Below are 144,179 nucleotides of genomic sequence, written 5' to 3'. Positions count from 1 at the left end.
CAATTTGCTTTCCTCCACCACCGCCACATTCAAGAGGCCATTGGCACTGCCCAGGAAGCTCTACACTCCATCAAGCACAAGAACCTCAAGGGTATCTCCCTCAAGATCGATCTAGCAAAGGCCTTTGAGAAAGTAAATTGGCTCTACCTGAAGATGATCCTCACTCACTTGGGATTCCCCCTTGTTTTTATCACCTGGATTATGGGATGTATCTCTTCAGTCTCCTTTGCCATTCTCATCAATGGCTCGGCCTCATCTCCTTTCAACATCGACAGAGGAATCAGACAAGGATGTCCGTTATCCCCACTCCTTTTCCTGCTTGTTATGGAAGGTCTGAGCAGACTCATCTCATCCGCCAAAAGGAGTGGGAGTATCAGTGGCCTCAAAATTATGGAGCATTTTTATCTAACTCATCTTCTTTTTGTAGATGATATTCTTATTTTCATAAACGGGAGTGTCCGGGACTCCACTTCACTCAACGAGATTCTACATCTATTCTGTAGTGCTACAGGCATGGAGATAAACAGGGGAAAATCCTCTATATCCCTCTTGGGTTGTACTATTCAGGAAACACAGCTCGCAATTCAGAAATTCCCCTTCCAGGAAACAAATCTGTTGGAAGGCATCAAATACTTGGGATTCAGACTAAAACCAGATGGATACAAGATTGAGAACTGGACCTGGCTCATCACTAAAATCGAAAAGAGAATCAACTGCTGGCACCATAGGCTCCTTTCTAAAGCGGGCAGGCTTATGCTTATAAAATCGGTCCTTGAAGCCACCCCAGTGTACTGGATGTCTCTTACCTGGATTCCCAGAGGAATTCTTCACAGAATACAACAAACTTGCAATAGATTCCTCTGGAATGGCAACAAGAAAGGAAAGATCTTTGCCTGGGCTAAATGGTCCAAGATTGCTACTCCCAAAAAGTGGGGGGGGGGGGTGGGCTTAAAATCTCTCCCGGAATTTGCACAAGCATTGGCAGCCAAACAAGGATGGCTATTATTAAAACAGAATAGTCTTTGGGCGGAAGTCATCCATCACAAGTATATTTGGCCATTGACCATCACAGACTGGATCCGTAGGCCAAATTGGAATAGACAGGGTATCTCTGGGATTTGGAGAGCCATACTGAATGCCATGCCTATTATCAGAGATAGCCTCTTATGGCGTATTGGCAATGGCTCATCAGTCCGCATTGGTATTGACCCATGGCCAGGTTCAGGGAACGCCCACAATTTACCAGAAGGGTTGGTTCTCCACTTAAATAACAGAGGCATAAAATTTCTCTCACAGATTGGAGACCAGCAGCACTCTACAACTTATTCACAGGCCTGGTTAACTGAACGGCAATGGAACTTGCCCAATGAGTGGAACGAAGACTGGAAGAGATACATACAGGCCTTAATCGAGTCCCATATTAGATTAAGGGATGTAGAGGATGAGCTCATATGGGCCTTAGCAAAAACTGGTCAATATTCGCCAAAATTGGGATACAACAAATTGATTGAAGCCAAAAAACCAGATAGCCACAAAAGCTGGTGGACCTCAATTTGGAAACTGCAGGCCCCTCCAAGAACCAGACTGCTAATGTGGAATATATTGGCGAACAAAATCCCCACTGGATCCAATCTAATGAAAAGAGCCTTCTCAGGCCCATCCCGTTGTGTTATGTGCATGCAAGCAGAAGAAACAACCCTCCATTTATTCCTAACCTGTTCGACCTCCAGAGATATCTGGGCACAGGTCATTCACTCTTTAAACATCAATGCAGACTGGTAGGGGGTGGACATACTATCGGCGTGGGATCAGTGGTGGATCTCGGTGGCGGCGGAAAAGCCCCGGAATCTCCCCCTCTTGGTTTCCTGGTACATTTGGATCCAGAGGAATGCGATCATATTTGAGAACAGTATTGTGAACTGGAACCTCCTTCCCCCTATCATTTGCGTGGCCTATGCAGAGATACCAAATGTGATCAAACAAAAATAGCCCAGGAGCATCATTCAGGAGCAAATAAACAGAGACACGCCGTGGGCATACTTTGATGGGGCTGCCCATCATCAAGGATGTGGTGGTGGCATCCTCCTACATCTATCCGACACACATTACTTCCAGATATGTTTGGGACTTGGTCCCGGAACTAACAACCATGCAGAACTGATAACTCTGCGTCATCTTATATATATTGCCATGACCAAAAACTGCCACCAACTTCAAATTTTTGGAGATTCAAAGACTGTGGTTGATTGGTTTAACAACAAGACTATTTGTCATGCATATTCATTGAAACATATCTTGGAAGAAATTGATTTTTTCAAAACATTCTTTGACCAGATATCTGTTTCTCATATCTACAGGGAAAGAAATACAATTGCTGACCGGCTCTCGAAAGAAGCGGCGGATCGTCCTCTAGGCGAATGGATGATCGAGGAATTTTCTCCTACAAGGACGTACAGATATTATCACAGGCCATATATAGATGGACCACTTCAGTGAGGCAATGGCCTCAATACCAGCTTTTTGATGAGCACAATATTTTGTTATATATTTTTGTATATATCTCAGTATGTTTAGTATGAACTCATATGTACAGCAACACTCCGTACTATTATGATGGACATTGTACCTATCTCAGTATCCCTATGGGATCCTTCTATTTTTTGCTTTTTGAACAGTGGCGACCTGCCACAATACAACATATGCCTATGGGCATCAACAGCATGTAATTTCTTATCAATAGAAATTATGAATTTTCTTCTTCGGAAAAAAAAAACTCAACCTGGGCCCCTAAAATTTAGGGATCACTCTACATGACTCTAGATAGACTCCTAAATCGAATTTACTAAGACAATTAAGTCAACTTAACTTAGTTAACTGTCACAAGTTGCTATGAGAATTAGAATTAGAATTTAATTCTTAATTTATTTCAAGGACAAATTAAATTAGGATTTTTTTTTGTTTCATTTTTTCAACATAATGCTACAACTGTTACCTATTACACTCAATTACATGTCAGCTATCTCAACACATGTGTGAGTAAAACCATCTTAAAACAAGATTATTTCTTGATGCAATCTTATATACACATACTCATATCATGTGATTAATCAAACAGACACCAACACTCAAACACCAAATAAATGACATAATCAAACATTCAAGCACAAAGTAGACGACATAAGCAAGATCATACCTTAATGTATCTCAGGAGAGGCTATCTTGTCTACACAATCAATCTAGTTAGCACAATATAACTTCACAACACATCAGCTCAAACACAATTAAGATCATGATATCCATAATAGTCACTAACTAACATGTTCACATCATAAACTCATAAACAATTATAATTCGTACATAATAATCACATATGATCCGTCAGTCTAGATTAGTACGATGTAATATCACAACATATTAACTCATATCTTACATGAAACTTGTGATCTTTCACCTTCCTTTTCTCCTATTTTCCATTATTTTCATAAATAAGTGTGCCAAGAATGTCTTTTCCAATTTCCTTATCCATAATAAACCAAATGAACACCCACACTAGGATGTCTTGCCCAACATTCTTCTTGGAATACATGTCCCTTAACCATGGTCTTATTTTTCCTTTATTAACTTTTATTACATGAACTTTTAACCAGGGGTTGTTACAGTCTTGAGGTAATGGGATCTATTTGACTTAGTCCATATATGTTAGTGACGTTATTAACATACGTAGATGACTACTTGCAAGGATTCCTTCTCTTTTCCTTTTGAGTTAAGCTATAGGATGGGGGTGCTACAATGTTGGTGGACTCTACTATATATTAAAAATTGATTGGGATTATTTTATACCTTACACATTCTAAACCAAGAATATTCTCTGCTGTTGGAGAAGTTTCTAAGTACATGTAGGAGCCACTTGAGCTACACTAGAAAGTAGCTAAGAGGGTTCTCAAATAATATGTCAAGGGACTTACACTATGCAATAGAGCCTTCATTGGATATTGTTAGTTATACATACTTAGATTGGGATGGTGATAACACTTCATACAAATCCACACAAGGATATGTTCTCTACCTTGGTTTCAGTCCTATATGCTAGTTGAGTAAGAAGAAAGCAATAAATATTGTTACTCAGACTATATGGTTGTAGAGACTTTTGGCACAAGTTGGTGTACATATTTAGCTTCCTATACTGATATGGTGTGATAACCAGAGTACACCAATAGGATAATTTTTAGGTCTAAAATGGGCCTCCTAAGGAAAATGACAAAATAATAATAAAAATAATAAAGTAAGAGTTGTGAATTTTTTAAAAATAAAGAAAATGTTGATTCATGACCAGTGCATGAGTCACCTTCGCAAAAATGTGGAAACCGTTGCATAACACCATGATTCTTTCTCTCAAAAGCTTAATAATAACACTATAAAATAAAATGTTTAGTAAATCATGTTAAGTGGGGTCCCACCACTTTTGGGGGGAACATGACATCTGAAATCCTTTCATAGCCTCATATTTATTATGAGCATAACATCAAGCACTTATATGTGTTTATATGTTTGCATTAACATATGGATTGAAGATCTATTTATTCTTTCACTACTCTTTGATATGCATAACCATCATGTGAGAATGAAAGCTAACACCAAAGTTGAAGTGTACAACGGTTTTGATAATTTCATGGGTGAGCCAAGAAACAGTAAACACTTATATGTGTTTGCATTTACATATGGATTGAAGATCTATTTATTCTTTCAGTGCTATTTGATATGCATAATCATCATGTGAGAATGAAAGCTAACACCAAAGTTGAAGTGTACAAAGGTTTTGATAATTTGATGGGGAGCCATACACATTTTATGCAATGTTTGTATTAACATTTGTGATGCAAATGTAGTCACGTAACAAATATTGTAGTAATGTATGGTTTCTATAGAGATTAGTATTTGCTTGTATTTGTTGCAAAGGCTAATATATGACAAACATTTGAAAGTAATGTAATATATGCGGTATATGGTACGTGCTATGTAATATGGTGTATCGTTGTAAACATAAGGTGGTGGGTTGGAAGGATTATGAGACGTGACATCCACCACATCCCAAGGCGCTTCTCAGGGCTTCCAACTACATGAGGGTAGTTGGCAAAGAGGCCACCAACTGACCTTAGTCTTGTTGCCAAATTTGGAGCTCTATTGTGTGTTGTAGCTTAGAAGTTTCATTGAAACCCTAGGTCAACACATTAAGGGGTTGGAGAAAATACTTGTAACTATTACCAGGCCTCCCCATCACCATTTAAGAAATTTGGTTTAGGTATGTGGAAGTTCCAGGTCAGAAGATGATGAATTGGTAGTTGATGAATTGGAGTTGTTTTTGACGAGTTTAGACTTCGTCTGATTTCTATTTAATGTATTTATGAAGAGTTAACCCCATTTTTATCATCTCTTTCCGTGCTATCACTCCCTCATGTTGTTATTTTTTCTCTTCATGCATAAGACAATGTACATGAATGTGAAATAAACTCATTTTTTTGTCTATATAATTGATATCGGGGTAAATGGAAGAACTCATGCATTCACTATCTCATTTTTGTCATGATCTTGATGGGATTTTTCGAGTAATTCATTTCTTGCTTTGGTTCTTTTCGTTCCTCATGTCTAGATGTTGCTAATATTAACTAAGTCTATCTTATTTGTTCCAAGTGACCAAAAATTGTTAAATAAAAGTGTTATATACAATTACATGCCACTTTGTGCCCTTACTGGAAGATAAAAATAATACCTCATGGTCCCAAAGGGAACCCAATTTTTGTTCAACTTGGCATGACCAAAAGGGAAAAAGTTGTTAGGTTTTCGCTCAACATTTTGTTATCTTCATAATACTTGGTCAAGTGGTGTATTCTCTTCTCTGGTTTTCAAATTTGTATGACGTATCCCCTTTGATCTACAATTTGATTTCACCATGTCATACACTTGTGAGTATATATTTTGATGGAACATCCCACTGTGGTAAAAAAAAATACTCTTTAACTTTATGCAATATGCAAGATTTCTCCCTCTGGCTAAAGACAAAAATATAAATATTAACCCTCTCTCAACATTGAAATCAAGTCAGAACTAGAGGAAGACAAGGTTTAAATCTCTCGCCCATTTTATATGGTGCCCACGACGCAATCTGGAAGTGGCCCTGTTATTATCCTTTCACCCTCCCTGTCCACCATGATTATCATTTTTCATCTTACCAAAGCTAGTCTGACGTCCCTCAACTCGTACTAATATTTTTCATCACATATTTTCTGTTTACGAATAAAAACTGTGTATGATCCTTCAAACTCTCAACATTGAAACTTTTGGTATCTATTTCCATTGATACACAGTCCCATTCAAATTATTTCATTTCTCTAATTTATAAAATCTAGAACACCCTCTTCTACGTTAAAGGCGTGAAACAATGGCATACATTTCCCCATTACATATATGAGTACCTGTTGACATACCAGTTGTTACTTATACAGGCCTACAAAGACATCAACCCTTCTTTCTGTATTGTTACATCATAATATAATAATAATAATAAAATTAAATGTTAAGTGATCTGTTTAAGTCAACGATTATAAAGTTTGAGGACACAATTCATTAGTTCACATTACATCGAAATTGGCATAACTTAATCAATATACGATATGACAAGTTATATTATTTGTTTTTACTATATATATATTCACATTAATTTAAGAAATAAGTTAGTTATATATAAATAATTTGAAGGCATTTTAAAGGCATTTTAAAATTTTTTTTGGTTGAAAATATTAAATAAAAATTAATTTTCAGTAAAGTGATTCTGCAATAGGCGCATTCTATAGTCCAGTATGAAGACGATGTGTGATTATGTCTATGATCAACATGTAGTTGACACATGTCACTTTTAAAATAAAATAAGATATTTTCTCTATAGAAAAATAATGTCCACTATAATTAAAAACAAAAATAAATATGCATGATGATTAGGTAGTTTTGAGTAAAATCATTATAAAACATTAATAATCCCAACTTGACTATGGTCACTTGATTTGTTGTTAATAGTAGAACCCAATATGGTAAAAATATTTCATTGACTCTTAGTCACCAACCAGTTAGATCCATCTTAACTCCGGATATACAAGTGTTGAGTGGGATCAAATCTCTTGAGGTGCAAACCTCTTTTAGAGCAAAAGGAGATTTGATCACTATTGGCGCTTGGTAGATACAGAGTTAAGATAGATTTATGTTGGTGTTTCCCTTTAAATAGGCTATATTCCACAAGAATACCATGGTGAATATGTTATTTTTATTTTAACATATGGTTATTTTTATTTTTATTATTCTATTATTTTTGTTTACATAACATGACGGGATACGACATGACATTACACCAACCTAGATCCATCTTAACTCCAGATCTACCAAGCGTCGATAGGGATCAAATATTTGTGCATTTAATGTAACAACCCTCCATTGAAAGTTAATGTAATAAAGTTAATAAAGGAAAAATAATACCAAGGTCATGGGACACATATTCCAAGCTAAATGTTGGGCAAAACATCCTAGTGGGTATCACTTGTTGTGTATTATGGCTAAGGGGAAATTGAAAAAGGCAATGGCAAAGGCTTTGAAAAGGCAAATAGGCATTTTTGGCATTTTATTTATGAAAATAAAGGAAAATAGGAGAAAAGGGAGGTGAAAGGTCATAGGTTGCATGTGAAGAGGAAATTAAAGGAAAATGAAGAAATTAGAGGCATCAATAATAAAAATACATCAAAACATCAGTTTGAGGCCTTTTTTCATTCAAGTTTTGGAATTGGTTTTAGAGAGGAGAAGAGCACCAAGAGGAGAAGGAAATCAAGCAAGCAAAGGAAGGACTAAGAAGGCAAAGGAAGGACAAGGAAAACAAAGGAAAGCAAAGATCAAGCAAGGAAAGGTTGGATCAAGCCACTTCAGTAGGAATACTTGCAGGTAACTGGTTGCATGTATGGTTTCCTAGTTGGTTTTGGCATGCATGATATATGCATGTGTGATTTGGTTTCTTTGTTGTCATTGGCATGGGTTTTGTTGGGTTTCGATAATGGTTTTAGCCTTGCCTTTCCATTTCTAGATAGCTATGGTTTGACGTGATTCTTTCTTGGTTGAGTTTTAGAAGGTTTTGAATCCAGGTGAGGTGGTTTCAGGAAAATACCAAGGGTTGAGAGTGGATATGGTTTTCTCTGGGGAAACACTCAACAGTTGGATGGAGACAGGAAAATTCTTCAAGGGATGGTGAAGGGATTCTGAGGCATCCAATCTCAGTTTGGTTTTATAATCTCGGGACCAGTTTAGGTGAGATCACGATATGGTAAGGGTGGAGGTGGAGGTGGTTTAACCTATGGATTCCCTTGGTTGTTTATGGATTGGTTAATTCCATGAGATTCCACATTCATTCGTGAAATATGGTACGGGGGTGATTGGCTGAAAGAAAGATTTGGTTTAGCCCAATCTATGGTCGGGTGGTATGTGGAAGTTCCTGACTTGGTTGGATTTTTCATATGGTTAATTAGAGCTGATTTTATCTTATCTTTGATGACTAATTACACTTGTATTATGTGGCTTTAATGGTTGTTCTATCATTGTTATCTACTTGGTTATGTGCTAGTTATAAGCATGGTAATATGACATACATAAGTATGGCTCTTATCACATTTTAATTAATGGATGTCTGGTTAAAGAATGCATGACCTAATTTGAGTTATGACAGATATTGTGAGAAGGCCTTGGTCCTTCTAGTCAAACATCATATAAGTTTCAAATATCTATGTTTAGATATGCATTCAAGACCTATAGGTTGCATGTTTACCATGCGTTTAATCGAATGTATGTTCTAGTTGGGAGGGGTCAGGTCAACTCCTTGTTCAATTTTTTGGTTTAGAAGATTTGTTTCTACGTTATTCATCATTTCTAGAAGTTTCATTGAGTTCTATGCAGAGGGATGAGTCATAACCCTAAAAAACGTGGCTCAGAATTTGGGGTGGCTGGCACATAATTGATTAGAAAAGTCCATATTCATTGGGAAGCCGGCATAGGGGAGGGAATGAAGGCTTACAGTTGCTTGGAGACCTTCTAAAGGGAGCTACTAAGAGCTCAGGTCAGTGAAAAAGAGAGTTAGCTCAAGGGTTGGACACCTGGAGGGGTTGGGTAACTCTTGGAGGTCCTGTAACACCTAAGGGAAGTCAATGAGGTTTTAAGTTGTTGACTCCATTTCCTTAAGGTGATATAGGAGGTTGAGTCTTATCATAGTGACCCTCAGCTCATGTTTACCCTGGGAAAACAGGTGAAAGTGTGTAAATGTGGGAGGAGGCGGTTACAGGGTGGTATCAGAGCAGGCTACGCGCTCTTTGGGTAAAATATAATGTTGTCATGGTTATGGTTGTCATGCATGGGGTCATGGAATACAATTGGTATGGTCATGCATGATGTTGTTATATTAATATGATTATGATTATATATGTATCATGCTAATGTGGACTAATTTTGTAGATGAGATAAGACTCCCCTAAATGTCAATGAGGTATGGTTTTGATTTTGGTGTCTATTTGATTTATCTGACATGGCCTACTTGCAGGAAGAATATAATTAGAGATGACGAGAAAAATGGTTGACTACAGTTCCCGTGACTCTCCCTATAGATAAGTTCAGAAGCAAGGAGATGAGTATTCTCCTGGTATAGCATATACATTGAGGAGTTTGATGGCAGAGATCAGAATTTGAAAAACAGATAATGACAAGTTGGTTGAGGCTTAGGAAAGACTTGCAAGGGCTCAGGAAAAGCAGGCAGAAGTCAATGCAGTGATCTTCAGAGCTTGTTAGATTGGCAGAGACAGCGACAATTGAGTATCATTCTAGAGTAGGAAGAGAAAACTAATGGAGCATATGGTAGAGATATCTGTCCGGATACAGGTTGGATAAAGGGGATATAGTCAGAGGCGGAATATCATTGGACACACTTGACAGGAGGAATGGTATGTGTTGTCACTCAATGCATTATGAGTTTTTAGCTGATCAAAGTTGCTAAAGAGAAGTGAATTTTGAAGCCATCTTCTAGGCCACAAAAGCACTCAACGCCGAATCGGACCCTCTCCATGGCATAGTGATTTGAAGGATCTTTCCAATGGTATATAGAAGTCCGAAAATGGACTCCTAGATCATAAGTTATAGTAGATTAAAGATACCCCTTTCAAGGCCACAAAACAAAGGAGAAATGGTTAAGGGTCGAGCTCATCACAAATCGCAAATCGAGGCTTACTGAATCAATGCCAAATAGGAAGACATCAAAATTTGTGATTGGCCCATCATCGATATTGCAAATCGCATATCGGTGGGTCCGGTCCATCAGCTTATCGGGCAAATTGATGGGTCACGATGTAGAGCACCAATATCGCATATCGGCGATTGCAGATGCAAAGGGGTGGCACACAGGCACTTGGCCATGGAAATCACTGATTGTCGATATCACAAATCGCATATCGGCAAGACCAGGCTTATTGGTGATCGACAGGCCTTGGGAGTTCATCGCAATCGGTAGATCAACGAGGGTACCACTCTAAAAACCTTGCAATATCACTATTTTGCGATAATAGTGTAAAGCACCGAAAGGGCCGAGAAAAGGATTAACAAAGAAAAGCAAGAAAAAACCAAGGGAAAGTGGCTCCTCCATGGGGGGCAAGTGGCGGAATATGGTAGGTCCCGTATATCAAATTTCTCGCAGATCGACGATTGGCAATGTTGAACGAGACGGGGGTTAAATAGGCCGCGATGTGGGGAAGTGTCGATAAAATGTTAAATCGTCGGGGAAGGCTGAAAACCATTAAAAAATAAAATCAATGGAAAGAAAGGGGCAAACAAGCCTTTTTCTCTCTCCTTCAGGGGGCCACGTGGTGAAATATCATTGGTCCTTATGAATCCACATGGAAGCTGACATCATCCAGACGTGGCAGTACGAAGATGACGTGGTAGTATAGAGATGATGTGGCAGTACAAAGGACACGTGGTATGTAGATTCTGCATTTTCAGGGGTCATATGGGGGCATTTTTGGGTGACACATGTCACCACTCATAGGGTGACATGTGGTAGTGATGACGTAACCCATCGAAAATCGCATATCAACAATCGCACAATTCAAGGCCCTCCTCCACCACAGTCCCTTAGGCTTGCGATTGCGATATGCGGGGGATCCTCCTAGATGAGATATTTTATTTGTCATATCCTATGAAAACTTGGCATTTGGAAAGTTAGCCTGCAATATGAAAATAGGTGAAGGGGTCTATCTCTCCCGGCTTGCGATTATGATATGTAAAGACCCTCCCGGATGCAATATATTATGTGTTATATCTTATGAGGATTTCGCATCTGGACAATCGACCAACACTATGAAATGAGGTGAAGAGGCTTCCTCTCCCATGTTGTGATTGCGATACCCTGGGTGGGCCCAATCCTGCAGATTGGCGATCACAATGTCAAGGGGAAATGCTAAAGGTAAAATGTTATAAGTTGCCATATGCGAGATTCTAAGTAACAAAGGAAAAAGACCCCCAGAAAAGAGTCTAAAGGCCCTAACACCTAAGGGCTAAGCAACTGGTCATAGCCCCCAGTCATAGCCCCCGATCATATGAAGAATATTACAGAAAGGTACCAAAGCAAAGGGGGCCTATAGAGGATCAGGACTCGCATGTTTCACAACGTTTTAAGTGATAAAGGCCAACACTGGAAACTCCTCTATATTACACCATGAGCACATCACCAAGCATATTAGGGCGCTGATAGTGTAGGACAAGACTTTAAAGGTGGGATGGGTTGACAGCTATGGATTTTAAGAAAATAGGTGGTGCATTCAAACCTAGCATGGGCTGATCTAGAAAGGCTCATTGAGACACGGAATTAGGGTTGACGCTGACATGAGTGAAAAGGGACTTAGTAGCTTGGGAGGATTTAATTATCAAGCATGGTGTCCCATACAGAGGGAAGACGAAGTACTATCCAAGGGTTTCCTATTTTAGTACTGCTACATTAAAATGATGGCGCCCACTCCCAGCTTTGAAAGATGAATAGTTCAAGCAGTAGAGGCTAAAGCAATGGGAGTCAGCTGAGTAACATAGGAGGCCAGACCGTGAGCACAATCCAACTTGAAGCAGCGACGATCATAGGGATGGGTGCGAAGATATCTTCTTATCATGTTCATTTGATTTTTACTAAATTGTTGTCCTATAATGTGCCTCCCTTCAATGAGGAAATTAATTTTGTAATGTTTTTGGGCCACAGAGCCATCCCTGGCTGAGACAGCTAGTCAACCTAACAGTTGAGACTCGGCCTAAGATATTTTTGATGTAATGAATGTTCAATGCTCCTCCTCTCCTGATAAATAGGAGGAAGAAAGACTTAACAAAGGTTCATAAATTCTAAAGAAAACACTACATGTAATTTTCAGATTGTATGGATTTGTAATATAGATCTTTCAGAATATCAAGGAAATGGTGGTGATTCCCCCTTCAAGTATTACAGTATGTTGTCCCTCTGTTAAAACCCATTTATGTTCATGTTTCTTCTCTGAATTCATGCAATCATAGCTGCTAGAAATATTTCAAACTTCCTCACAGATTCATTTGTATTGATATGTTAATGCATGTGCCTGTAACTTCATCACAGATTCATTTGTATCGACATTGTTAATGCATGTGCCTGTATGGGTCATTGAAATTGTATCTTTAATAGTTGTGCTCATTGAATCATAGAACCCCGTGTCTCTACTGTCCATTATATCTAACTGTAACTCAAATAAGTGTAGGAATTCTTAAAGCTACAAGCTCTATGTGTTAAGAATAGAATTCTTGATGCTGTAAGCTCCATATGATGAGTTTCCCCTTCTCCTTATCCTCTATCGTTTCTATACAAAACATTATTAAAATGTAAGTCATTGAACTACTCAACTTCCATTGTTTTATGAATATTTCTGAGATTTTTATATGTGAAGAAGTACCATAAATTTATGTCTTACTCCTTTAAGTGAATGAACCAACCCATTATATATAAATACAAAATATAAGTGAGGTCTCCCTTTATTGAGAATAATTTCAGACACTCCAAATTTAGATGTGCCCAGTCACTAGTCTTGTAAGAAATCTGAGGTTGTCTCTGGGAGCTACAATAGTATGTATGGGCATCATTCTAGTTCCTCATCTAGGGGACATTATCACCATCATCATCATCATCATCCTTATAGGAGGGGTGAGTACTTTCCTGAGGGGTTCAAGAAAATCAAACCTCCTACATTCAATGGAGAGAAGAACGTGCTGATGGCAAGTTTCTTTGTTTTACCCTAGCACTACCAGCGCGGGTTTTGATATGAAAATCCACACTGAACCTCTTCTGGTAGGTTTTCCCAAATTGGATGAGAATCTTTGTGAACTAGAACCTTCGAGAACAACGAGCTAGATATTGATTGTTGTTGATATGGTCGAGCTCTCCCATTTTGACCTCCTGATCTTATCATTATGGTATTTCCCCTTGAGATATGGACCTTCCTCCCTCTTTTATGGATCCCTAACTCCCTCTCCCTTCCTATAAATCAACTCCCTTCCATCCCTAAATAGTTGGTCATTGATTGTTGCATCCCTATGCTAAGATTATGATTACATACTACCCATTCTAGCTTGGAGAAGGAGTGCTTGACTAGTCTTTGCTTGGACTTGGACATACACCAAAAGGAGGTCTCCAACATCAAGGCATAGGTTGTATGCTTCCCCTTTTATCTTATTAATATATACATTTGATGTTCAATTTCTATAATTGTGTAAATGTTTATGCTATTAGCTTAATTTTCGTTGATCTGTTAAGTAGTTTACGTTTGATGTATGCCATATGTGCTCTTGTATCTTACATAGTACTTTGATCTTCCTTGCAGGTATCTGGGCATGAAGAACAACTAAGGAGCGAGGCCTGGAGTGAAATATTAAAAGCCATCTCCAAGGATCAAGTGATTAGCAACAGAGCGAGTTAGGTTTCTCCTTCTCTCTCCATTCGTTAAACATAAACTAGGAAGGCATATGTTAGTTTGTTAAATTTGTTGCTAGACCCACTCATTGGGCTAGAGAGATCGCCTTTGTCCACAGAGGGTATTTTCCTTGACAACAAAATCCAGTTAGGTTGCTTCAACTTATTCAGATTCTAGAATGGAAATGGGAGGTCATTTCCATGAATTTCATTACAAGTCTTTTGAGGAAATCGAGGAAGCATGATTCTATCATGGTTTTGGTTGATAGGTTGAGAAAGGTAGCTCACTTTATTCCAGTGAATACTACTTATTCAACTAGTGAGGTGGCATAGGCATTCATCAGGGAGATCATGAGATTGCATTTTCTTCTGAAGAAGATTGTGTCAGATAGGGATGCTAAGTTAACTTCCAAGTTTTCGAAGGAGTTTCTTTCAGGTTTGGGGACAAAGTTGGCCTTCAGTACAACTTTTAATCCACAGACAAAGAGGGTCAAAATGATTCTGGAGGATATGTTGAGGATGTACATCATGCACCAAATGAGGAGATGGGAAGAGTACCTTCCATTGATTGAGTTTGATTACAACAATCGTTATCAGGAGTCATTGAGGATGAGTCTGTTTGAAGCACTGTATGAGTGGAGTTGTAATACTCTCATCAACTGGAGTGATCTAGTGAATAGGGTACTTATTATATAAGATATTTTCGTAGAAATGGAACAAGAAATGCAGGTTATAAAGAAGAATCTAAAGGAAACACAGGTCTAGAAGAAGAGTTATGCAGACCAGCACATGGAATTTAAGGAGTTTCAGGTTGGGGAGCATTTGTATTTGTGCATCAAGCCCAAGAAGAGCTCCTTGAGATTAGGTTATGTGCCAAGTTGGCACCATGATATTGCAGGCCTTTTGAGATCCTTGAGAGGATTGGACTAGTGGCCTACATAATTGCATTGCCTTCGACAGTGAAATTCCATGATGTTTTCCATGTTTCATTGCTTAAAATATATATGAAAGATGTTTATCATGTTATTGATTGGTTTGTATTGTAGGTGGAACTAGAAGTAGAATTTTATATGGAACCTCAATGCATATTGCAATAGAAACAACTCATGCTCTAGAATAGAGCAATCGAGCATGTTAAAGTGCAGTGGAAGCACTTTGGTCTCGATGAAGCTACATGGGATATGGATGATTAGATGTAGACTATGTATCCTTCATTGTTTGTCGGTGGAGGAAAATGAGTTTTTGGTATTTGTACATATTTATGCATGGTGGCTATTGTAAACACCATAATGAGTTGTGTTATAAAGCTCCAATAAGTGGTAAGGTTGTCATGTTTTCATTATTCTCATGGTGGTTTTTATTTTGAGTAGGTTGTTCATTGTAAATACTACAATGAGTTAGGTTATAAATCTCCATAGGGAGTATGCTCTTGGTTTTCAATAGTTTTGTTGGTTGTAGGTGTCATAGAACACCAAGGATAGTGTTGCCCTAAGGGGGAGGGGTTTGTAACAACCCCGAGTTAAAATTTCATGTAATAAAGTTAATAAAGGAAAAAATAAGACCAAGGTCATGGGACATGTATTCCAAGTTGAATGTTGGGCAAAACATCCTAGTGGGAATCACTTTTTGTGTATTACGGCTAAGGGGAAATTGGAAAAGGTAATGTCAAAGGCTTTGAAAAGGAAAAGAGGCTTTTTTGGCATTTTATTTATGAAAATAAAGGAATACATGAGAAAAGGGAGGTGAAAGGTCACAGGTTGCATGTAAGGAGGAAATTGAAGGAAAATTTAGGAAAATGAAGAATTTAGAGGCATCAATAATAAAAAGACAATAGAGCATCAGTTTGGGGCCTTTTTACAGTCACTTTTTGGAATTGGTTTCAGAGAGGAGAAGAGAACCAAGAGGAGAAGGAAATAAAGCGATCAAAGGAAGGACAAGGAAGGAAAAGGAAGGACAAGGAAAGCAAATGAAGGAAAGGATCAAGAAGGGAAAGGTTGGATCAAGTATCTTCAACGGGAATGCTTGTAAGTAATAGGTTGCAGGTATGATTTCCTAGCTAGTTTTGGCATGCATGGTATATTCATGTGTGTATTTTGTTTCTTTGTTGTAATTGGCATGGGTTTTATCGAGTTTCGACAATGGTTTTAGCTTTGCCTTTCCATTTCTAGATAGCCATGGTATGATGGGATTCTTTCTTGGTTGAGCTTTGGATTCCTAGAAGGTTTTGGATCTGAGTGAGGTGGTCTAAGGAAAATACCAAGGGTTGGGGGTGGAGATGTTTTTCTTCGGGAAGCCCTCAATAGGTGGGTGGAGACAGGAAAGTTCCTTAAGGGATGGTGAAGGAATTTTGAGGCATCCAAGCTCGGTTTGGTTTTGTGATCTCGGGATCAGTTTAGGAAAGATAATGGTATGGTGAGGGTGGAGGTGGTTTAACCTCTGGATCCCCTTGGTTGTTTATGGATTAGTTTATCCCATGATATTCCACATTCATGCTTGGAATATGGCACGGGGTTGATTAGCTAAAAGAAAGATTCAGTTCAGCCCAATCTATGGTGAGGTGGTATGTGGAAGTCCCTGAATTGGTTGGATTTTGCATATAGTTAATAAGAGCTAAGTTTCTCTTCTCTTTGATGAATAATTACACTTGTATTATGTGGCTTTAATGGTTTTTCTATCATTGTTATCTACTTGGTTATATGACAAATCTAAGCTCTTATCACATTTTAATTAATGAATGTCTGGTTAATGAATTCATGACATAATTAGTGTTATGAAATCTATTGTGAGAAGGAATTGGTCCTTCTTGTTAAACCTCAGATAAGTTTCAGATCTCTATGTTCAGATATGTATCCATGACCTATTGGTTGCATGTTTACAATGTGTTTGACGAAATGCCAGTCTTGGTTGGGAGGGGTCATCTTAAATCCTTGTTTAAGTTTTTAATTTAGAAGCTTTGTTTCTATGTTATTCATCATTTTTGGAAGTTTCATTGAGTTATGTGTAGATGCCTGAGTCCTAGCCTTGAAAAATTGGCTTAGAATTCGGGGTCGCTGGCACATAACTAACTGGAAAAGTCCATAGTCAATGGGAACAAGCCTATGGGAGTGACTGGAGGCTTATAATTGCTTGGAGGCTTTGTAAAGGGAGTGGTTGAGAGCCCAGGTTAGTGAAAAAGATATTTCTCTCAGGGGTTGGACACCTGGAGGAGTTGGGTAACTCATGGAGGTCCTATAGCACCTGAGGGAAGTCAGTGAGGCCTTAAGTTGTTGACTTCATTTCCTTAAGGTCATAGAGGAGTTTGAGTCTTATCATAGTGACCCTCAACTCATTTTTACCTCGGGTAAACCTTTGAAAGTGGGTAAATGCGGTTACACTTAAGATATGGGCATCTCAAGAGATTTGATCTCTCTCGGCCCTTGGTAAATTCAGAGTTAAGATGGATCTAGGCTGGTTTAATTTCCCCTTTATACAGACTATATTCCACATGAATACCATGGGCAATTCCATGTATTATCATAAAACTAGATATCAAAAACTATAGGTAACTTGAGGGTGAATGCAAGAAGATGGGCTATACTTTTGGGCCAAATGTGGCAATGAAATTTCAATTTTTTTCCTCTTTTATCGAATTTAAGCCCTCTAAATTCACATAAGCATTTTGAATTTTGATTCAGAGTAAAAAGACAATATGTGTAGAATTATGTTATTGTCCTAATGATATTTTTTGTAAAAAAATTTAGTGCCGTATAATCTCTCAATTTTCCATTAAATTCAATACTTGTCCTTGCAATTTTTTGCACATCTTAAGAGGTATGTGTGTGTTAACATAGCATAACATAGTATAAAATGTGTAATTTTTAAGAAATATATACTTGAACATGATCTTCATGGAGAGAACTAAGTTTTTCATATTAAAAATTTATTTTTTTATGCAAAATTATATTTTTTATTATTTTTTGAAGTTGGTGAAGTAATATTTCAATTAAAATTTGTAGACACATTTTTTCACTTGGAAAAAATCGTAATTTTCATTAATTTTGAAAATTACATTTTGTAGATGCCGAAGCATTGCAAAGACAAGGCTATGAAGCCTGACGAAAAAATTGACACAAAGGTCAAGTACAATAAAAGAAAAAACTGCTGTAATAAAATTCCATGCCTGGAAACAAGATGACTGATAGGGGAAAGATCAAGTTTTCCTCCCCTTTTTCTTCTCTACCTTGCGCCACTCGCCATGGCCTGAATGCATGGATATGAGTTGTAATGGGTTTTCCTCCTCAGGTCGAGGGATTTCCTTGTCGGAGTCTGATGTGTCCGATTTGTGCTGCCTTTTGGTTCCACTGAGTTCCAATGTGTTTGAAGCCTTTTCCGGTTGCGATTCCATGGGCATTTGTTCTTGTGGTTCTGTTGTGCTGTTTTCATTGGGGGTGGGCTTTTCCTCCTCTTCTTCTTCATCTTCCTCCGGATCAGGTGGTGGGAATGTCCATCCTTTTTTCTTTCCAGATTTCCTCCTTCTTTGGCTGTCCTTTTTGAATTCTAGGCAGGTATTTTGTAAGTGCCCTGTCTGCCGGCATATTCTGCATCGGAAAGCTGTATTTTCATAATCTATTATTTGCGTCCAGCTGAGCTCTTTATGCTTCAGTACTATGCGATCCGGTAACCCTTTGCTGAGATCTATTTCCACACATATTCTTGCAAAAGTGTAGATTCCTTCTGCCGTTCGCTCAGTATCCATTTTAATATATCTGCCCAATGATTTACCAATGCATGCAATCGTTTTTTGGTCCCAGAAGTGTGCTGGGAGGTTATGTAATCTGACCCATACTGGTACCCTAGAGATGATGTAGGTGTTTGCATCAAAATCCGAGGTCCAGGGTGTGATGAAAAGTCCTGAAGATCCCCAAAACCACGGTCCCTCCTGAATTACTAGGGCCCTGACCTCCTCAGATGGAAGTTTGACAATAAAAAACCCTTTGGAACAGAGCATGATCTCACTATTAAGAGACCATCTTGAGTAAATCCAGTGAGCTAGCTCTATGGGTTTAGGCCAAAATCCGTTCCAACGACAGATGAGAGCTTGTCTTTCATATATGTTACGTACCTCCTCTGCTTCTGCTGTATCTATTGTAAGTTCAGGAGTGTAGTTCAGCTGATCCACGATATATGCATTAGGTTCTGTGCCTGTTTGTTGTGGGACTGTAGATGTAGGCTTTCCCCTTTGTAGTATATGCTTATATGATGTTCCTTCACTTTTGTGCTGCTGTTGTGGATCTGGGCTGTGTTTAGCTTTTGATCCACTGCCCCCTTCTGTTTGTTTCCATGGTCCATTGGCTGCTGCACCTCCCCGAAGTCTCATGTTAACAATAATGTTAGATCCGGGCTTAATGTTGTGTTGACCAATTGTCCTATGATCTTGTATTGATCTGCCTTCAAAGAGCAGATATTGGTACCCTTCCGGGAGGCCAATGTGGTTGGCAATGTCATTCTTCAGTTTTGTGACTTTGTTTGAAGCTTTTACCCAGATCAGGGTTGATTTCCTAGAGGGGGGCTTTAAAAAGATTTGAAAACTTGGATTTGCTGAGGTTGCTTCAACCGAAATGGGAAGATCCAGCCCAGATCTGGTTTGTTTGAATCTGATCTCAGCAGGAGGGTTCAGATCCGCCCCATGAAGCCCGCCCCTGTTGGCTTTGGCACTGGATCTGGTGGAAATACTATCCTCGTCTTCAGGATTTGTGTTATTCAGTTCCGTAACCTGCATTGTAATGGAAACCTTTGTCCCATTGCAAGTCCAGTTTCGACTTTCAGAGAATGTGTCTGCCATCCCATCAAGCCCTCGACAGCCAAAGCCAAACGCAAGAGTATTCCTCTGCATTTGGGCGAAAGAAACCTGTCTGGTGCCTTGATTAAAACCGTATCCCGTTTGCCATGAACCAGACAACCCAAAACGGCTCAACGACGGTGTAGTGGAGCCGATGTCCAATTTCCTGCGTCCATAAACGACTGTCGCAGAGCTGGTAATGCTTGCCATGGCCGCCGTCAGACTAGGGTTTTCCCTCTTCAAGATCTTACCTTATTTTATGAGAGAACTAAGAACAAAAAGGAAGGAAAAAATTTGTAGACACATGTGTTCACGTAAGGTTTTTTTTCAAATATTTAAATAAATTAAAAAACCAAGAGCTACCTTATGAATATGAATGGTAAATAAATGTAGTGGTATTTTCTGAAATATTTTTGTTGTGTATATTTTATGTTATTGATTTTTTATTCAGCCTCTTTAAAACTGTCCAAAAAAAATTCAAGCATTATGTTTAAAAGAAGTGAGATGAAAAATATGATATGAATTCAAAAATGTCAAACTCATATGCCATTGGATAGAGTATTCCTTAATGAATCCAAAATGATTAACTTTACCACTTAAGGACAAATTTTTCCCTAAGTCTACTAGGGTACTAAATGGTGTTGCAGAAAAATTTGTAGAAGGGGTGCTAAAATTGTGGTTTTTAGGACCTGTTGAAGCCCCAAAAATCGGGTCTACAACAAGGGGGATACCCACCCGGTCTGGACCTTGGTTAGCAGCTCCTTGTCTGTTTGCTATAGTGGGTCCGACTAGGGATATGGGACCAATTTCCCAATTTAGGTGTGTGTGTGTGACAGACTGATATTTCTCTTTCTAACAGTTTCTAAATGGAATACTTTTACTCTAACTATAATCTAATAATAAGGAAATTATATTCTAATAAGTAGAAATATCTAAATCTACACTAGCTCGGGGTGTAACCTTTCTTTTATGTGATATAAAATGATTTCAAATAACAATTGGTAATAAAGATCATTCAACTGTTATGAGAAAACAATTCAATAAAGATGAACCACTTCGTATAAAAAGTTAGACGAAACAGTTGTGAGAAACATATCGCATAATAAGCTATTCATATATTAAGCATAAATAAATAGCTATCACCGTACAAAAGTGCCAAATGATAACTCAGGCATTCATACATTAATATATAAATAACTGAACATGAAAATCACTTTAACATAGAGGCAGAAATAGTTGAGAGATAGAAGTACCATTTATAACTAGTCCTACTCATGAGCTTCAAGCGATAACGATTTATCTCTTCTTGATCAAACATCCACTGAGAGTACAAAAGTGCAACATTAGTAGAAGATATCAAATGCAAATATCAATAAATCCTGTTCCATTCATTCATCAAAACCTCCTCAGAGGGTACAGAAGTGCATGTTCTGGGGATAAGTTTTTGACAAATTTCAGGACCCTTTTCTAAATGCATGAGAAGGGTTTAAATACTACTAACTAAATCTAAAAATAACTTATTAAAAAAATGTAGGATGCGGTTTAAATGACCGTCCTCATTTCAGGAAAATAAAACAAAAATAAAACTAAAATTGAATCTAAAATTAAAACTACTTCTGTATCTGGTCCTTGAAATCGCACGCATGCAGCATCTGTTTTAGAAGAGTTGGCTGTCCGACTTCCAAATTTAGCTGAGCTGAGAAAACATAATCGACAAGAGCTGGCGCCATCTTTTCAGCCGAAATGATGATACACTTGATAGTCATCCATTGACTATGTGGCTTTACCAAGTATGCCCAGTAATAATCCCAGTTCAACTTGGTTAACCCTTGGATTGCTTCTGCCCTTTCTTGAGCCTTTTGCTTCCAATCTGTCTCTACCGTTGCTTTCTTGCAATTTTCGAGGCTCGCAGGTGACTAGGCAATTAGCATAGCAACTTTCCTTTTCGAGAAATTTTTCTCAGCGATTAGCACTAGGCGCTAATCGCGCATCGGAAACTGCCTCCGTTTCTTGGTCCGGGCTTCCTTGATGCGTTTTTCACCTTTTGCGCTCTTTCCTTTTAGCGGATATAAAGTTCCAATTTTGTGAAAATAATGATTCTGTAAGCTCTTGACCCGAAGTTTTAACTGTCTGTTTCTGATATCAACACTATCCAGTATCCACTTAACCATGTCCATGTATGGGAGAATTTTGGGCCTTGCTGCTATCTGGTGCAAGAATGAGCAAGCTAGCTCTGTGATGGATGCCTCAGAAGAACTATGTGAGCCCGTAGTAGCAGTAACTTCCATTACTCTGGGATTCTCCTCTTCAAGCAGATTATACATGCCTTCCCACGTAGCAATTCCTGTGTCTCTGTTACAGGCTGTGTCTGTATACAAGGGCGCCATTTCTTTCTCTTCAGAGCTTGGAGCTTTGCTTTTCTTTCCCATAATATCCTGCGTATTGCTTTGTATCATTCTCTGTTCTTCGTTCTTGCAATTCACAAGTGAAGTGAAAATAATGACAAGGAAGGGTGATGGGAAAGTTTTAAATGCTGAAGATGCATAAAGTATACCACCTTACGTGAGATGATTTTTCGATAAGCACAAAACCATATTCCATTAATAACTAGCAACTAACTCATTTATTAGCATTAAAGTGCATAACCAGGTGTGAGTTTATGGAAAATACTTTTTGAACCATGAGCCTGAAAGATCTGCGATGAAGCGATTTTGTGATTTGCTTCGCAATATCGCAGATCGCTACATCACAGAATCATAACATCGCAGAATTGATCACTCGTGACATCGAATTATCGCATTGTCGCTATATCGCGAAATCGCAATATTGCATTATCGCAATATTGTATTGCCGCTTTATCGCAAAACTGCAATATCGCAATATCGCGTTATCACAGGAACGTAATATATGACAATCTTTGTTAACCTGTTTTCTGCGAAATGCGATTTGCCATCGGCGTCATCGCATATCGGCAATTTAAGATGTTTTCAATGTAAGTTGTGCTTGATGTATGCGATGTGACATTTTATTATCGCGTATCGCGATCTCGCAATGTTGGAATTCGGTTTGTAATGAGGTATCCTTTTATTCTTTTGTGATGCGATTTTTCTTAAGGAAAGATTTTGTCTTACCTTATCATAAAACTTAGATTTTTTAGATTTTTCAAGGGGGTCTTCCTAAGCTTATGATGGTAAGTTTTATTAGGAAAGGAACTTTAAGCACTACTTTGATTTTTTAAATTTTTTAACTAAGGGTCCCCACTTATTTAGTATTAGGAATAACACTAAATAAGAAGGGGGGTTGTTGCTGGCCACAACAATTGGCGATTCACTTGGAAGAACCAGTTATCTCTGTTGTTCTTTTGAATTTTCAAAACTTCCAAAACAGAAAATTTTCCAGAAAATTAAACTTTACTATAGAAAGACTAAGTACATTATGCTTTTGCCTATTAATGATATTTCGTTTCTTCTTTTTCCCAACTTTGATTATTTACTCCCTCAATCTAGTCCTTGTATCTACATCAGTCATTACTTGGTTTAAAAAGATAAAAACAAAGTCTTCTCTGTAAATCAGTTTTAAATATGCTCATTTGTCGTAGGTAGAGCCTCTACTGCCAGCAAGCGTTTATAGCTTCGACATGGTTACCTATTATCCAGCAATGATCCTATATCCTACTTAGAGAAATTTACAACTTTCAAAGAGAAATCCATTTCCACACTTATTGCTTTCATTTTCTTTTTTATCCTTAAAGAACAATGTCTTGGTTTGGTAGCCAATTCATGACACAGTCATTCACCGATTTATAACTTTGCTGAATAAGCTGGCTCGTGATGAGACCCCTTGTCTCTTGATTTTAAAAATCTTGAGTCATTGCCCTGTTGTGGTATGCAGTATTTGGCAAAGTCAGCAAGCTATAACATCTATGATCATGATAAGTCGGCTTGTGATGAGACCTCTTACTCTTTAAGTTAAAGTGTATCTTTGGATCATTCTCTGAATATTGTAGTTTCCTAGGTGGGGAGGAAGTCATTGTTTCCTTAAGACAACTCTTGACGATAATGATAGAGTTTTTGGAAAGAGCCTTTCTACAGAGAATCTTCATTTTGTATTTGATACCTTTCATTGCACTGAAATAAAACAATTTCTAACTAAAGGTAGTTATTCATCAAAATTTATACAGTTGAAACTAGTATCATTTCTAGGCCTATAGTCTTTAACTGTATCTTTCAATAGTAATGATTAATTTTTCAGAAAGAATTCTATTTATACAAGTGAAAAAACAAAATCCAGAAGAGAATTTGTGTCTTTTTCGTGAATCTCAAATGTAACCATTTACAACTGGTTTTATTATGAAAAGAAAAACAACTACTCTACAAAAATAGAAGAATGATCTTCTATGGAAAATATTTTTTAAGGATCTGACCATTAACAGGTAAAGAATCTCTTTTCCCTGTTAAATCTTGTAACATGAAAGTAGACGGACCTATGACTTCTATGATTTGAAAAGGACCAAGCCACATTCTTTGAAATTTTGTATGTTTTCCTTTTTCCTCATGAGCCTTGTCCCATTTTAAAACTAGATCTCCTATCTGAAAATCTTTTCTGGATATCATATTGGAATCAAAAGAGGCTTTCACTAATGCTTGATGATGAGCGTGAGTTATCTTAGCCCGTTCTCGTTGTTCTTCTAACTTAATTAATTCCAGCTGCCTTAGTTGTAAGGAAGAAGTTGGTGCTTCATCAATATACTGAACCAAGGCTAAAGAGGGAATTGCCAAATGTGTTGGAAGAACCAGTTCTTTCCCGTAAACTAGATTAAAGGGGGAAGTGCCAAAGGAGGCTTTCTGCGTTATTCGATCTGCCCATAAAGCATATATTAAAGACTTATGCCAATTTTTATGATTTTGGTCAATGGTTCGCTTAATGATCCTAATTAAGTTCTTATTTGTAGATTCAGCTAATCCATTCCCTTGTGGATAATAATTGGCTGAGTATTTAAGCTTGAAACCCCTTTTGAGTGCAAATTCAGTCATTGCATTACTAGAAAAACATGATGCATTATCAAACATTAAAGCGGAAGGCAATCCAAACCTGGTGATTATGAACTGATCTATGAATTCGATGATATTATCAACGTTAGCCGTCTTGGGTGGAACTGCTTCTACCCATTTGGTAAAGTAATTTGTTGCTGTAAGGATATATCTATGCTGTTTAGAAGAGTGAGGAACGATCTCACCTATTATGTCCAATCCCCACTGATCGAAAGGCTATTCAATGGTAACTGGTTGTAGTGGCAAGGATGGTTTCTTTTGTCTACCAGCAGCAGTTTGATAGACTTGACATTTCCTTACACAGTTATGAGCGTCTTTGAATAATGTGGGCCAATAATAGCCTGCGCGTAAAATTTTGTGAGCAGTTGCGTCTCTAGCATAGTGTCCACCTGCTGGCCCATCGTGGAGTTCCTGCAAGACTTTTTCAGCTTTAGCTTTTTCAAGACATCTAAGGAGAACAAAATCATAATTTATTCTAAAAAGAACGTCATTTATGAGTTGATATTGTTTGGCTTTTAACCTTAGAGCTCTTTTCTTGGTATGATCGAGGTTTGAAGGAGCATATCCATTCTTTAGATAATAAATAATATCAGCATATAATGACTCAACATCGTTTAGGCTTACCTCGTACACTTGTACCTCTGCAGATGTATTTTCAGACATTAGAGATGCTCTTGCCAGCATTTTGCAAAAGCCTTGACCTTTTACAATATTTGCTGGTTTGATTTCTACATCATATTCTTGTAAGGCAGTAACCCAATTGGCCCTTTTTTCACCCACATACTTCTGTATTAGAAGATTTCTTACCGGTGGAAACGGTACTATGATTTTGGTATGTGTTTTGAGTAAAAAAGGTCTGAAATATTTAATTGCTTTGAAAACAGCATAAGCTTGTTTCTCCACATCTGAATAATTCAACTCAGCTCCTTGTAAATTGGAACTGAAAAAAGCAATTGGGGCTTCCGCCTTTTCTTGATTTTCTTGAGTGAGTATCGTAGCATATGACCTATCTAAGGCAAATGTATACAATATAAAAGGATCGGAAAAATTTGGAGTTGCTAAAGATGGAGCATTAATTATTGCTTGTTTGATTAGATTGAATGCCTCATGTTCGTCTTGACCGCATTTAAAGTTTTCGTTCTTTTTAATCATGGATTGTAAAGGAGACACGATTCTTGAAAATCTGGAACAAATCTCTTTACAAATTTAATCTGGCCAAGGAAACATTGCATGGCTTTCTTGTTGTGAGGTAGGGGTACTACGGAAATTTCCTTGATTCTGTCAGGGTTTATGTGAATTCCAGATTTTGACACTATGAATCCTAGAAGATTCCCTTCACTTAATGCGAAAAAGGATTTTTTCGGGTTAAGTGAAATTCCATACCTTAAACAACGTTGGAAGATTTGTTTTAAATCCCTGAGATGGTTGTTTCGTTTCTTGGAATAAATAGTTATATCATCCAAATAAATTACCACTGATTTATTAACTAACCCCTTGAATGTGATGTCCATGTCTCTCTGAAATGTGGCACCCGCATTAATCAATCCAAATGGCATCTTTTGATATGTGTATGTACCTGTTGTGGCCATCAACAACCCCCCTTCTTATTGAGTGTTATTCCTAATACTAAATAAGTGGGGACCCTTAGTTAAAAAATCTAAAAAATTAAAGTAGTGTTTAAATTTCCTTTTTGAATAAAATTACCATCATAAGCTTAGGAAACCCTCTTGGAAAATCCAAAAAAGCTAAGTTTTATGATAAGGTAAGATAAAATCTTTCCTTAGGAAATATCGCATCGCATAAGATCGCAGGACACCACTTTACAAGCACAATTCTAACATTTGCAAGATCACGATATGTGATAATAAACAAATATCGCATCGCAGTCAGCACAATTCACGTTGAAATAATTTAAAAATTGCCGATATGCGATAACGTTGATCGCAAGATTGCATCTCGTAGGAAACAGGTTAACGAAGTCTGTCATACATAACATTTCCGCAATTTGCGATATTGTGATGTTGTGATATTGCGATTTCACGATGCAGCGATAGTACTATAATGCGATGTCACGAGTGATCAATTTTGCGATATTGTGATTCTGTGATATTGCGATGTTATGATCTGCGATTTTGCGAAGCAAATCACAAAATCGCTTCATCGCAGATCTTTCGGACGCGTTATTCAAGAAAAGTTTTCTCCCTAAGCTGACACCTAGTTATGCGCTTTAATGCTAATAAATGAGGTAGTTGCCAATTTTAATGGATTATGGGTGTGTGCTTATCGAAAGAATCATTTCACGTAAGGTGGTATGCTTGATATGTTTGTGGCATTTAAAACTTTTCCCATCACCCTTCCTTGTCATTCTTTTTTGCTTCACTTGTGAATTACAGGAACGGAGGACAGAGGCCGATACAAAGCATTACACAGGTTGAAATGGGAAAGAAAGGCAAAGCCCCGAGCTCAGAAGAAAAGGAAATGGTGCCCTTATATACAGACATGGCCTGTAACAGAGACGCAGGAATAGCTACGTGGGAAGGCATGTATAATCTGCTCGAAGAGGAAAATCCCAGAGTAATGGAAGTAGTTGCTAGCGCGAGCTCAAATGGTTCTTCAGAAGCATCCCTTTTAGAACTCGCCTGCTCATTCCTACACAGGATAGCAGCAAGGCCAAAAATCCTCCCATATACAGACAGGGTCAAGTGGATACTAGACAGCGCAAAAATCAGAAACAAACAGTTTAAGACTCAAGGTCAAGAGTTCACAGAAGTATTAGTTTTACAAATTTTGAACTTTATATCTGTTGGAAGGAAAAAGCGCAAAAGGCGAAAAACGCATCAAGGAAACCCAGATCGAGAAACAAAGGCAGTTTTCGATGCGCGATTAGCGCCTAGCACTAATCGCGCATCGCTGAGAAAAATTTCTAAAAAAGGAAAGCTGCTAGTTGCCCAGTCACCTGCAAGTCCCGAAAATCGCAAGAAAGTAAAATTTCAGGCAGATTGGAAACAGAGAGCTCAAGAAAAGGCAAAAGCAATTCAAGGGTTAACCAAGTTGAACTGGGATTATTACTGGGCTTACTTGGTAAAGCCACATAGCCAGTGGATGAATGTTAAGTGTATCATCAATTCAGCCGAAAAGATGGCGCCAACTCTCATCGATTCTGTTTTCTCAGCTCAGCTAAAAGTGGAAGTCAGCCAACCAACTCTGCTCAAACAAATGCTGCATGCGTACGATTTCAAGGACCAAATGCAGAAGTAGTTTAATATTAGATTTAATTTTAGCTTTAAATTTTGTTTTATTTTCCTGAAAATAGGACGGTCATTTAAACCGCATCCTACTTTTTTGTAATAATTTATTTTTAGAATTAGTTTAGTAGTATTTAAACCCCTCTCATGCATTTAGAGAGGGGTCCTGAAATTTATCAAAAACTTATCCCCAAAACATGCACTTTTGTACCCTCTGAGGAGGTTTTGATGAATGAAGGGAACAAGATTTATTAATGTTTGCATTTGATATCTGCTACTGATGTTGCACTTTTGTACTCTTAGTGGATATTTGATCAAGGAGAGATAAATCATGATCACTTGAAGCTCATGAGTAGGACTAGTTATAAATGGTATTTCTATCTCTTAACTATTTCTCCCTTGTGTTAGAGTGATTTCCAGTTCAGTTACTTATATATTAATGTATGAATGCCTGAGTTACCATTTGGCACTTTTGTACAGTGATAGCTATTTATTTATGCTTAGTGTATGAATAGCTCAATATGCGATATGTTTTGCACAACTGTTTCGTCTAACTTTTTATACGAAGTGGTTCATCTATACTGAATTCTTTTCTCATAACAGCTGAATGATCTTTATTACCAGTTTTTATTTGAAATCATTTTAGATCGCATAGAGGAAAATCACACCCGGGTTAGTGTAGATTTACATATTTATGTCATTAGAATAATAATTTCCTTATTATTAGACTAGAATTAGAGTATAAGTATTCCATTTAGAAACTGTTAGAAATAGAAATATTCATCTTTCTCACACACACACTGAAATTGGGAAACTGGTCCCACATCCCCAGTCAAACCCGCTATACTAAACGGAAAAGGAGCTGCCAACCAAGGTCCGGACCGGGCGGGTATCCCCCTTGTTGTAGACCCGATTTTCGGGGCTTCAACATATTTGGCGCTAGAAGGAGGGCCACGAACTGTGAATGGAAAGCAAATCCAAATCTAAATACCATTCTGAGAGTAAATCGCCCTCACCATCTCCTCCGACTTCTCCATTGCATTCAGAAACCTTAAATCCAAAGTTAGAAGTCGCTGGATCAACAGTCGCTGCTACAAACCCTGACATTTCAGAACAATCTACTATTGAACCTCCTAAAGTTGAATCTTTGATTCACAAACTTCAACAAATTTCTATATCTCCTCAGAAATATGATAAATCTCAAGGCAGCGTGACTTCGCAATACAACCCTGCTCATCCTCTCACTAGGTTAAAGAGTGAAACGTTTGGTGTGCAGCTAACCGAATTACCTCTACCTTCTAGGAAGAGAGCAAGGAAGTCTCCTAAAGGATCCGATAGTGAGACTCTTTCATCATCATCATCCATCTCAACCTCTTCACCGCGAAGTCAACCATCCACTCCTCCACTTCAGGTCATCGTCCATCAGCCTATTGCAACTTCCTCAACCCCTTCTCAAACATCTGGAGTTATAATATCCTCATCTTCTCAACCACAAGGATCATCTTCTACACTTTATTCTGTTAGTAGTTCAGTAATGGCCCAATCTCCATGGAATAATCCAGGGGCAGTCTTAATGCCTGCACCCTTGAGTCAAATACCAGCCCATCCTAAAAAATGGCTGCCTAAGTTTAACCCTGAGGCAGGCATGCTAGCAGAAGAACATATAAATAACTTTATGTTGTCCATAAATCTCAATGGAGTTACCAATGAGGATGCTGTTGTTTGAATTTTCCCTTATACTTTGCAAGGGACAGCCGGATCATGGTATTTCTTGTTACCATCTGGATCTATTACTAGTTGGGACATCTTCCAAGAACAATTTTTGACCAAGTTTGGTGATGACAGGTCTACAGCGACACTGATCAATGACTTGTCTAATCTTAGAGCTGAGTCAAGAGAACCTATCAAAGATTTCAATTTACGTTTCAATAAAATCCTAAACAAAATACCTACTATTTCTCAGCCTAGTGAAGAAGTGCGACGTGAATGGTATATTACTGCTTTACCATCAAACTTAGCACTCTTTGTTGATAGGGCTAACAAAACAACCTTAGTTGAAAAATGAAAGAAGCAATATCAGTAGAGAAACATATTACGGCCTTAGAAAAGAAAAATGCGATGGAAGAACGGAAATATAAGAAGGTCTCTTTCAAAGAAGATCCTAAGAAAAGACAACCGAAAGATCCATTCGATTTAGAAGGATTACAATTTTTTTTGAAGACCATGTCTAACGAAATGGTCGACATCAAGAAACAAGTAGCAGAAACTTCTTCTAAAAAGCCATACAGGCCTTTTAAAAGAAATCCTTCAACTGATTCCAAACCCCCTCAACGATATTTCAAATGATGAATCAGAAGAAGAAGAAGAGGAAAACGCTACTGAAGAGCAAACCGATGAAGAAGAAGTTGTAGAATTACAAGGTATGTGGGATTTCATCCTCCCAAATGAGGAAGATCAAGAAGTATTCCTGGTTAGTACTCGTAGCAGAAATAAACTTGACCCTCCTCAGCCTACACCTAAGCCAAAGAGCGCAAGCTCAATGACTAAGGATAAAGTCGCAGCCAAGAAAACATCACCCAAAGCAACTCAAACCAGCCTAGTCCAAACAGACACATATACTCCATCTAAAACGCTAATCGTTTCGGATGAAATGGAGTATAACATTGTTGAAGATATGAAAAAGACTAGGGCCAACATTACTCTTTTTGAATTGAGCAAGTTAAAACACCAGCAGAAAGTACTTTTGAAAGAATTACATGCTGTGCCAGTTGCACCTTTACCAGCTGCTGTAATCTCTCAAGCTTCCCATGATATGGGAAGACCTCCAACTAATACGATAAATAAAGTTGATCCAAACGATATCGCATTAATTGGAGGAAGATCGAGATCGCATACTCCCCCATTTCTCCTTACTTATGAAATCTTCAATAAAAATGTGCATAATTGCTTAGTGGATTCTGGAGCTTCATCAAATATTTTGCCGAGATCAATTTGTGCAAAATTGAATGTTCAACCATAGAAATCCGCTGTGCGCATAGTTCAGCTAGATCAATCGCAAGTTGAAGTGATTGGCGAATTAAATCAGGTTACCATAAGCTGTCATCCAATCAAAAGGTATGTCAAGTTATTGACATTTTAGTTGCTGATATTCCTGAATTTTATGGCTTAATTCTTAGCAGAGATTGGTCAGAAAAACTTCATGGATACTTTGCAACTGACTGGTCACATATGTGGTTGCCTTATAATGGTAAACCAAACCAAATAAAAGTTGAATGTGAACGACATCATAAATACATAGTAACGGAACTCGAGGGAGAAAATGAACGAGTAGCATATAATTCTAACATTATTGGCAATTATTTAGTAGATTCTTTCTTAGGAAATTTTAATGCTCATACTTCACCTTACTTAGAACATTCTGTTTTGTCTCAAGTAGAAAATTTCTCTCAAATAGATAGTTCTAAATGCATTAATTTTATAGATAGTCCTGTAAATAAATCTTTGTTTTGGAAATTATTTTTTGATGGTTCTAAGTCTAACGAAGGAGCAGGAGTAGGATGTGTGTTAGTAAGCCTAGAGGGAGATAAAACCATGTTAACTTGCAGACTCGAATTTGAGTGCACAAACAATACCGCAGAATACGAAGCTCTAGTCCAAGGCTTGTACAAGGCAATCGGATTAGGCGTCAAATACCTGCAAGTTTTCGGAGATTCTGAAATAATAATCAGATAGGTACGCAACACTATACACTGTTTATCAGGTCATTTAAAGCATTACCAATCTATAGTTCAAGATCTGACTGAACATTTTATAGCATTTAATATCTTGTCAATTCCCAGACTCCAGAATGCTAGCGCAGACCTCTTAGCCAACGTAGCTTCCAAGCTCATTCCTTCAGAAGATTTTAGTCCTGACCGATTTTCAATTGAGTTAATTTTTAGACCATCTATTCCTGATAACATCACCAATTGGAGAATTTTCAATGACGATCCTGATATCGTGAGTTTTCTCACATCTGAAGGATCCTACACCAATCAAATAATTGACGAAGACCAACATGACCAACAATTGCAACAGGATAGTACTAACAATGCTATACCTAAATCGGTAGTCAAATTAGAGGACCTTTACGATTTGAAAGATCGATTCAAAAGATCTACCAATTCAAAAATCCAAAGTTCAACTTTGAATTATGAATTGGTAAATCTAGGAACTGATGCTAAACCACAAAATATCAACCTAGGCCTTGGCCTAGCCCCTGAAGAGAAATTAGTATATATTCGTCTCTTGAAACAATACAAAAGTGTCTTTTCTTGGAATTACAATGAACTCAAAACATACGACACCTCCATCATCCAACATACTATCCCAATGATTGATAATGAAAAACTTGTCCAATAGAAGTTGAGAAAGATACATCCAAATTTAGAAAATCAGATTAAAACTAAACTCAACAAGTTATTGAAAGCCAAGATAATCTTTCCCGTTAGACATTCTAAATGGGTCTCCAATATGGTACCTGTTATAAAGAAAAATGGAGATATCAGAATCTACATTGACTTTCGAAACCTTAACAAGGCCTGCCAAAAGGATAATTTTCCTTTACCTCCCATGGAAAAAATACTGCAGGTAGTTGCGGGCTCAGAATTAATGTCATTCTTGGATGGATTCTTAGGATACAACCAAGTATTAGTACATCCCAACGATCAACTAAAAACTACATTCAGAACTAAATGGGGCACATACGCATATCAAAAGATGCCATTTGGTTTGATTAACACGGGTGCCACATTTCAAAGAGCCATGGACATTGCATTCAAAGTGTTAGTTAATAAGTCAGTAGTAATCTATTTGGATGATATTACTATTTATTCCAAGAAACGAAACAACCATCTCAGGGATTTAAAACAAATCTTCCAACGTTGTTTAAGGTATGGAATTTCGCTTAACCCGAAAAAGTCCTTTTTCGCATTAAGTGAAGGAAAGCTTCTGGGATTCATAGTGTCAAAATCTGGAATTCACATTGATCTTGACAGAATCAAAGAAATTTCCGCAATTCCCCTACCTCACAACAAGAAAGCCATGCAATCTTTCCTTGGCTAGATCAACTTTGTAAAGAGATTCGTTCCAGATTTTTCTCGAATCGTGTCTCCTTTACAAGCCATGATTAAAAAGAATGCAAACTTTAAATGGGGCCAAGATGAACATGAGGCTTTCAATCTGATAAAACAAGCCATTATCAATGCTCCGTCATTAGCAACTCCAAATTTTTTTGATCCTTTTATTTTGTATACCTTTGCCTCAGATAAATCATATGCTGCGATACTCACTCAAGCACACCAAGAGAAGGTGGAAGCCCCAATTGCTTTTTTCAGTTCCAATTTACAAGGTGCTGAACTGAATTATTTAGATGTGGAGAAACAAGCTTACGCTGTTTTTAAAGCAATTAAATATTTCAGACCTTTCTTACTCAAGACACATACCAAAATCATAGTACCATTTCCAGCGGTAAGAAGTCTTCTAGTACAGAAGGATGTGGGTGAGAAAAGGGAAAATTGGGTTACTGCCTTACAAGAATACGATGTAGAAATCAAACCAGCAAACATTGTAAAAGGTCAAGGCTTTTGCAAATTGCTGGCAGGAGCATCGCTAATGCCCGAAAATTCATCTGAAGAGGTACAAGTATACGAGGTAAGCCTAAACGATGCTGAGTCATTATATGCTGATATTATTTATTATTTAAAGAATGGATATGCTCCTCCAAACCTTGATCACACCAAGAAAAGAGCCCTGAGGTTAAAAGCCAAACAATATCAACTTGTAAATGACGTTCTTTTCAGAATAAATTATGATTATGTTCTACTTAGATGTCTTGAGAAAGCTGAAGCTGAAAAAGTTTTGCAGGAACTCCATGATGGGCCAGCAGGCGGACATTACGCTGGAGATGCAATTGCTCATAAGTGTTGTGGGGAAAAATGCCTATGCAGGACGATCCTATCCACCTAAGGTGTGACAGTGCCTTAGCAACAAACAGATACAGCTATTCTGGTTTCTTCCTTTATGAAATGTGAAAGAGGGGAGATCGATAGACTTACCGTTGTCTTCCGTTTGTCCCTCGATCTAGATCCTCTTCTCTTTGGGTGTTCACAGCTACTTGCCTCCTCGCTTGCTCAAGAGAACAGCTACTTGATTCCCACGAGATCACAAGAGAACAACTACCTGTGACAAGAGAACAGCTACTTGCGACAAGAGAAGAACACAACACAAAGGCAAATATTCATATTCATAAATGATTCAGGATTAGAAGTAAATCAAATACACTAATGCAATCATACAAATACACCAGTATATAGGAGAAAACCAAGATAGCTTTATTGATTGATAACAAGGTTCAGGAAGAGATACAACCCAGAGGGCTCCAATCCAGCATCTCCTTCCCAGCAGAATGGAATTCCTTCTTCAGCTCCCTTCAAAGCATTAAGCACCCAATGTTTCCAGTCTCAAACCAACAGCAATTCTTTGCAATAACAAAATTCCAGCCTCTAGATCTCATGGAGGAGAGATCTATATATAGTTATTTTGGAGAGAGGATGAGTCAGCTTGAGATCTGACTAGTGTCCTCTCCCTCTCTCAGTTCTTGAGTCCACTTGGAGGTTCTTGCTTCCACTTAGAGATTTGGAACCTCTTACTCATCACCAGTCGAATTCCCTGAGGCAAGTGTCATTTTGGAAGCTTCCTGAGCATTGACACATTGAGGAATGAGCCTGCCACTTGTCCAAACTCGCTCAGCGCAGGTAGCTAGTGATGGAGTTGACATTCAACGCAGGTATCCAGTGTAGCAGTTGACATTCAGCGTTTATGCTCAGTGGAGCAGTTGACATGATCCTGAATTGACTTGTTTTTGAGTGGTTTTAGGTGGAGAACTTCTGTGAATCGCTGTGGTTAGTTAGCCTTGTTCCTCTAGGGGTAGGAACAACATGTTTAGGGACTTTGGATCCCTTAGATTATGGACATTTCATGCTCAATGCTGCAAGGCACAAAAATGTCTATAACAGTTGCCCCCTAAAGTATGAGGCCGTTTATCGGGTGAAATGCTTTATCCAGGAGGGTCCGAAGTTCATCCATTTGCTGGGAGGAGACCTGTAATAAGATACAATACAATACATTATGATTCATACTGCTTTCATGATCTAGATGAGGCGGGCATTCCCATGCTCAGCTTTATAAATTCATTTTTGTACATAGAACAGACGATCGTCTGATGGTAGACTGATAATTTTGGCGAAATTATCATCCTTTGAGTAGGATGATCATCTGCTGCAATGATGTACATGTCAAATGTATTTATATTTCCTGAATATATATCGCAGCCCGGACGGATGAAACTAGATCCGGGGTCTTCAAACTCGTTCGATCTTCACTCTAAGTACAAGTCGATCCATGTGAGAATTGCGCTGAAGTCGAACATGGAAATACATCGCTTGATTACCGGTCAATGATGTAAACTATTAACAAGCGCGAGAGGAATCACCGATAATGATAATGACCCTCAAGGTACTGCAGTACAATTCACGTGGTGTGAATAAAGGACTTGGCGTCGAACACCACGCAAAATCTTCTGGTCGAAGGTCATTGATGTATACCTGTCGCCGGAAGTGAGAAACTTGCCATTGAGGCATGCAAGCTTCAAAGTACTGAAGGGGTTGTTCCTAGATCAACTTCTTGGATAATGAGCTGATGTCGACAAGAAGCGATCCGTCAAAGGAGGGCCTTGATGAATCCCATGTCAGTGACATGGAACGGAGCTAATGATTTTAATGGAGGTGAAAACGATTTGTGACATATGATTCAGGGTGGCGGTCATGAATGGATGAAGGATAATGTATGGCAGTGGATGGGACCCGGTTGACTCTTTTTGAACGACTTCTCTTGAACATATGGCGACACTGATGCGATGGATCGGTAGCATTACCCCAAATATGGATGGTATGGCGAGACCATGGTGATGTGACCGGTGAATGAAACAACCCAACCCGATTGTGATACGGAGGAAAAGTGTCATGTTCAAGAGCGACTTGCTACCATCAAATTTTTCTTTAGTTTCTCCCAATTTTTCCCCAGTCATTGCTGACCAGTACCTCTTTATTTTTGTCAAGCTTGAGGAGGATAACATATGCTTGTTCTATAACCTGCCCTTCGGGCAAGCCCATCGCTATGTTTTAACGAGCCTAGCGATAGTGAAACTCGTTCTCGTCTAAAGACAAGTTTGTCGCTATTTAATAATTTTAACGAGTCTAACGACAAGGATAACTTGGTCCTTTTCATTTTTAGAGAGTCTGAAAAGGTACATAAAGTCAACTCCAAAATTCCTTTTTCGTCATCTAATCCCTTAAGTCCGAAAAAGTATAAAACAATACAGAAGGGATGAGTTTTCGATAGTTTTAACGAGCCGAACAAAACAAGCGCTCGATCTTTTTGTGCAATAATCCCTCAGGTCCAATTAGATTAAAATCTAGAGGAGGGATGGCTCTTCCCGTCCTTTAACGAGCTGGAAGGCCAAAACTCGGCAATCTTTTCATATTTTACGAGTCAGTTGAAAAGAGCTTAAAGAAGACTCGTCTTTTGAGGAACGAGTGATAAACAGGGTCAGCAGCAGATTCCAGGTACAGGTTGGAATTTTCCAATCACGGCAGTGTCACAAGGATGGCTAGGTGAAATCACTCTTCGCAGCTGTTCCTCAAAATGGGTAAACAATCATATGGAGGTGAACGATCGGCCAAATGAAAAGTGGAGGTGGCAGGTGCAAACACGACCAAGGCTTTAATGGCTGATGATATTACATTCACAGTGGTTACTTACAGGTAATGGGTTCATTTTTTAAAGAGCTTGAATGCGCCAAAACACTGCTCAAGCTTATGTTTATTTTTTAACGAGCATGAATTCCGCGTTAAAACTGCTCAGATCTTGCGTTTATTTTTTAACGAGCATGAACTTTATGATAAAACTGCTCGTTTTACCCAGTCATATGATAAGAGTGTCTCATCAAGATTCTATTTTTATGGAGCTTCATCTCACTAAGCTTTGCTCCGGATCCTTTCTTTATGCAAGTTTGGAAACGACTAATCCTACGAGTTTAAAGGGTTAGAGGTCCTAAAAATTTAAAAAAATAAATAGCCGCCCCTTGCTTGCACTCCGAAAGGTTTGCATGCCCCCAGGTATAAAGTACGATTTCAAGGTTACCCCTCAATTTGCAGATAAAACATTTGTTTTACCGGGAGAGGCCTAACTCTTTCAGGTTACCCAAAGATTGTCTCGTTAATCTTTCAAAAAAAACACTTCCTCGGCAATGTCTACCGAAATAAACAAAGGTGAGTGACGACCCCCGCCCTCTCACATAACTTTGACAAGAGAATCTTATTCCAGAGCAACCCCTCTTCCAACCATGGACGGGGTACGGACTAGTCATATTCTCCCGCGGAAACCTACCCTATACCCAAAGTTTTCCTACCGAAGCAGGCCAGGACGCATGCCCCCTGGGTTCCAGTCATGTCCTCCCGGATTACTCGCGCTCATCAGGAAAACGGACCGTGGGTTGAGACACTTCTTGCATGAATAGACCATTTAGGGATGGTACATGACTATTTGCGATGTGTGATCCGGGAAACGAAAGTTGGGCTACGAGCTTGACCATTCTTCCTTCATGCGGAAAACACATTACTCTAAAGAGTGTGGAGACTATAGCTCTCATGTAATATATATAGTCTCGTCCAAGGAGTAGGTTATAATCCAAGGGTCCTTGAACGACCATCACGTTCATTTGAACGGTCTTCCCTTTCAATGTTATAGGCACATTGGGGAGGATCCCTAAAGGTCGACTGGTTCCTTTATCAAAGCCTGATAGACTTCTCATCTCAGGCAAAAGCGCAGGCGAACCAAGCACTTTCCAAGCAATAGAGGAAAGGATACTCACAGATGCCCCCTCATCAATGATAGTGCCAGCCATTACCATTCTGTATATTTGACAAATAATTCTGAATGGTATACTGGCTGGCAACCGGGGTCTGCCTAGTTGGTTCCAGTCAAAAGACACAACTAGGTTGCTTGGTGGTGGGACCGAGTATACGGCCGGATAGCGCTCTGATGAACTTCCTTCCTGCGATAAAGGAATGGTGGCATTGCCCCCTTGATCATCAGAGTCAGTGCTGATGAAGAGAATCTGGACGGTGTCGTCTTTATTCTCCTCTGTGATGATGTCATTCGAAGATAGAGCCTCTGAAGGCAAAACCGGGTCAACTGCCATTTCAACCTTTAGACTTTCATCAGGTATGGATTCAGACGGTTCATCTTCAATGACAGGTGCTTCGGCTGACCACCTGGGCGGGTCAGCCGAATTCTCAACTAGCGAGGGACTTGGCAAGAGTTTTTGATATCCAGGAGGAAGTTGCGCTCGTAAAATCGGGCGATCTTCCAGAACTCTTTTTGCCTCGTCTAAGAAGGGACAACGGTGGATGGCGTGATCGCCTTCACACAGTTTGCAGGGAAATTTAGCTTTCCCGTTCTATCTTGGGGCTTCACTCCCACTAGTTGATGGTGAGCAGTCGACATGGCTATCAGAGGTCGATGCTACCGAATTGTGCAAACGGGGGGACCAGTCCCTTAGTATCCGGGGGATACAGGGACAATCTCTATGGAAGTGGTCTCCCTTGCATATGACGCATGGTGATTTAGGCCTTACGAGTGCTGTGTGTGGATTTTTGTTAGATGACACTTGTTTGCCCCCAGTCGCCTTAGGCTCCTTCTTCTTCTTTTCTTTCTTTTTCTTCTCCTTCTTCTCCTTAGGAACCCAGTTTTTTGTTCGACCAGTTCCGTCAAGCGAAGAGGAAGGAGGGGAGGAAGATGAAGTGGAAGGCTGGGAGGCAACTCTTTTCTGATCTAACTGTTGACTCGACTGTTCAGGAATGGTGGTATTCTGAACAACATTGGTTGAAAAGAGCCAGACTGGTAGGCCAATTGTCAGTCCTGGAAGCGACAATGTGGCCATGTGGGGCGCACCAACATCTCCCCAAGAGGAGAAGGGACTAGGATTTCCACCAAGAGGAATTCCTTGGTTGGTGTGCTCCATCTTTTCAACCTAAAGATCAACGCAGGATTAAAGGGTGATTGTTCCGTTTAAAATAAATTGTTAACGACGCTTTAGACACAACTTGCTTTTTCACTTTTAAAGAGTCGAGAAAAAGCTAAAGATGACTCTAGTCTCCTTTGATGTTTTAACGAGCCCGAAGTGACAAATGCTCGGATGGACTTTTTCTGTTATAGAGTCTAAAAAAGGCCAAAAGAAACTGCTCTGGAGTTCTAGGCAGAGGGTGTGCCAAACTTTTCGCAAAACCGCAGAATACTTTTTAAGGTACGGGCGGTCGATCTTCGTGAATGCTGTGTTCACTGCATTGCGATCAGTCGGGCGGCCGACACGGTTTCCTAAGGATAAAAGATATATGCCTATAGGGGTCTCCCAATATATACGCGATGGTACGTGGGAGCACAATCCGTACTAGCACTATCGTCCCTCAGGAGGAATCACCCACCTTCCACGAGATCGACAGTCACTAGGCTTAACGACGCCGGAACACGTCTCTAGCCTAGACCTCTATGTTGTGCGTTATGTTACAAAGCGTTGTTAGGTTCATTCAGTTTATTTTAGGTTGATCTTCTTAAAGTTTGCCTTTCAAGGTTCACCACGAGATGTATGATACAAATTCCTAAATGCAGTCTAAAGATAAGCAAGCTTTATTATCTTTGCAACTTTGAAAATCCTAGCTACTAAGGGAAAAGAAAGACACCATCTTTTCTCAAAGAGCAATCAGCACACTCTAATGCACTTTTCCTAAATCCAACATGAAAACTATCAAATGCAAAATGCACAATGCAGGTGTTTGTTTTCCGCTTTCTTAGTATTAATGCCTACAAAGAAAGCTTTTTGCACAACTTTGAATTTGCTTTTAAATGATCAATACAAACAAGTTCACTTTTTTGAAATCAGAGAAGATAGAAGAGATTACAACACTTAACGATTTTCGAAATAAAGACTTGTTTTGACACTTAAAAGAGACAAATTCAAACCAATAAGCAAAAGTAAATCTATAATCAATCTGCAAACAGCCAATGAACTCTCTTCTAAGATCACAATCAATCAGATCTGAATCAAAGGCTACAGGATGACCACTTTACTCATGCAAAGGAAAACTGTAAATGACGCCACAAACACATAAAAACACTCACAGTATTTTTGTACAAAAGGAGGCGGAATCTAAGCAAAGAAAAGGGGTTATCAGACTGGTACCTATGCTGGTTAAAGGCTGCAAAAACAGAGATCAAAACAGGGCAACAGACAGCAGAGAACCCCAGCTGCACAAGGCTAAACTGGTTCAGCGCAAGTCTAACACTGTGGGTTTGACATTCAGCGCAGGTAGCCTTCACGGGACCTGCGTTGAAATGCAAACTGCCTTCACAGTGTCTGTGCTGAAGGAGAAACACTCGTTTCCCCTGGGTTTTGGGTCACAAAATGCTCAAAAATCAACTGTTTCAGGCCAAATCAGAAACACAAGCAAGGTATAAACAGAGGGATGCTTTGAGAGGGTACTAAAGACTATCACAAAGGATCATCAAGTCATTTTTGAGTCCATTGTTCAGATCATAGACAAAATCCAATGAAGGATCAAGGCAGCAACAGTCTACTTTGCAGAAGAAGTTCGATTGTTGCTGTTGAGTCTATGAAGCAAACAATGATGTAAACACAAATAAAATGACTAAAACAATTCTCCCCAGTGGAGTCGCCAATTTGTTGTGGGGAAAAATGCCTATGCAGGACGATCCTATCCACCTAAGGTGTGACAGTGCCTTAGCAGCAAACAGATACAGCTATTCTGGTTTCTTCCTTTATGAAATGTGAAAGAGGGGAGATCGATAGACTTACCGTTGTCTTCCATTTGTCCCTCAATCTAGATCCTCTTCTCTTTGGGTTTTCACAACTACTTGCCTCCTCGCTTGCTCAAGAGAACAGCTACTTGATTCCCACGAGATCACAAGAGAACAGCTACCTGTGACAAGAGAACAACTACTTGCGACAAGAGAAGAACACAACACAAAGGCAAATATTCATATTCATAAATGATTCAGGATTAGAAGTAAATCAAATACACTAATGCAATCATACAAATACACCAGTATATAGGAGAAAACCAAGATAGCTTTATTGATTGATAACAAGGTTCAGGAAGAGATACAACCCAGAGGGCTCCAATCCAGCATCTCCTTCCCAGCAGAATGGAATTCCTTCTTCAGCTCCCTTCAAAGCATTAAGCACCCAATGTTTCCAGTCTCAAACCAACAGCAATTCTTTGCAATAACAAAATTCCAGCCTCTAGATCTCATGGAGGAGAGATCTATATATAGTTATTTTGGAGAGAGGATGAGTCAGCTTGAGATTTGACTAGTGTCCTCTCCCTCTCTCAGTTCTTGAGTCCACTTGGAGGTTCTTGCTTCCACTTGGAGATTTGGAACCTATTACTCATCACCAGTCGAATTCCCTGAGGCAAGTGTCATTTTGGAAGCTTCCTGAGCATTGACACATTGAGGAATGAGCCTGCCACTTGTCCAAACTCGCTCAGCGCAGGTAGCTAGTGTTGGAGTTGACATTCAATGCAGGTAGCCAGTGTAGCAGTTGAAATTCAGCGCAGATGCTCAGTGGAGCAGTTGACATGATCCTGAATTGACTTGTTTTTGAGTGGTTTCAGGTGGAGAACTTCTGTGAATCGCTGTGGTTAGTTAGCCTTGTTCCTCTAGGGGTAGGAACAACATGTTTAGGGACTTTGGATCCCTTAGATTATGGACATTTCATGCTCAATGCTGCAAGGCACAAAAATGTCTATAACAATAAGATCTTATGTGCAGGCTACTACTGGCCCACATTATTCAAAGATGCACGTAACTACGTAAGAAAATGGCAAGTCTGTCAAACTGCTGCCGGAAGACAAAAGAAACCATCCTTGCCATTGCAACCAGTTACCATCGAACAACCTTTCAATCAATGGGGATTGGACATAATAGGTGAGATCGTTCCTCACTCTTCTAAACAACATAAATACATCCTCATAGCGACAGATTACTTTACTAAATGGGTAGAAGCAGTTCCACTCAAGACGGCTAATGCTGAAAATATCATTGAATTCATAGATCAGTTCATAATCACCAGGTTTGGATTGCCTTCCGCTTTAATGTTTGATAATGCATCATACTTTTCTGGTAATGCAATGACTGAGTTTGCACTCAAAAGAGGTTTCAAACTTAAATATTCTGCCAATTACTATCCACAAGGGAATGGTTTAGCTGAGTCCACAAATAAGAACTTAATTAGAATCATCAAGCGAACCATTGACCAAAATCATAAAAATTGGCATAAGTCTTTAACATATGCTTTATGGGCAGACCGAATAACACAGAAAGCCTCTATTGGCACTTCTCCCTTTAATTTAGTTTATGGGAAAGAAGTGGTTCTTCCAACACATCTGGCAATTCCCTCTTTAGCCTTAGTTCAGTACATTGATGAAGTACCAACTTCTTCTTTACAACTTAGGCAGCTGGAATTAATTAAATTAGAAGAACAACGAGAAAGGGCTAAGATTACTCACGCTCATCATCAAGCATTGGTGAAAGCCTCTTTTGATTCCAATATGGTATCCAGAAAAGATTTTCAGATAGGAGATTTAGTTTTAAAATGGGACAAGGCTCATGAAGAAAAGGGAAAACATACAAAATTTCAAAGAATGTGGCTTGGTCCTTTTCAAATTGTAGAAATCATAGGTCCATCGACCTTCATGTTACAAGATTTAGCAAGGAAGAGGGATTCTCTACCTGTTAATGGTCAAATTCTCAAGAAATATTTTCCATAGAAGATCAGTCTTCTATTTTTGTAGAATAGTTGTTTTTCTTTTCATAATAAGACCAGTTGTGAATGGTTATGATAGGCATTTATGAAAAAGACACCAATTCTCTTTCAAATTTTGATCTTTTGCTTGTATAAATAGCAAATCTTTTGGAAAATTGATCTTTATTATTGAAAGATACAGTTAAAAACTCTAGCCTAGATATGATACTAGTTTCAACTTCATAAAATTTGATGAAAACAACCTTTAGTGAGAAATTGTTTTATATCAGTGCAATGAAAAGTACCAATAACAAAATAAAGACTCTCTGTAGAATAGCTATTTCCAAAAACTCTACTATTGTCGTCCAGAGCTATCTTAAGGAAACAACAACTTCCTCCCTACTAAAGAAAACACAACTTCCAGAGGAACAATCCAAGGATACACTTTATCTTAAAGAGTGAGAGGTCTCATCACGAGCCGGCCTATCATAATCACAGATATTATAACTTGTTGACTTTGCCAATACTGTATACCACAACAGGGCAAAGACTCAAGATTGTTGCAATCAAAAGGCAAGGGGTCTCATCACGAGCTAGCTTGTTCAGCAAAGTTATAAATCAATGAATGAATTTGTCATAAATTGGCCATCAAAGCAAGACATTGCTTTTTAAGAATAAAAAGAAAATGAAAATAGAAAGTGTGGATATGGATTCTTCTTTGAGAATTGTGGGTTTCTTTAAGTAGGATACAGGATCATTGTTGGGTAACAGGTAACCCTGTCGAGGCTATAAACGCCTGCTGGCAGCAGAGGCTCTACCTACGACAAATGAGCATATTTAAAACTGGTTTATAGAGAAGACTTTGTTTTATCTTTACAAACCAAGTAATGACTGATGTAAATACAAGGACTAGCTTGAGGCAGCAAATAATCAAAGTTGAAAATAGTTGAAACAAAATGTCATTGACATGTTAGAATATAATGTACTTTATCTTTCTATAATAAAGTTTAACTTTCCGGGAAATTTTTTGTTTTGGAAGTTTTGAAAATTCAAAAAGCAGCAGAGATAACTGGTTCTTCCAAGTGATCGCCAATTGTTGTGGCCATCAACAAACCCCCCTTATTATTGAGTGTTATTCCTAATACTAAATAAGTGGTGACCCTTAGTTAAAAAATCTAAAAAATTAAAGTAGTGTTTAAATTGCCTTTTTGAATAAAATTACCATCATAAGCTTAGGAAACCCTCTTGGAAAATCCAAAAAAGCTAAGTTTTATGATAAGGTAATATAAAATCTTTCCTTAGGAAATATCGCATCGCATAAGATAGCAGGATTCCACTTTACAAGCACAATTCTAACATTTGCAAGATCGCGATATGCGATAATAAACAAATATCACATCGCAGTCAACACAATTCACGTTGAAATACTTTAAAAATTGCCAATATGTGATAACGCCGATCGCAAGATCGCATCTCGCAGGAAACAGGTTAACGAAGTCTATCATACATAACATTTCCGCGATTTGCGATATTGCAATGTTGCGATATTGCGGTTTCGCGATGCGGCGATAATACTATAATGCGATGTCACGAGCGATCAATTTTGCGATATTGCAATTCTGCGATATTACGATTTTGCGATGTTGCGATCTGCGATATTGCGAAGCAAATCGCAAAATTGCTTCATCGCAGATCTTTCGGGCGCGTTATTCAAGAAAAATATTTTCCCTAAGCTGACACCTAGTTATGCGCTTTAATGCTAATAAATGAGGTAGTTGCTAGTTTTAATGGATTATGGGTGTGTGCTTATCGAAAGAATCATTTCACGTAAGGTGATATGCTTGATATGTCTGCGGCATTTAAAACTTTTCCCATCACCCTTCCCTGTCATTCATTTTTGCTTCACTTGTGAATTGCAGGAACGGAGGATAGAGGCCGATACAAAGCATTACACAGGTTGAAATGGGAAAGAAAGGCAAAGCCCCAAGCTTAGAAGAAAAGGAAATGGCGCCCTTATATACAGACACGGCCTGTAACAGAGACGCGGGAATAGCTACGTGGGAAGGCATGTATAATCTACTCGAAGAGGAAAATCCCAGAGTAATGGAAGTAGTTGCTAGCATGGGCTCAAATGGTTCTTCAGAAGCATCCCTTTCAGAACTCGCCTGCTCATTCCTACACAGGATAGCAGCAAGGCCAAAAATCCTCCCATATACAGACATGGTCAAGTGGATACTAGACAGCGCAGAAATCAGAAACAAATAGTTTAAGACTCAAGGTCAAGAGTTCATAGAAGTATTAGTTTTACAAATTTTGAACTTTATATATGTTGGAAGGAAAAAGCGCAAAAGGCGAAAAACGCATCAAGGAAACCCGGATCGAGAAACAGAGGCGGTTTCTGATGCGCGATTAGCGCCTAGTGCTAATCGCGCATTGTTACAGGGAAAAGTGTCTATTTAGAACTGCTCTATCCCACTAAGGTGTGACAGCTGCCTTAGAAACAAACAGAGAAAAACTACTTTTGTATTTCCTTTATGAACTGTAGATAGAGAGGAATAGAAAGAACCAACCTGTGTCTTGCGCTAATCCTTTGATCCAATCCCTCTCTTCTTTGATAGTCTCCAACTACCTGCTCCCTTACTTGCCCAGCTTCACAAAGTACCTGTAAGATCACAGAAGAAGAACACTATACAAAGACATGGATCTATATTCATAAACAACTTAGGATCAGATTTAAGTTGACCATACAAATGTAACAAGCATCAATGATACAAAAGCATGGAGGAAAACTCAAATAGCTTTTATTGATAAACAAGAAAAGATCCAGGAGGAGTTACAACCAGTGGTTCCTGACCCAGCATCAACCTCCCAGCAAAGAAGCCCCTCTTCACCTCAAACAAAGCATAGATCACCCAACAATCTGATGTTTGTCTAAAAAAACCAACAACAATTCCTTACAATATGCAAAATTCCAGCCCCTGGATCTCTGGGATGAGGGATCCATATATAGATATCTGTAAGGAGGATGAGTCAGCTTGTGATTTGATTAGTGTCTTCTCTCTGTCAGTTCTTGCTTCCACTTGGAGACTGAAGGCCTCTTACTCATCCTTGGTCGAATTCAGTGAGGCAAGTGTCACTGGAGAAGATTCTGAAAGCTTCCATTGTCTCTCCACCTCGCGGAATGACACTGCCATTTGTCAGTTCTCGCCCATCGCACCCCACAGAAGGGACTTTTGAAATGCGACGCACCCTCACAGTGTATTTAGGTGCAATGCAACGCACCTAGCCAGTGGAGCAGTTGAAATGATCCTGTTTTGACTTATTCTGAGCAGTTTCTGGTGGAGAACTTCTGGGAGAAGCTGTAATCTGTTGACCTTGTTCCTTTAGGGGTTAGAACAACACTTTTAGGGACTTAGGAGCCCTTGGTTTATGAACATTTCATGCTTGGAGTTGTAGGGCACAAAAATTTCTATAACAGTTGCCCACTAAAGTATGAGGCTGTTAACCTTTTGGTGTTGGGTGAAATGCTTTATTATGAGGATCCGAAGTTCTTTCAATGCTGGGAGGAGACCTGTAATAAGATACAATACAATACATTATCTTCATACTATTTTCATGATCTAGCTGAGGCGGGCATTCCCATGCTCAACTTTATAAATTCATTTTCATGTACATAGGACAGACAATCGTCTGAGTGTAGACTGATGATTCTGGTAGAGCCATCATCCTTCTGAGTGGATGATTATCTGTGCAGCAATGATGTACATTTAATGTCTTTGTTTTCCTGAATATATATCGTAGCCCGAATGGATGAAACTAGATCCGGGGTCTTCAATCTCGTCCGATCTTCATTCAAAGTACAAGTCGATCCATGTGAGAAATGTTCTGAAGTCGAACATGGAAAGACATCGCTTGATTACCAGTCAATGATGTAAACTGTTAACAAGCGCGAGAGGAATCACCGATAATGATAATGATCCTCAAGTTACTGCAGTACAATTCACGTGGTGTGAATAAAGGACTTGGCGTCGAACACCACGCAAAATCTTTCGGTCGAAGGCCATTGATGTAAACCTGTCGCCGGAAGTGAGAAACTTGCCATTGAGGCATGCAAGCTTCAAAGTACTGAATGGGGTGTTCCTAGATCAACTTCTTGGATAATGAGCTGATGTCAACAAGAAGCAATCCGTCACAGGAGGGCCTTAATGAATCCCACATCAATGACACGGAATGGAGCAAATTATTTTAATGGAGGTGAAAACGATCTGGTGATATAAGGTTCAGGGTGGCGGTCATGAAAGAATGGAGTATAATGTATGGTAGTGGATGAGACACAGGTGACTTCTCTAGATGACTTCTCTTGAACATATCGGCGACACTGATGTGATGGATTGGTAGCATTAACCCCAAATGTGGATGGTATGGTGTGACCATGGCGATGTGACCGGTGAATGAAACAACCCAATCCGACTCGGACACGGAGTGGAAGTGTCATGTTCAAGAGTGACTTGCTACCAGCAAAGTTTCTTTGAGTTTTCTTCTCAATTTTTCCCCAGTCATTGCTGACCAGTACCTCTTTATTTTTGTCAAGCTTGAGGAGGATAACATATGCTTTTTCTATAATTTGCCCTTCGGGCAAACCCATCGCTACGTTTTAACGAGCCTAGCGATAGTGAAACTCGTTCTCGTCTAAAGACAAGTTTGTCGCTATTAATCTTTTTAACGAGTTTAACGACAAAGATAACTCGGTCCTTTTCAATTTTAGAGAGTTTGAAAAAGAACGTAAAGGAAACTCCAAAATTCCTTTTTCGTCATCTAATCCCTTAAGTCTGAAATAGTATAAAACAATACAGAAGGGATGAATTTTCGATACTTTTAACGAGCCGAACAAAACAAGCGCTCGATCTTTTTGTGTAATAATCCCTCAGGTCCAAAAAAGATTAAAATCTAGAGGAGGGATAGCACTTCCTGTCCCTTTAACGAGTTGGAAGGCCAAGGAATCGGCAATCTTTTCATATTTTACGAGTCAGTTGAAAAGAGCTTAAAGGAGACTCGTCTTTTGAGGAACGAGTGATAAAACGGGTAGCAGCTGATTCCAGGTAAGGTTTAGAATTTTCCAATCACGGCAGTGTCACAAGGATGGCTAGTGAAATCACTCTTCACAGATGTTCTTCAAAATGGGTAAACAATCAAATGGAGGTGAATGATCGGCCAATGAAAAAGTGGAGGTGATGGTGCAAACACGACCAAGGCTTTAATGGCTGAAGTACTACATTCATAGTGGTTATTTACCGGGGAATAGTTCATTTTTTAACGAGCTTAAACGTGGGTAGAAACATTTGCTCATGTCTTATGTTTATTTTTTAACGAGCTTGAACTATGTGCTAAAACTGCTCGATTAATCCAGTCGTATGATAAGAATGTCTCATATAAAAACGGCAACTTTTAGAGTTTTGCCCACATCCTTTCTTTATGCAAGTTAGGAGACGACCAATCCTACGAGTTTAAAGGGTTAGAGGTCCTATAAATTTAAAAAATAAATAGTCGCTCTTCGCTTGCACTCCGAAAGGTTTGCATGCCCCCAGGTATAAAACAGAGTTTCAAGGTTACCCCTTCTTTAGTCCGTTAAAACATTTGTTTTACCGAGAGAGGCCTACTTCTTACAGGTTACCCAAAGATTGTTCTATTCATGGCGCAAACAAAACACTTCTTTGGCGATGTCTACCGAAATAAACAAAGGTGAGCAGATGGTATGGCATGACCGTCCCTAACGTAACTTTGACAAGAGGATCTTGTTCCAGTCCAACTCCCCTTTCCAATCACGGATGGGAGTACGGAGGTCATATTCTCTCGCGGAAACCTACCTTATACCCGAAGTTTTCCTGCCGAAGTAGACCAGGATGCATGCCCCCTGGGTTTCAGTCATGTCCCCCCGAATCACTCGCACTCATCGAGTGGACGGACTAGAGATTGAGACATTTCTTGCGTGAAAAGACCATTCAGGGATGGTATATGACTATTTGCTATGCGTGATCCGGGAAATGAAAGCTGGTCTACGAGCTTGACCACTCTTCCTTCGTGCGAAAAACACATTACTCTAAAGAGTGAGGAGACAATTGCTCCCATGCAATAAATATAGTCTCGTCCAAGCAGTAGATTGTAATCCAGGGGTCCTTGAACTACCATCACATTCACGTGAACGGTTTTCCCTCTCAATGTTATGGGCACATTGGGAAGGATCCCTAACGGTCGACTGGTTCCTTTGTCAAAGCCTGTCAGATTTCTCATCTCAGGCAGAAGCGATGGCGAACCAAGCGCTTTCCAAGCAGTTGAGGAAAGGATACTCACAGAAGCCCCCTCATCTATGATGGTACCAGCCATAACCATTCTATATATTTGAAAAATAATTCGGAATGGTATACTAGCTGGTAAACGGGGTCTGCCTAGTTGATTCCAGTCGAAGGAGACAACTAGGTTGCTTGGAGGTGGGACCGAATAGACGGTCGGGTACGACTCTGACGAACTTCCTTCCTGCGGTAAAGGAACAGGTAAATTGCCCCCATGTTCGTTGGAGTCTGTGTTTATGAAGAGAATTTGGACGGTGTCATCCTTGTTCTCTTCAGTGACTGTATCATCTGAAGATGAAACCTCTGAAGGCAAGACCGGGTCAACTGCCACCTCGACCTTTTGACTTTCGTCTGGTATGGATTCAGATGGTTTATCTTCAATGATAGGTGCTTCAGCCGACCACCTGAGCGGGCCGGCCGGATTTTCAACTGGTGACGGACTCGGCAAGAGCTTTTTATATCCAGGAGGAAGTCGTGACAGTGAAACCGGACGATCGTCCAAAACTCTTTTAGCCTCGTCTAAGAAGGGACAACGGTGGACGGCATGATCGCCTTCACACAGTTTACAAGGAAATCTATATTTTCCTTTTTGTCCTGGGGCTTCACTTTCACTAGTTGACGGCGTGTTTTCAACATGATCATCAGAGGTTGACGACACCGGGTTGTGCAAATGGGGAGACCAGTCCCTTAAGATCCGAGGGATGCAAGGACAATCTCTGTGATAGTGGTCTCCCTTGCAAATGACACATGGCGATTTAGGCCTGGTCGGTGCAGTGTGTGGATTTTCGTTAGACGACACTCGTTTGCCCCCATTCGCTTTCGGCTCCTTCTTCTTCTTCTTTTCCTTCTTCTCCTTAGGTACTTGACTTTTGGCTTTAGTAGCCCCATCAAGCGAAGAGGAAGGAGGAGAGGAAGAATTAGAGGAAGTAGAAGGTTGGTGGGTAACTCTGGACTCGTCTAATTGCTGATTCGATTGTTCAGGAATAGTGGTGTTCTAAACGACAGAGGTTGAGAAGAGCCATACAGGCAAACCAATTGTCAGTCCTGGAAGCGACAATGTGGCCATATGGGGTGCACCAACATCTCCCCAAGAGGAGAAGGGACTAGGATTTCCTCCAAGGGGAATTCCTTGGTTTGTGGACTCCATTTTCTCAACCCAAGATCAACGTAGGAAAGGGGTAATGAATATTCCGTTTAAAATAAATTTTAGGCGCTTTGACACAACTTGTTTTTTCAGTTTTTAAGAGTCGAGAAAAAACAAAAGATGACTCTAGTCTCCTTCAATTTTTAATGAGCCTGAAGTGACAAGTGCTCAGATGGACCTTTTCCATTAAGGAGTCTGAAAAGGAACGAAAGGGACTGCTCTGGAAGTCTAGGTAGAGGGAGTACCAAACCAATCGCAAAACTGCAGAATACTTTTTACGGTACGGCAGTCAATCTTCCCGAATGCTGTGTTCAGTGCATTGCGATCGATAGGGTGGCAGACACGACTTCCTATGGATAAAGGATTTAATCCTATAGGGGTCTCCCAAAATATACTCGACGGTACGTGGGAGCACAAGTCCGTACTGGCACTTATCGTCTCAAAGTGGAGGAATCACCCAACCAACAGTGAGAACAATAGTTACCAGGCTTTACGACGCCGGAATACGTCTCTAGCCTAGACCTCTAAATGTTGTGCGTTAAGTTCCAAAGCGTTGTTAGATTCATTGAATTTATTTTAAGTTGATCTTGCTTATGAAGTTTGCCTTTTGGGTTCACCATGAGATGTAGATGTAATTCCTAAGATGCAATCTAAAGATGATAAAAAAACTTTTTATCTCTTTTATGCAATGAAAATCCTAGCTACTAGGGAAAAGAAAGACAGAATCTTTTCACAAAGAGCAAAGAGCACACTGTAAATGCACTTTCCTAAATCAAGCCAAACAGACTGTCTATATGAAAATTCACATGCATGTATTTGTTTTCGACTTTCTTAGTATATGGATGCTAAAAAGAAAGTTGATGCACAAATCTAAATTTGTTTTCAAGCGACAAATACAAAGAAGCTTCTTTTCGAAATCAAAAGATAGAGACGATTATGACACCTTACGATTTTGAAATGAATACTCGTTTTTGACACTAGAAAATCACAAATTCAGACCAAAAGCAATAGTAACAGGATAATCAACCATCAACAACAATCAAACTCTTTCCCACGATTGAAATCGACACTTACGACAGATTCAAATCAAAGGACGACAGTACGATTACGCTACTTTCGCTAAGGAGAACTGTAAATGACTCAACAAACACACAAAAACATCTACAGTTCTTTTGTACAAAGGATGCGGAATAACAGCAAGGAAAAGGGGTTTCAAGCAGACATATACTGATCACAGGCAGCAAAATTCAGAGATAGAACTGGAAAGAATGAAGCACAAGAACCACAGCTGCACAGGGCTAACCTGATCAGCGCACCTGTAACACAGAGAATCTGAAATGCAGCGCAGGTTGCCCTTTCGGGAAGTGCGCTGAAATTTAGGATCTCTTAACAGTAGCTGCGCTAGGCCAGAAACGAGACTCTGTCCGGGTTCCGGGTCACAGTTTGCAGTTCAGTCTTTGGTTTTTGGCCGAGTAAAAAGCAATCAGTAATTCAACAATCAGGGGTAGATCTAAAGAGGATCTAAGAGCTATCATAAGGGAAATCAGATAGTTTGTGAATCAGTTGTTTAAATCATAAACAGATCCAGTGAATGGATTGAAGCAATAGATGTCTAATTTGCATTTGTTATGGCAAATGCAGTTCGAATGACACTTATAAGTTTATGAAACAAAAAAACAAAGAATGATAAACAAACAAACTAATTAGCTCCCCAGCGGAGTCGCCATTTTGTTACAGGGAAAAGTGTCTATTTAGAACTGCTCTATCCCACTAAGGTGTGACAACTGCCTTAGAAACAAACCTGTGTCTTACGCTAATCCTTTGATCCAATCCCTCTCTTCTTTGATAGTCTCCAGCTACTTGCTCCCTTACTTGCCCAGCTTCACAAAGTACCTGTAAGATCACAGAAGAAGAACACTATACAAAGACATGGATCTATATTCATAAACAACTTAGGATCAGATTTAAGTTAACCATACAAATGTAACAAGCATCAATGATACAAAAGCATGGAGGAAAACTCAAATAGCTTTTATTGATAAACAAGAAAAGATCCAGGAGGAGTTACAACCAGTGGTTCCTGACCTAGCATCAACCTCCCAGCAAAGAAGCCCCTCTTCACCTCAAACAAAACATAGATCACCCAACAATCTGATGTTTGTCTCAAAAAACCAACAGCAATTCCTTACAATATGCAAAATTCCAGCCCCGGGATCTCTGGGATGAGGGATCCATATATAGATATCTGTAAGGAGGATGAGTCAGCTTGTGATTTGATTAGTGTCTTCTCTCTGTCAGTTCTTTCTTCCACTTGGAGACTGAAGGCCTCTTACTCATCCTTGGTCGAATTCAGTGAGGCAAGTGTCATTGGAGAAGATTCTGGAAGCTTCCATTGTCTCTCCACCTCGCGGAATGACACTGCCATTTGTCATTTCTTGCCCATCGCACCCCACAGAAGGGACTTTTGAAATGCAACACACCCTCACAGTGTATTTAGGTGCAATGCAAGACACCTAGCCAGTGGAGCAGCTGAAATGATCCTGTTTTGACTTATTCTGAGCAGTTTCTGGTGGAGAACTTCTGGGAGAAGCTGTAATCTATTGACCTTGTTCCTTTAGGGGTTAGAACAACACTTTTAGGTACTTAGGAGCCCTTGGTTTATGGACATTTCATGCTTGGAGTTGTAGGGCACAAAAATGTCTATAACACGCATCGCTGAGAAAAATTTCTAAAAAAGGAAAGCTACTAGTTGCCCAGTCACCTACAAGTCTCGAAGATCGCAAGAAAGTAAAATTTCAGGCAGATTGGAAACAGAGAGCTCAAGAAAAGGCAAAAGCAATTCAAGGGTTAACCAAGTTGAACCGGGATTATTACTGGGCTTACTTGGTAAAGCCACATAGCCGGTGGATGACTGTTAAGTGTATCATCAATTCGGCAGAAAAGATGGCGCCAGCTCTCATCGATTCTGTTTTCTCAGCTCAGCTAAAAGTAGAAGTTAGCCAGCCAACTCTGCTCAAACAGATGATGCATGTGTGCGATTTCAAGGACCAAATGCAGAAGTAGTTTAATATTAGATTTAATTTTAGCTTTAAATTTTGTTTTATTTTCCTGAAAAGAGGACGGTCATTTAAACCGCATCCTACATTTTTGTAATAATTTATTTTAAGAATTAGTTTAGTAGTATTTAAACCCCTCTCATGCATTTAGAGAGGGGTCCTGAAATTTATCAAAAACTTATCCCCAGAACATGCACTTTTGTACCCTCTGAGGAGGTTTTGATGAATGAAGGGAACATGATTTATTAATTGCATTTGATATCTACTACTGATGTTGCACTTTTGTACTCTTAGTGGATATTTGATCAAGGAGAGATAAATCGTGATCACTTGAAGCTCATGAGTAGGACTAGTTATAAATGGTATTTCTATCTCTTAACTATTTCTGCCTTGTGTGATCCGGATTTAAACAGGAACGCAACAAATTACAGAGATAACCATATACACAAAGATGCAGCGGAAATAATACTTCATTTCATTAATGGAAAATACTGAAATATGCTTACAACCAGAAATGGAAATAAACCAGCTAGGGCGATGGTAGCTTATCTCTGAGAAGAGATGTGGTGGCTACATGCCTCTGAACTGTGTTACAATGAGGCTCGAAGGCCTATTTATTGTTGAGAAACAATGGAAAACCCTTAACATTCCAAAACCTAACCCTAGGAGATGAAACGCCAAACTGTGGGCCCCGTTTGGGGGTAAATTGGTACATCAACTTCCCGGGGTCGTAACTTTGGCATATGATCTCCGTTTGACGCGTACAATAGCTCATTAGAAAGATCTATCCGAGTACTACCACTTTGGGAGGCAACATGGGTCGAGGCAACATGGGTCCATGGACCCATGTTGCCCCAGATTCCCAAAAAAACGTCGTTTAGGGCCTCAAAACGGCTCCGGAAGTTCAGGACCCGAAAAACTGCTAAAAATAGTAAACTGTGCTACAATTAAGGAAACTGAAAATGCTGAGAAAGACAATGGTGGGGGTCCAGGTGGACTTGGCAGGTGGCCACCAATATCCACCTGGATCATTCCTCCCCCCTTAGGAAGCAATGGTCCCCATTGCGTTGAGCTCCTCCATGAGATGAGGAAACTTCTGCTGAACTTGTTCCCTGGTGAGCCACTTGCCCTGCTGAAGGAGTTGGCCTGCTTTGACAACTCGATACAGTTGGATATTCTGTTGGCGAGTGTTCTTGATCTGTGTGTCCATGATCCGATCAGTTGCAGCTTGTTCCATGCAATCTGGATTTAATTCTGTGGGTTTGAGCTGTTCTGCAATGTCGGATGTGTCTAGCAATGGTGGAAAGTATGGCCGAAGGCGGTCCACATTGAACACTGGGTGCAGGCCAAGGAATGGGGGAATGCTGAGCTCAAATGCATTGTCTCCCATAGCCTTAGTAATGGTGTAAGGACCATATCGGAGTGGTCTCAATTTCCGATAGGCTCCAGTAAGGCGTTCCTTTTGCAAATGCAACCAGACTTTGTCGCCCACCTGAAACTTGTGTGGCACCCGGTGTTGATCATGTCGCTGCTTGTACTTGGCATTTGATTTCTCAAGAATGTCATGGACCTGCTGGCGAATATGTTGGATGCGCTCAATGAAGCTGGTGGCCTTATCTGTTTCGGACTGGACATGAGCTGAATTCATGTGAGTAGCTGCAAGGGCATGGCCACATCAATGGGGCATAGTGGCTGGAATCCCAAACCCACCTGAAAAGGGCTATGGCCAGTGGAGCTGTGAAGAGCTCGGTTGTAGCTGTGCTGAACATAGGGGAGGCTCTCGTCCCATGTGCGTGGATGCTTTGAGTTATACATGCGCAGAATGTGCACAATCATCCTGTTGACAACCTCTGTCTGGCCATCAGTTTGAGGATGGAAGGCTGTGGACTTCGTGAGTTTGGTGTCCAGCATTGACCAGAGACTGGACCAAAATGTGCTGAGAAACCGACTGTCCCGATCTGAGATGATAGACTGTGGGATCCCAAAGTGCACCCACACTCGTTCAAAGAAGAGTTTAGCAGTGGCTTCTGCTGTGATATTCTTCTTGCAGGCCATCATAATGGCCATCTTCGAGAACCTGTCGACGACCACAAAAACACAGTCATTTCCATGCTTAGTGGAAGGAAGGCCTGACATGTAATCCATGGAGATGGATTCCCAAGGTCGACTAGGGGTAGGCAACGGGGTATAGAGGCCGTGCTTCTTAATGGTCGGTTTGGCAATGGCACAGGCAGTACATGATCGGATGTACTTCCCAACATCCTGTCGAAGATTTGGCCAATAGAAATAATTTTGCAGTACTGCCACTGTTTTCTCGACCCCGAAATGCCCAGCAGCCCGACTGTAGTGTGCTTCCCAAATCATCTTGGCACGCTCGCTTGAAGGAACACAAAGGTGACCGAGGTGGCATAATAGGGCATCCTGGAGGTGAAAATCTGCAACATGCCGACCCTCCAAGAGTGTCTGGTATGTGTGGCCGAATTCTGGGTCGCTTTTGTAGAGAAGTGGCCAATCAGAAGTCTCGTGCCCACAAGAGTTGAGCACGGTGGTTAGCGCCATGATCGGTGGTCGACTGAGGCAATCTGCAACATTATTGGTGCTGCCCTTTTTATACTTGATATTCAAGTGAAACTGTTGCAGGTATGTAGACCACTTCTGATGGCGATCATTCTGCAATTTCCCTTGGGTCTGTATGAACTGCAGAGGTCGGTGGTCTGTGTGGATGACCGTTTCCTTCCCCAAAATGTAATGCTTCCATTGTCGGCAGGCCTGTACAATGGAATACATCTCTTTATCATAAGTGGGGTACTTCCGGACTGTGTCTGAAAGTGTTTCACTGTGATATGCCACTGGATGTCCATGTTGAGTAAGGACTGCCCCAATAGCATAGTCAGAGGCATCTGTCTCGACCTCAAATGGTTGTTGTAAATCTGGTAACGCGAGCACTGGTGCCGTGCAGAGGCGATCCTTCACTCCCTGAATGCCTTCTGTTGAGATTCAGACCAAAAGAATTTTGCTTTCGCCCCGCCCTTGGTGACTTGACTCAAGGGCCAAGAAATATGAGAAAACCCCAACACAAACCTGCGGTAGAAGTTGGCAAGACCTAGAAAGCTGCGGAGCTCTGTTAGAGTGGTTGGAGAGGGCCAATCCCGAATGACTTGGATCTTGGCTGGATCGACATGCACCCCCTGTTCATCAATGATGTATCCCAGATACTGAACCTGGGTCATGCCAAAAGTGCATTTCTCCAAATTGGCACATAGCTTGTGTTGCCGCAGTGTTTGGAGAACCTGTCGGATGTGGTGGAGGTGCTCTTCCCAACTCTGGCTGAAGATCAGAATGTCATCCAAGTATACTACTACAAAGGAGTTGGTGAATGGCCGCAAGATGTCATCCATTAGCCTCATAAAGGTTGCAGGAGCATTCGTCAATCCGAAAGGCATGACCAACCATTCGAAGAGGCCCTCCTTGGATTTGAAGGCAGTCTTCCACACATCGGAGGGTTCGATTGGTACCTGGTGATATCCTGACTTCAGATCGATCTTGCTGAAATATTTCGCCCCCTTTAGTTGGTCTAGGAGGTCATCAATCCGCGGGATCGGGTACCTATTACGGACAGTGATCTTGTTCAGCGCCCGATAGTCAATACAGAGTCTCCACGTCCCATCCTTCTTCTGTACCAACACGATCGGGCTCCCACAGGGCGATGAACTCGGACGGATGTGACCTTTCTGCAGGAGCTCCTGAATCTGCCTCTTGATTTCATCGTTCTCCAGAACGGAGCGCCGATAAATTGGTCCATTGGGTAGCGGCGCACCTGGGGTCAGATCAATGGAGTGCTTGACTTGACAGTGCAGAGGAACCCCTGCCGGGGAGGTGAAGATGTCCTCGTACTCCTCCACAACCTTGTCCATCTGTAGTTGTCGTGCAGAGGGACCCCGTTTGGAGGCCGCGGCCACTGTCTTCTTCTTTCCTTGAGGGCGTATCATCAGGAAAACAAATTTCCTGGTTTTGGAAATGATCTTACTGCATTGTTTTGCAGTAATCAAAGAGAGGGCGGCAGGTGGTGCTACCTCTGGTATCCTGAACAACTTATTTCCCAATGTAATAATAACAGCACGGGGCCTTGATTCATACACAGCATGTCGCTTCCACAAGTATGGTTGTCCTAGTAATACATCACAAACTTCAAGGGGAGCAATGTCACACAATACCTCATCCGTGAAGGGCTTGATGTTGTATGGAAGGCGACACTGCTGGCTCACGCGAAGATCTCGTCCTTGGTGAAGCCACCCAATGGTGTATGGTTGTGGATGTGCTGTGTTCGGTAAGCCCAACCGCTTCACGACCTCTGCCGAAATGAGGTTCTTTTGACTCCCGCTATCAACAATGAACTGTATCGGGGAGCCCTTTACCCACATCTGGGAGTGGAAGAGACGCTCCTCCTCCTCTGGATCTTCGGGTTCATTTTTCTGGATCTTTGCGGTAGCAACAGTGGCGCTGGGATCCGCATCAATGATCTGCTTCCCTTTTTCATACCCCTTATCGGGTTCTGACTCAGAGTCGGAACATGCATCTGATTCTGAAACCTTTAGCTCAGCCACCAGTGACTGCTTGGCCCGACACTCACTTGTGTTGTGAGTGGAGCTCTTATGGAACTCGCACCATTTTCCAGTGTCCTTTTTCGGCTTCGCGGCGCTGTTCTTTGCTTGCAGCTTCAATTGGTTGTCTTGGGCTGCCCCGCCTTGGCTTTGTCCTTTGTTCTGTGGTTTAGGGGCACCTTTCCCCTGCTTTGGATTCGCAGATCCAAAGTCTCGCTTCTTTTGTTTAAACTTCTGCTCGACCTTGACGGCATATCGGTATGCTGCGCCGAGCGAGGGGATGTTTAGGAATTGTATTTCTTCCTGGATGTACTTGTGCAGGCAGCCACGGTATTTGAGTATCAAATGTTGCTCCGAATCCTTGATACCCAACTTTGTGCGAAGGGTATGGAAAAGATTGGTGAACTCCGGCACGTCTTGGTCCCTTCCCTGCCGCAGCGTGGTCCACTTTATGTATTCATCCTCATAGCTTCCGACAGGGTAGTACTGCTCCTTGATGGCATCCCGGAACGAATCCCAGGTGGGTGCGGCTGAAAATAGTGAGCCAGTACTTTCATCCTTCTGCTCGCAGTAGGTTTCCCACCAGTCCTTGACGTGGGGGGCTGCTTTGAGAAGAGCAAAAACAATCTTTTCCCGACTCGAAAATTCATGAACAGAAAAATAACCCTCTAGCAGATTTAACCATTTATCTACGGCATCTGCGTCTATCTGACCCTCGAATATGGGGATTTCAAAATTAACTTGTACCTTAAAGGGTGTGGCGTTTCCAGAGTAGCTGCTGGAAGCCGATGCGTTGCTTCTGGGTAGCCGCTGAAGGATCTGGGCAAAGCTGTCCATCATCGCGTTCCGTTGTCGCTCGAGGGCTTCTTCGAGCAAGATTTTGATGGGATCTCCTGCCCCCTCGTCTTTCTTCTCGTCCGCCATGGGAGGCCGTCGGGATTTGCGAGGCTGGTCTTGCAAAGGTTCAACCAGTTCAAGCCCTAACTCCTTATATCCCGACCTTGTTGGGGACATGCAAAGAAAAATAGAGAAAAAGCAGACCGCTCTGATACCACTGATCCGGATTTAAACAGGAACGCAACAAATTACAGAGATAACCATATACACAAAGATGCAGCGGAAATAATACTTCATTTCATTAATGGAAAATACTGAAATATGCTTACAACCAGAAATGGAAATAAACCAACTAGGGCGATGGTAGCTTATCTCTGAGAAGAGATGTGGTGGCTACATGCCTCTGAACTGTGTTACAATGAGGCTCGAAGGCCTATTTATTGTTGAGAAACAATGGAAAACCCTTAACATTCCAAAACCTAACCCTAGGAGATGAAACGCCAAACTGTGGGCCCCGTTTGGGGGTAAATTGGTACATCAACTTCCCGGGGTCATAACTTTGGCATATGATCTCCGTTTGACGCGTACAATAGCTCATTAGAAAGATCTATCCGAGTACTACCACTTTGGGAGGCAACATGGGTCCATGGACCCATGTTGCCCCAGATTCCCAAAAAAACGTCGTTTAGGGCCTCAAAACGGCTCCGGAAGTTCAGGACCAGAAAAACTGCTAAAAATAGTAAACTGTGCTACAATTAAGGAAACTGAAAATGCTGAGAAAGACAATGGTGGGGGTCCAGGCGGACTTGGCAGGTGGCCACCAATATCCACCTGGATCATTGTGTTAGAGTGATTTCCAGTTCAGTTATTTATATATTAATGTATGAATGCCTGAGTTATGATTTGGCACTTTTGTACGGTGATAGCTATTTATTTATGCTTAGTGTATGAATAGCTCATTATGCGATATGTTTTGCACAACTGTTTCGTCTAACTTTTTATACGAAGTGGTTCATCTATACTGAATTCTTTTCTCATAACAGCTGAATGATCTTTATTACCAGTTGTTGTTTGAAATCATTTTAGATCGCATAGAAGAAAATCACACCCCGGGTTAGTGTAGATTTACATATTTTTGTCATTAGAATAATAATTTCCTTATTATTAGACTAGAATTAGAGTAGAAGTATTCCATTTAAAAACTGTTAGAAACAGAAATATTCATCTTTCTCACACACACACACTGAAATTGGGAAACTGGTCCCACATCCCCAGTTGGACCCGCTATACCAAACGGAAAAGGAGCTGCCAACCAAGGTCCGGACTGGGTGGGCATCCCCCTTACTGTAGACCCGATTATTGCTTGTTTGATTAGATTGAATGCCTCATGTTCATATTGACCCCATTTAAAGTTTGCATTCTTTTTAATCATGGCTTGTAAAGGAGACACGATTCTTGAAAAATCTGGAACAAATCTCTTTACAAAGTTAATCTGGCCAAGGAAAGATTGCATGGCTTTCTTGTTGTGAGGTAGGGGTACTACGGAAATTTCCTTGATTCTGTCAGGGTCTATGTGAATTCCATATTTTGACACTATGAATCCTAGAAGATTCCCTTCACTTAATGCGAAAAAGGATTTTTTCGGGTTAAGTGAAATTCCATACCTTAAACAACGTTGGAAGATTTGTTTTAAATCCCTGAGATGGTTGTTTCATTTCTTGGAATAAACAGTTATATCATCCAAATAAATTACCACTGATTTATTAACTAACCCCTTGAATGCGATGTCCATGGCTCTCTGAAATGTGGCACCTGCGTTAATCAATCCAAATGGCATCTTTTGATATGCGTATGTACCCCATTTAGTTTTGAATGTAGTTTTTAATTGATCACCAGGATGTACCAACACTTGATTGTATCTTGAGAATCCATCCAAGAATGACATTAATTCTGAGCCCGGAACTACTTGCAGTATTTGTTCCATGGGAGGCAAAGGAAAATTATCCTTTTGGTAGGCCTTGTTAAGGTTTCGAAAGTCAATGCAGACTCTAATATCTCCATTTTTCATTCTAACAGGTACCATATTGGAGACCCATTTAGAATGTCTAACGAGAAAGATTATTTTGGCTTTCAATAGTTTATTGAGTTCAGTTTTGATCTGGTTTTCTAAATTGGGATGGATCTTTCTCAACTTTTGTTGGACAGGTTTTTCATTATCGATCATTGGGATAGTATGTTGGATGATGGAGGTGTCGTATGTTTTGAGTTCATCGTAATTCCAAGCAAAGACACTTTTTTATTGTTTCAAGAGACGAATATACGCTAATTTTTCTTCAGGGGCTAGGCCAAGGCCTAGGTTGATATTCTGTGGTTTGGCATCAGTTCCTAGATTTACTAATTCATAATTCAAAGTTGAACTTTGGAGTTTTGAATTGGTAGATCTTTTGAATCGATCTTTCAAATCATAAAGGTATTCTAATTTAACTACTGATTTAGGTATAGCATTGTTAGTACTATCCTGTTGCAATTTTTGATCATGTTAGTCTTCGTTAATTATTTGATTGGTGTAGGATCCTTCAGATGTGAGGAAACTCACGATATCAGGATCGCTGTTGAAAATCCTCCAATTGGTAATGTTATTAGGAATAGATGGTCTAAAAATTAACTCAATTGAAAATCGGTCAGGGCTAAAATCTTCTGAAGGAATGAGCTTGGAAGCTACGTTGGCTAAGAGGTCTGCGCTAGCATTCTGGAGTCTGGGAATTGATGAAATATTAAATGCTATAAAGTGTTCAGTCAGATCTTGAACTAAAGATTGGTAATGCTTTAAATGACCTGATAAACAATGTATAGTATTACGTACCTGTCTGATTACAATTTCAGAATCTCCGAAAACTTGTAGGTATTTGATGTCCAATCCAATTGCTTTGTATAACCCTTGGATTAAAGCCTCGTATTCTGTGGTATTGTTGGTGCATTCAAATTTGAGTCTGCAAGTTGGCATAGTTTTATCTCCCTCTGGACTTACTAACACGCATCCTGCTCCTGCTCGTTTGTTAGACTTAGAACCATCAAAAAATAGTTTCCAAAACAAAGATTTATTTACAGGATTATCTATAAAATTAATACATTTAGAACTATCTGTTTGAGAGAAATTTTCTACTTGAGATAAAATAGAATGTTCTAAGTAAGGTGAAGTATGAGCATTAAAATTTCCTAAGAAAGAATCTACTGAATAGTTGCCAATGATGTTAGAACTATATGCTACTGGTTCATTTTCTCCCTCGAGTTCTGTTACTATGTATTTCTGATGTTTTTCCCGCTCAAATTTTATTTGGTTTGGTTTACCATTGTAAGGGAGCCACATGTGCAACCAGTCAGTTGCAAAGTATCCATGAAGTTTTTCTGACCAATCTTTGCTACGAATTAAGCCATAAAATTCTGGAATATCAGCATCTAAAATGTCGAAACTTGACATACCTTTGGGTTGGATGACAACCTTATGGTAACTTGATTTAATTCGCCAATCACTTCGACTTGCGATCGATCTAGCTGGACTATGCGCACAATGGATTTATGTGGTTGAACGTTCAATTTTGCACATATTGATCTTGGTAAAATATTCGATGAGGCTCCAAAATCTACTAAGCAATTATGCACATTTTTATTGAAAATTTCATAAGTAAGGAGAAACAGGGGAGTATGAGATCTCGATCTTCCTCCAATTAAGGCAATATCGTTTGGATCAATCTTATTCATTGTATTAGTTGGAGGTATTCCCATGTCATGGGAAGCTTGAGAGATTACAGTGGCTGGTAAAGGTGCAATTGGTACAGCATGTAATTCTTTCAAAAGTACTTTTTGCTGGTGTTTTAACTTGCTCAATTCAAAAAGAGTAATATTGGCCCTAGTCTTTTTCATGTCTTCTATGATATTATACTCCATTTCATCCAAAACTATTAGCGTTTTAGATGGAGTTGATGTGTCTCTTTGGACTGGGCTGGTTTGAGTCGCTTTAGGTGATGTTTTCTTTGCTGCGACTTTCTCCTTAGTCATCGAGCTTGCGCTCTTTGGTTTAGGTGTAGGTTGAGGAGGATCAAGTTGATTTCTGCTACGAGTACTAACCAGGAATGCCTCTTGATCCTCTTCATCTGGGAGGATGAAATACCACATGCCTTGTAACTCTACAACTTCTTCTTCATCGGTATGTTCTTCAGTAGCGTTTTCCTCTTCTTCTTCTTCTGATTCAACATTTGTAATTGCGTTAGGGGGTTTGAAATCGGTTGAAGGATTTCTTTTAAAAGGCCTGTATGGCTTTTTAGAAGAAGTTTCTACTACTTGTTTCTTAATGTCGAGCATCTCATTAGACATGGTCTTCAAAAAATTTTGTAATCCTTCTAAATCGAATGGATCTTTCGATTGTTTTTTCTTGGGATCTTCTTTGAAAGAAACCTTCTTAGATTTTTGTTGTTCTATCGCATTTTTCTTTTCTAGGGCCATAATACATTTCTCTACTACTATTGCTTCTTTCATATTTTCAACTAAGGTTGTTTTGTTAGCCCTATCAACAAATATTGCTAAGTTTGATGGTAAAGCAGTGATGTACCATTCACTTCGCACTTCTTCGCTAGGCTGAGAAGCAGTAGGAATTTTGTTCAAGATTTTATTGAAACGTAAATTGAAATCCTTGATACGTTCTCTTGACTCAACCTTAAGGTTAGACAAGTCATTGATCAGTGTCGCTGTAGACCTGTCGTCACCGAACTTGGTCAGGAATTGTTCTTGGAAGATGTCCTAACTAGTAATAGATCCAGATGATAATGAGAAATACCATGATCCGGTTGTTCCTTGCAAAGTATAAGGAAAAAGTCAAACAATAGCATCTTCGTTAACAACTCCATTGAGATTTATGGATATCATAAAGTTATTTATATGTTCTTCCGCCAGCATGCCTGCCTCAAGATTAAACTTAGGCAGCCATTTTTCAGGATGGGCGGGTAGCTGCCTCATGGGTGCAGGCATTAAGACTGCCCCTGGGTTATTCCATGGAGATTGGGCCATCGCTGAACTACTAACAGAGGAAAGTGTAGAAGATGATCCCTGCGGTTGAGAAGATGAGGATATTACTACTCCAGATGGTTGAGAAGGAGTTGTGGAAGTTCCAGTAGGCTGATGGACAATGATCTAAAGTGGAGGAGTGGATGGTTGACTTCGCGGTGAGGATGTTGAGATGGATGATGAAGCTGAAAGAGTCTCACTACCGAAACCTTTAGGAGACTTCCTTGCTCTCTTCCTTGTAGGTAGAGGTAATTTGGTTGGCTAAACACCAAACTTTTCGCTCTTTAACCTAGTAAGAGGATGAGCTGGGTTATATTGCGAAGTCACATTGCCTTGAGATTTATCAGATTTTTGAGGAGATATAGAAAATCGCTGAAGTTTGTGAATCAAAGATTCAACTTCAGGAGGTTCAATAGTAGAGTGTTTTGAAATGTCAGGGTTTGTGGCAGCGGCTGTTGTTCCAGCGACTTCTGACTCTGGATTTAAAGATTCTAAATGAAATGGAGAAGTCGGGGGAGATGATGAGGGTGATTTACTCTCAAAATGGTATTTAGATTTATATTTACTTGCCATTCATAGTTCGGGGCCCTCCTTCTAGCGCCAAATATGTTGAAGCCCCGAAAATCGGGTCTATAACAAGAGGGATACCCACCCGATCTGAACCTTGGTTAGCAACTCCTTTTCCGTTTGGTATAGTGGGTCTGACTGGGGATATGGGACCAGTTTCCCAATTTAGGTGTGTGTGTGTGTGATAGACTGATATTTCTCTTTCTAACAGTTTCTAAATGGAATACTTTTACTCTAACTCTAATCTAATAATAAGGAAATTATATTCTAATAAGCAGAAATATCTAAATCTACACTAACCCGGGGTGTAACCTTTCTTTTATGCGATCTAAAATGATTTCAAATAACAACTGGTAATAAAGATCATTCAATTGTTATGAGAAAAGAATTCAATAAAGATGAACCACTTCGTATAAAAAGTTAGACGAAACAGTTGTGAGAAACATATCGCATAATAAGCTATTCATATATTAAGCATAAATAAATAGCTATCACCATACAAAAGTGCCAAATGATAACTCAGGCATTCATACATTAATATATAAATAACTGAACATGAAAATCACTTTAACGCAGAGGCAGAAATAGTTAAGAGATAGAAGTACCATTTATAACTAGTCCTACTCATGAGCTTCAAGCGATAACGATTTATCTCTTCTTGATCAAACATCCACTAAGAGTACAAAAGTGCAACATCAGTAGCAGATATCAAATGCAAATATTAATAAATCCTGTTCCATTCATTCATCAAAAACTCCTCAGAGGGTACAGAAGTGCATGTTCTGGGGATAAGTTTTTGACAAATTTCAGGACCCTTCTCTAAATGCATGAGAAGGGTTTAAATACTACTAACTAAATCTAAAAATAACTTATTAAAAAAATGTAGGATGCGGTTTAAATGACTGTCCTCATTTTAGGAAAATAAAACAAAAATAAAACTAAAATTGAATCTAAAATTAAAACTACTTCTGTATCTGGTCCTTGAAATCGCACGCATGCAGCATCTGTTTTAGAAGAGTTGGCTGGCCGACTTCCGATTTTAGCTGAGCTGAGAAAACATAATCGACAAGAGCTGGCGCCATCTTTTTGGCTGAATTGATGATACACTTGATAGTCATCCACTGGCTATGTGGCTTTAGCAAGTATGCCCAGTGATAATCCCAGTTCAACTTGGTTAACCCTTGGATTGCTTCTACCTTTTCTTGAGCCTTCTACTTCCAATCTGTCTCTACCGTTGCTTTCTTGCAATTTTTGGGGCTCGTAGGTGACTGGGCAATTAGCAGCTTTCCTTTTCGAGAAATTTTTCTCAGCGATTAGCGCTAGGCGCTAATCACGCATCGGAAACTACCTCCGTTTCTTGGTCTGGGCTTCCTTGATGCGTTTTTCGCCTTTTGCGCTTTTTCCTTTTAGCGGATATAAAGTTCCAATTTTGTGAAAATAATGATTCTGTAAGCTCTTGACCCTGAGTTTTAAACTGTCTGTTTCTGATATCAACGCTATCCAGTATCCACTTAACCATGTCCGTGTATGGGAGAATTTTGGGCCTTGCTGCTATCCGGTGCAAGAATGAGCAAGCTAGCTCTGTGATGGATGCCTCAGAAGAACTATGTGAGCCTGCAGTAGCAGTAACTTCCATTACTCTGGGATTCTCCTCTTCAAGCAGATTATACATGCCTTCCCACGTAGCAATTCCTGCGTCTCTATTATAGGTTGTGTCTCTATAGAAGGGTGTCATTTCTTTCTCTTCAGAGCTCATAGCTTTGATTTTCTTTCCCATAATATCCTGTGTATTGCTTTGTATCGTTCTTTGTTCTCCATTCCTGCAATTCACAAGTGAAGTGAAAATAATGACAAGGAAGGGTGATGGGAAAGTTTTAAATGCTGAAGATGCATAAAGTATACCACCTTACATGAGATGATTTTTCGATAAGCATGAAACCATATTCCATTAATAACTGGCAACTAACTCAATTATTAGCATTAAAGCACAAAACCAGGTGTCAGCTTATGGAAAATACTTTTTGAACAACGAGCCTGAAAGATCTACGATGAAGCGATTTTGTGATTTGCTTCGCAATATCGCAGTTCGCAACAACACAGAATCATAACATCGCAGAATTGATCGCTCGTGACATCGCATTATCGGATTGTCGCTATATCACGAAATCGCAATATCGCATTATCGCAATATTGTATTGCTGCTTTATCGCAAAACTGCAATATCGCAATATCGCAGGAACGTAATATATGACAATATTTGTTACCCTGTTTTCTGCGAAATGCGATTTGCGATCGGTGTCATCGCATATCGGAAATTTAAGATGTTTTCAATGTAAGTTGTGCTTGATGTATGCGATGCGACATTTTATTATCGCGTATCGCGATCTCACAATGTTGGAATTCAGTTTGTAAGGAGGTATCCTTTTATTCTTTTGCGATGCGATATTTCCTAAGGAAAGATTTTGTCTTACCTTATCATAAAACTTAGATTTTTTAGATTTTTCAAGGGGGTTTCCTAAGCTTATGATGGTAAGTTTTATTAGGAAAGGAACTTTAAGCACTACTTTGATTTTTTAAATTTTTTAACTAAGGGTCCCCACTTATTTAGTATTAGGAATAACACTAAATAAGAAGGGGGGTTGTTGCTGGCCACAACAGGACCTCAAAAGCTCAATCGAGCGCTTGAATTTTAAATTCAAATTTATCGATCGAGGGTTTCCTAAACTCTTGATTGAGCCATTTACATGGTTAACCAAGGGCTCGATCGAGCTATACAACCCAATCAAGCTCCATAGCTTGATTGAGCCTCTGTAAAAAAAATCAAATCCGTATGTGAATACCATAATCTCATAATCTATATTTTAGAATGAATAAATATATAAAATTTAATCCATTAATAACTTAAGCAAGTTGATATGATATTATTTTACTAAAAATGAGAATTCAACTAGATCTAGGTTATGAACAACATTAGAATTTTTTTATGTTATTGCGCCAAGAGACGTATTCTACAACCCAGTATGGGGGCAATGTGTAAGTATATATGTATGTGCTCAAAATATACCTTATCATATACCTTGAATTTGAATGGATCATAAATTTACCTTCCACAAAAGTTTTTACCACATTAAAATTCAAAATTAAAATTAAAGTTTAAATACCACATTAAAATTCCAAATTTTATTATAATTTTTGTTATCATGTCATGTATAATCCTTAAACTAAATATAATATTAATATTCAAAAACATATTATTACTATTAATATTAAATTATGAAATCTGATATTAATATTAAAAATTTAATATTAATATATTTCAATTTTAATGTTATTAAATTTATTAATTTTGGATTAATATAATATTAACTTTAATATAATATAAAATGTGTTATATCATAATATATATTAATATATTATTATGTATATTAGCTCCAAATATATATGGGAGGGAAGAACAAATACCTAGTGGTGAGCACCAGTATTGCAGCAATAATGCTGCAACTCCTAGGTTGCCTACTTTACTCTTATCAACCTGGTAGTTCGTAACAAACTTGGAAGCGTCAGTGCTGTATGCACAAGTACTAGTTCTTACTGCAGGTTGTCACTTGGTTAGCCGGTGCAAGATCACTAGGAGCTCAAGCCAACTTCTATGGATTCCAGAAGAAGATCTATATGTGATGAAAGGAGAGAAAGATTACTCTACAGATGCTACTCTAACTGCAGAAAGGAGAAAGACTGAAATGTAAAGCAAACCTAGTAAACCCTAATTAACCAACTAATCCTACTTTTGTAGAAAGCACTATGAAAACCATGAAAGGAATTCCATTGCCTACTAAAGGAAGTAAACAACATCTAACTAATCTATTTTTGGAAGTAAATAAGCAAAAAACATCTTTTTGGAATTTTTTGTATTTTTATGTGAATTTGACATGCATATAATTTATTGTGTGTGAATGTGGCAGCGAATAGGTGGTGTTGGAGGGTGGCTTTGGGACTTGAGAGGATGTAGGATGGTGTGGATGGGTCCTAGGAGGTCTCAGGTGGCCTTCTGGAGGCTTTTCCCACACTCGGCCTTCAAAAGAAAGCCTACAGGAAAATCTACAGGAGGACACAGGAAATCTATAGGAGGAAAACAGGGCCACTACAAGAGGAGGCCGAGAGAAGTTTTCACTATTTTGAGGGTGTGAGAGTGGGTGGAAAAGGTGGATGAAGGTTGGAATGAGGTGTTAGGGTGCCTAGGGTCTACCAAGAATCACCAGGAGAGAGGAAGATGATTGGGTTTGCTCAAGGAGAGAGGAAGAAGTTCTATGGAAAATGCAGGAAACTAAGGCAGAATTGAGGTGAGATTTGGGCGACCTATAGGGCATGGATCAGATGGAGGATGTGATGGCTAATAATCTGGCCTACTACTAGAAGAGATTTGCTGCAAAGGAACTGACAGTCAACCAATAAGATCAAACAAGCAATGAAATGAGTGCATCTAGAAAAACAGAGTTTTGCATCAAACTAGTCTAAACTATGATCTATGAAAGGAAATGCTGCAAGAAAGGAAAGCATGAAAGAAGACTATTTCAAATAAAGAAGTTAGAATGATGAAGAAGATCTAAAGCAAAGCAAAGCTGGACTATTAACCTACTAAAAGCTGCAAACACTAGAAGTCCTATGAATGAGGAAAATCTGTGTTTTTGGGGTAGCAAGAGGGTCTTTGCCTCAAATCATGGTCCCAAAGGGAGGAAGAGAGGCCAAGGCACTATTTCTAGCCTTTTGAATCTTCTCTTTATCACTACCTAACCTACTATAGAAAGCACAAATGGAAGCAAACTACTGAATCATCAAAAACAACCTATTCTTAACCATCAAAGAAATACATTTAACAGCAACCTGATCTACAAACTGAAATACAACATACAAATACAAGTAAAGAGGAGCTTGGCTACTTGGATTGGGCCCTAACCCAAGAGCTTTAGCCCTCTGAGGTAACTCAGTGCTAACTCAAAAAGGATTCCATCTTTATTTCCAAAACAATAGCAAGATTACATGAAACTGTCACAAAATAATAAGCTCGAAGTTGAGCAGAGTTTACATAAGCAAAAATCCAACAAAAATCTGACCCTAGTGAGGCCCTAGGCCTCTCTACTTATACAAATGAAGCTACCAACAACTTCCTTAAAATCAAGGAGGCTTGGCTCCCAAAACTCGAGATAATCATCAATCATCCTCCACTTGCTCGGCTACCTTCTAGTGCATGATTTGGCTGCTTGTACTCTGAGCTGAATGAAGGGGAATTCGAAGTGAGGAGTAATAAATGAGGGGGATTCCCTCCTATAAGTCCTCTCCTTTTTCCACTTTGAGTTATTGTTGCCCTTTGTCCACTGGATCCTTGACTTTGACTTCAAAATTCATCAATAATCTGCATTAAACACACATTAGACCACATGGCATCATAACTAACTCAACTCACTCCATAAGCATAAATATAATCAAAAAATCATACAATAAGCTAAGAGAATGGTTGATTTGACTAGGTTAGGAGGTAAAATGAGCCCATATAATTACCCGTTTATGAGGCTCATCATCACCCCCCTATTGAAGGTGTTGCTCATCCTCTGAGCAACTTAGTCCATCTCCTCATCTTTTATGGCCCTGGTGGCCTCCTAGCATCCCAATATTCTGATGTGGTCCCCTCTTCCTTGTCATAGAATCCTATCTTCCTTTCTATCTCTTCCCACTGCTCCTCCTCTTCTTCTTCTCTTTTGCCTTCCAGCATGCCTAACAGCAGCGAGGGACTCAGTTTGAGGCCAATCCAGTTGACCTTCAGCCTCTGCATGGAGCACTTGTACATTGGCACTCTTCTTAATTCCTCCTTCATCCTCAGGGGGGAATAATATTCCCTGATCTGCAGACTGCGTGGTAAGGTGTTCCATCTCCTCATGCATGCATGCACACAGTCATCCCCAAGTAGCCTTTGCATATCCTCAAAGTGTGCAATGGCTTGTGCCTGATCACTTATATATCTAGGGGCAATCTAAGGATTATTGACAAGTAGGTTTTGTGTGCTGATGAGTGCCATGGGATCTGATGGCTCATCTCTTATCATTAATGGCTCATTCTACTCTGTTATCATCAATCTGCTTATTTCTGCTGCCATCAACTCTTCATGGTTCATCCATGAGGCCATGGCCATTAGTTGTAAGTCCCCTAGCCTGACATTGGGGTTCCACACATTCATGTTTTTGAGGGCCATGTTATGTAGGTAAAATTCTGCCATCTTTGCCTTATCCTCTGATGTGCTTTGGTCACACAGATCCATAAACTACCTGTAATCTTGGAAAGGCATTGTGCCTCTTTGTGCCAAAGTATTTATCTAAAATTGTAGCCATTGGTCCTTGAGATATAGGCCATATGATTTTTCTGGTGTTCTACATTGCAATGCCTCCATGGATAAGCTGGCCATGCATGCCAACTGGGTCTCTTTCTCTTGCAGCTGCCTCCTTAGCAATTCATTTTTAGTTTCAAGGTGGCTTCTTGTAATTGTTTCCCTGTGTCTGAGGGCACTCAACTCTCTACCCATTTCTCTGAGTTTGTTTTCCATATGGCCAATATCCTCAACTCCTTTGGATTTGGCTATTTGCATCCACCTATGTGTTCTTATTCTCTCTTTCTCTAATTCAAAGAATAGTGGAATTGCAATTTTTTGTGGAATTATCCTTCCTCCCTCAAGTAGATTGTAGTAGGAGGTAAGACTAGGTTGGGGATCGAGTTCTTGTAGCTCTGTTTCTTCCTCCTTTACTTGTGGCTATCCTTCCATCCTTTCCTCAAGCTTTTGGGTCTCTTGTAGTTTTGACAGTGTCTCCTGTAGAACTGTCTGAGCCTCCTGTAGGACTGTTTTTGGGTCTTGTAGTTCTATCTTTTCTTTCCATGTGGGAGATCTAGGAGTCCCCCTTTCATATGTGATAGGTGCCTTGGAAGGGGATTCTTTTCCTTGGGTAGAGGGTGAATCTTCAGTTGTAATTGGCACTTTTGAAGAGGGCTGAGGTTTGCTTGTTTTGATTCTTGTGCTCTTCCTAGCCCTGAAATACATGGAGGCCTACCTTTTCCTCTTTTTCTTTGGCTTGATTGGTGTACTGAGGGTAGTGAGGGTAGCTACTTCCTCCCTTTCCAGAGTCTCAGGGGACCCTTCTCCTTGTTCTGCCTTTTCTGCCTCTTTTTCTCCTCCTTCTGTCTCTTTTTCTGTCTCTGTTTTCTCTGTTTCTTCAACTTTCTCCTCCTCTATCTTAGTTTCTTCCTCCTTCCTTCCTTGTTCTGCTAAGTCACCAGTGGCTTCACCTTCTCCCCCTTGCTACTCTTCCTCCTCACTTCCAGTTGGACTGATATCATAGGTTAGGACCTTTATGTCATCCTCAGCTGTCATTTTTCGGAAGACTTCCCATGCTATAGGGAGTGTAAATGTATGGAGGGCTTCTTCCACTATGATTTTGATTAACCCATGGTGAGCTAAATACTCTGAATTCCCTACTTGAAATTTAGTGCTGGAATCAATGAGGGAATGTAGGAGGAAGTAGGGGATGCTGAGCTTTTGAGGGGCTGGAGTGTCCATGCCATACCATAATTCATGAAGGATTCTAAAGTGATAACCATAGACAATGATGTACCTCCCCTCACAGGAAATGTATTTGATTATTTGGTAACTAACCTCATCCCAAGGATATGGTACACTAGCCCTTCTAATGCCATTTTTATCCTCTACAAGGGTTTCATTGATTTGGAAAACGTTTTTCTTGGCAACTTGGCCAATTGGTTTCTCATCCTTACTCCAAGGCAACCCAAGAGGAAGGGTAGTGACCCTACTAATAAATTCAGGGGTTATCTCCATGGAAAGACCTCTAAAGGTGATAGTGGCATGAGTTCTTGTGCGGGGTACTAGAGAGAGAGCAAACTCTTGGGAAATCTCCTCATCAAACCTCGAAATTTCTCAAAGAAATTCATCCAATTTTCCCTTGTGAAGATGTCCACCACTTGTGGATGTGCATGGATCCTGGTGGAGTTTGTGGGCTCCTTTCTCATAAATCCTCTTGTCATTTTGTTTATACTCTTTTGGGAAACCAAATGTGGAGATGGAGACAACAATTTTTGAGAAAAACAGAGAAACAGAGGAGACTATGTGTGTGTGTTTTTTTTTAAATAAGCAGTTTTTTTTTTTTTTTTTTTTTTATGTATTTCCTCCTCCTAAAGGCTTTATTTCCTCCTCAAATTGAAACCACTGCTTGCATATATTGATATTCAATGGGGGCATGCATGGAACCTACCTCCTTAGACCAAAAATCATGCTAAAACCCGTGTTTTCTCCCTTCAAAACAACTCACTGCCCCTCCTGTAGAAGCCTATTGTCCCTCCTGTAGAATTCCTGTAGGTGCTCCTATAGAACCTGTAAGTGCTCCTGTAGAAAATGTTGAGAGTAAGAATATGGGAGAGATCGATGGAGGATGATGGTTACGAGGCTGTGGGGGCACAAGGAGACTGCTGTAGCTAAGTTACGAGGAGAGAATGAAGGAAAAGGTGGTGAGAGTGCTCGGGGAGGAGTACTTATTACCCTTTATGGATATTTCCGGTGATGGGGGGTGAGCTGGCAAAGTATACGTTGGCTATATTCGGACCGTTGGTCCCCACCTACCTTGTCATCATGGCCCCTCCTCGTAATCATCCCTCATGATTGCATCGGAGTTCACACTTCCTCCACTACCTATCCTTGACATCTTTCTTGAGTTGATTGTGCGCACGTGTGGGTGACATCTCGGATGAGTGGAGTCAACTAGATGAAGGTGGCCAAGTTAACTGGACACCTTTCCCTCGTTCAACCTCAACCATCTCATTTCTTCTCCATGACTTCTAATTACACAAATGCAAACAGAGGAGCGAATTAGTTACTTACCTGTGATCCGAACGTATTTGCTGTGAGGTACTGTGGCTCTCTCTCTACTGCATACCTTTATTTCTTTTGATGCATGATGTCTGCTTGCTGATGTGTGGTTGTGTCTTGTGCAGGTTCTTCTCTGGATGGATCTTAGCTTCAGGTGTCTTCTGACCCTTCATGTTTACACTCTCTTGCTAATGGTGCTAGATTTTAATGGGATCAGTTGCTACAAGAATTCCTACAAGAGTTCTTGTAGCTGTTTCTCCCCTTGAAACTTCAGCTTCTTTCTATGCTTGGAGCTTCGAGGAGGATGCCAGAGATGTAGACAGAGATGGAGAGGTAATAGGTAGGCTTCAGGTGAGGTGGATGGTGCTGCTTCCTCTCTTTTTTTGTTTTTTTTTTCTTTTCCTGAAAAACTGTTTTTTTCTGTGTTTTTCTTGGACAGGAAGAAGAATGATTCTTGGGGTTGTGATGCAGGCTTGGAAATGATGGCAAGGAGGTTTGAAGACTATAGGAGGGTTTATAGGTTATTCATGAAGCTTCCCTATCCCTCAAACTGCCTTTCAATTCATTTCTGGCTCTCTGTAATTCCTACAGGAGCCTCCTGTAGAAAACACAGAGCCTCCTGTAGAAAACACAGTTTTTGAAAAAGAAGCATAGTGGGGTGAAAGAAATGCCAAAAATGATGGAGAAAAGTGTGGAGAAGATAGGATAGGTGCTGGTGTGGATGTTAGGGTTCCTTTGGCACCTTCTTCTGCTTCTTGCAGTCCTCCTGCAAACCTACAATGCAAATGAAAATTCATTTTTCTTTTTCCCTTTTTCTTTTTTCTTTTTTTTTGAAAACAACTAGGGCACCTTAGGGAGGTTTTCACCCTAATTGCCTGCCCTGGGCACCTCCAAGGGAGGTTTTCACCCAGGGATCTTATTATTTTTTTTTGACATAACTGGGTCACCTCAGAAGAGGTTTTAAACCCAATGATGGGACTTAAGCGCCTCATGGAGGTTATCACTTGAGTCCTTATTTTTTATTTCTCTTTTTCTTTTTCTTCAGTGAGTGGGTGAAGTGGAGGCTAAGACATGCTCCACTACTATCACTATCTTATTCAGATCTTTAATGAACTCTCGCTTGGAGAGGGGTTTCTTGTAGACTTTCAACCGGTGTCCATTAACAAGCATGGGGATGGCTTCATCATCAATGGTTCTGATCAGAACTGAACCATTGTCATTGCATTTCTCCACAGTGTAGGATCCCAGCCATCTTGTCATCATCTTGCCTTTGAAATCTTTGTATCTTGAATCATAGAGTAGTGCCCAATATCCCTCTTGAATTCTCCTTGATATTTTTTTCATGCCATATCTTTATCTGAAGCTGAACTACCTCTGTATGGAGAAGGGCCTGCAATCTGTGTTCATCCAATCCATTGAGCTGAAGTTATCTTTCCTTCTATGCATGGCTGAGGTCTAGGTCCAGCTGAGCTGCCATCCTTAGGGTATTGAATTCAAATTCTATAGATAGCAAATCTTTCTTCTCATAGACAAACTCATAGGGTGTGAATCCTGTGGTGGTCTTCCATGTGTTGTAGACCCAAGTGGCCTCAACTAATCTGTCTGCCCAGTCTTTTTTCCTGCTGCTCACTACCATTGTCAGGATCCCTTCCAATTCTCTATTAGTGATCTCCACCTGCCCATTGGCTTGTGGATGGTAAGGGGTCGAAGTCCTGTGCTTGATTCTATGATGTGTGAGCAGGTCTTCATTCAAATTGGACGTGAACTGACTACCTTGATCTGTGACCAACTCTCTTGGATACCTGAACTTGTAGAATATGTTCTCTCTCAAAAACTCAACTACTTTTTCCTCTGTTGCTGCTTTGATTACTTTTGTCTCTGCCCACTTTGTCAGGTAATCGGTGCACGCAATGATGTATTGTTTCTGCTTTGAAGGAGGGCTGATAGGACCCACAAAGTCCATGCCCCACTTCTCAAATGGCTTAAAGGTCACTTGAGGTTGCATGGGCATCTCATCCTTTGGAGTAGGTTTCCCATCCTATGACAACGATCATAGTGGCTGGTATATCTCATCACATCTTGATGAAGAGTGGGCCAGTAGTAGCTTGCTTGCAATATCTTGAAGGCAGTTCTTTTTGCTGCAAAATGACCTCTGCAAGGCCCATCATGCCAGGTTAGGAGGATGTCAAAGACTTCCTCCTCCTTGACACATCTTCTCAAGATATGATCTAGGCCAAGTTTGAAGAGATTGCCCCCAATCCAAGTGAAAGGGGTGCTTTTCCTTACTATCTTGCTCTTCTCTTTTGAGGACAGGTGTGGTGGGAACTGTGCCAAAACTAAGTAATTTTCTATATCAGCAAACCATGGTGTTACACAGTAATTTGTCACCATTTGTCACCGTCCCTGTTACCCCTCTCCCGCACACTGGAGGACTCATTCCGGGACCTGTGAGAAGTGACATAACTTGAAACCACTTGCATTATATTCCTCTAAGTGTGAGCTTCATATGCCCTGAAGACATCTCCTGCAGCATACCCATAAAAATAGCCCTTTTTGCATTAGCGCAGATCCACAGTGTACTGCCCGCGCCAATGGGGGAAATCCTCTAAAGAGGGTGCACCATTGGCGCTCTGTCTCAGAGTCGCACTCGCGCCAACCTAGTTGGGTAAAGTTTTTAACAAACAAACTTCCGAAGGTTCTCCTTAACCCATTCACCAACTGAATCCGTGTTGAGTTAGGATGGTTTGGCTTCAAATCTCCATAGAAGGGAAGTGGTTTGCCACCTTTCATGGAAGCTTCTAAGTGATAAAGCCAATCCCATGGAAATTGTGATTGATCTTATCTCCTTCCCCTCTATCTATAAAAGCTTGTCTCTATGCCTTGGGCAAGCTAGTGCTAGTGATAGTGAGAATTCCAGGAGTTCAAGAGATTGAAGCTGCAAGAGCCTTCTTTGCACCCATAAGGCCAAATCTAAGTGAGGAGATTCTTGTCACCAAGGAGAGAGAGGCTTGTTTCCCATCCCAACAAGCTTTGCAAGACTTGTGTAGCTGATCACCCAGCCAAAGGAGGATTTGATGTCAGAACTATGGTTGTATTCTTCTTTGTTATTTATCAATAATAGATGACTATCATTATGGTTCCACTCTCATTGTCCTTTGTAATGATTGATGTTGAGTTATATATTTTCTGACTGATATATAATTGCATCTATTGGATTTTATGCTTGTATTTGTGTTGTTCTTTGCATGTACAGGTGTCCAATCACGGAGATCATGGGGATCGTGACCGGCCGAAGCAAAGGAACGAGAGCGACGTCTCTTCTACGAATATTAGCGTTGGAATCCAAGTAGGTTCTCATCATCCACCGTTAATTTGCAATTAGGAACTTGCGTGATAGCATTGTTTGATTGTTGCTAGACACGGTCTGGGCTAGTAGGGATCGCCTCTGTCCACAGAGGGGATTTACCTCCACAACACATGGGGAGAGTACTGAGATAGCAAATAGGTGTTCATCTGGCATTCGGTCATCCACCATTCCTTCTTCACCTGCAGGAAAATTTACTCTAGACAAAAAGTTAGCAACAACATTTTATTTACTAGGCTTATCAATAATGGTCAAATCAAACTGCTGTGCTAAGAGAAACCATCTGATAATGCGAGAATTTACATCTGGTTTGTTCATTAAATATCTAATTGCAGCATGATCACTGTGCACAAAGGTTTGATAACCTATGATATAATGTCTGAATTTGTTTAAGGAATGCATGACAGCTAGGAGTTCCTTCTCAGTCACTGTATAGTTTAACTCTGTCTTTGACAAGTTTTTGCTTATAAAGTATATGGCATAAGGTAACTTTTCATCAATTTGTCGTAAGGCTACTCTTATTACTTTGTTCGAGGCATTTGTGTGAATGTGAAAAGGTAGGGCCCAATTTGGGCCTCTCAGAATTGGGGCAGTCACGAGCTTGCTCTTCAAGGTATCTAGGGCTTCTTGATAGTTTTCCAACCATATGAACTCGACATCTTTGCCTAAGAGGCCAAACAAAGGAGAGGCTAGATTGCTGAAATATTTAATGAATCTCCTGTAATACCCAGCTAAGCCTAGGAAACTTCTGACACCTCTCACCTTTTGAGGAGGTGGGACCCTTTGGGTGATGGAAATTTTGTTGGGGTCCACCTGCAGTCCTTGCTGAGATATTGCATGACCGAGCACAGTCCCTTCAGTCATCAAGAATTAACATTTTTCAGGATTGAGGGATTGGTTCATCTCAATAAACTTATCCAGAACTTTTCCTAAGTTAGACAAAGCTTCCTGAAAGTCAGAACCATAAGGAGTAAAATCATCCATGTATATTTCTATTGCATCATGAACCAGTTCAGAAAATACACTCAATACCGCTCTTTGGAAAGTGGCTGGAGCATTGCACAAGCCAAAAGGAAGGACCCGATATGCAAAGGTACCCCAAGGACAAGTGAAAGTGGTCTTATCTTAGTCTTCCAGGCTGATTTAAATCTGATTGTACCCGCTAAACCCATCTAGGAAAGAGAAAAACTTTTTCCCTGCCAGACCGTCTAACACTTGATTTATGAAAGGTAAAGGAAAATGGTCCTTTTTAGTGGCTTTTTTCAATTCCCGATAGTCAACACAGATTCTCCACTTACCATTTTTCTTTGGCACTAGCACCAAAGGAGAGACCCATTCACTGTCAGAGATGGGATAGATGAATCCTGCATCAAGCAATTTCTGCAGTTCTTCCTTAAAAATATCTTTAAGTGCTGGATTCATCCTCCTTTGAGGTTGCCTGACTGGCTTGCAATCCTCCTTGATGTATATATGATGAGTGCATACTGAAGGGTGCACTCCCTTCATCTCCTTATAACTCCAGGCGAAGGCATCTAGGTGTTTTCTCAGCAGGCTACACAATTCCTTCTCCTAGGAAGTGGATAGGGATGGATTGATTTTGAAGGTTATTTCTGGGACGAACTCTATATTCTTAACACGGAGAGGAGTGGAGTCGGCTACACAGAGATCAGTTGAGGGGTTTTTTTGGGTTTCTCTTACTATGTCCTCTAATGGTGATACACTGGGAGGTGGATTCTGAATCAGATTTTCAATCATATCATCCTCATCTTGCAGTTTTCCCCCCATGGCGATTTCTAATGCACAAAGTAGTGTAGAATATACTTCATCCTCATCTTCCTCCTCCAACCAGATAGGTAGATCATGTTCTAGCAAGGGTTGGGTAAGAGGATATAGGATTAACTATTTGGACATGTGCCCATTCTTTATGGTCATGTTCCGAGCTCGACAGCTGATGTAGGCATTGGCGGTAGCCAACCAGGGTCTTCCCAGAATGAGAGGATACCCAGTGAGCTTTGCCTTTGGCTGGAGAACTAAGAAATCAATACGGTACTCCTAAGAATCAATGGAGACCAGCACATCTTCCACAATCCCCTCAGGGGTCATAGTGGAGTGGTTTGCAAGCTGTAGCACGGTCGTGGTCTTCCTCAAGGAGCCCTGGAGGTTGAGTTTGAGCATTGTGTCCTTTGTCATCACATTAATGGTAGCTCCCAGATCAATCAAGGTGTGTGGGATCATGGTGCCATTGATGTGGACATCAACTACTAGGCTTCCAGGGTCCAGATATTTTGGACAGATTACCTACCCTAACATTAGGTCGGATAGTTGCCCTATGACATTGATGGTTGGGGCATCTCTCTTGCACCTTCCTCGACGACTAAAGAACTTCTCTTTGATCAACCTATTATAGATAGGCACATCTTTTATGGCTTGGAGAAGTGGTATCTTCACACATAAATGTTTCAATTCTCCTAGGAGTTCAGTTTCTTCTGGGGTAGGCTGGACTGTCGTGGATAGTCTCTCAGGAAAGGGTGGATTTGCTTTAGGTTCACTTTCCTCTTTATCTTCCTCAACCTCCCTGGGTGGAGGCTGGATATCTGGGCAAAATTTCCCAGATTGCAAGTTAATTTCCTGAATCTCCACAACATAAGTCGGGCATGATGGTTCCCCACTATACACTTGCTGAGCCTATCTGTTGTTCAGGTTCGGATTTGGCTGGGCAGGCATTTGGGGTTGCTTTGGTGGAGCAGGAGGTAACGGTTGTGGTTGGGCAGGTGGTGGAGGCAAAAGAGCAGGAGGAGAGTTGTATTGGGGCCTCCACCCCTGATGAGATGCATTCCACTGAGGCTGTGACTGAGCATAGGATTGAAATGAATGGGTGGCTGGTTGGGCATGATATTGAGATGTGAAGGACCAAGGAGGAGGTGTGGACTAGGAAGGATGAGCAGGGGGCCCCAAGAAGGTATGGAAGTGACTTGGTTGGGGTTGTAGTATGCCTGAGATGTCCCTTGCATCCCCTTCTAGTATGGGCTAGGTCCTTGCGGCCTCCTTTGGTTTATGTAATAGAGCTATTCAGTGACTCCCTTAGCCCCTTGATATACAGCTTTAAGTTTGGGCAAGGAAGGGCACTTATCTGTAGAATGATTCTCTTCACAGACTGAACAAACCTCTATAGAGTTCAATGGGCATTCATTCCTAGGATGCCTCTTGGTGCATCTAGGGCAAAAAATGGCCAAAGCCCTCTCTGCTTCCTCTTGTTTCCTTTTGATATGTAAGGTATCCATTTGCATGGCAAGAGTCTACAACATCTCACTCTTGAAGTCTTCCAACATGTTTCCAATTTCTCCTTTAATGGATGAGTTAGAGGAAGAGGTACTGGCTATGGGTTGAATCCCCCTACCTTTCTTTCTGGCTACTCTAGAATGGTTTCTAAAAATAGTATTTATGTCCTCATAGGACAGTTGGTAGATGTCTCCCCGGCCAGTAGATGGAGGGTTTCTAAAAGATCTTCCCCAATTCCTCTGAGTAGGACCAACTTCAGAGACTCAGGGTCAAGTGTACACTCGGCCCTTTTGTAACTGAGCTGGAACCTCTCTTCATAGTCTTCCAGGGATTCATCACTTCCTATAGTCATTCTGAAAATTTCTTCTTTAGTATCTTTTGATCTACAATAGTCTCAATACTTGTTGTTAAAGGCTTGTTGCATCTGAGCCAAATTTGTGATGCTATTGCCAAGTAATCCCATGAACCAGCGTAGTGCTGCATCCTTGAGAGTAGAAGGGAACAGTTTCAACTTTTGCTCATCTTCTGCATAGTCATAGGTTCAACAGATAACAACAAACTCGAACAAAAAGGTGTCAGGATCTTCTGTAGTCATACCATGGAAATGAGATAGGGTGGAAGGGATTATATTCTTCATTTTGGTTTCCCCATTGGTCTCCCAAATGGAAAAGGTAGCCTCTATTCTCTCTCCATTCCCCCTAGCATTTTTGTTTTTAGCCATTGGCTCCAAAGGAATGTTTTCTTCTTCTTCTTCCCCTATAGGTTCTTCAAATATGTCTTGCTATTCACCTAAGGGTTCTTCTTGATCACAGCCACCAAAGAAGAGAGAAGGCTGGTGTTGGGAAATTTTTTTCCTAAGTTATCTCTATTCCTATGAGGCATGAAAGGAAATCTTTTTGGTTGGTTTTTGTTTCTTTTTTCCCCACACTGATAGTACCTGCAAAACTGAAATTGATTGAACAAAACAAATTGCAACTAACTGAAATGAGCTTGCTGAATTGAAATTTGCAGAATTTGAAAAAGAAAGTAATGAAATGTAGAACTTGAAAGGAAAGGAAATGACTAGTCTACTCTTGCTGAAATGAAATTTGCAGAATTGAAAAGGAAAGCAAGGAAATGCAAAACTGAAGGAAACGAAAGGACTAGTCTACTTTTGCTGAAATAAACTATTAGCAGAATGTTGCAATAGAAAATAGAAGAAAGTAGTAATCACAGAATACTCTTACGCTTCCTCGGAAATGAAGCCAAAAGATGGTGAGCACCAGTATTGCAACAATAACACTGCAACTCCTAGGCTGCTTGCTTTACTCTTATCAGCCCGGTAATTCGTAACAAACTTGGAAGTGTCGGTGTTGTATGCACAAGTACTAGTTCTTACTGCAGGTTGTCACTTGGCCAGCCGACACAAGATCACTAGGAGCTCAAGCCAACTTCTATGGATTCTAGAAGAAGTTCTATATGTGATGAAAGGAGAGAAAGATTACTCTACAAATGCTACTCTAACTACAGAAAGGAAAAAGACTGAAATGTAAAGCAAACCTAGTAAACCCTAATTAACCAACTAATCCTAATTTTGCAGAAAGAACTATGAAAACCATGAAAGGAATGCCATTACCTACTCAAGGAAGTAAACAACATCTAACTAAGCTATTTCTGGAGGTAAATAAGCAGAAAACATCTTTTTGGATTTTTATGTATTTTTATGTGAATTTGACATGCATATAATTTATTGTGCGTGAATGTGGTAGCGAATAGGTGTCATTGGAGGGTGGATTTGGGACTTGAGAGGATGTAGGATGGTGTGGATGGGTCCTAGGAGGTCTCAGGTGGCCTTCTGGAGGCTTTTCCCACACTCGGGCTTCAAAAGAAAGCCTACAGGAAAATCTCTAGGAGGACATAGGAAATCTACAAGAGGAAAATATGGCCACTACAGGAGGCCTACATGAGGAGGCCGAGAGAAGTTTTCACTATTTTGAGGGTGTGAGAGTGGTAGAAAAATGTGGATGAAGGTTGGAATGAGGTGTTAGGGCACCTAGGGTCTACCAAGAATCATTAGGAGAGAGGAAGATGATTGGGTTTGCTCAAGGAGAGAGGAAGAAGTTCTATGGAAAATGCAGGAAACTAAGGCAGAATTGAGGTGAGATTTGGGTGACCTATAGGGCATGGATCAGATGGAGGATGTGATGGCTGATAAGTTGGCCTACTGCTAGAAGAGATCTGCTGCAAAGGAACTGACAGTCAACCAATAAGATCAAACAAGCAATGAAATGAGTGCATCTAGAAAAACAGAGTTTTGCATCAAACTAGTCTAAACTATGATCTATGAAAGGAAATGCTGAGAAATGCTGCAAGAAAGGAAAGCATGAAAGAATACTATTGCAAATAAAGAAGTGAGCATGATGAAGAAGATCTGAAGCAAAGCAAAGCTGGACTATTAACCTACTAAAAGCTGCAAACACTAGAAGTCCTATGAATGAGGAAAATCTGTGTTTTTGGGGCAACAAGAGGGTCTTTGCCTCAAATCATGGTCCCAAAGGGAGGAAGAGATGCCAAGGCACTATTTCTAGCCTTTTGAATCTTCTCTTTATCACTACCTAACCTACTATAGAAAGCACAAATGGAAGAAAACTACTGAATCATCCAAAGCAACCTATTCTTAACCATCAAAGAAATACATTTAACAGCAACCTGATCTACAAACTGAAATACAACATACAATACAAGTAAAGAGGAGCTTGGATGCTTGGATTTGGCCCTAACCTAAGAGCTTCAGCCCTCTGAGGTAATTCAGTGATAACTCAAAAAGGATTCCATCTTTATTTCCAAAACAATAGCAAGATTACATGAAACTGTCACAAAATAATAAGCTCAAAGTTGAGCAGAGTTTACATAAGCAAAAATCCAACAAAAATCTGACCCTAGTGAGGTCCTAGGCCTCTCTACTTATACAAATGAAGCTACCAATAGCTTCCTTAAAATCAGGGAGGCTTGGCTCCCAAAACTCGAGATAATCATCAGTCATCCTCCACTTGCTCGGCTGCCTTCTAGTGCATGATTTGGCTACTTGTACTCCAAGTTGAATGAAGGGGAATTCGAAGTGAGGAGTAATAAATGAGGGGGATTCCCTCCTATAAGTCCTCTCCTTTGTCCACTTCGAGTTATTTCTGCCCTTTGTCCACTGGATCCTTGACTTTGACTTCAAAATTCATCAATAATCTGCATTAAACACATGTTAGACCACATGGCATCATAACTAACTCAACTCACTCCATAAGCATAAATATAATCAGAAAATCATACAATAAGCTAAGAGAATGGTTGATTTGACTAGGTTAGGAGTTAAAATGAGCCAATATAATTACCCATTTATGAGGCTCATCACTTAGAGTGATAAATGTGGAGACATATCAGAGGGAGTGACAAAGGAGAGATGGAGATAAAGTGAGGGAGAGATAAGAGGGGAGAGAGAGAGAGAGAGAGAGAAGGGTGACAGAGAGAGAGAGAGGGATGCAATGATGGAGAGAGGGAGTGGAGGAGAAAGAAAGAGGGAGAGAGATGTAGTTGGAAGAAAAGATAGGGAAGGAAGAATAAAGACATATAGAGAGAGAAAGGTAGTTAGAGAGAGGGGGGATGACAAGGGAGAGATGGAGACAGAGTATGTATGTTTGGGAGTGAGATAGAAAGACAAAGAAGGAGAGATAGAGAGAAGGGGTAGAGAGAATGGGAGAGGGAGGGAGATAATGACAGAGTTGGAGGAAAAAGAGAGAGAGAGATGATGGGGAGAGACATAGGGAGGTGGGAGACAAATGGAGAGAAATGCAGCAAGAGAGAGGGGACTTGAGAGGGAGGGGGAGAGACAGGGCAATAAGAAGAAAGACAAAGAGATATAAAGGTGGAGAGAGAAAGAGAGGGAGTGACAAGGGAGATAGAGAGAGAGGGAGAGAGGAGAGTAGTAGGGAAGAAAGAAAGAAGGGGAGATAGAGGGAGAGAAGGGGAAGAGAGAGAGAGAGAAAGAGGGAGAGAAGGGGAAGAGAGAGGGAGAGGGAGAGGGAGAGGGAGAGGGGGAGATGTAGATTGATATGGAGAAATAATGTGTATTTTGTGGGGTGATATAGAGAGATGAAGAAGGAGATACAAAGGGAGATAGAGATATAGATGGAAGGGGGAGAGAGGGAAGAAGAGAGAGATAGAGAGGGGGAGGGAGGGAGAGATAGATAGATATGAAGAGAGAGAGCGTGTGCATTTGGGGGGTGAGATAGAGAGACAAAGAAGGAGAGATGGAGGGAGATATAGATATAGATGGTGGGGGGAGAGAAAGGGAAGAAAATTTCATGCACTGGATGCATTAATTTCACTATAGATGCTGATTTATAATCCTATTTGATTTCTTGCATTAGATGCATTGATTTCTGTGTAGATGTTGATTTCTAATTCTATTTGATTTCTTGCATTATATGCATTGATTTCATTAACTTAGATGTTAATTTCTAATCATGTTTGATTGCTTGCATTAGATGCATTGATTTCAATGTAGATGTTGATTCCTAATCCTATTTCATTGCTAGCACTAGATGCATTGATTTCAATGTAGATGTTGATTTTTAATCCTATTTGATTGCTTGCATTAGATGCATTGATTTCAGTGTAGATGTTGATTTCTAATTCTATTTGATTGTTTGCATTAGATGCATTGATTTTAGTGTAGATGTTGATTTCTCATCCTATTTGATTGCTTGCATTAGATGCATTGATTTCAGTGAAGATGTTGATTTCTGATTTGATGTAACTAGATGTATGGTGTACATTAATTTCAAGGTAATTAGATTAACATTGTGCATTGATTTCAATGTAAGCACAAAAAAAATATTGACAACGTGCATTGATTTCTATGTTATAGTAATTCAACCATAAATAAAATACTTGAATTTTCATCTCAAATAAAATGTTCACTTAATTGAAATGTTTGCTTCTTGAAACTGTAAACTATTTGTAATTAACTACATTCTTATTATTCTCATTTTCCATGCTTCATATTGGATTGTAAAAAGTGCAACAAATATAATATATATATATCTATATCTATATATATATATATATATCTATATATATATATATATATATATATATATATATATATATATATATATATATATATATATATAGATATATATATATATATACCTCAAATGAAACAAAATAGAATAAACTTTATTTTTAACTTTTACATCTCCACATCTTTTAAAATTGAATAAAAATTATTTCAATCATATTTGAGTTTTTAAAAATTGAAGAAAACTTATTTCAATAATAAGGAATTGATTTAAATACTTGGATAGCTAAGTAAATTTAGGAAAGTTGGTAACTTTATGTAAAATTACAGAAATGTTATCATATATTGTTTTTTTATTTATATTAAATTCCAATACGTGTTGGGATGGGGTCCCCTAAGTCAGTTTTGGGGTTAAGATAACCGAAGTTTTGATACATTTTTGTAATTAATGTAATTCTCCACGATTTGTGGATGCAAAGCACGTAGATGAGTAGGAGTCAAAAGGGTTTAACCCCTTGTTTTATGTAAAGTTTGAGTCAAAGGGGTTTAACCATGGCATTGTATGAAAAAGGCTTTAAATAGGTGTGTCTTAGGGAGTCTAAGGCATGTTTTTGATAGGAATTGATGAGGGCAGGAAGTGATAGCGAGAAGAAGTGGTTTAGATAGAAGAGAAGAGGCTTTGCAATTAAGTGCATAGAGGCCTAGGTAGAGTCCTTAGTTGAGTGTGCAGACCGTTGCAGCTGAGTGCACAGGGTAGTTTTGAGTCTGCAATCCTGAATTGAAGATCAATAAAGACAATTTCCAAAGAATTCTTGCGTATTTCCATTTATCTCTGTTAATGTTATATGGTGTTGATAAATAATGTGTTTTATGAAATAATGGTTGAATGTTGCGTGATTCTATTGAATAAAGGTTAATAATGTACACAATGCATGTTTATGTAATTTCGCGAAGACTTTGATGCATTCTCTGATGTTTACTAATAACCTAAGTATATCTATGTGAACACTAATTTAGGGTTGTTCTCTGATGTGCGTAAGCAGATAAATTTATTGTTAAAAGCACGAAAAGACTGATCGTAGATCGTCGCGAAGGTTTGGAGGCTATTTTAATAGAGTTGCAGTAGCGTTCCCTAAGAGCTTATCAATTTGCATGAAGGTAGATCTAAAGAGATAAAAGACATCAAACTAGTCTCTGGATGCAGAAAATTGGTTCTTGCATCCCCCCATACTGCTTCGGGTGAGACTGTAGCCTACACTATGTGGGTTGTTTCCGAAAGGGCTAGTAGTGTAGGGATTTGTTGGTTGGCGCAACTAACTCTAAACCTAGGCCAGGACCCCTAAGCCAACAAATGGTTCCACTGTCGGGACTGGGATCTGCTTGAAGGAGATGTGTGATGTCACATCATTGGAATCCAACCAAGAAAGAGATTGAAAAAGTGGTTGGCTCGAAAGATTCACGAGTTCGTGGTGCAAGAAAATAGGAATCCGCGCCTGTCAAAGGAACAATGGTTGAATAGGTATCTTTTTACAGAGATACACAAGATCTTCTTCTGCACCTTCCCCATTGAACTGTATGAGTGGTTGGCTAAATTGACAGATAGCCAAGGAAGGTGGAAGCTTGATAATCTGACAGTATGGACTCCAGAATTAGTGCGATGGTTAGAAGATTATGAAAACAAGATCATGAGGGTTATTGATCACTAGCTAGATCAAATTATAGGAGGAGTTTTTAGAAAATTTGCAGTCGATACCTCAGTCAGATATAGCGAAGAGGAGCAGAGATTTTTCAAAGGACCGGGAGGTAAGTATTTAAGATCATTGAATACCTAGATTAAAATGCTGTTGTGTGAAAAAAGGGTGGCCTTTACCTTGGTGTTTGGAGCTACGCGAAGTGGACGATTCTTTAGAAATAATGAAGGATCAGGACCAGAGTATAGTCCAATGATTGGACCTCCTTTAAGTGACGACGAAGGGGTGGAACGGACTCCGATGCGAAGTGCTATTCAACTAATCACTCGGGGGATTCCTCGAGTAAATCGTCCGTCCACTCCACCTCCACTGCATACACCTTCGCCCACACCTCCACCTCCACCACCACTAGTCAACATGGCGAACACGATGAAGCTGCCAATATTGAAGGGCAAGGGAGTGAAGATACATAACAGTTTTGGTTTGTTGCGAATGCCGTGTGGATAGCGCAACAAATTACTGCTGACAATATAAAGAAGGCACAGTTGGTTGCCACTCTGCAGGATCACGTGCTAACTTGGTATGTTAAGTATTGTTCTGATAATACTCTTGCATCGCTAGCAAAAACTAAGGCGACTTTAAATAAGGAGTTTAGTAAGCGTAAGTCTAACTCACAGTCAATAATCGGATTCAAATAATCACGATAAGGGTCGATGAGATGCCTTGGGAATTAGATCAAAGGTTGAAGTGTCAGATTCGAGAAGCTAACATGCATCTCACAGATAGTCAGCATCGTGAATGGTTTATCGCAATAGAAGATAGGAACGTAGGAAAAAGCCTTGGAAATCTTGATGAGGTTACATGCATCACCTATTCGGGATGCCACCTTGGGAGTACAACAGATCCACTCTCAGTTACAGAGCCTACACCTAGAATTACAGAGTTTGAAGAAAGACAAGGAGACTAAACCAGAAGTGCGCATGAAAGTATGGTGTTTGAAGTGAAAGGGCCAAGGGCATGATAAATATCACTGCCCAGTGTACGCAAACTATATTACAGGAGGGGGACCAATTCCCTTGAAGCCAGAAGCCCCAGTAGGGCCAAGCGTGGGGGATGCGCTATTGTGTGCTATTTGTGAGGTTACCAGACAACATGCGATGGATAATTGCCATTTACTTCAAAAGTTTGTCCAGACACCCCAACAGTTGTTCTGTAACTTCTGCAAATCGATGGGTCACGATGAGCTCCACTGTCATAGCCATGAGCTGATGATGGAAAGAACACCCACATACCAGATGCAAGCAGAAACTCAGCCTCTAGAGCAGGGTGCCAGAGGAGCGCATGAAGGTTATCAGGGTTGAGGAAGGGGCCACGTAGGAGGAGGACCTGGAAGAGGTCGTGGTCAGGTTATCTGTTACAACTGTGGAATGCCAAGGCACTATGCACGAGAATGCTAGAATCAAACGTGCTTGTCATGTCAATATTGCAGCTAGTTTGACCATACTATAGAAGAGTGCCAGGTGCTAATATCTAAAATGCAAGAGAAGAAAGCGTAGCCTTAGCAGCCTATGCAAAACTTACAGATGATGAGAGAAGAGCCTCACGAGGAAGATCAAAACGTGAATATAGTGTTGAGAAGTGGAATAACAACTGGCGATGATAAGGGTAAGCAACTTGAAGAGGACAGATGGGTCCGCAAGGCTTGTTACACAACATTTTGTCACTGTCCCTGTACTCCCCGTTCATTGATCCTGGAGGACCTCTACAGTGAACCCCACATGCTTTGCCTTCGTGGAGAAACTACCATTATGTCCCTCTTCATGATTAGATCATTTCCCTTTTGCACCATTTCCCCTTAAACTTCTATTTTTCCCAATTTACAAAACCAACGCTAATGACCTTTGTCTCCCCTGTGCCGATGTGCAAAGATTAGCACTATTCCCCACGCCGATCGGTGCAACTGAGCTATGTTCCAGTCACACTAGTCCTATTATGGAGATTTTTTTAAATTAGAGCTAAAGCTTCCATCTCTAGAAGCTCCGTAACAGAAGTCTGGTAAATGGTTTGGGCCAAATGGGGTCGAGGATGATAGTTTGGGCTCCTGTCCCCCATAATGATGGAACTCCTTCCCAAGCAAGGCTAGTGTGAAAATCAGAGTTAGAGTTAAGTCCTTCTCCCATGAGAAGAGGATCCATATCCTATCCCTCTTTCCTATATAAACCTCCCTTCTTCCCAAGCAAGACTAATGTGAAAATCAGAGTTAGAGTTTTGGCTGAGTGTGAATATACTATTTTAGACAAGCAAGCTATTACTAGTTGTAGCCATCTAGTTATGTGAGGGAGAAGTGTGTTTGGTTTGGAGTGAAGCCTAAAGGGAAGGGCCTTTAAACTATTGTTGTTTGAAGCCATCATGAAGGGCTAGCAGAAGTGTATGGGAACTTGGTCTTGTCAGAGGAAGACTGCAACGTCAAGATGAATGGTTGTAATATCTCTTTCATATCAATATATGCAACTATCGATTGATTTCCTACATGTTTTGTAATATTACATATTCGTGTCTTAATGCTTCTTGACTTATTAAATAGGTTGAATTGCAATTTTTCTATTATTATGTTTGTGTGCTATTGTTGTTTACTTGTTTCAGGAGCTTAAAGAAGGAAGAGAGAGATTGTTGGAGCGAGCAAGCGAGGACATCATCAAGTAGGATAAGCAACCAAGAGGTAGGCCCTCTTGATTGGTTCTAACCTAAGGAAATCTTCCATAGAATGTGTCTGTTGTGGCTAGACCCCTTATCGCGCTGGAGGAATTCATTCATGTCCGCACTTATAATTTTACTTCGCCAAATTGGCAACTTTGCTGGGGAGATCCCATCCTTTTGTTTGTTTTGGATTTCATGATTTCGTGAGAACTTTACTAGTTTTGCATTTTCACTTTTGTTCTGTTGCTTTTCTCCTACTTACTGGCCTAAGTCTAAAATCCATAGTAGCATATCTGGTCCCTGTTTTGAAATTTTTTATTTTTTCGTAGTTTCCTCGGACAGTGCGTTTAATCAGCTGATAGTCATGCCGATTAGTGCGAATTGTGGAGAAATAGTCGCGCTGACCCACCTCTGGCGCTTGTTGTCAGTTAGGCAGTTGCACCGATCCTTGTAAGTGAAGATTAGTGCTAGACCCCAATCTTGGCCAGTGTGTCCTGCTCTTGTGTTTTTTACCCTGTGAGCCTTTTGATTATTTTCTCCCTAATTAGAAAGCTACTTTTCATTTGGTTCTTGATTACTTGTAGGCCTGTCATCTTGCTGTCTGATCGATTGAGACATGGAATGGCCAAAGACACTAGGACATCTAGTTAGTCGTCCATTCAGTAGCTTGTAGACTCATCAAGTCTAGTTCTGGGTGTGTTTGCTCCTTGCATTTTTTTTTGGTCCCTCTTACGACTTTGACCTCTTTTTTCACAAGTTTGAAAAAGTTTTGTTTACTAGTCTGAACATCATTTTCCGGCATAGATTACATTGTCGGTCTTGTGTTTGGTAAATTCGGTGTTTCATTGATTTGAATGAGCTTCTCTTTTCATTTTTGCATCTGCTTGAAGAGCTCATGGTCTCGAAATCTTTTTCATTGGAAGATTGTATGCGAAAAATTTGTGTCGTTGTTTCATGAAAAAGTGTGAAATTCTAGCTTGTTGCATCATTATGGTTCGCATCTCTTAAAAACTAGAATTGCATCAACATTTGAGAAGGAAGAGAAATTTGTTCATTTCGAAAGGAATGATAGATAAGTGCTTGTCAGGAAATTAGGAATTGGAATGCATTTTTCATTAGTTTATTTTTCAAAAAAGTGAAATAGTGAAAGATCATTTCGTTTTTAGTTGCTTGATTGTTTGCATTTGATTGAGTAGTTTCTACCCTCTCTAGTGTAGGCATTTCATCGAATTGAAAGGGTCTTGTCCCATTTAGTTGCATTTTATGTTTTTCGAGTAGCATTGCTAAGACCTGAAAACTGAAACTTAACTCAAGATCAACTCTAAAATGAATTCAATTAACCTAAGGCACATTTGACATTAACGATCACATCTAGAAGGTCTAGGCTAAAGACATGTTCTAGTGTCTATAAACCTAGTAGCTGTCATTAGCTTCAGCATTAGAAAACGCTAGCATGGATTTGTGCTCCTCGTACCGTTGCGTATATAACGGGAGACCCCACTAGGCTGCAACCCTTTTATCCTTAGGAAGCTGAGTTGGCCACATTGCAAACGTGATACACTGAACACAACATTCAGGGAGATTTCCTGCTCGTACTTCTTGGTTCGCCAAGAGGTATTCTATAGTTCATGGTTGCCTGGTAATCCTATTTACCTAGATCATCCAAAGTAGTCATTTGATATTTTTGACTCATTAAACTTAAAAGATCTTCCGAGCACTTGTCCTTTCGAGATCGTTTCCAATTGAAAGTGATAGAGTCATCTTTGTTTCTTTCTCAACTCTTAAAAAATGAAAGAACATCAGTCATTTATGCGTCTTAAATAATTGATTTCTCGCGATCCAAAATATCCTGTTAGATTTTTGACCAAATTGCGAGTTCCCTTAAAAGGACATTTTAAAGCCTTGAAGTTATTTGTTTTGTCGACTAAGACAAGGTCATCGTGGCTGAACAATCTAGTTCACCCGTTTCCTCTTCCTCTCCTCCGTCTGAAATATTGTCTGAGGAGCCACTTCCTGAGTTATCAAAGCCATTTGAGGACCAAAATGTTGAACTCGTGATTGTTTTGAGTGTTCAACCATTATCATCTCTGTTTTGGGACAAAGTCCCCCAGGGTTTTGAGTCAATACCCTAGTAGAGCGGGGGTTATCTACAATGAAAAACAAGCATTCCACACAGCCATGATACTAAAATAAGCAAACTACGCGAAGAGAGGTGCACCTGGGGGTCCTTCGTTCGGGTAGATCCAGCCAGGGTCCAAACCCTCTTGGAGTTCCTTTCGATCCTTAAACCTGCAAAACAATCAATTCAAAGAAGCATAGCAGTATATGGACCAAGCATCATATAGAAATCAACTTCATAACATATTGAAAGGTAGTTAGTTATATAATTAAAACAACTATTCATATGCAAATCATAACAACAACATCATAAGCATGAAGAAGATTGATTTCGGGAACAAGACAAATGTTTCTTTATTGCAGATAACTAAAACAAGGTAAGGAATGATATCACCTGAATCTTCCTCTCGTTGGCTCCAAGCGGAACCATCCTCCAGATCCGTCCAATCCCAAGTCTTCAAAAGGCTCCTTCCATGACTCACACAAGGATATATCAACTAGTGAAAAGACATCATAACTCAAGGAAACAAGGGTTTCTTGTAGTGGGGGAAGTGCTGGAAGCACAAGGATCTTCAAACTTGATCAGGGATAATCTCAGCGAAGTGATTTTTCTGTCTATTATCTCCTCCTTTAGGCCTTTCCATTGAAGCCTTCTTATACTTCTCCCAAAGTAGTTTTTAGTTGGGAATTGGTTGGGAATAGTTGGGCCATGGGCACTAATAGGTAATCAACAGGTAAAACCCGTGATATCCACCCAAAATTAAGGATATTTATTTATTTTTAAGTGTTTTAAGACATATATGTGGGTTGGGTATACACAGACTCGCGTACACACGCATTTAACTCAGGGAAATGTCACGTATAGGGAGTAAAACATTGTTTTTTAAGTATTTGGACCAGGTATGGAAGAAGGGGTTGCCCTAGATGAGTGCAACATCAAAAACATCAAGAGTGAGATTTGGAGCTATAACAATCTCGTCCTCCACCTACTTTTGATTCAGGATCATCTGCTAATATTGACCCAGAATCTCCGGATAATCTTGTTCAAACTCTAGAGAACTCGCTGACCACTAACAGTCAACTTGGACTGGTTATCTATCCTCCGAACCCTCTATTTGACGTTGTTGAGATTTCACCACAGCACCATTACAGTCTGTACGATCAACCAGGTGTTCCTTTTGAACTATCCCCCAGTATACGTTCGGCTGCTCATCGTCGTTTGTTTTCAGACATGGAACTCGAAGGCGATTCTCCAGTCACCTCTCCCGATGAGTCTTGTGATGCAGGAAAGTTTTCCCTCTCCGGACAGAGGCAACCCCTCTAGCCCTAAAGTGGGTCTAGTCACAAACAAGGACAGATCAACAATAGCTTTCCTTAAACAATCATAGTTGGAGGCCTACCTCAACCGGTGGTCGATGGAGTTCCGTTGCGCTGCTCCAGCTTCCGCTTCCTTCTCCTAATGAGTGATCAACCTGAAACAATGTAAAGGAAATACAACAAAGCACGTAATCGGAAAACAACAATGATCTATTTACTCACAAAGTCAAGAAGTCATGAGCTATCAAGTAAATTACATACGAGACATAGGAAAACATAATTGATTGTATTAATAATGAAATAAGAGTAAGCTTACAACCAAAGTCTTGACGTCACAAGCCTTCTCAGAGGGGTCCAGCTAGCATGTTCCTAAAGCATTCACTCTTTGAAGATGGATCTCCCAACATACAAGTCTCTCTCACTCATAAGTTTTACACAAGATTAAGGGCACTTCACAACCTTCTACAAGCTATCAACAATCTCACACTTGTCACACTCACACCAACTATCTAGCAAACTCACAAACACTAACAGCACTGCTCAACTAGCCAACTATTAGAAAATAGCAATGCATAGCAATGGTGAGAGTTTAAATAGGAGAAGGAGTCTCCACGAAAGGTGGAAGAGTGAGCTTATCCCAAAGGAAGGTAGCACAATTGATGGAACTGCCATGCCAGAGAAAGGAGGGTGATACAAACTATGCCAACAACTAAGTCTGGAGTCATCTGGAAGGCCAACTATTGGAACAAATTCGCCCAATCTGGATCATCGCGGGGGCATAACCGATATATAGCGTTGACATCGCTAGTGAGTAACGTAGCTAGTCAGATCATCGCTAAAGATTATAAGTAACCTCGCGCTAGGACATGAAATCGGACCATCGCGGGAATCAGATGTACTTCCGCACTGGCAGCACATCTGGACTGTTTATGAGCGCCCTTCAGTGCATATATTTAGTCCATAAATGCGATGAGGTAGATAACTTAGGAAAAGTGGGTCATTTGGCAACATCAGAGAGCATTTTTCTAATATGAGCATGTTTGACTAGGACACATGACACAGTAGAAGGACTGGAGTGAAGGTAGTGACAAATTATTGTGTAACAGATGCCCCCTAAAGTATGAAGCTCGAGAGAGTGGGAGGGGTGAAATGCTTTACGAAACTGACTGAGCTAGAACACCATCTGGAAGAACTTGCACGCAAGTACAATTGATATCTCTGATAATGAAATACATGTAGTCTAGGCATGGGCGCAGCCATCCAAAAGACATACGAACTAGGTCTGTGGTATGGACGCAGCCATCCAGCTAATGAGACCATGATAATAATAAAGGTATGGTCGCAACCATCCATGAAGACTCAGGTATGGTCGCAGCCATCCATCAATGAGTCATGTAATCATAAACCAATCCACACAGCCCGAACATGTGTAATCTGAGTTCGAGGTCTTGAACCCAACCGATCATAGTACAAATTCTAACATGCGAATAGATGTGCTAAGGTCGAGCATGATAGAACGTCACTTGATTACCGGTCAATGATGAAAACCGTTAACAAGCGCAAGAGAAACCACCAATAATGCCAATGGTTGTCAAGGTACTGTCTAGCACAATCCACAAAGTGTGAAAAAGGAGCTGAAGTCGAACACTCATGGAATCACCCAATTGAAAACCAATGATGAAAGTCGACCATCAGGTGCGAAGAACTTGCCATTGAGGCATGCAAGCTCTAAGGTACCAAAGGGGATCTCTAGATCAATCTCCTGGATAATGAGCTGATGTTAACAGGAGACGACCTGTCGCAGGAGGGCCATAATGTTTCCCCCATCAACGACACGAGATAAGGAACAAGCGGCAGATGGTGAAACAGAGCATTAGAGAGAAGGCAAGGGTGTAAATTGCAGAAGGATTATACTCTCGGACATGTCGACGACACGACTCCGGAGGGTGGAAACATTCAGATACCAAGGGATCAGAGGCATGATGGAAACGGCGTGAATCAGATGAAATCAGGCTGAATGGTAATCCAAACCCACGGAAGGCCAAATGACGACGTGTGGATGTCCCAACCTGACAAGAAGCAAAAGTGTTGATGTTCAAGAGTGATTAGCTGCCATAGACAATCAATGATAAACCTGTCGTTGAATCCAACCTAGTAATAGTTTAATGAGCCCTAGGGAGGAGAAGCTCGAGTCTCGTCATGGTGACGAGTCCAATGTCGTCAGGGTTTAATGAGTCCGACATAGGTAAAACTTGGAGTCTTTTTCATGTTTAGAGAGTTTGAAAAAGACACGGAAAAGAAAACTCCAAGGGGGTCCTTTTTCGTAGATTTGTGTCTCTCGAGCCTGAAAAAGTATAAAACGATACTCGAAAGAACCGCCCGACCATTACGACCGAGGAGTACTTTTCATAACTAGTGACTTCGACCTGAAAAAGTAGAAAAGCAGTCGGAATCATGTCATTTCGTAACCAATAACGAGCTTGAAACGACAAAGGCCTGACAATCTTTTCATGTTTACATGGTCGGAAAAGAGCTTAAAGGCGACCGCCCCTTATTTCTTTTAACGAGTCAAGAGGAAAAACTTGGCTATATTTTCATTTTTTCAAGTCGAAAAAGAGCGTTAAAGACGACTTTTTGGATCAAGTTCACACAAAGTTGTCATAACTCCACTAGCTATAGCTCTACACAAAGCACGTCAAACGTAAACCCATTCGATATAAAATGAACAATAGACATAAAAACATAGTTAAAAAACCATTCTTTAACAAACCATGTGATAAAAAATGAGAAAAAACCCACATTTATAAAATATAATTTTTTAGTTTCCAAAAATTACTATAAAAGGGGGGTAATTCATTCATTTTAACCATTGGCACTGTTCATTTCACCTTGGAGCACCAAAGTTGGCGAGTTGATTTCAGCCCCGTTCGTCCACCATTCATCCCGAAACTTCATCGAGGTAGATAGACTTTGTCCTGTGCTTCAATTCAATGTCTTTTTCATGCATTTTGACGTTAGATGTGGTAGTTTAGGTGGATTTTTTGAGTCGGGCTCCGCCGCTCGGTCATCGCGGGTATACCGCTTGGGTCTGCGATGACCAAAAATGTTTACACATAATGCACTTCGATCATCGTGGGAAAGTGATTTACTTCCATGATGACCGCGAGAAAATTGAACTAGCAATCTCACGCCATCACGTCTGTTTTAAAAATAGACGCGATGGCGACGCAAAATTATGTTTTTATGCAAATTATGTATTGAATTTTGCGAATGATGTTTGAATTCATTTTTTCTCATCATGCAAGCCATAATGGAATTTGTTTGGCAAGAATGAACGTATGATGATAATGTTGTGGAAGCTTTTGCTGATGTTGGGTGCTGAAATGCGTTATGTGCATGCAGATTGCTCAAATTCTTCCTTACTCCGCACCTTCGGTCTCAGCCCGACTTACTGGAGCTACTGATCCGAGCCTGGAATCCAACAAATGGGAAATCCATCATCCGAGGCCGAGACATCAAATTTGATGCCATAGACATATTTTTTTGACCGGGCTATCCCGTCGTGGTGAGAGGCCCATTCTGGAGGGGCAGCGCCCTGGGGGCGATTCTCTAGAGATGCTGATGGCTCAAGTGTGCCCACGGGCATGCAAATCGAGAAGCGGGAAGGTGGAAATCTCGACAGTGGAGGACGTGGTTCTTCGCGCTATGCTATTCATGGTGACATGGGCAGCGGGCTCCTAAGCCCAACACGAGGCATCGAAGACCCATCTCTGGTTGGCTCTCGAATGTTTCAATCCAACCATGTAAAACTGGGCAGAAACAGTGACGGCGAATATGAAGAGGCAACTTATGTCGTCGAGGAGAGACGAAGTAGTTTGGCTATGGGTCGATCTTAGTCCGGCTCATGCTGGAGTGGGTACCGGCATTGCAGTTACAGGACATGGATTTGGATTTGCCCAGACCACGTGAGACCAGGGCCACATGGTGGGCTCACGTCATGCAACGAGGAGGTGGCGGATGACCAATGTCATGGGGGACACTGTTTCGAGAGTCACTGGAGCACCAGACGATCTTTGTTGAGGATTAGCCATATGCTGGCATGGACTTCCGCGGAGATCCTGACATGTTGCTGCCTTTTGGAGAGCAGTGGGATGATGGTGGTAAGACACTTGATCACATTATTTTTGCATTTTATTTTTTATGATGTTTTTAGATTTTTTCATGTATATGTTTTGATGACGAACGCTACAGTATTGTAGATGTGGGACCAGTGAGACCTGTAGCTCCAATAGAGTTTAATCTTCATGGAATATGCTGATATGTGATAAAATCAAAATTCCTTTCTAATAATTTAACACGTAAATACAACCTTAAAATCCGATGGTCTCTGATGGAATATCGCCCATTGAGCTGGTGGACGACAAGTTGAGAATCCAGGTTCACAACCAATGTACGAATACCGAGATTGATCGCCTCGGCTAGTAACTCAATAACAGCACTATATTCAATGACATTGTTTGTGGTACAACCTAGACAAACACCTTGAAGGTCTACTAACTCACCATGAGGATCGTAGATCACCCATGCTGCAGAAGACAGGTTGTGGGTACTGCGGCAGGCACCATCAGCAAAACCAACGTAAGGTGCACCAGACATCTGCACAAGAAGCAAAAGACACAATAAGCAGCAATCATGCCTACACACCAAGCCAAAACATGAAAACACACACACACAACACACCTACTAAAAACACACGTATGTACAAATTAGAGTGCATGAAATTCACGCATAATACTTTTTCAAGTAAAGCCCATTTTGGGGCTTATCCAGAGGGTTCCCTTCGTAGTCAATCAGCTCATAGCCCCCTTTTTGCAAAACTTGCTTTACAATATAAGGTCCGTGCCACATGGGCTCGAATTTGCCTGCCCCCAAATTATCATTCGCTTGATCGTAGAGCAGGACTAAATCTCCTTCAACAAAAGAATGTGGATGGACAGTATGATCGAAGTGAGTTTTCACTCTCTTCTTCTGAGCTTCAATAGCTAGAGAGGCTAGTCAATGAGTTTCGTCCAGCCGTTCTAGGTAAAGAAGGCGTTCTTCTACTGGAGTAGTGTTGGGGAGTAATTCGATGGCTAATTTCAAAGAAGGGATCTCACACTTGATGGGAAGGGTAGCCTCTAGTCCGTAAACTAATTGGAATGGGGTGAAACCGGTGGCGTCCTTCATAGAAATTCGGTAGGCCCATAAGACAGAGAACAACATCAAGCGCCAGTTAGACTTGTGCATGCCAACGGTACGTTGAAGCATCGTAACTAGAACCTTGTTGACGGCTTCTACTTGACCATTGGCCTGAGGATAGTATGGAGTCGAGCTATCATGTCGCAAGCCTAGCTGGGTTGTTAGCTAAGTCATCATATGATTACGGAAATGCTTACCGTGATCAGTGACGATAGGTTGAGGGACTCCAAACTGTGAGATAACATGATTAAACAAAAAGTGTGCTGCTGTGTGACCGTCTTCAGATAGTGTGGGCATCGCCTCGGCCCATTTTGTGAAGTAATCAACGAAAACGATGATATACCCATGCCCCCCAGCTAAGCGAGGGTTACAAGTCATATAATCAATGCCCCATTTGGCAAAAGGGCCGACGGTAACAACAGGGTGCAATGGAGCAGGAGGCGCGCGCATCTTCCGCTGGTAGATTTGGAACTCATGATAGGAACGGATAGTAAGAATGCAATCCTTGAAGATGGAGGGCCAAAAGTAACCAGCACGGAGGATTTTTTGAGCAGTAGCATATCTGGACATGTGACCACCATAGGCGCCAGAATGGCAGTCATTTAAAACTCGCTCAGCTTCCTCGAATGTTAAGCATCAACAGAGAACAGAGTCGACGCCGAGACGGTACAGGGTGTCCCCAATAATACGATAGGGTTGAGACTGATGACGAATCCGTCGCCGAGCATCCTTAGACACATCAGAATGGAAGGAGGACATCTGTAGATAGACAATGATATCCCCGTACCAGGGATCGAGGGTGTTGATTAAGAACAAGGTTTCGTCCGGAATATGGTCCTCTAACCGAGAGGGTGTGGTAAGAGATGGCAGAGAGCAAAGCAATTCAGCAAAGACAAGGGATTTATTTGACTTGGAAATGGTGAATTCCAAGTCGAACTCTTGGAGGATAACAATCCACTTCGAGTACTTGCCCCCAGCAACTGACGTGACAGGATGTACGTCATCAGGTTGCAATCAGAAACCACTATCGTGGTGCACAGTAAGATATAATGGCAGAAACATTGGACAACACAAACGGTGGCCAATGCCAACTTCTTGACGTAAGCGTATTGAGTTTCCGTATCTAGAAGATTACGGCTGACATAATAAATGACATGCTTAGTGTCATCATCATCATGTTGAACGAGAACCATGCCAATAGTGGTATCGACAATGGCCAAATACAGAGTGTAGTCGCGGTGATAATCAGGAGGACACAACAACGAAGCAAAAACAAGGAGAACCTTGAGGCGCTTGAAGGACTCTTGAGCAGCGGCATCCCACAGGAGGGGGGTGTCTCGCTTCAATAACCGCGTAAAACCTTTGGCCACTTCGACATAGTTCGGAATGAATCGTCATAAAAAATTCGCTTTGCCCTACAAACTTTGCAATTGCTGCAAAGAAGCAGGGGGAGGGAGATTCAGAATGGCATCGACTTTAAGGGGATCCAAACAGATACCCTCTCGGGAGACGATGAACCTGAGAAGTCGGCCTGACTCAACACAGAAGACACACTTATGGGGATTAAGCCGGATGTGGTAATGTCGACAGCAAAGAAATATTTCGCGAAGGTGAGCGGGATGGTCTTGGCATTTTGCTTAATGAGTTGGAAGATCATCCAGGTAAGGTTGCACAATGTGTCGAATATCATGGAATGCATAAGACGTTGCGCTTTGGAAGGTAGCACTAGTGTTTTTCAAACCGAAAGGGAGCTTTTTGTAGGCGAAAGTGCCCCATAGATAGATAAAGGTGGTCTTGTGCTGATCTGTGGGTGCAATATTAATCTAGTTATAACCAGAAAAACTATCCATGAATGAGTACATTTCACTCCCGGCACACTCATCAATGAGCTGGTCAATGAAGGGTGTGGGGTAGTTATCTTTGGGACAGGCCTGATTAATATCATGGTAATCAACACAGACTCTAATAGTGCCCTGTTTTTTAGTCACAGGTGTTTGGTCAATTTAGTGTGATCTAAATTGCTATTTATAATGTCAAGCCGGGGTTCGTAAACTGACGAAGTGAAGTGTACTATATGTACTAGATAACCATTTCCTTAGTCTTTTGTCGTTTTTAGTTTTTTTAAGTTTGTTTTTGATTTTATCTTTCCCTACTGTGAGATGGTGAAAAGGTGATAAAGCAAGTGAAATATGGATGATTATGGTGATCTCTAAGTGGTTTTCAAAACTTAAAAGAAAGAAAGCTTTTTAAAATAAATGTAATGAAATCAATTCTTCAAAAGAAATAAAGACATCAAACAATGAACTATGACATCGGCCCAGTATCTTTGTTGCTGAATGAAAATGAAAGTGAAATCTACTCTAAATTCAATTAAAATTAAGAACAACTAATCCACACTATTTTAACTCTTCAACTCAATCTTCCTTGTGAAAAGATATCATGAAATGTTAAGCAATGTGAAATCTAAAAGAAGTTAAACTGCATAAAAGAAACTAATCACACTACTTTAACTTTCTTGACCTTTTGCCTTTCAGCTTAATTTACCCTATGAGAAACAGTCATGAACAAGTCAAGCAATGTGAGATCTAAAGCAAACTAAATCAAGCTATAATGAGTGATATTCTGGTTCCTAATAAAGTTATTTGATTATAGAAAGGAACCATTAGTAGATGAATAGCATGATATCTAAGAGCAGAAAATAAATGTACAACTTAAGGAAATGACAGTACTGGAAATCAAACTTCAGAAAACAAGAGTCAGCGACAAAGACAAGATGATCTCGTATGCCAATAGTTATGAAAAGAAAAGATGAAAAATTGCCCCGGGCTGCCTAAGAACACCTGCGAAAAACACTGATCAGTTGTAACCATAAAAGAGCAGCAATGAAAATGTAAATCAACAGAAATCAAAAAGCTTTGTTATGTACAGCTAATATACATGATGAAATAAAACGCAGCATTCAAATGACAACTGTACAGCTAATATACATGAACAGGAAAAAAGTAATGCAAGAGTTAAAAGACAACTATACAAGGCTTCAGTAAGCAGGGGCCCTCTGCCACTTCAACCGATTCAACGAACAGCTACAAGCTTAAGTTTAAACCAGTCTTCTCATATATTAAACAGCAGCGTAAAAGTGCAGTGGGGAAATACAATAGTTTCAAATTACATTACCAAAAATATTAACTTGTACAACGTTCGTGGACGCATTATTTATAAGGAAAGAAAGCTAAACAGATTAACTAAATCTACGCTATTAACCACGCTGCCAGAGACACGTAAATCCTCTTCAGCCCGGATCTAGGTAACTGTCATCATGTTTATTAAATCTGAGAGGTATGGCTGTTGGATTCACGCTATCAGGATGTATTCGTGGCTAAGGATTGTGCCACGTAGCTTCACGTGCTCAAAAACAGAGCTACGCAGAGCCGTGCCACTGCTGAACACTTCCGTTGACTATCCTTTGCCCCTTGTTTGACCGCGGGCTTTTATGGCCGTGCCGGTTGACCTGGAGGGACACGATCCATGTCCTTGACTCCTGTAACTTGCCCATGTGGCTCATTTCTTGAGAGGACACCTGTAGCATGGTGTTTGACAAAACGGCTGCGGAATCCTGTGCTGGCTACAGAAACCTGGGTCAGCTGCGGAAACCTATATCGGCTACGGAAACTGAGAAGCTTTCGCAGTTGTCTGAACAAAATTCTAAACCAAACAACAGTCATCAACGTAGTTAGAAAACCATGTCAAAAGCTCGTTTTTAAACTAAAATACAATGATTTAATCAACTTGGTGGATAAAATGAGTGGAAAAGAAGGCTGAGAGGGTGTATGGGAAAGTGCAGGTTCGAGGCTCAACATACCCCCACTGTGAAGGTGTTGCATGTCCTCATGCAACCAAAACTTAGTTATTTTTCCTCAATCCATATGCTCTGAGGCTTCTGCAAGAACATCTAGCCCTCTTCTCTTTCTCTTTGATGCTAAAATTGTCCTTGGTTTCCTGACTAGACATTTGAACTTAAGATTAATCAATGCCCTGCTCAACTTTTTACACTTCTTCTTCAGCTTCCTGTTCTTCTTCTGCCACAGTCCTAAATGGAGCATAGTGTTATCATGGACAATCTTGTCTACCTTACTCTGCTCTTTGAGTGCTTCGTTTTCCTGTTTGCTGTGCCTATTTAAGACTTCCAATTCAAACACTTCCTGTTTTAAAGACTGTACTTGTGCATCAAGTGGCAAGGTGGTGCTTGGTCCTGCAGCTGATTGTTCCAAGGACTCTAGGTAGTTATATGCTTCTTGCTGGTTGGAATCTACCTCAGGTGTTTTTCTCGGCCTGAACTCAAATTCTGGTGAAGGAGGACTACTTTCTCTTTCCAGCCGAAAATGGCTTTCCTCTCGTGGAGGACTTGGCTCAATGCTTGGCTGAGTTGGGGATTTCTCAAGTGTCTCTTTATCCAAATCAATAAAATGAGACTGTTTTTCTTTGGTTTTATTCCCCTTCCCTTTTAGCCTAGTGCTCCTTCTCAGGTATGAACTAGTACTTTTCTCTTGTGCAGCCTGTTTTCCTCTTTTCTTTTTCTTGGTTATGGCAGCAGCTTGAAGATCTATTAACCTCTCTGACAGAGGTTGATAATCTTCTTCTACAGATTGTTCAGGGGATGGATAGGTTTCTTGGATGGTTATCTTGCCTTTGTCCTTCTTCTGTTTCTTGTTTTTAGTTCCCTCCTCTTCTTCTTTCTGAACAATTTCCTGAATATCTACTATAGGAGAGTCTTGGGCTGTAATATTCTTTTCTTTCCTCCTACTTCTCTTTGGAATTTTTGGGGAACTGCTTGCAGAGGCTTCAGTCAGTTCTTGGAAGTGATTTCTTGTCAAAAACTTTTCCCAAGTATCCTTAGTGTTTTTCAACTGATCTTCAATAAGGATTTTTATGAACTTGTGATGGTAAAGATGGGATTCAATACTACCTACATGTTTTTGAATAGTAGAGCTCATTTTCTTCAAGCTTGATAACAGAAAATATGGCAAATTAAGGGTAGAACCTTCCATGAAATTCATCATTATCCTGGCATGATACATGTACATGGTACCAAAACGACCCTCGCATGTGATAAATTTCTGGACAAGTAATAACAGAGTGGACCATTCTTCTTTTATTGCATGCACAGGGATTCCTTTGGTAAATATAGAGGTATCCATACCTGGGTTTTTGAGCATGATTTTCCATCCTTGATCGTCCACACTTCTGTTTTTGAACCACCTTTCGCCTTCTTGTGGGAGACTTGTTGCAGCTGCTATTGTGGCCTCGGTCACTGTAAATTTCAAGTCTCCAACCTCCACTGTTTGTCCATTAAAGGACCTGGCAAAAGCTTTAGTCACTTCTTTATTATAGCCCATGAACTTCTGAATGAATCTCAGCCACCTTGCTTTCTTTAACGACTCCTTCGTTTGAGGATAACCCTCCAGGTACTTTGGTCCCTCCGGTTCAGCTCTCAGTAGCTTTCCCATTCTCGGCTTTAAATTCCGACTGAGAATTCTACTGCGTATGAAGGTTCAGGAAAAAATGGGCTGATTACGGGATTCTTAGGATAACTGGAGTAGCCGTAATCGGAGTTCAGGATGTATGTGGTGACTGGAGCCAGGGTTTGGAGCAAACTGTAGTGCATGCAGCGGAAATGGAGAGCAGAGAATGGTATGAGTACCGAGGGGTAAGCAACAGTAACGAGTGCAACACCGAACGCATGCGGGAGTGAAGTGATAAATGGGCAGAATAACGGCTGAGTCCTTTTGAATCGGATGACTTGCGCACACGTCTCAGCAGACGGCTGCGGAAATTATGGTGAAGGAGAGCCGTAGTACAGTAGGTCACGTCTCAAAGTACGGCCAATAAATGGAAGAGCAGTCCATAAATTTAGAATGATCATGGAACCGTTAGAAATGAATAGGGTGTGTGGAATAACGTCGGTGGAAGAGGAGTGGTATGGGGCTTGTCGTATCAAATCATTGCATTTAGTGGAACTTGCCATGGTTTAAATAACTATGCATAATAATGACATTGAATTGTTATTTGGTAGAGATTTTTGATCATACCTTTGGAAGTTTATCATCTCTTTATTAAGGTTTCTGACCCATGGTTGTTCTTTTGATCTTGAGGATGCCCCATGTCTTTGCTGCACTTGGTGAAGATGACACTAACCTTTGACTGTGATTTTTTTGAAAACAGAGTGATGGCGACTGTAGAGACAGAGTGATGCTGGCTGCGGAAACTGGTTCTAGCTGCAGAAACGGTTTCCAGCTGCGGAAACTAAGACAACACCCCTTTAACTGCACAAAGATAGTTAGAGAAGAACTAACTGAATAAAATAGTCCCGAGAGGGACTTTTATTGATGAAATGAGTGGAATGAGATGGGAATGGAGTGGAGTGAAGTGGAATGGAGATGAAAATGAGATGGAGGTGAAGTGAAATGACAAGTGAGGTGGAGTGAAGATGGAAAGAAAGAGAGATTTTTTTTTTTGGAAAATATAGAGTGTCAGGTGCCCCTGATTTTCACTCTACATTTTCTGTATAAGACTGCCAATCTATGATTGGTTTTCAGGCTTATACAAAAGATTTTTTTTTTCTCTCTCTCTTTTTTTTTTTTTTTAACTGAAAGAAACAAAGACTAGGCTGATGGAGGAGAAGGATTCCTCTCCACCAGCCTCATTGCAGAATTTTCTTGAAACATTTTGACAAAGTCCTCTTTTGAGAGTGGCTTATGATAAATTTTCAATCGGTGGCCATTCACAATGAGAGGAATTTGAAACTCATCAATAGTCTTGACTCGAACTGCTCCATTGCTAAAGACTTCATCAATCTCATATGGTCCAAGCCAATGAGTCTGAAATTTTCCTTTGAAGTCTTTAAACTTGGAATCAAACAGTAACGCCCAATCTCCCTTTTGAAATTTTCTCTCTTTGATATATCTGTCATGCCACTTAGTTCTTTGGTGCTGAACTAGATCAGTCCTTAAAATTGCATCTTGTCTTATTTCATCTAGCTCATTCAGCTGCTCCATTCTGTGCTTTTGGGCTTCTGATAGATTCATCCCCAACTGAACTGCCATCTTGAAGGTCTTGACTTGAAACTCAATGGGGAGCATGACTTCTTTCCCATAAACAAGTTCATAGGGAGAATGTCCTGTTGTGTTCTTCCATGTAGTTCTATAGGCCCATAAGGCTTCAGGAAGCCTTTCTGCTCAATCTCTTCTGTGGAGATGAACAATTTTGGTGATGATGCTCTCAAGAAATTTGTTTGTAGATTCCACTTGACCATTTGCTTGCGGATGGTACGGAGTAGATTTTCTGTGCTTGATTTTGTATTCTTCCATCAGCTTTTCCATCAAGTTAGATGTAAATTGACTTCCCTGATCTGTCAAAATTTCTCTTGGGACACCAAAACGAGTAAAAATATCCTCAAAAAGAAATTGAACAACTGAATTTTCAGTGGCAAAAGGCAATGCCTTGGCTTCTACCCATTTAGTGACATAATCAGTGCAAACCAATATATACTTCTTTTTTTTAGATGGTGGATTAATGGGTCCAATGAAATCTAAAGCCCATTTTTCAAAGGGTTCGATGAGTACCTGTGGCTGTAATGGCATTTCATTTGAAAGAGTTGGTCTCCCAACTCTTTGGCAGCTGTCACACCTTCTAACATATTGTTTTGCATCTTTGAAGAGAGAAGGCCAATAATATCCTAAAGAAAGGATTTTATAGGCCATCCTCTTGTCAGCAAAGTGTCCACCACAGGGTTCATCATGACATGCCTTAAGGATGTCAGGCATTTCATCTTCCCGAGCACATCTTCTGATCACACAATCTAGCCCTGTTTTAAACAATTCATTAGAAATCCATGAATAATTTGAACTCTCTTGAATGATTTTCCTTTTCTCATTAGGAAATAAGTGTGGAGGTAGCTTCCCTGTAACCAAATAGTTAGCAATATCTGCATACCAAGGAGTTTTAGTAGTTACTGCAAACAAATATTCATCTGGAAACTTATCCTCTACAGGAGAATCTTCGTTAGTATTTTGGATTCTAGACAAGAAATCAGCTACTGTATTTTGTTTTCCTGGTCTATCTAACACAGTAATATTGAATTCTTGTAGAAGTAAAAGCCATCTTGTAACTCTGCCATTAGTAACAGGTTTGTTCATGAGATATCTAATTGCAAAATGATCAGTATGGACAAAAGTTTCATAGCCTGTTATATAATGTCTAAACTTGTTGATTGCATGAACAACAGCTAAGAACTCTTTTTCAGTCACAGTATAATTTAACTCAGTAGGAGTCAAATTTTTACTGGTGTAGTAAATGGCATAAGGAACTAAATCCTTTTGACCCAACACAGCTCCTAGAGCTGTATCTGAAGCATCTGTAGAAATATGGAAAGGAAGTTTCCAATTTGGCCCTCTCAAAATGGGTGCTTCAGATATTCTTGTTTTCAAAGTTTCAAATACAGATTGACAGTCAGGATCCCACTTGAATTCACAGTTTTTTGTAAGTAATTTGAAGAGTGGAGATGCTATTTTGGTGAAGTTTTCAATAAATCTCCTATAATATCCAGTAAATCCAAGAAAACTTCTAACATCTTTTTGACAATTTGGAATAGGTAACTTGGAGATGACTTCAACTTTTGATCTATCAACTTTAATCCCATCTCCTGAAATATGATGTCCTAAAACAATCCCTTCAGTAAACATCATAAAAAAATTTTCATGACTTAATGAAAGATTTGTTTCTTTACATCTTATAAGGACTTTTTCCAAATTTTCTAATGCCTCTTCAAATGAATTACCATAAACTGTAAAATCATCCATATAGACCTCTACACAATCATGAATTAGATCAGAAAAGATTCCTAGTACTGCCCTTTGAAATGTTGCGGGTGCATTACATAATCCAAAAGGAAGTACTCGGTAAGCAAAAGTTCCCCATGGACAGGTAAATGTGGTCTTGTCCTGATCTTCAGGTGCTACCTGAATTTGATTGTAACCACTAAAACCATCCAAGAATGAGAAATACTTTTTGCCTGCTAAAGTATCTAATACTTGATCAATAAAGGGTAAAGGAAAGTGATCCTTCAAAGTTGCTTTGTTCAATTCCCTGTAATCAATGCAAACCCTCCATTTACCATTCTTTTTAGGTACTATAACCAAAGGAGAAACCCACCGACTATCTGAAATGTGGTAAATGAAGTTTACATTAAGTAACTTTTGGAGCTCTTCTTTCACTATCTCCATAAGGTTTGGATTCATCCTTCTTTGAGGTTGTCTGATTGGTCTACTGTTTTCCTCAATGTAGATGTGATGAATGCAAGTCTTAGGGTCAATACATTTCATATCAGTATACTCCCATGCAAATGCAGTAGAATGTTTTTGCAATATTTTGGTTAGCTCCCCCTGTTGTGATTTTTCCAAGTTTCTGTTGATATTCAATGTTTTTCCTGGAAAAATATCAATGGCAGAACTACCAAACTCTTCCATAGAGAAAAGAGACATTTGTCTAGATGATAGACACTCAATGTCAGAATCCAACTGAAATTGTGTGGTCATATTCTGAAGATGGTTCAAAGTTTTCTAATGTGTTCAGAATTTGACTATCTTCACTGATCTCAGAAATGGTAAAGACAGGTTGTATAGTATCTTCATCATCAACCCACTCATTATCTCCTATTTCCATGATTGCTTTTGCTGGAGGATACAGATTGAACTTCTTTGTCGAATTACCATCAGAAATATACATATCCCCAGACCTACAACTTATGAAAGCATCAGCTGTGGCTAGCCAAGGTCTTCCTAAAATAAGAGGATGTCCTCCTAGATTACTCTTGGGAGTTAAAATCATGAAATCTACTGGATATTCCCAAGAGTCTAAGGAGACTGGAATGTCTTCTAATACACCATCTGGTTTAATAATTGATCGATCTGCAAGTTGCAATAAAGTAGGTGTAAAAAGAAGATTAGGAAGTTTTAGCTGTTCCATAGTCTGTCTACTCATGATGTTGATAGAAGCCCCTAAATCAATCAAAGTATTTGGTATTTCTACCCCATTGATATGTGTTTTGACAATTGGACTACCGGGATCTACATATTTCTGCATAGTAATTTTTCCCATCATGATATCTGCAATTTTCCCTACCAGGTGGATTCTTCTGGTATCTCTTGGTTTCCTTCCTGGTCTTTTAAGACTCAACTCCTTTATTGTTTTTGCTAGAATAGGAATCTCTTTAATGGCTTGTAACAAGGGAATCTTGATACAGACATTCTTCAATTCATCTAGAAAATTATAGTCAGGCAACCAAATTTGTTTTTCCACTCCTTTATCAATTTGTAATCTTTCAGGAAAAGGAGGTGTGGATAAAGATGTAGGTTGCTCAACTATGGGAGTTGTGGGTGTTAATTCTTTTTCTTTTTCTTTTTGAGTGTTTGGGTTTTGAAGAGATGCTTCAGAACCCTTATTGGCTTCAAGAGACTCTTCCTCAAAAATGCTTTGCTTTTGAGCATTTATAGAAGGCTTATCTAGGACTCTACCTGATCTGAGTTGTACTTCATTGAGAGGAACAATCATATAGGTAGGAAATTGTTCACCTTCCATCATGTAAGCATTTTGAGGGTTTTTATTATTGGGGTTTGGCAATGGCTGAGAAGGAAGTTGATTTGACTTCTGTTGGAATGGAAGCAAGAGTTGAGAATTTGGATTCTGTTGAGAAGGTTGTTGTTGTTGTGGAAATGGCAATGATAGTTGTGGATTTTGATTTGGAAGTTGTGGAGCTTGTTGGTTTTGAAAAGATGGAGGATATTGGTAAAATTGAGCAAATCTCCCATAAGGATTTTGCATACCTTGTACCCATGATTGAAAAGGATTTTGAGGTTGGGACCAAGGTTGTTGCCAAGGATTCCAATTTGGTGGGTTTTGAAAGTTCATAGGGTTGCTAAACCCTTGATTTTGTTGCCCCTGCCAAGGTCTCCTTGCAACAAAACAGAGAGATTCGATTGTATTTGGATCTTCTTGAAAGACAGCTTTGAGCCCAGGAATTGAAGGACAATCCTTGGTCTCATGATTCTCTGAACAAATTACACATGTTTCTACAACTTTTGCATCCAAGGGACATTCCCTTAGAGCATGTTTCTTCCTACACTTTGGGCAAAAGATGGCCAAAGCCTCAGCTTCTGCTTTCTGCTTATTGTGAATCTTAAGGGTGTCCAGTTGCTCACTAAGACTCCCTAAGATGTCAGTTTTGAATTCATCAAGCATGTTGCCAATCTCAGCCCTACTTACTGATCCAGTTGCAGATTTGTTTGCTCTGATGAGAGAAGGATCTCTAGGCCCTTTATGAGTTTTAGATTTCCCTCTTGAGAGATGGACACATAGCTCTGCTATATCATTGAGTGAAAGTTGAGATATATCTCCCTTCCCCATCATGTTCAAAATATCTATCCATTCATCTCTAATGGCTTTTAATAGAAGGGCTTTCAAGGTCTCCTCATCTAAGTTACTCATTTTTGCTCTTTTCAGGTTGTATTGAAATCTTTCAAGTAAATCCTTCAAGTTTTCATCTTCTCTTTGCATCATTTTGAATACCTCATCCTTGTTATTGGTGGGCATACAATAGTCCAGGTACCTATCCAAAAATGTTTGTTTCATATCATTCCAAGACCTAATGGATTGAGTGAGTAATCCCATGAACCATTTCAAGGCTGCTCCTTTCAATGTTGAAGGAAACAGTTTGAGTTTTTGAGAGTCTTCCAGATAATCATAAGTTCGACACACGACTTCAAACTCAAATAGAAATGTTTCAGGGTCCTCATTCCTTAACCCATGGAAGTTTGGGAGGACAGATGGTGAGATGTTTTTCATGGTGGCTCAGGAGTCCTCATCGACTATAGGAAATCCGAATGAGTTATCTCCATCCCTATTTCCCCCAATGTTACCTCTACCTCTTCCATTGTTTCCTCCCCCTCCTCCTCCTCTACCTCTACCTCTACCAAATCCAGTTGCTCCTTCCTCTGTCATGGTAGTTTCCCTGGAGACTTCAGAGTCTTCTAGTTCGTCTACTAAGGGTGAACGAGAAGGAATTTCTCCCTCTTCTTCTTTAGATGATTCTACTTCTTCAATTACAATTTGTCTCTCTGTAGAAGGAAGGAAAGGATCTCTTTCTAATTCAGATTCGATGGAAGGTGTGGGAGAGTCGACTCCTGCCTCTTGAATTCCAGGAATCCTAGGGCTAGGAGTGTAAGTTGGAGATGATGGAGGTGTCTCTTGTCTATTCCTTGAAGTAGATGGACTTGTAAAAATTGAACTCTTGGCTCTAGCTAAAAACCTTCCCCTAAAATCTCTTGCTCTATGCATGTCATTTTTTATTTTTCTTCAAGTCGGGGTAATAATTCTCTTTCTGATCTTCCAGGTCACTCTAGGTGCAAGAAGAGAGCATACTCAAGAAACTATTAAACCAATAACTTTCTCTTTTCTGATCCTCCAGATCACATTAAGTGCAAGAGGAGAGCATACTTTGAGAGGTTATCAATTTTCCTTCCTTGAAATTTTCTTGTTTTTTTTTAAGAATTTGGCTACCTAATTTCACTTCCCCAGCAACGACGCCAAAATGTTTGTTCAATTTAGTGTGATCTAAATTGCTATTTATAATGTCAACCCGGGGTTCGTAAACTGACGAAGTGAAGTGTACTATATGTACTAGATAACCATTTCCTTAGTCTTTTGTCGTTTTTAGTTTTTTTAAGTTTGTTTTTGATTTTATCTTTCCCTACTGTGAGATGATGAAAAGGTGATAAAGCAAGTGAAATATGGATGATTATGGTGATCTCTAAGTGGTTTTCAAAACTTAAAAGAAAGAAAGCTTTTTAAAATAAATGCAATGAAATCAATTCTTCAAAAGAAATAAAGACATCAAACAATGAACTATGACATCGGCCCAGTATCTTTGTTGCTGAATGAAAATGAAAGTGAAATCTACTCTAAATTCAATTAAAAGTAAGAACAACTGATCCACACTATTTTAACTCTTCAATTCAATCTTCCTTGTGAAAAGAAATGTTAAGCATTGTGAAATCTAAAAGAAGTTAAACTGCATAAAAGAAACTAATCACACTACTTTAACTTTCTTGACCTTTTGCCTTTCAGCTTAATTTACCCTGTGAGAAACAGTCATGAACAAGTCAAGCAATGTGAGATCTAAAGCGAACTAAATCAAGCTATAATGAGTGATATTCTGGTTCCTAATAAAGTTATTTGATTATAGAAAGGAACCGTTAGCAGATGAATAGCATGATATCTAAGAGCAGAAAATAAATGTACAACTTAAGGAAATGACAGTACTGGAAATCAAACTTCAGAAAACAAGAGTCAGCGACAAAGACAAGATGATCTCGTATGCCAATAGTTATGAAAAGAAAAGGTGAAAAATTGCCCCGGGCTGCCTAAGAACACCTGCGAAAAACACTGATCAGTTGTAACCATAAAAGAGCAGCAATGAAAATGTAAATCAACAGAAATCAAAAAGCTTTGTTATGTACAGCTAATATACATGATGAAATAAAACGCAGCATTCAAATGAAAACTGTACAGCTAATATACATGAATAGGAAAAAAGTAATGCAAGAGTTAAAAGACAACTGTAGAAGGCTTCAGTAAGCAGGGGCCCTCTGCCACTTCAACCGATTCAACGAACAGCTACAAGCTTAAGTTTAAACCAGTCTTCTCATATATTAAACAGCAGTGTAAAAGTGCAGTGGGGAAATAAAACAGTTTCAAATTACATTACCAAAAAGATTAACTTGTACAGCGTTCGTGGACGCATTATTTATAAGGAAAGAAAGCTAAACAGATTAACTAAATCTACGCTATTAACCACGCTGCCAGAGACACGTAAATCCTCTTCAGCCCGGATCTAGGTAACTGTCATCATGTTTATTAAATCTGAGAGGTATGGCTGTTGGATTCACGCTATCAGGATGTCTTCGTGGCTAAGGATTGTGCCATGTAGCTTCACGTGCTCAAAAACAGAGCTACGCAGAGCCGTGCCACCGCTAAACACTTCCGTTGACTATCCTTTGCCCCTTGTTTGACCACGGGCTTTTATGGCCATGCCGGATGACCTGGAGGGACACGATCCATGTCCTTGACTCCTGTAACTTGCCCATGTGGCTCATTTCTTGAGAGGACACCTGTAGCATGGTGTTTGACAAAACGGCTGCGGAATCCTGTGCTGGCTGCAGAAACCTGGGTCAGCTGCGGAAACCTGTATCGGCTGCGGAAACTGAGAAGCTTCCGCAGCTGTCTGAACAAAATTCTAAACCAAACAACAGTCATCAGCATAGTTAGAAAACCATGTCAAAAGCTCGTTTTTAAACTAAAATACAATGATTTAATCAACTTGGTGGATAAAATGAGTGGAAAAGAAGGCTGAGAGGGTGTATGGGAAAGTGCAGGTTCGAGGCTCAACAACAGGGACGATATTAGAGACCCAATATATGAGTGGGATGGGATAAATAAAACCAGCCTTAAGAAGCTTTTCAACTTCCGCTTTGATAGCCGTAGCCTTTCGGGGGTGCATGGGGCGTAAACACTGCAGAACAGGCTTAGCACTCGGATACGTAGGTATCTCATGCACCACGATGCTAGGATCGATGCCAGGAATTTCTTTGTAAGACCAAGCAAAGACATCACGGAATTCGCGAAAAAGATCAGTATAGAGCTGAATCTCCTCCAGAGTACAAGTTACTCCAACATGGATATGCTCGACAATCCCTAGTTTAACAAAGATGTCGATTGGCTGGGTTTGCGTGATGTTTCCCATGTTCCCTTCAGAAGACACTTGATAAACTTGAATGGGTGTCTGAAGGGGTTGGGATGGGAGACAAGAAGCAAACCACTCGAGACAGGTAAGCATTTCCTGGTGGGCAGGGAGAAACGAGGAACGATGGTGATGATCAGACCAAGGGGGTTCCTCGAGAGACATGGTCTCGATAATGACTTCCACTTCGACTGTTTTCCCTTCTAAAGTAATAAGCAAATGTTGGAGTATACCATAAGGGAGAGACTCTCTCCCATCAAAGGCTTCCAAAGTCATAGGAGACTGGCTCAGAGTCGGAGAACCAATAGCCTTCCAACAAGCAACAGACATTATGCAAGTCGAAGCACCTTCATCAATGACGGTACGATGAATCATTTTAGAATTGATGATGACTTAGATAAGAAAGGAAATTTGGTGAGGCAGTCTTGGTATATGGCTGTCGAGGTCAAAAGTGATCAAATCCGAGTCGGCCGAGTCAATTCCACCGATAGCCGATAGCAAGGACTTCCTCTGAGAGGGGCAGCTCTGGAGAACTTCTAAAGTGGACATAGCTGATGGAGCCTGGGCTAAGTCCTCAACGATGCTTTAGTGTTGAGCAGCATGAGCATTATGGTTGTAAGAAGATTTATGGAGTACACCTTTAGGAGGGGGTCAGATAGGCATCTCAGTGCTAGATCTCTCGATATGGAGCGGACTAGAACTGGACGGGCGAGCGCTAGAGGGAACCTCAGGCTCTTTCTCGGTAGGTGACGGATACTCTTTTGCTCGAGTACTAATGTGGATGAGAATCGTCCCAGCCATAAACACTTGAGAACCAAAGGGAGAAGAGGATTGAGATGGATTAGCCACCATTTGCGTTTGCTGCGAGGGAAAAGGCTCTTTGAGCACGGCAAGAGTCCCAGGAGCACCTTTCAACAAACGACTAACTTCAGACTGCCTCGGGCAGTCTTTGGTATAGTGATCCTCGTCACAGATAAGGCAAGGATACTTGGGCTTGCGTTTGGCACCTTCCTCGGGTGGAGGTTTAGGGGAATCCTACTTCGGTTGATCAGCTTTATTCTTTCCTTTTCCCTTCTTCTTTCCTTTCGAGGCTTTGTCCGCCATGGTGGACTGGACGACGTTAACCTCGGAAGTATTACCAGAATTGGATACAGCCTGAGAAGTATTTTCATTTGGAGCATTCGAATTTTGCTTCCCAGGGTTCGCGAAAGATTTCTTAGAGGGCGGATTAATAGAACCAATGACGCCATCAACAGATGGTGTTGGCGGGGCTTTGGAAGTTCCGGGCCTCGGGGCATCAGGAAAATAATCATATAGTGTACCGGACTGGGAGTAAACCAAGTCAAGGTACTGAGCACGCGCAATAGCCTGCTCTTCAGTTACACATGCCCCCATAGCAATGTCCCGTGCTATTGGACCGACAAATGAGGTCATGAGCCAGTCGGCCAAAAGTTGATCAGGAATCCAAAACTTAATCAAACGGCGTTGCCATCTCCATTCATGGATATGATTAGAGATATGTGTAGCCGTTGTTTGTTTCAAGGATGTCAAGAGGTGTGTGCCCGTTTCATATCGAATTATCAACTGAAAATGAGTTAAAAATGCCATAGCCAATGAGTTAAAATCCTGAAAATATCCGCGCGCTAACTCAATATACCATTTAGCAGCAGAGCCAGTGAGGGTCCGTTGAAAAAGGCAGAGCCGGATTGAATCATCAAGCCACGAATTTTACGAACACCATAGATGATAAGTCATAACGTGGGCTTGGGAATCTTCTCCAGCTTTACCATCAAATTTGGGACAATCACCAGGAATATTAGTTGGAACTGGTGGCCAATACGGATTATGAAGGATAGGATCATTTATCAGTTTGGACACATCTGGTAACTCCAATGTTGCTAAAAAGGGTAATTGAGGGTTAAAAGACATCTGAGGCCATGGGTAGGAGGTAGCACCAGAGTTCCAGCCAGCTTCTTGTTGCCCCCATTGATTCTGTCCAGATGGATTTGGCCCAAGAGGGTTCTGTTCGTAGGGATTTTGTCCATAGGGGTTATAGCTATAACTGGATTCCCCCCCCCAGCATTCCATTGATTACCAACTTGGCCTATAGGAGCAACATACGATTGCTGGTAATTCTAATAAGGACTCACCTGCAGTTGTTGATAATTTTGGTACGGGGCAAATTGGGTTTGCCCTTGGGATTTCTGGAAACCATAAGGCGGCTGGGCTCCAAACTGAGCCTGGGAGCCAGGCTGCGTTTGATAGGCAGGTTGAGATTGAGATCCAACCTGCATTTGAAGACCAGATTGGGTTTGGAGCCCAGACTGGGGCTGAAAACTGGGTTGAGCTTGAGAAGCAACAATCATTTGAGTGCCCGGTTGAGCAGGCCCAGATGGATGTCCTTGAGAGAACTAAGGTTGAGCCACCTAGCTAGAAGGTTGACCTAGTTGAGATTGAGGTTGACCCATTTGCCTAGAAGGTTGAGCTTGCTGGGTATTGGGTTGTCCTTGCACAACTGAGGGCTGTCCTGATGGACCGGATGGCTGAGCAGACTGGACAGTTGGTTGACCTGATTGGATTTGAGGCTGACCAACTTGTCCAGATGGTTGACCAGACTAGACAGTGGGTTGGCCTTGCTGAACATAAGGCTGACTGACTTGCCCAGCAAGGTAGCCTTGCTGGACACCAGGTTGGCCTTGTTGCATGTAAGGTTGTCTCAGATTACCAGAAGGTTGCCGAAATAGGTAAAAGATGAACCACCAGAGGCCAAAGGTTGTCCCTGGAAGGGTTGTCTTTGTGGGCCTCCAGGTTGCCCTAGATAAGGCTGTCTGTAATACTGCTGCCCATAGGAGGGTTGCGTGTAAGACAGCTGACCTTGATAAGGTGGTCCTTGAAAATTCGCAAGGGGTACTTGGCCACCATGATAACTAGTGGTACCCCAAGCAACAGATAACGGGACCGTAACCTCAACTGCAGGCTGTGAGGGTAAAGGTTCGGGGTAATAGATATGAACTCCTCGAGAATCGTAATCATGAAATGGATCTTGGGGGTCCGGATTCTGAAGAGCGTGAAAATATTTATCGTATGCTCCCCTGCTGGAATGGAACCAGAAGAAGGTGGGGCATTTAGTGTAGGATCGACAAATCCGGGTGTAGATGCCGACGGGCCACTATTTGCCGATCCGGATGAAGGTCTAGCAACAGTGGTCACAACTGAGGATGCAGTGACGGCACCAACAACAGGGGCTGAAGAGGCCACACAGACAGTTGGAATAGTTAGGACTGAAGTGACAGACACATTATGAATTTGAGGAATAAAAGACTCCGAGGTTGGAGTGACGGTGAGACCACATAGAACTTGTAAGGGAGGTCCTAGAACCCATAACATCCTTCAAAGCCTTATAGCGTAAAGGCAACGTGACACCAAGAGGGGTGACACGGAAGGGTGTAGTTTCCGTTGAGATAGGAATTTCACTACTCGTCACAATGGATTCTTCACTCGTAATGGGGGATGTGTCCTCCATGTCAAAAGAAGACATTAGGACCGAAACACTAGGAGGAGTACTAGGAATATCTTCTTCAGAAGGCTCCCAAATGGGGTTCCAGTGAATATCGTAAGTCTCGTCTTCTGGAGCGCGAGAGTTAATCGGTTGGATACTTGGAATAACAGGGAGAGTATCACTAACAACTGGTATCTCAGGAGAAACAGAAGAGGGAGACCCTTGGTCACTTGGAACGGGAGACGGGATCGGTGATTCTGCCAGGATGATGATTCAAAAACCCTAGGAAAAATAACGAGAAATAACCCTACTCAAGCTAACACAAACAAGATCTACCAAGGTAAATGTGAACGTGGCCGAATAAATTTTAAGACACAGGAACAGAAATTGACCTTTTCATCTTTAAAGAGTCGAGAAAAGGACAAAAAGATGACTCTAGTCGCCTTCCAATATTTAATGAGCCTGACGTGACAAGTGATCAGATGGACCTTTTCTTTTAGGGAGTCTGAAAAGGAACAAAAGTGACTACTCTGGAAAACTAGGAAAAAGGTTTACCAGACAAATCCGTAAAACTGCATATACACCTTGGCAGTCATATGAAAACCAAGGACTTTCCGTACGACAGTCAATCTTCCTGAATGCTGTTTTCGGTGTGTTACGGTTTGTAAGGTGGCAGACATGGCTTCCTAAGGATAAAGGATGATAACCTAGTGGGTTCTCCCAACATATAATCGACAGTACATAGGAGCAAAATTCCGTACTAGACCACTATTGAGTCACAAAAGGAGGAATCACCCAACCTTGAGTGGAAACAAAAGTAACTAGGTTTAACGACGCCAGAGCACGTCTCTAGCCTAGACCTCTAAATAGTGTGCATTATGTTCCAATACGTTGTTAGATTTATTCAGTTCATTTTAGAGTTGATCTTGGATTATGCTTTAGTTTTCAAGCCTTACCGAATGTATACAACAAATCCTAGGATGCAGTTAGAATGAATGAAAAATCCTTTTTCTTCAATGAACACCTACCTACGGGAGGGTAGAGAGATCATTCCCAAACCAAGAAAACCAAGACAACAAAGGCAGTGACTCAATGCATGCAGACATCAATTCCTAAAGTGCACGGATACTACTAATGAGAGATCTTATCATTCACTTTCCAATATGCAAACTTGAAATGCAAATTCACTTTCACTTTCGTACACTAAATGAATGCAATCTTTTGATTTTGATGTCTTTAAATCTAGAAGAAACAAATGAGCAAAAAGCAAGCGTGGGAAAAAAAAACCGGTTTACCCAAACAATTGCGATCTATGTTTGGTAGCGAAAAGAAATCGAATCAATGCCAAATATTGGTTCAATATCAATCACTAAACAATCAACCAAGAACAAGCAAAGGGGAAGGCTCAATCAGACCAACAACAAGTTGCAAATGAACCTTGAGCAAACAAGCAACCAAGCCAACAAATTCAAGGAACTTGAAATAATGATCTAGGTCACATAAGCAAAAAAGCAAGATTCATTCAACAAAGCTCACAAGAGAGTGCCTTAACCATGAATAGTGAAAAACAAGCTACTAAGCAGGTGAGAAAAGAAAGGGACCAACAGGACTAATGGACTCAGGAGGCAGAATTGAGAAAATCAATTCTACAGCAATCAGCATGGGTAATACACAAGCAACAAGCGCTGATAAAGCACTAGCCACAGCAACAGAGCGATGTCAGCGCGGAAGTACACGACTTTTCCGCGATGGTCAGATTTTCAGAACCGTCGCGACTGTGAGGCATAATTACGCGATGCATAGGATATTACAAAAGGGTGAGCACGATGACAGCGCAACTGTTAAAATTAAATCCACGATGACTTTCAAAACAATGACAGGCGAACCAACTCCCAAATCAAAAGCAGTCAATCCTTCAATCAAATAGAGCTACTTCCCATACCAAGCCAGGAAACTCAAAAGACTAATAACTAACCCCCAAACTTCAAAAGAGACCAAATGAAAAACCAAAACAAAAGAAAAAAAAGAAAGAACAAAGGTCAAATATCCCCAGCGGAGTCACCAATTTGTGATGCAGGAAAGTGTTCCCTCTCCGGACAGAGGCAACCCCTTTAGCCCTAGAGTGGGTCTAGTCACAAACAAGGATAGATCAACAATAGCTTTCCTTAAACAGTCATAGTTGGAGGCCTACCTCAACCGGTGATCGATGGAGTTCCGTTGTGCTGCACCAGCTTCCGCTTCCTTCTCCTAATGAGTGATCAACCTAAAATAATGCAAAGGAAATACAACAAAGCATGTAACCGGAAAACAACAATGATCTATTTACTCACAAAGTCAAGAAGTCATGAGCTATCAAGTAAATTACATACGAGACATAGGAAAACATCATTGATTGTATTAATAATGAAATAAGAGTAAGCTTACAACCAAAGTCTTGACATCACAAGCTTTCTCAGAGGGGTCCAACCAGCATGATCCTCAAGCATTCACTCTTTGAAGATGGATCTCCCAACATACAAGTCTCTCTCACTCATAAGTTTTACACAAGATTAAGGGAATTTCACAACCTTCCACAAGCTATCAACAATCTCACACTTGTCACACTCACACCAGCTATCTAGCAAACTCACAAACACTAACAACACTGCTAAACTAGCCAACTATCATAAACGAGTAATGCATAGCAATGGTGAGAGTTTAAATAGGAGAAGGAGTCTCCATGAAAGGTGGAAGAGTGAGCTTATCCCAAAGGAAGGTAGCACAATTTATGGAACTGCCATGCCAAAGAAAGGAGGGCGATACAAACTATGCCAACAACTAGGTCTGGAGTCATCTGGAAGGCCAACTGTTGGAACAAATTCTCCCAATCTGGATCATCACGAGGGCATAACCGATATATAGCGCTGACATCGCTAGTGAGTAACGTACCTAGTCATATCATCACTCAAGATTATAAGTAACCTTGCGCTGGGACATGAAATCGAACCATCGTGGGAATCAGATGTACTTCCGTGCTAGCAGCGCATCTGGACTATTTATGAGCGCCCTTCAATGCGTATATTTAGTCCATAAACGTGATGAGGTAGATAAATTAGGAAAAGTGGGTCATTTGGCAACATCAGAGAGCATTTGTCTAATATGAGCATGTTTGACTTGGACAAATGACACAGTAGAAGGACTGGAGTGAAGGCAGTGACAAATTACTGTGTAACAAGTCCGAAGTCTCAAATCCACACACTGTTGAGGGGGAATAATTGCAGTTTCAGTTCCCTCCCAAGGGTCTCCCTTATTCAGAAGGTATTCCTGCCAGCTTGCCACTCGGATGTGTGTCTTTAGGACACTTAGTTTCAGGCACACCTAGTGCCTCATCGCTCTACCATAATTCTGTTTGGGAATCAGGCATCAGGCCTACGTTAGGTCCTGTTGATGCCTCGAAAATCATTGCATCAACATTGGGGGATAACCACCCGGTCCGGACCTTAATACAGCTCCTTTTCCATTTGGGATGGTGGCTCCGACTAGATATAATGGGTCCAGTTTCCTAGTAATGAATAAAAAGGGGATGGATGAGTGACTGGTTTTCTAATAAGTGATAATGAATGGATGACTTAATCTAAAAGAGAAAATACAAATGACTATTCTATCCCGGGAAGCTTCTATTCTTAAGTACAACGTTTGATGATCTCTGTTCATCAATATGCATATGGATGACTCTATTCAATAAATATAGACATTCATTCATATAATAATTGCTTTGTTCAAATAGTTGAACAAAGTAATTAATAAAACATTGTTACACTTATATTTTTATAGTACTGATACATGTATGATTAGAAGAAAAGCACGCTGTAAACATCCAATAGTGGAAAGTATAAAGAATGCTGTTAAAACACATGCATATATTCAATAATAGCAAGAATGATCAAATAACAATTCACATAAAAAGAATGAATTCAGACATAGATAGTAGTACCATATGAGCTGCAAATCATTCCCAACATCAATCGCAATTCGAATTCCTTCTTCTGACTAAGAAATACTTTTAAATAAAGGCAGTAGTGCACATCCACATAAAAGCTTCGTTATCAAAATTGGAATAATTGGCCCAGTCTTTATAAAAAATATATACCTAAAGTACAGTAGTGCAACTTCAGGTTTTAGTCATATACAAAAACTTACGACCCTTTCTAAATACATGAAAGGGTCTATAAATACTTAATTAAACTAACTAACTACAAAATTAAAATGCTACTAAATTGGTACAACTTGATCTTGAATATCTCCCCCAAAGAAATCTGGTAGTTGGCAGCATGATTCATCACTCTGGATGTTTGCCTTTCGACCTAAGTTGGCATATCGCTAGCATCGGTTCCACTTCTTGAGGGTGGTTGAGACGAGAATTGAGTTGAGCAGAATAGGTGGCATCGTGTATATCGGGAATGATACACCCGATTGCATCTGTTAGGCACTTGAGAGTGGCTCTCTGGCTATATGGTTTTACTAGGAACAACCAATAGGTGTCCCAAGTTAAACTTTTAATACCTGTGATCAATCTCTCATTCTTTTCCAGCTCTTGATAACATGATTGCTCCAATGTTTTGGCCGATAGTAATTTACCCGAGGACTCATGCTTTTGTTTCGCTGGGTTTTGCCTCCTTTCCCATATTGGTGCTGATTCAATTTCATTTTCATCTCTGAACTTCTCCAGAAATGCTTTGTTATACCTCTTCTCTGGTTCGGGCAAATGGTACATTTGTCTCAAATCATTGAGCTGAAATGAACTGAATATTCTCCCATTGATAGTGCAAAATGTTCTGTTTGTAATTGGAATTTCCTCAACTGCCCATCTTACCACATCTGTGTATGGAAGAATTTGCTCTCGAGTCGCTATCCGGTGTAGGTAAGAATCGGCCAAATCCTTTAGAGTTGCCTCAGACTTCCGGTTCGAGTCTGCTGTAGCTTGTACTAATGTTTCCTGAGGCTCTTCAGCCTCAACCAAATTATAGATGCTCCGCCAAGTAGTATTACCGAGACCAAGACATGTGGTGTCTGAGATTAATCCTTTTTTACTTGGTCCCGGATCGGCAGTGTGTTGTCATGTTACTGCGGAAGCTGAAGCTGTTCCAAATTTCTAAGAATTCTTCCCAATTTGGCCTAAATTCGCTGCTTCAGAGGAGCTCTGCACAGGAGATAAAATGAATGTAATTTGGAGAATAGGTGGCGCAAACCAAGTATGAAAGAGTTATATCAATCAATGAATAATGGAGGATTAACATAAGACTGCCGCGGATACAATCTCTGAAGAGATTTTGGCATAATTGCTCCATTAATTGGCCGTTTAAACCTATCAATCATTTAAATGCTCATCATATCATTTATTGGCCGAATAATTCATTTAAGCGTGGCTTTGATGTTTTGGCAGTTGGGCGCAAGTGAATCACTATCGGGAAGAGAAAGGATTTTAATAATAATCCAGCACAATATACCCAAGCCTTATCAATCCTTTTTGAAAGTCGCACTTAGCTTTATCGCAATCGGGGATTGGAGGAATGTTTAAGTAGTTATATTGGTGTCATTACGGAATCCCTGATCGCCGATAGCGATATCGCTAATTCGTATCGGGAGCTTTTTAGAAGAGGGCTTTTAGTTGCATGCATGTTACATTCCCCGATCGCCGATAGCGATATCGCATCGGAGCAAAGAGAGGGGCCTTTTGTTACGATTGCTTACCTTCCCGATATCCGATAGTTATTCGCGCTTGTCGCATCGGGGAAAACCAATGGGTCTTTTGTTATGCATCCTTTGTTATTGCGATATGCGATCTTGCGATCGCTTTATCGCAATAATAAAGAATTATTCATTTTTTATTATAAGACCGATTATATATTGTCTCAAAAGGTTTATAGTGTTTTGTTCCTTTTCGGACCTTTTGAGGAATGATAAATTGATACCAATTTAATCTAAAAGGGACCCATTTCATATTATAGTTTTGAAAGTAAAATTTTATGAAATGGGGGGTTGTTGTACAGCACAACAATTGGCGATTCGCTGGGAGAAATAGTTATCTCTGAGAAATATTGAAATACTTAGACTTTCTTTGTATAGAAATCTTATCAAAGAGGAAAATTCTAATATAACTAGGTATACATACATTCTGAATATAATAAGAGCTATTTTTGCTAATTTCTTCTCTTGTTAAAATTAGATACATTCTAAGTTTTAAATTGGCCTCTATTGGTTGATAATGATAAAACAAAAAACCTTTCCAACTTAGCCTTTTTAATTGACTCCTTTGTCATAGGTAGAGCCTCTGCTGCCAGCAAACGTTCATAGTTTCGACAGGGATACCTTTTAACCATTTGAATGTCCATTATCCCATCCATTTCAGAGTATGATTAAAAGAATGAATTCAAAATATGCTTTCATATTTTGTATTTATTTTTTCCTTTTCTATTATTTTGTAAGATAAAAAGCCATTGTCCTGGTTTGGTGGCCAGCTGTTTGACAATGCCATTCACTGGTTGTAATCTAACCGAACAAGCTGGCTCATGATGAGACCCCTTGTCTTATGATTATAAGCCATTACCCTGTTTTGGTATGCAGTGTTGGTAATGTCGGTTAAACTATTTCCCAATGATCATGGTAAGCAGGCTTGTAATAAGACCCCTTATCTTTTATATCAAATATTTTAGAATTACACTCTGAGTAATCATAAACTTGGATGAATGGGATGGACAATTTTCTCCTTAAGAGAGAATGGATGACAGGGTAAGAGTTGAAGATGCTAAGATTGAATTAGTTTCTGTTTTGATATTGATAACCTTTTTTGTGGCCAGTTTGAAAACCATAAAATGATTTACAATACTTCTAAATCTTGAGAAGATTTCACAAAAATGAAATGGGGTTTCAGAATGTGAATATACCTAATTTCCTAGAAATTGTCCCTTTTGTTTAAGGCTTCTATTTTAAAAGTAAATATCAAAACTACTTCTTTTGAGCAACTTTTCAATATAGCAAAGGCCAATGGAAGATATCTTACAACTTTATTTCCTAATGGTCCTAAAAACTACAAATTCTACTGAACTTAAAAAAGGGAGAAGGGGTTACCTCCTCAATTGAAGAATTTCTTTAAGATTGGGACATTAACAGGAAGAGAATCTCTCTTTCCTGATAAATCTTGTAATATGAATGTCGAATGGCCTATCTTCTCGTAGATCTGAAATGGTCCAAGCCACATCTTCTGGAACTTGGTGTGTTTTCCTTTATCCTCATGGGCTTTGTCCCATTTCAGAACTAGATCACCAACGTGTAACTGTTTTGAACTTGATCAAGTTGAATCAAAAGATGACTTGATAATTTGCTGATGTTTTGCATGAGTAATTTTGGCCTTTTCTCTTTCTTCTTCTAATTTTAAGATTTGATCATGTCTAAGTTGAATAGAAGAAGAGGGGCTTTCTTCAATAAACTGAACTAGGGCTAGAGAAGGAAGCACTAGATTGGTTGGTAGCACTGCTTCTTTTCCATATACGAGGTTAAATGGAGAAGTACCTATGGAAGCCTTCTGCATTATTCTATCAGCCCATAGTGCGAATATTAAATATTTGTGCCAGTTTTTATGATTTGGTTCAATAGTTCGCTTAATAATTTTAACTAGATTTTTATTGGTAGACTCTGCTAAACCATTACCCTGGGGATAGTAATTTGCAGAATATTTCAATTTAAATCCTCTTTTAATAGCGAACTCAAACATAGCATTTCCAGAGAAATAAGATGCATTATCGAAAACAAGAGCATTTGGGACACCAAACCTGGTAATGATGAATTGATCTATAAACTCTATAATTACTTCAGAGTTTGTTGTCTTTAAAGGAATTGCTTCAACCCACTTAGTAAAGTAATCAGTAGCAGTAAGGATATACTTATGTTGTTTGGAGGACTGTGGAGTTATTTCCCCAATGATATCTAATCCCCATTGCTCGAAAGGTTGATCAATGTTGACTGGTTGCAAAGGGAAAGCTGGTTTTCTTTGTCTTCCACTGGAGATTTGACAACTTCGGCATTTCCTTACATATTCATGAGTATCTCTGAATAGGGTGGGCCAATAATATCCAGCATGAATGATTTTGTGGGCTGTTGTGTCAGCTCCAAAATGTCCTCCTACTGGTCCATCATGTAGTTCCTGCAAAACCTTTTGTGCTTCAAGTTTTTCTAGGCATCTTAATAAAATTGAATCATAATTTTGCCTAAAAAGTACATCATCAATGATTATGAATTTTTTTTATTTTAATATAATGGCCCGTTTGTTTTTATAAGAAAGGTTAGGAGGTGCATATCCATTTTTCAAATAAAAGATCAAGTCTGCATATTGCGATTCAGAATCAGTGATACTTATCTGGTTCATTTCTTCAATATGTTCTGTATCACCTGGTTCTTGAATGTTGGATGCTCCTGCTAATAACCTGCAAAAAACTTGGCCTCTAACAATCTTTGCTGGCTTGATTTCCAATTCATATTCTTGAAGTGTTGTAACCCAGTTTGCCCTTTTTTCACCTAATTCCCTTTGGATTAGTAATTGCCTTATTGCAGGAAAAGGAACTATAACTTTTGTATGGGCTTTTAAAAGGAAGGGTCTGTAATGTTTGACAGCTTTATACACAGCAAAGGCTTGTTTTTCAACTTCAGAATAATTTAGTTCAACACCCTGCAGATTTGAACTATAAAATGAAATCAGTGCTTCCAAGTTGTGATCATTAATCTGAGTGAGTACTGCTGCATAAGATGAATCAGACGCGATAGTGTACAATATGAAATGATTAGAAAAATTAGGAGTGTTTAAAGCGGGGGCATTGATTATTGATTGTTTGATTGAATCAAATGCTTCCTTTTCTGCAGATCCCCATCTAAACACTGAATTTTTCTTAATCATGGTTTGTAATGGTAAAATGATGTGGGAAAAATCGGGAACAAATCTCTTGACAAAGTTAATTTGACCTAAAAATGACTGCATGGATTTTTTGTTATGAGGAAATGGAATTTCAGAAATTTCTTTAATCCTATCTGGATCAATATAAATACCATCTTTGGAAACGATAAAGCCCAAGAGCTTTCCTTGATTAAGAGCAAAGAAGGATTTTTTGGGATTGAGTGAAATACCATACCTTCTGCAGCGTTCAAAGATTTGATTCAAATCATGTAAATGATTGGATCTCTTCTTGGAAAATACAGTAATATCATCTAAATAGACAACTACTGTTTTGTTGATCAATCCTTTGAAGGCTATATCCATCGCTCTTTGGAATGTAGCTCCTGCATTAATAAGTGTAAAAGGCATTTTATGATAAGCGTAAGTTCCCCATTTTGTTCTGAAGGTAGTTTTGAGTCTGTCATTAGGATGGACCAAAATTTGGTTATATCCTGAAAAACCATCTAAAAAGGACATTAACTCAGAACCTGCTACTGAATGGAGTATCTGCTCCATGGTAGGTAATGGGAAATTATCTTTTTGGCTTGCCTTATTTAGATTTCTGAAATCTATACAAATCCTGATGTCGCCATTTTTCTTCCTAACAGGCACCATATTGGAAACCCAGTTTGAGTGCCGAACGAGAAAAATAATCTTAGCTTTCAAGAGTTTATTGAGTTCTGATTTTATTTGACTCTCTAAGTTTGGATGTATTTTCCTCAACTTTTGTTGAACTGGTTTTTGTTCAGAAAGCATTGGAATGGTATGCTGGATGATTGATGTATCGTATGTTTTTAAATCATCATATTTCCAAGCGAAGACATGTTTATTTTTTCTTAATAATCTAATGAATGCTATCCTTTCTTCCACAGAAAGTCCTAATCCCAAATTAATGTTTTGAGGGTTCTGCTCAGTACCAAGGTTTATCAATTCAAATCTTAAGGTGGAACTTTGGAGCTTTGAATTGGTTACCTGTTTAAACCTGTCTTTAATATCGTAGAGATCCTCAAGTTTAACCACAGGTTTTGGTATTGAGTTTTCCTCGTGTTTTTCTTTCATCTGAAGATCATGATTGCTTTCCTCAATGATCTGATCATCGTAGGACTTATCGGAAGTCAAAAAATGTAAGATGTCTTCATCGTGATTGAACACTCGCCAATTGGTGACATTATCAGGAATCGATGGTCTAAAAATTAATTCTACTGAAAATCTATCTGGGCTATAATCTTCGGAAGGTAGGAGTTTAGAAGCAACATTGGCTAGCAAGTCAGCTGCTGAATTCTGAGACCTAGGGATGGGAGAAATATTGAATGCTAAAAATTGAGAGGTGAGTTCTTGTACCAGAGACTGATAGTGTTTGAGATGACTAGAAAGACAATGAATTGTGTTTCTAACCTGTTTTATGACAATCTCTGAATCACCAAACACTTTCAAATATTGAACATTAAGGCCAATAGCTTTATATAGTCCTTGAACTAAGGCCTCATACTCAGCTGTATTATTCGTGCATTCAAATTCCAACCTACAAGACAACATCATTTTTTCTCCCTCAGGGCTAACTAAAATGCAACCTGCTCCTGATCCTTCACTGGATTTAGATCCGTCAAAGTATAAAGACCAAAATAAAGAGTTATCAACAATTTTATTTACAGTGTTCTCAGCAACATTAACACATCTTGATCTATCGGTTTGTGAAAAATTTTCGATTTGGGATGTGAAATTGTTTACTGAGAAAGGAGATGGTTGGGCAGTATAATTGCCAAAGAATGATTCGGAAGAGTAATTCCCCAAAATATTATTGTTAAATGCTATTGGTTGATTCTCCTGTTCAAATTCTGTAACAGTATGGGTCATATGTTTCTCCCGATTGATTTTTATTTGATTTGGCTTTCCCTTGTAGGGTAGCCACATATGGGACCAATCGGTAGAAATATACCCATGGAGCTTCTCAGACCAATCCCTACTCAAGATTAAACCATAAAACTCAGGTATATCAGCGATTAAGATATCAATTCTTTGAACTACTCATGGATCAGCCGATAACCTGATAGTCACAGAGTTGATTTCCCCTAAAACTTGGACTTTGGTTCTATCTAACTGCACAATGTGAATTGCGGACTTTTGGGGCTCAATGTTTAGTTTGGAACAAACTGAAGCTGGCATTATATTAGAGGATGCCCCTGAGTCAATCAAACAATTGTGTAGATTTCGATTATAGATCTCGTAGGTTAAGAGGAAAGGAGGAGTATGGGAATTTGATCTGTCTCCAATTAGAATTGTATCAGTAGCTTCAACCCTACCAGAAGGTGGTTGACCTGAATCATTTGCAGCTTTAGCACTAGGAAGAGGCGAAGAAGGAACTACATTCAGTTCCTTAAGAAGCAATTTTTGCTGATGTTTTAATTTGCTAAGTTCAAACATGGTGATGTTTGCCTTAGTCTTCTTCATATCATCAACAATATTGTAATCCATTGAATCCGATACTACCAACGTTTTAGATGTTGAAGGTATATTTGAGGATGATGGTTGGTTTTGAGGTACTGTTGCAGCCGGCTTCTTTGTGGGTACCTTTTCCTTTGTAGTAGTAGTACCTGCACTCCTTTTCTTTGAACTTGCCTGGACAGGTTCAGGGGCACCTTTACTCCTAGTAGTCACAGGAAAAGCTTCTTGTTCATTTTCTGTATCGGAGTTAGGTAATATGAAGTCCCACATTCCATGGCATTCAACAACTTCCTCTTCTTCGAATTCATCGGATGGTGAAATTGTTTCATCTTCTTCTTCCTCTTCAGGATCTGAATCTGCATTAGATATAACATTTGGTGGTTTTGATTCAGGTTTCTTGAAATTTCTAAATGGCCTTTTTGTTGAGGTTTCAGCTACTTGTTTTTTGATTTCAACCATTTCATTTGACATAGTCTTGAGGACCTTTTGTAGACCCTCCATATCATATGGATCTTTAGGGGTTTTCTTCTTTGAATCATCTTTAAAAGAAACTTTTTTGGATTTTCTATCTTCAAGAGCAGCTTTCTTTTCTAGAGCATTAATACGTTTTTCCACAACAAGTGCTTCTTTCATGTTTTCAGCTAAAGTTGGTTTTGTGGCCCTGTCTACGAAGATAGCTATATTGGCGGGTAGGGCAGTTATATACCATTCACTTCTAAATTTCTCACTTGGTTTGGAGGCCATTGGAATCTTATTCAAGAGTTTATTGAATCATGAGTTGAATTATTTAATCAGTTCCTTATGCTCTATCCTAAGATTGGAGAGATCATTGATTAATGTGGCTAAAGATCTATCATCACCATACTTAGTAAGAAACTGTTCTTGGCAAATGTTCCAACTGGTAATGGATCCAGAGGGCAAGGAAAAATACCAAGATTCCACTGATCCTTACAAAGTATAAGGGAAAAGCCTAACGACAACATCTTCCTCTGTTACTCCTTTCAGATTAACTGATAACATGAAGTTATTAATATGTTCTTCAGCTTGTGTTCCAACATCTGGATTAAACTTGGGTAACCATTTTTCAGGAGAATCAGGCAATGCATGTAATGGTGCAGGCATATTGACCGCACCAGGACTATTCCATGGATCTGCCATTGAAACACCAGTAGTGGATGAGATTGCTGATGAAATTCCAGATGTTTGGGAAGGAATTGATATTGAGGATTGAGCAGGTTGGGATGTTGAAGTTCCTAATCCCTGATGAACAACAATATGTAATGAGGGAGTGGATGGCTGACTTCGCACTGGGGAAGATGATATGGAGGATGTGGATGAGAATGCTTCACTGTCAGATCCTTCAGTGTTCTTCTTTTCCCTTTTCCTTTTAGGTAAGGGAAACTTAGTAGGTTCGATACCGAGCTTTCCGCTCTAAAGTCTGGTGAGAGGATGAGGTAGATTGAATTGCGAAGTCTCACTGCCTTGAGATACCTCAGATTTCTGTGGTGATATCGAGAAGCCTTGAAGTTTATGGATGAGAGACTGAACTTCAGGAGACTCAGGACTTAATCGTTGTGGAGTATTGTGGGTTTGAGCAGTGGTAGTTGATTCCTCTTCTTCTCGCTTGGATGCTGGAGAACCAGCATGCAATTGGGAAGTACGAGGTGATGTGGAGGGAGATTTACTCTCAGAATGGATTGTAGGTTTGGGTTTGCTCGCCATTCACAGTTCATGCCCTCCTTCTAGCGCCAAAAGTGTTGATGCCTCGAAAATCATTGCATCAACATTGGGGGATAACCACCCGGTCCGGACCTTAATACAGCTCCTTTTCCGTTTGGGATGGTGGCTCCGACTGGATATAATGGGACCAGTTTCCTAGTAATGAATAAAAAGGGGATGGATGAGTGACTGGTTTTCTAATAAGTGATAATGAATGGATGACTTAATCTAAAAGCGAAAATACAAATGACTATTCTATCCCGGGAAGCTTCTATTCTTAAGTGCAACGTTTGATGATCTCTGTTCATCAATAGGCATATAGATGACTCTATTCAATAAACATAGACATTCATTCATATAATAATTGCTTTGTTCAAATAGTTGAACAAAGTAATTAATAAAACATTGTTACACTTATCTTTTTATATTACTGATACATGTATGATTAGAAGAAAAGCACGTTGTAAACATCCAATAGTGGAAAGTATAAATAATGCTGTTAAAACACATGCATATATTCAATAATAGCAAGAATGATCAAATAACAATTCACATAAAAAGAATGAATTCAGACATAGATAGTAGTACCATATGAGCTGCAAATCATTCCCAACATCAATCGCAATTCGAATTCCTTCTTCTGACTCAGAAATACTTTTAAATAAAGGCAGTAGTGCACATCCACATAAAAGCTTCGTTATCAAAATTGGAATAATTGGCCCAGTCTTTATAAAAAATATATACCTAAAGTACAGTAGTGCAACTTCAGGTTTTAGTCATATACAAAAACTTACGACCCTTTCTAAATACATGAAAGGGTCTATAAATACTTAATTAAACTAACTAACTACAAAATTAAAATGCTACTAAATTGGTACAACTTGATCTTGAATATCTCCCCCAAAGCAATTTGGTAGTTGGCAACATGATTCATCACTCTGGATGTTTGCCTTTTGACTTGAGTTGGCATATCGCTAGCATCGGTTCCACTTCTTGAGGGCGGTTGAGATGAGAATTGAGTTGAGCAGAATAGGTGGCATCGTGTATATCGGGAATGATACACCCGATTGCATCTGTTAGGCACTTGAGAGTGGCTCTCTGGTTGTATGGTTTTACTAGGAACAACCAATAGGTGTCCCAAGTTAAACTTTTAATACCTGTGATCAATCTCCCATTCTTTTCCAGCTCTTGATAACATGATTGCTCCAATGTTTTGGCCAATAGTAATTTACCCGAGGACTCATGCTTGTGTTTCGCTAGGTTTTGCCTCCATTCCCGTATAGGTGTTGATTCAATTTCATTTTCATCTTTGAAATTATCCAGAAATGTTTTGTTATACCTCTTCTCTGGTTTGGGCAAATGGTACATTTGTCTCAAATCATTGGGCTGAAATGAACCGAATATTCTCCCGTCGATAGTGCAAAATGTTCTGTTTGTAATTGGAATTTCCTCAACTGCCCATCTTACCACATCTGTGTATGGAAGAATTTGCTCTCCAGCCGCTATCCGGTGTAGGTAAGAATCAGCCAAATCCTTTAGAGTTGCCACGGACTTCCGATTCGAGTCTGCTGCAGCTTGTACTGATGTTTCCTGAGGCTCTTCAGCCTCAACTAGATTATAGATGCTCTGCCAAGTAGTATTACCGAGACCAGGACATGTGGTGTCTGAGATTAATCCTTTTTTACTTGGTCCCGGATCGGCAGTGTGTTGTCCTGTTACTGTGGAAGCTGAAGCTGTTCCAAATTTCTTAGACTTCTTCCCCATTTGGCCTAAATTCGCTGCTTCGGAGGAGCTCTGCACAGGAGATAAAATGAACGTAATGCGGAGAATAGGTGGCGCAAACCAAGTATGAAAGAGTTATATCAATCAATGAATAATGGAGGATTAACATAAGACTGCTGCGGATACAATCTCTGAAGAGATTTTGGCATAATTGCTCCATTAATTGGCCGTTTAAACCTGTCAATCATTTAAATGCTCATCATATCGTTTATTGGCCGAATAATTCATTTAAGCGTGGCTTTGATGTTTTGGCGGTTGGGCGCAAGTGAATCACTATCGGGAAGAGAAAGGCTTTTAATAATAATTCAACACAATATACCCAAGCCTTATCAATCCTTTTTGAAAGTCACGCTTAGCTTTATCACAATCGGGGATCGGAGGAATGTTTAAGTAGTTATATTGGTGTCATTACGGAATCCCTGATTGTCGATAGCGATATCGCTAATTCGTATCGGGAGCTTTTTAGAAGAGGGCTTTTAGTTGCATGCATGTTACATTCCCCAATCGCCGATAGCGATATCGCATCGGAGCAAAGAGAGGGGCCTTTTGTTACAATTGCTTACCTTCCCGATATCTGGTAGTTATTCGCTCTTGTCGCATTGGGGAAAACCAATGGGTCTTTTGTTATGCATCCTTTGTTATTGCGATATGCGATCTTGCGATCGCTTTATCGCAATAACAAAGAATTATTCATTTTTTATTATAAGACCGATTATATATTGTCTCAACAGGTTTATAATGTTTTGTTTCTTTTCGGACCTTTTAAGGAATGATAAGTTGATACCAATTTAATCTAAAAGGGACCCATTTCATATTATAGTTTTGAAAGTAAAATTTTATGAAATGGGGGGTTGTTGTACAACACAACAGGTCCGTTCATCACGAACATGATTTCAAAACTATTTATTACTTCAATCCTGGTACAACCCACCATCCTGAACACTCTTGTATAATCAATCCCAGTTATGCATCAGTCTCAACCGACGGTTTCAAACATTGTCTCTGCAAGTTCTGTTGTCCCATTAGTCAGTGGCCAGATTGTGCCACCGCTTGGGGGGTAGAACCTGAATGTCTCTATGGTGTCAAGTGCCACTAATGTGAGCGGCTCACAATCTCACATGCATGGTATAAACCAACCCTCTTTTTGTATTATTTACAACCTTGCTGACCCTACTGGATCAAGCAATGTCCAGTACCAACAAGTCCAAAATCCTGGTGGTCCGTCTGGATCGGGAAATGTTTAGTATCAGTAGCCCTATGGGGCTCAGGTCCAATACCAAAATCCTTATGTTCCATACCGTTCTCAAGGATTGGTTAATCAACTTTACACCATCCCATCTAGGTAGTACATATAGCCTGGCTACGGCCAGATTCAGTTCAGTAATTTCCTGGGCACTATTCAAGTACCCTTGCAACAACAAGGACAACTTTTGTAACAATGAGGGCAGCCTTTGTTACTGCAAGGGAAACCTTTGTTGCAGAAAGGTCTTTTGCGCAACAGTAAGGGTAGATTATCCCACAACAAGGTCACTTGCAACAATTGCAAGGTCAGTCCTTTCAACAGTTGCAGCAGGCCATGCAACAGTAAATGCAATATGCTCTGCATACCTCTCAACCCATACCATCATAGGGCCAACCTTTGCAAACCCAAGGACAAATTTTGCAACCAAAAGGTTAGCAAAACTAGCCTGGGCAGTAGCAACCCTTGTATACCTATCAATAAGGGCAACCCTTACAGGGACAGGTTCAAGGTCAAGTCTTGCAACAACAAGTGCAGAATCCTCTTGTCCAGGGCCAACAGGTTCAGAATCCTGTCGGCCAAGGGCACTAGGTACAAAATCCCTACGTCCAAGGGCAACAAGCATATCAACCTTATGCCCAAGGACTGCAAGTCCAGAACCCTCTTGTTCAGGGACAACAGGCCCAACAGCCCTACGTTCCAGGACAGCAAGTCCCATACCCACATGTCCAAGGTCAACAGGCTCAACAACCTTTTAACCCATACATTGCCTATCAGCAACCTGTGCATGGAAAGTTTCAAGGTATTCAAGGTATGAATCCTCCCTTTGGTCAAGGTAATCCACAATGGGGGTAGCCTCAGATGCCATATGGCCAAAATCCCCCACTGTGGGGTTAAAATCCTTACCAGCAGGGATGGGCTCCTTCTTATGGGCCTGCCTATCGACCTCCCATGCCTTTTAACACTCAATTACCTTTCTTGGCTACACTTGAGTTGCTGGATGTATCGTGTCTTACGATTGATCCAATTCTTCATTCATCGTACTAGCCTCCGGTGCCATCCAGGATAGCAAGTGATTGCCCTAAGTTCGATGGAAAGGCTAAAGAAGATCCTCGAGCCCATGTGATGACATATCACCTCTGGTGCTCGTCGAACTCATACGTGGACGATTCCATTCGTCTTCGTCTTTTCAAACGAATCCTCATGGATGCCACAGAAAAATGGTACATTGAGCTACCTTGAAGAACATTTCAGGACTTCAAATCGTTAGCCATGGCCTTTCTCACGTATTTTCAGTTGCCGATTCATTATGAAACAAGCACTTATCTACTCACATCGCTGAAGAAAGACACTGCGACACACATGTCTGATCATATCCATGAATGGAGACGTAGACGTCGACTATGTTGAAAATGCAACAAGATGATGGAGCTTAGTGAAAAGAAGTCGCCTTCACTAAGTGGGCCCGCAGGCTATTTTTTCGCACAAAGTCGATTTTTAGACTATGTCTATTTTTAGACATATGGATCATGGTCTATGAGTTGCAGGATGCTATTTGTGGATGATTGGTAATGTTGGTAAAAATAGATGGACTTCTATTTTTAGACTGCCAGTCTAAAAATAGAACAATCAAATATTATTAGCTCTTAATAATATTTGGACTATAAACATTATCTTATCCTCTTGGAGCACTTCAGTTCGAGCTACAGATGTGGCACATGCAACTGCCAGAAGGAAATTCACTTTTCTTATGGGTTAGTTGAGCTATTGCATGATGGAATTCAGTTAGAACTCAAGTGATTGAGTTTGGTGGAGTTGATTGAGGAGTTGATGAAGTTGTGTTCAGTTTGACTTAGTTGAACTAGTTGTATTTAGTCTAACTACCAAATACACTAGTGATGAGTGATGTGAATTAATTATTAATTAATTCACTAATTATTAACTCATAAATCAACTAAATAATACATCAGTTAACTCAGTGCATGGACAGTTCAATGGAGACAAGTGTGAGAGGTGGAGACTACTATCAGTTGTGACTATAGCTGTGCATGAGATTTGCACAATCATTGATTGAGATTTCCAATGAGGATTGCACAGTACAAGCCAAGGGAAAACGAGCTTGGATCATTACTATTCTCACATTGTATTGCGCAGTAGAGGCAGGCAAATAGCAGAGGAGATTTGAACCTATGACTTGATTCAGATCTGAGCTAGTTTGTGTGTAGCAGGTGGAGATAGTACTGAGTACTTGTGACGAGTATTGTATTATGTATTGTTACATGTTCTCTATCATTATAATATACAGATAGTTGGGGGTTTTCAGCTGTATGTTTTCCCCAGTACATACTGTGTTGATATGTGTGATTGATGTTTCAATGTGCACATGCGATTGTTTTTGATTCCCCAAATTGATGATCAATGGTAGAGGAGGTTATGTATTATGCATGCATTCCACAGATAATGTATAATCAAGATAATCTCTGTGAATAAGTGTTATATTATTCAAAATTTCTACATGGTATCAGAGCAGAGTTGATCATCAGATCTATTATTCAGAAAGTGATTACATTTTATTTCTTCAGGCAAAGTCTGTAATCGGGCCAGGTAGCCTCTGGATTCATCCTTCTTTTGGAAGGTGAGATATCCATTAAAAGCCTATACAGTCAATCTCTGTACGAGAAATACTTTGTTCTCACGAATTTTAGATCAGAAGCGGTTGAGTTTTGAGTTGGTGAAATTCGAATTTGCAGCAGTGTTTTCTTGGTGTCAAAGTTGAAATGTCTTTCAATGGATTGCGATTGGAGTATGCCCTTGAAGGCAGCTTGAATTATATTGCATGGAAAGACAGGATGGAGGCGGTGTTAGATGACAATGGGTTGAAGGAGTTCATAGATGCTGAGGTCCCAAAGCCTACTGATGCTGCTCACGTTGAGGCTTGGCAAAAGAAGACAGCAAAGTGTCGAAGGATTCTGTTGGAGGGCGTGAAGGATCACATTGTATCCAACCTGCATGGAAAGGCTTCTCCATACTTGATGTGGAAAGAATTGATAGATTTATTCCAAATCAAGAGTGACCAGAGGAAGTTGGCGCCCAAGGATAAACTCAGAAACATTAAGTGTGAGAATGGAGACAGTATGCCCAAGTATCTCACGAAGTTCACCCAATGCCGGGATGAGATGGGAAGTGTGGGGGTGACTGTCGATGATGAGGACTTGGTGAGCTTGGCTCTCCTTGGTCTTCCGAAGAGTTGGCATTCCTATCAGGACTCTGTTAATGGTCGGGAGAAATTGCCAGGATGGGAGAGACTTTGGTCTGACCTTGTGCAAGAGGAGATCAGGCGGAATACCAGGGACGAATCTTCATCAAAGGCATCTGATGAAGAAAATTGCACTTTGGCTGCCAAAGCAAAGAAGGGGAAGGAGAAGGGTTCTCTTTCCGAATCCAGTTCTTCCAATGATGGGAAGAAGGTTGACAAATCCAAAGTGCGATGCTTTCGTTGTCATGAGGTGGGCCATTATGCTGCAAATTGTCCACGGAGGAAATCCAAGAAGGGATCCAGGGAAGGATCTGAAGGTGAGGCACTTGCTTCATAGTTTGAGATGGATTTCACACTCTTTGCATGCATGGTTTCATCCATGGTGGGAAGTGGTTGATTTCTTGACAATGGAGCTTCTTTCCACATGACCGGTGACAAGAGTTTGTTCAGTACTTTGGAGGAGAAAGATCTCCAGATACTCATAGAGATGGGTAATGATGAGAAGTTAATGGAAGAGAGAAACTGCTAGATTGGGAACAACTTTGGTTGGAGCTAATGCAGGAGGAGATAAGGAAGAGCACCAGGGATGGATCTTCATCAAAACAAGATGATGAAGAAAATCTAGCTTTAGCGAGTAAAGCTAAGAAAGGGAAAGGGAAGGCGTCCCAATCCAAATCTTGTCATGGTGGGAAGAAGGTTGACAAGTCGAAGGTGCGATGCTTTCACTGTCATGAAGTGGGCCATTATGCTATGAATTATCCACTGAAGAAATCCAAGAAGGGTTCCTCAAAGGGATCTGATGGTGATGCACTAGCTTCACAATATGAGCTGGATTTCTCGCTTATCGCATGTTGGTTTCATCCATGGTGGGATGTGTTTGGTACCTGGACAATGGAGCTTCTTTCCACATGTCACGTGACAAGAATCTTTTTAGTACAGTGGAGGAGAGGGATCTCTAAATGCAGATCTAGATGGGCAATGATGGAAAGTACTGTGTCTCAGGTGAAGGTACAGTTGTGTTTAAGAGGGAGCATGGTGCTCCTCTCACCCTATCTGTTGTTAAATATGTACCAGGTTTGAAAAAGAATCTTGTGTCTGTTGCTATGCTAGAAGATAAAGGCTATGATGTAGTCTTTAGTAAAGGAAAAGTGTTCTTGAGGCATATCAGCTCCAGACAAACCAAGCAAATAGAGATTCGAGTAAAGAATCTCTACAAGCTAGAGGTAGATGACTATGCTGCACTGAGTTCCAAAGCAGAGGTGGTGCAAAGCCAAGATGTTGGCGAGCTATGGCATAGGAGACTAGGCCACTTGCATCATGGGACCTTGAAGATCATGCCACAAATTTCTACTGGCTTACCCAAGGGAGAACAAGAGCAAAGAGACACATGCAAAGGATGCACCTTGGGTAAGTATGTGAAAGCTTCCTTTTAGGATCGGGATAGTAGAGCTGGAGCAATCCTGGAGCAAGTTCACTCAGATGTATGTGGACCATTCTCTACAGCCTCCACCGCTAAGCAAAGGTACTATGTTATTTTCATTGATGATTTTTCTCGTAGATGCTGGATCTACTTTATGCAAAATAAGGATCAAACCTTCTTGAGGTTTTGTGAGTTTAAAGCCTCGACAGAGAAAGAATATGGGAAGAAAATAAAAGCCTTGCATAGCGATAATGGTGGAGAGTATATTTCCTAGCAGTTTAAAGATTTCTATGCTGCAGAAGGAATTAAACAGGAACTCACAACACCTCATAACCCACAATGGAATGGGGTTGCCGAAAGGAAGAACATATCTATTATGGGAGTAGCTCGAGTGATGTTTCATGACCAAAGCCTACCACTTCATCTGTGGGCTGAGGCATGCAATACAATAGTGTATCTTCAGAACAAAAGTCCTCATCGTATTTTGGGGATGAAGACACCTATGGAGGCTTTTTCAGGGAAGCGACCAGATGTGAGTCACTTCCTTATCTTTGGATCACCAGTTTTATATCATGTGACCAAAGATTCTCGGAAGAAGCTAGACCCAATAGCTGAGTTGGGGATACTTGTGGGGTACACAGATACACCCCACAACTATCGTGTGTTTCTACCTGCCAGTCAAAGGACCGTAGTGCGTAGGGATCTGAAGTTCGATGAGTAGAGAGCCATGCGAGTGTCACTTGAGAGGGAGCTCAAGTTGCATGGTGATGAGGAACTTTTAGTTCCAAAGGAGGAGGAGCCTCCTGATGATGTGGATCAGCCACATGTAGAGGATCTAGTAGTGGAGACCACCACTGCTAGAGAGTCTTCCAGAGACGGGTGGAAACACTCGCGGGAAGCTGATAGATTGATGTAGGATGCGAGAGAGAATGTGGGGCAGCCATCCTCTCATCACAGATAGAGGAGATCTCCTGAGAGATACACTGGCTACATGGCCCTGGTTGGGGAGTGTGTAGCGACTGAACCTTCTTCTTTTTAGGAGGCAGTGCAACAACCAGTCTGGGTTGATGCAATGGTAGAAGAGTATGATTCTATCATATGGAACAGTGTGTGGGATGTTGTCCCTAGACCTGCGTACAAATTAGTGGTTAGTTCCCAATGGCTTTACAAGGTAAAGCAGGCAGCTGATGGCAGTGTTGAGAAACACAAGGCAAGGTTTGTTGCCTAAGGTTTCTCACAGGTTGAGGGGATCGACTACGATGAGACCTTTGCTCCCGTAGCAAGGTACTCATCTATCAGATCAATGCTAGCTCTATCAGCTCAGATGGGTTGGAATATACATTAGATGGATGTGAAGACGACATTCCTCAATGGGAAGATTGAGGAAGAGGTATACATTGAGCAGCCCAAAGGATTTGAGACCTTCGATCGCGAGTCACATGTCTGCTGACTCAAGCGAGCACTGTATGGGTTGAAGCAAGCACCCCGTGCTTGGTATACCAGGATTGACAGCTATTTCACCAGATTGGGCTTCACCAAGAGTGAAGCAGATGCAAACCTTTACCGCATCATGGTAGAAGGTAAGCCATTGATTATTGTACTTTATGTCAATGATCTGATTCTGTTAGGTGATAATCAACTGATAAAATCTTACAAGGAGGACCTTGCAAGAGAGTTCGAGATGAAGGATATGGGCCTCATGCACTACTTTCTAGGCATGGAAGTGTGGTAGAAAGATGGGGAAGTATTTGTGTCTCAAGGCAAGTATGCCAATGAGATACTCAAGTGCTTTCACATGAAGAAGTGCAAGCCCATGCAGACTCCTCTAGCTAGGAACTAGAGGAAGGAGGATGCTACTTCAGGTGAGGTAGTAGCTACTACTGTTTATCTAAAGTTGGTGGGTTCACTTATGTATTTGGTGAACACATGACTTGACTTATGCTTTGCGATGAACCAACTGACTCAAGCTATGGTTCAGCCTACCAAGCTGTTTTGGAAGGCAACGAAGCATGTGCTAAGATATCTTAGAGGCACTACACAGTATGGATTATGGTATAGGCGGATAGAGACAGTGAAGCTGCAAGGCTTCACGGATGCGGATTGGGCTAGTAGTCCATCAGACTGGAAGAGCACTTTTGGAGGAATCTTCAACCTTGGTTCAGCTACAGTTTCTTGGTATAGCAGGAAACAAAGATCAGTTGCACTTAGCTCAGTAGAGGCTGAATACATGGCTATGAGTTAGGCAGCATGTGAGGCCATTTGGATGCGGAAGATTCTAGTGGGATTGTTTAGTCAGATGATGGATCATACAATGTTATAATGTGATAATCAGAGTTGCATAAAACTCTCTGAGAATCAAATGTTTCATGACAGGTCAAAGCATATAGATATCCATTACCATCATCTATGGGACTGTGTGGTCAAGAGGATCATGATGTTGTAGTATGTTTCGACTAAGGAGTAGGATGCAGATATTTTGACAAAGGCATTGTCAAAATGCAAGTTCGAGTTCCACAAAGACAGGATCGGGGTTGCTGATAATCCCTTTCTTGTTGAGAGGGAGTGTTGAAAAGTGTGCAACAAGAAATGCTAAAAATAGAAATTGCTAAAAATAGCACTGCTATAAATAGCCAGGCTATAAATAGCAATTCAGCCATTGGAGGTCTTAGCTACAATGGGTGAAAAGTGAAAGTGCTAAAAATAGCTTTTCTAAAAATAACATTTCGATATCCCTTCTTATTTTAGCCAGTCCCTGGTCTAAACATAGGAAGTAAAATTCAAATTTGATATCAACAACAGTTTGGAAATTAATTAATTAATTCATCTTGAGTTAATTAGTTAAGGAAAATCAAACTTGAAGTCTATGTGAGCACATGCAACAGTTTCTCCATTAATTGAGGAATTTAAACTTCATTTAAAGAGATAAGGATGAGTTGTAATATTGAGTTGTAATCAGTTGACTTAGTTTAACTTAGTCAAGTCCAGTGAGATTAATTTAATAGTTTGTTAATTAATGAGACTTCAGTTAGTTAATGCTTGCATGCATGTAACTACTGTAATTCAAATAACTGAGTATTCACTCATGGATAACTCATGCATGTCAGTTCAGTCAGAGACCCAGTTGAGATCAGATGGAGGGATAGTGTACTATCAGTTGCTAGGATATTCCTTGGTGAATATTCCTTGCATGCAGAAGGAATATTATTCCTTATTGATTGCGCAGTTGGACATGAGGTCATAGTGAGTGTGATAAGGCCAATTCAAACATGTGATATCATTGGACCCTAATCAAAATTGCACAAGGACATAGGAGGCTTGGAGGGCTTGAGGAAGATATATTCTATGTCTATTGAGTCTGTGAGCTATATTGTTTTGATTGCAAAGAGATTAGGATAGCTTGAGAGCTAATTCTTTTTGTAACTTGAACAAGATTTCCACTTGTATGATAACACAGAGTTGGGGTTTTAGGTTGGTGCTTTCCCCAGTGATATATATTCTGTGTTATGATTGATTACTTCTCATTCTCAGTTATATTTGTTCATGATTGATGTTTCTCATGTTCGATTAAGCTTCAACTCAATTGTTTGTAGAAGTAGATCAAGTGTTTTTCTTTAGTACATTGCATTACCAGGTGATCTACAAAGGGAAATTTCTACACCAGCTCCCACAGCAGGGAAAGAAAAAGAAGCTCCACCTTCTTCTTCTACCCTGAGTTCTAGCCCTTTGTGAATCAAGCGTCCTAACCCTGATTCTGCTACCTGGACACCCTCTCGAGGTGTGCTACAGAAATCCTCGTATAATCCCAACACTCGAGCCGCTCAACATTACAATATTGTTGAAGATTTGGCTCAGGCACCGTCGGCTAGGTACTCCAAATCTGCCCATCATAGCGGAAATATTTTCTGTCAGCTATCGGGGGCATTGATCCCACCGATTCTAATTTGATCTATTTCGATATAGAGAACTATGTTCTGAGACTCCCTCATCAAATTTCCTTTCTTATTCATGTAATAATTAATGAAAAGACCATCCACCACACTGTCATTGATGAAGGTGCTTCTACCTGCATCATGTCAACTGTGTGCTAGAAGGCTATTGGTTCCCCTGCACTGAACCAGTCTCTGAACACTTTGGAAGCTTTCAATGGGCACGATTTGTGACCCTTCGGTGTCTTACCCAACCTTGCCATCACCCTGGAAGGCAAGACAGTGCAAGTCAAAGTAGAGATTGTTGATGCCAATCTCAATTATAATCTTCTACTCGGTCGAAGTTGGACTCATGCCATGCATGCTGTGGCCTCCTCTTTGTTTCGTGTGATCCGTTTTCCCCATCAAGGGAGGATTGTCACCATTGATCAGCTGTCTTTCTTTGCCTCTTCCTCGTCTGATGGCAACGTTCCATATGTCAAGCACTCTGGTGCTCCCTTTGAGAGAGTGGGGGCAAGTCTCTTCAAAGATTCTGCATCAATGGGGATTTTTCCACTCCCACCTCCTCATGTTGCCTCTATCAACATGATCTTTGTGAAATTTGATCCTTAGGTCATACCTGCACCAGATCTAGTTGATGCTTGGGGCGACATCAAGCCACTTAGTCCCGTCGAAGTCAATTACATGGAAATTGTTTCGGCTGCGCACTCTGCATCTTTTGATTCTCATATCTCAAAGATCTCTCTCGATATGTATTCTCAACCCCCCTGGCTTGGTGCTTTGGAATCATCTGATCCCTTAGCCAAAACTTTCCTCGTCAATGAAGTTATCATGGAAATCATGTCTCCTGAGGAACCGCCATGGATCGATACCCATCATCGCTCCTCATTCCTACCTCGCTCGACAGTGAAGTCTAGCTCTTTCGAAGAGTCCTCTTCTCCATTTCCACCACTGACCATTACTTATGAAGTATGGTCGGAAGGAAATTTGGGTAATATTACCCAAACGATGTCGATTAACATTTCTATCAAACTCAGTGTCGTTGAACATGTTCATATCAGGGTATCTTGTTCTCCAAATGAGATTGAGACATAACTCGTCTTTTTCAAGAATTCCATGATGTGTTTGCATGGTCTTACGAAGAAATGCCTGGAATTGATCCCAGCATTGTGGTGCATGAAATACCAATGTATCCGAATGCGAAACCTGTCCACCAATGGCTTCGTCCGGTGCCCCCTAGGAAGGTCACTTCTATTAAGGGCGAAGTCGAAAATATTCTCCAAGCTGGGTTCATTTATCCCATTCCCCTTATAGACTGGGTGTCCAATATTGTCTCAGTGACTAAAAGACAAGGCACAATCAGTGTTTGCGTGGATTATTGAGATCTTAATCGTGCCTATCCTAAAGACAACTATCTTACTCCCTTCATTGATCAAATCATTGATGAATGTGTTGGGAGCGAGATCTTTTCCTTTATGGATGGCTTTTCTGGTTATAACCAGATCAATATTGCATCGGCTGACCAAGAGAAGACAACCTTTATCTGCCCATGGGGTACGTTCGCATACAAGAAGCTCCCTTTCGGCCTCAAAAATGCCAGGGCCACATTTCAACGGGCAATGTCCTATGTGTTTCATGATATTCGCAACATTGTCCAACCTTACTTGGATGACCTTCCTACCCATTCTCGTAAGCGACGAGATCACCCAAACCACCTTCGGCAGATTTTTCTACGCTGTAGACACTATAACATCTGGTTAAATCCACACAAATGTGTTTTCTGCATGGAATCAGGACGACTCCTCGACTTCATCGTTTCCAAGGATAGGATTTGCCTAGATCCGCTAAAAGTTGAGGCCATTGTAAAATTACCCCCTCCATCTTCACTGCACCAACTCTAGAGCCTCCAGGGAAAGGCCAATTTTCTTCGTCGTTTTATACCCAACTATGTCGGGCTAGCTACAAGATTTACCTGGTTGCTCAAACAAGGAACACCCTTTCCATGGGACGAGATAGCCCAAAAATCTTTTGATGATCTTAAGGCTATCCTCATAAATGCTCCTTTGTTGCATCCACCGGACTATTATTGAGATTACTTCCTTTACCTAGTCGCAACCCCTAGCACCATATCTATGGTGTTGGTTCAAGACGACGACAAAGGCAGTGAACACGTGATCTACTACCTGAGTTGGAATCTCCTTGACACTGAAACGCGTTATGCACATGTCAAGATGTTGGCTTTGGCCATTGTCTAGGCTGTTCAATGTTTTCGTCATTATATTCTCTTACGAACGACTACAGTGATTTCTGAATGCAAACCTATGACATACATCCTGACTCGTCAGTTGCTAGGGGGAAAATATTCTAAATGGATTGTTACCCTGCAAGAACTCGATTTGGTCTTCACTATGGCCAAATCTAAGAAGTCACTTGTTTTCATGAAATTGATCCGTTCCCTTCCCTCCAGATCTCTCCCTGCTGGTGCAGATTAACAACTCCCAGATGGGACCCTTTTCCTGATTAGCACCCTTGATCCATGGTATAGTGATATCATCGTGTATCTCCAAACCTCCACATTTTGGTCCACGTTCACCAAAGACAATCGTCGAAGGATTCGACTTCATTCTCAATCCCACCATTTTATACCATTTTGGTGTCGATTCTGTTCTTCACCGATGCCTCATGATTAAGGACGCTGAAAGAGTTCTCAATGATTGCCACTCCAGGGCATG

This window comes from Pinus tabuliformis, chromosome 5_2, assembly GCF_031772625.1.
Source record: "Pinus tabuliformis cultivar Carrire ecotype Pingquan chromosome 5_2, CPIR1, whole genome shotgun sequence".
Lineage (NCBI taxonomy): Eukaryota > Viridiplantae > Streptophyta > Pinopsida > Pinales > Pinaceae > Pinus > Pinus tabuliformis.
Note: the sequence above shows the minus strand (reverse complement) of the source record.